This window comes from Macaca thibetana, chromosome 15 (genome assembly GCF_024542745.1).
Source record: "Macaca thibetana thibetana isolate TM-01 chromosome 15, ASM2454274v1, whole genome shotgun sequence".
Classification (NCBI taxonomy): Eukaryota; Metazoa; Chordata; class Mammalia; order Primates; family Cercopithecidae; genus Macaca; species Macaca thibetana.
In genome coordinates this window covers 49,445,375-49,589,553 of record NC_065592.1, presented here as the reverse complement: position 1 = coordinate 49,589,553, position 144,179 = coordinate 49,445,375, and the positions used below count along the sequence as shown (strand labels likewise).

At 36.0% G+C, this 144,179-nt stretch overlaps 1 pseudogene; it reads left to right on the top strand.

The window, feature by feature from the left end:
- Positions 1 to 62,176: 62,176 nt before the first annotated feature.
- Positions 62,177 to 126,820, top strand: LOC126936835 (ADP/ATP translocase 3-like; annotated as a pseudogene).
- Positions 126,821 to 144,179: the final 17,359 nt, after the last annotated feature.

The following is a 144,179-nucleotide window of genomic DNA, read 5'->3' as shown; positions in this document are numbered from 1 at the left end:
TGTAGGAGATGTTCTTAATGCATGAAATACAAAGGACTCTAAATAGAATCTGAGCAGGCACATCTCCAGACGTGCCTTGGTAAATAAATATACCGGCGGTTTATGCAGCATATTTGACAACCAGTCTAAATAATTTTTTAAACTTCTTCTTCTTTATATGGAAAAAATTAACCATTTTAATAAGTAATAATCATTATCTCATAGATTATTTAGTTTAAAAAAATATATTTCATTTAAAATTTACTACTTAAATTTAATAAAATATTTTATGTATGTTTTCTGACGGAAACCCTATAGAGACAGGATAAACTACCACCCAATATTTGGTCTGCATATCAAGACTAATGATGCCATATAAGCACCAAGAGTATATGGCAAAGTTTATTAGTCACATAATTATGTTTTTCTGGAAGACCAGGGTAGGCATACCAAGCTGGTCTGAAAATGTCTTGACAGAGCAGGAAATGGATACTGGCTGAATATGTTACCGCAATTGAGAAATGAAACTGAGTTAGAGTTCCCATGCATGGGTAGGGGGTTGTGAGAAATGAAACTGAGTTAGAGTTCCCGTGCATGGGTAGGGGTTGTGAGAAAGAAAACTGAGTTAGAGTTCCCGTGCATGGGTAGGGGTTGTGAGAAATGAAACTGAGTTAGAGTTCCCGTGCATGGGTAGGGGTTATGAGAAATGAAACTGAGTTAGAGTTCCCGTGCATGGGTAGGGGTTGTGTGATTTGAACTTCCAGCTGGTGCCAAGGAAGAGAGTGTTCTGACTTTCTTATAAACTTGCTCGAATGTGAGTCAGAAGGAGTGGAGAGTGGGTGGGGGTGTTAAAGCTCTCAGCAGTTAACCATCAAAAATGGAATCGGACCCGTTTTCATAATGGTCTAAAATTACATCCTAACAATTATATTACATATTCCGCTTTGCACTTGACCATCTTAAATTAAATGCACGTATACAAACTTCATGTAGTGATACAGAATACCCGAATTGAAGCAGTCAACTTAAGCTCTCTGCTATTTGTGTTCATTTTGAATCTGTTCGTATGCAACAATAGATAATATCACAGATTGGAGACATGCAGAATGCTGAAATCAAGTTAGAACTACCCCACAACAATTTATTCTCAAAATTAATATGTATGTGTAGCTGAGTCTTCATGTGTCTGAGGCCAGCAAAATAATTTTGGATTATCTGAGTTAAACACCAGGTAGAATACAATATTTATTAAAGTATTTGTAATATTAATGCAATACTTTGAAGTTTAAACGTTATCACTAAAACGCTACAGCAACCAAAACAATTTAAAACTTTGACCAACAAAATATTTATTTTAGAAGACGAATATTTTATCACTAATGCTGTTTAGAATTGCCTACCCATGATTCTAATAAAAAGGAGATCAACCTTTAGTTTGTTTTACACTTTTCAAATTCTCTACAAACACTGAACCCTCTCATTGCCCGCACCATGGTGAATCAGAGTAATAGTCCTAGCCTTACTACTTCTATGGAAGAAAAAGTTTTCATTTTCCTATGAGAAAGCATGCGTCAAATGGCATTTGGAAATTCTTGAAGAGAGTAATATATTGATTGCTTGTCTGAGAGTAAGTTATGATGGAAGGAATGGCAAAATGGAGGGTGGGAAGCCAGCATACATCTGTGCAGAAAAAGAGCCACTAGTGACAAAGAGGTAATTAAAAACGTGCTCTGCGGATCACGAGGTCAGGAGATCCAGACCATCCTGGCTAACATGGTGAAACTCCGTCTCTACTAAAAAATACAAAAAACTAGCCGGGCAAGGTGGTGGACGCCTGTAGTCCCAGCTACTCGGGAGGCTGAGGCAGGAGAATGGCGTGAACCCGGGAGGCGGAGCTTGCAGTGAGCTGAGATCTGGCCACTGCACTCCAGCCTGGGTGACAGAGCGAGACCCCGTCTAAAAAAAAAAAAAAAAAAAAAAAAAGTGCTCTGAAACTCAAAAGACATGTTTTCTACCTTCATAATTATGCTTCATGCTAACATGATTATGTGGGCACCATGAGGACCTAGTAACTACATCAGCGCATATTCATTCATCTCCAAATTTGTGTCTAACACAACATTAGGACTTCTAATGTTTTATCAACTAATGATTTTTTAAATTTTAATTATAACTGACTTATCTTTTTGTTACTTTCGAACGCCAAACTATCTCAAAAGCATAAAATGTTTCCCAATTTATGATTGATTAAAAATACATCCCAGGGAAACTAAGAGTTTGTTTTGGTGAGATAATGCCCTTTCTACACACCTAGTCATCCACATTTTCTACCTTATTTTCTGTCTCAAGTTGACAGTCTGGCTGACAGAGCCTTGCCTTCATCCTTTCACCTCAAGGATGAAACCTCCAAGTGGGAAACTTTTTACAAGGCTGCACAAACTGTCTATGTACTTCTGGCCACCAAATAAATTCACTCAGGTTCCAGGTCAACCTTGACAATGTGCAATCCATTATAGTAGGTGGTTTGCAGTATACAAAGGTGAAGCAGATGCAGGCTTTTTCCGCATAGGTCAAAATATAGTTTTTGTTGAAAGGTGTGTTAAAGTTCATCTCGGTACCCACAGACTTAGGTAATGTGAATTGGCATATCCTGATATATGAAGAGATATCAAGTAACTTAAGCATGTGTATTCTTATGAACTTCAGTTTTACCTTTATGAGTTTGTCCTAAGAAAAGAATCATTGATATGTACATAAATTTAACTACAAAACTACTCAGTGAAGCATGATAACTATTTCAACTGACCAGCAATATAGGATTGGGTAATAACAGCTGACATTTTTTTTCCATGTGTCAGAAAATGCCTCTTCCCTCTGCGGAGGCACAGAACATGTCAGGACCTTGCCCAGGATCAAATACCTAAAAGACAGAGGGCGGGATTGTGTCCCAGCATCTGTGCACTTAGCTAGTATATTGTTATCCCAGTTCCACAGAGAGATAGCTCTGACTCATGGTTTAGAATTCAGTATAGAAGCCACCTCCTCAGCAAGGAGGCATTTTCTGAGAGCTGTACCTAAATCTCCCCCTACCCTTCACTTCTTCATCACAGTAGACTATTCATTTCCTCCATTTTATTTATCTAGTCCTTTTTTTTCTTAGATCAGTGTTAACAATTTTATCGAAATGTGCCAAAAACGATCCCATTATAGTAGTGTACAATGAAATGTTTACTAAATTTGTAGAGTTGGCTAACCATCACCACAAACCAGTTTTAAAACATTTTAATCACCTCAATAAAGTACACTGAGAGAATTTGCAGTCAACCCCAGCTTACACTCTTGGCTCCAAAAAAACACTTTCTATATTAATAAATTTGTCTTTTCTGGACATTTAATATAAACGGAACTGAAATGTTTTTTGTGTGTAGTTTCTTTTGTTTATGTTGTGGCATGTATTGCTTTCTGTTTCTTTTTATTGTTGAATGGTATTTCATTATATGGCTATAACACATTTTATCCATTCACTATTTGATTGGCATTTGGATTGTTTTGACTTTTTGGCTATAACAAATAATACTGTAAACACTGTTATGCAAGTCTCTGTGTAGACATACGCTTTCATTTCTCTTGTATAGATGTGTAGAATTGATATTTTTGGGTTGTATGGTTAGACTATGTTTAACTTTTTAAGAATATGCTAAGATGTTTTTCAAAGTGGTTGTACCATTTTATATTACCACCAGCCTCAAGGCTTTAGTTCTTCTACACCTCGCCGCACTTGGTGTGGTCTTTGGATTATAACCCCTTGAGTGGGTGTGCAATGGTATCTAATCTTGGTTTTAATTTTCATTTCCTTAACTAATAAATATTTCATCTTACTGTGTATTTAGTCTTCCATGACAGAATCTAAGTAAGTTCTTGGAGAGCAGGGACCATAACTATGTTTTCCTAGTAGGGTGGTAATACCCTGACAGCACTAATTTTTCAGTGGTAGAATGCATCTACATAATAAAATACTTTGTGGGAATTAAAATGATTCTTACGAGGAATGTTAAATTCCCTTAATATGTACAAGCTATATTCAGTGAATTAAAAGTGGATCATAAAATATGTATAGGCTGACTTATAATTCATAAAATATATATCTACATTAAAATGTTAATGATTATTTCTGGATGGTGTGCTTAGTGGCCAGTCTATCCTATATATAATTTATACAATAAAGTAAAAGGCTTAAAAATTAATTTCTAACACTTGCTTAGTTCAATACAATTCTCCTCACAAAGCAATCTAGCCTGTATGTGAATGTTTATTGACAGTGAGATCATCTGCTGTGCTTATCCACATGACAAATTCACTTGAATTCCTTTATGGGGTATGAGCATTTGACTCCCTCTAAGTCCCTCTGTTCCTTTATCAATCTTTCAATAAGACAAGACTCTGATTCTACAAAGATTTTTTTTGAATTTAGTTTCTATTTCTCAAGTCTGTCTTTACAAGAATCTTCAGGCAAGTTTTATCTAACAACCTTCCCCTATATCTATCGAACCATGTTTTTTGCCACCTCAAAATGGATCTTACATTATCAAAATGATTGTGAAATAAGATTTCTGGAAATAATACTCAGTAGAACATTTTGGGCATACAAAGCAGTAACTTCCATTTTGGAAATATACCATATGCAATATATTCTACTAAATATTTTAGAAATATAATGCAAAAAATTTCACAACAATAATTCATGTATGTTAGCCTTCATTTTGCAAATTAAAACACTGATGAACAGGAAAGCAACTGAATTGTGTGAATATTTATAGGTAGTAAAAGCATTTGAATCTGTATTTAATAGTGTCTTATTACAAAGCTCTTGTTCTTCTTTGCTGGATACAGGGTTTATATTCTGCTCTTCTAAACCATTATGGTTTCCAGATGCAGATTCTATGGCCTCTTTATTGAATGTGATATTTTCCTAATGACCAGATTCCCGTTTCTAACCCCATTTCAAAAAATGTCAAAGATAAAACATGTTACTAACAAATCTCAGAGCAAGTTGGATACAGGCAGAACTCTAACAAACTTGACCCTGTCTGTAACTGTGATGAATGCTGGAATGCTTAAGAGAACTGGCTCCTGTAGAAGTCAATAATGGAAAATTATTGTTGTTAGACTTAAAGTTGGATTAATTTTCTCCTACTCCAACTGCATATTATCCAGTCTGAAAGATAACCTGTTCATAGGCTCAAACTCTACTGGGAACAGGCCCAGGGCCACTCTATAGCCTTCACACCATGAGACGCCTGGGCCGTGCTTTTCCCAGCTGGAGATATTATGGCTTTCTTCCCACGGAAGGTGATATGTCTTTATTCCTGGGTCCAGGCAACTAGAGACCACTTGCAAATATCAAGTATAAGCCCCTTATTCTTACTGTAGCAGGATCTGCTCACATATCTGAGGGCAGTGGGGCACCACAAGACAGGGAATCCTTAAAGGCCCTGCACACTCAGGGGTCAGTCAAACAAGGTTGTCTTTTTCATATGCTTTCTTGGTTTCCAGCTACATTCTGATTTCTAGGCCTTCATTATGTTGATCATATAAACAATGGAAGGCATGCATAAAGCAGGCAAACCTCCAAGTGACCAATCTCTCAGAAATCCTCAAAGACTCACTGAAAGAGGCAAAAAATAATTGAGAGTTATTGTTCTTTCAAAGGGGCTCAAGATAACCTCAAATCTGTAAGTAAAGCACTTATGACATAGAAGACATTGTCCAGTGCGTTCTTTCTTTTTTTTTTTTTTTTATTTTGTGTGTGTTTTTTTTTAATACTTTAAGTTCTAGGGTACATGTGCACAACATGTAGGTTTGTTACATATGTGTACTTGTGCCATGTTGGTGTGCTGCACCCATCAACTCGTCAGCACCCATCAACTCGTCATTTACATCAGGTATAACTCCCAATGCAATCCCTCCCCCCCACTCCCCATAACAGGCCCTGGTGTGTGATGTTCCTCTTCCAGAGTCCAAGTGATCTCGTTGTTCAATTCCCACCTATGAGTGAGAACATGCAGTGTTTGGTTTTCTGTTCTTGCGATAGTTTGCTGAGAATGATGGTTTCCAGCTGCATCCATGTCCCTACAAAGGACACGAACTCATCCTTTTTTATGGCTGCATAGTATTCCATGGTGTATATGTGCTACATTTTCTTAATCCAGTCTGTCACTGATGGACATTTGGGTTGATTCCAAGTCTTTGCTATTGTGAATAGTGCTGCAATAAACATACGTGTGCATGTGTCTTTACAGCAGCATGATTTATAATCCTTTGGGTATATACCCAGTAATGGGATGGCTGGGTCATATGGTACTTCTAGTTCTAGATCCTTGAGGAATCGCCATACTGTCTTCCACAATGGTTGAACTAGTTTACAATCCCACCAACAGTGTAAAAGTGTTCCTATTTCTCCACATCCTCTCCAGCACCTGTTGTTTCCTGATTTTTTTGTCCAGTGCTTTCACTCCTCCTTTCAGGAACTGTTTCTCAAAACACTTTGTTAGAACTGGGACAAAAGTGTAAGATTAAGGAATTCTATGGATTTTCACATGAATATCTAGGTTCCACCTGTGTATTAGCTATTCAGAATAGACAACTCTTCATTCAATGACACAGCTGACATTTCCAGGGAACCTGCTTTAATTCTGAGCTCCAAAGAATTACTTAGATCAAATATTCTCAGAAACAATCACCTTGCTCAACTGTAAGTATGTGTAGGCTAGTAATTTCATGTTTTTACTTGATATGAACACCTATAGGGAAGCCTAGTCCTCCAAACTTTTTCCAGGAAAATGCTTGGACCAGAATAAAACTTCTTATCAGTGTGGAACCCTCCGGCTGGGCTAAAATCAGATTTCTAGATAGGCTTAGTTTTCCCACTTAGGAGAGACTTTCAAATTGGCAATGGTGGGCATCTCCTCACCTGCTTTCTTGGTTCTTGGGCTTCTCTCCATTTCTCTACAATTTTCACTTCTAGCCTTTAGCATTATTCATCCACTATCATTTAATTTCCTAAGCATATATTATCTGAAGAAAGATAAAATACATTTTATTCATAATTTCTCATCCATAGGAATGCCATTTGGACAGAAAGAATTGCCATCTTTGCTGTCTTCTATGAAAATTATTAGCAGAGGCTATCCCCATTTGTCCCTATAAACGGGCCCACTACTTCTAGTAAGAGGGTGTAAGGATCTGGTTCCGGCCCTCTGAGTCAGTCTGTGCACATAGCTCAACTCTGTTCTAAAGACAGAGCCCTACCTCTCCTCCAGAGGCATCAGTGCTCATTCTCTCTCCTAGAACTGCTGCCTTTCACCCATCCCTTCCCTCTGCTTTGTCCACTCATCTTCTTTCTCCTCTGATCATTTATTATCTCCGTGGTTTCTACTATCCTTGCTTCTCATTTATAAAGAGTGACTCTGAGGCATCTATTTGTAAATATATTTCTAGTAAAATTCTTGTTCCTTATTAAATTATGAACTCTTCTCTAATAATTTCTTTATGCATGTAGTGTCCCTGGAGTACTGTAATGAGAGTGGAGACCACTATCTCAAAAGCAGACATAGAGAACAAATGAGGAAAAGAGCATATTTAATCACGTTAATACCTAAAAGCAACTATTACGTTAAATTTCAGAAAGTACATTCTTAGCTTCTAGTGTGATGACTGCAAAAGTGGGTGAGGTGTGTATGTATATAAATATATGTGTGTGTGTGTGTGTGTGTGTTGTCATACTTACAGAATACAGTCATGCACTGCACAATAACATTTCAATCAACTATGGACCACATATACTATAATGATCTCATAAGATTACAATGTAGCTAAAAGCTTTCTATCACCTGGGGACAAAATCATAGCCATCTTAACATAATAGCCCAATTTATTACTCCTGTGTTTGTGGTGATGCTGATGTAAACAAGCCTATTGTGCTGCAGGTCATTTAAAAAGTAAATATAAATTAAAGGACCCAGATAATCTATGAAGGAATTAGAAATAAAATGTATGTTTTTCCTATTCCAAAGCTCTTGATCTTTCAATTCAATTACATTATATAATGGCATCTGCCTTCTAATGGTCCTAATTTGGATGGAAAGTGTGCAAGAGATGTGTATATTTACATGTGTGAGTGTGTGTGATTATGCATATGAGTGTGAATATTAATGTATTGGTGATCCAAGCATAACATATTTATGGATCACTTGGGCTTTTTACATTGCTGCTTTTCTTGTTATTGTCTTTGTTTTTTACATGCCATTGGTATCATAGCTAAAATACGTAAGTTCCTCATTTATTGGCTGGTGTTAAATGAATGCTATCAAATTAGTTCAGCTTATTATAAATGGCAGAAAACAAAGCTTGTATATACCAAACATTCTCAAGTATGGGACATAGACCTACTGGAACCAAAGTGGAAGAAGGAATACATCAATGACAACTAATTATAATTTGTTTTACTATGAAATTAGATACAGAATTTTTTCAAAAAAACTCTGAAAACTCTGTAAGATATAATTGCCAAAAGCACTATCTAAATGAATTTAGCAGTTACATATTTCTGTCAGTCACATTCTTTCTCCTATTCTTCTCATTAAGTACAAGTTGTCTTTCTCGAATTTGAAAATCTGAAATCCTTCAAAATCTGAAACTTCTTGAGCAATGGTATGACATTCAAAGAAAATGCTCATTGGAAAATTTCAGATTTTGGATTTTCAGGTTAGGGATGGTGAACAGGTAAATGTGAGGCAAATACTACAAAATTCAAAGAAAATCCAAAATGTGAAACACTTCTGCTCCCAAACATTTCAGATAAGAGATACTCAACCTGTATAAACAAAAACCCTGAGCATTAGCTATAAACCAACAAACAAAATAAGCCTCTGAAAGGTGGAGAGAAGTCACATAGACCAGGGTTATGAATTTCTTGGCTTTCTATTTCTTCATATATTTAGGAATTGGAGTTGAAGAAAAAAAAAAAAACTGGCTACCTGAAACATGGCAACAGCCACAGCCAATAATAAAAAACAAGAAAATGTAAGACCTGAACAAAATTTTGTTCTTTGAAGCCAAAAGACCATTAATGAAAAAGCCTAGCAAGGCAGGTTTATATATAATATATATATAAATATATATATAATATACATATATAATATATAATATACATATATAATATATATAATATATATAAACCATTTTACACCAGACAAACACCATAGGAGAAAAAGGAAATGACTGTAGCCTCATTCCATGCACACCAGCAGAGGCCAAGAAGATAGCCTAGACAATTACACTCATGAATCTGTAACAAGGCAACCCAACACCCCCACTGGTGTACCATCAAAGAAAGCCAACTGGAATATCAGGGTTTAAATGCCAGCTAACCAACAACAAGGTCCCTTCTGGCATCAGTGAACCCCACATGATGAGCCAAAATTCCTACCCTCTGCCAAAAGTAAGGAAGATCATCCCCTTCTCTTAGGATATCAGCAGAGGCTGAGGGGGAACTAGAATCTCTCTTTCCACCTGGAAATAACAAACATAGAAAAGCCAACACTTCTATAGCATTGGTAGAAAATATAAATTAGTGCAGTCATTATGGAAAACAGTATGGAGATTCCTCAAACACTAAAAATGTAATTACCTTATGATCTAGCAATCCTGCTTTTGGGCATATATCTTTATGATTTGCAATCACTGTGTCAAAGAGATAGCCGCATTCCCACGTTCATGACAGCATTTTTCACAATAGACAAGTTACAGAATCAACTTATATGCCCATCAACAAATGAAGAGGTAAAAAAAAAAAAAAAGAAAAAGAAAAAAGTGTCATAAATACACAATGTTATACTAATCTGCCTTAAAAATTTGAAAAAAGAATTCCTGTCATTTGCAACAATGTGGGTACACCTGGAGGACACTAGGCTAAGTAAAGTAAGCCAGGTACAGACATAAAATACCACAGCATCTCAGTTATATGTGAAACAATCAAACTCACAGAAGCAGAGAAGAATGTTAGTTGCCACAGCCTGGAGAGTTGGAAAACTAGTTCAATATTCAAAAATGACTCATGTAACCCACTATTTGACTAAAATAAAAAGGAAAAGTCACATGATCATATAAACTGACGCAGCAAAAAGTGATAAGATTTAATCTCATTTCATGATTTTTTAGTATCTCAGAAAAATAGGAATAAAAGAGAATGTTCTAAACTTGATAAAGAACATCTACAAACAGCAACAATAAAAACAACTAGCCTTAATCTTACACTTAATCTTATAGTTAATGGTGAAAGACAAGATGCTCTCCCCTAATATCAGGGACAAGGCGAGGATGTCCATTCTCACCTCTTTTTTTTTTTTTTTTTGAGACAGAGTCTTGCTCTGTCGCCCAGGCTGGGGTGCAGTGGCCCGATCTCAGCTCACTGCAAGCTCCGCCTCCCGGGTTCACGCCATTCTCCTGCCTCAGCCTCCCGAGTAGCTGGGACTACAGGCGCCCGCCACCTCGCCCGGCTAGTTTTTTGTATTTTTTAGTAGAGGCGGGGTTTCACCATGTTAGCCAGGATGGTCTCGATCTCCTGACCTTGTGATCCGCCCGTCTCGGCCTCCCAAAGTGCTGGGATTACAGGCTTGAGCCACCGCGCCCGGCCCATTCTCACCTCTTTTAATAAAAATAATGGGCCGGGCGCAGTAGCTCACGCCTGTAATTCCAGCACTTTGGGAGGCCGAGGCAGGTGGATCATGAGGTCAGGAGATAGAGACAATCCTGGCTAATATGGTGAAACCCCCTTTCTACTAAAAAAAAAAAAAAATATATATATATATATAATATATATATATATATATAAAGCTAGCCGGGCGCGGTGGCGGGCACCTGTAGTCCCAGCTACTCAGGAGGCTGAGGCAGGAGAATGGTGTGAACCCAGGAGGGGGAACTTGCAGTGAGCAAAGATCACGCCATTGCAGTACGGCCTGGATGAGAGAGCGAGACTTCCGTGTCAAAAATAAATAAATAAATAAAATAAAAATAAAAGTAAAAATAATGATAGAAGTTTCAGACAGTGCAATAAGCAAAAAAACAAAACAAAACAAAAAAACAAAAAACAAACAAAACAAAACAAAAAAGACATATTGGGAAGGGGGAAATAAAAACTGTCTCTGTATGCAAATACCATAATTGTTTATGTAGAAAATCCAGAAAAATCAACAAAAAAAACAAATTTCTAAAACTGATAAGTGAATTTAGCTAGCCAAAATAATACATGATAAATATATGAAAATCAATTATATCTCGATATTCTAGCAATAAACAGGTATAAATCTATAAAACATACATAATACCTTTTACATGTTTAAAACTACAAAACATTGATTAAAGAAATCCAAGAGGAGCTAAATGAATGAAGAAGTATAATACGACTATGAAATAGATCTCAACTTAGTAAAGATATCAATTATCCTTAAATCGATAAACTGATTCAGTAGAAGTTCTATGAAAATAATTAAAATATTTGTAGAAGCCCTGCATGGTGGCTTATGCTTGTAATCTCAGCACTTTGGAGAACTGAGGTAGGAGGATTGCTTGGGTCCAGGAGCTCAACACAGCCTTAGCAACACAGGGAGACCCCATCTCTACAAAAAATAAAAATTAAAAAAAGTAACCAGTCATAATGGCACACCCTATGGTCCTAGCTACTTGGGAGGCTGAGATGGGAGAATCACTTATGCCTGAGATGCCAAGGCTGCAGTGACCTGTGATCGCACCACTGCACTCCAGCCTTGGTGACACAAGACCCTGTCTCAAAAAATAAATAAATAAAAATAAAAAGTAAAGTAAAATAAAATGTTAGTAGACATATATCAGATGATTTAAAAATTTGTATTAGAAAGCAAATAAACCAGAAAAAAATTTTGAAAAAGTAAAATGGGAAGATTGTATCTATTCAATTTTAAGACGTATTTTATATTATATAAAATAGTCAACACTCTATGGTATATCGGGATATAAACATTGATCAATAGGAAAATGATAGAGAGCCCTTAAATAGACTTATAAAAGTATGCCTAATTGATTTTTGGCAACAGTGTAAAATCAACTCAATAGAGGAATGTTGTCTTTCAACAGATGATACTAGGGCAATTGGATATTCATAGTTAAAGACAGGCAAAAGAAAAAAAAAAACAAAAAAACCATCAACCTTGGCCTACATCTCACAACTCATACAAAAATTAACTCAAAATTGATTATAGAACTAAATGTAAAATGCAAAGCTATACAACTTTTAGGAAAAAAAGACAAATATAGAAAATATCTTTGAGATTTAGGGTTAGGGAAAGAATTTTTAATTTGACATTAAAAGCATGGTTCATAAAAACAATAAATTAGACTTCATCAAAAGTTTAAAATTTATTATCCAAAAAAAAATTCCTGTTAAGAGAATGAAAGACAGTTTGTCTTTGTTCATCTCTAGCAGATTGAGAGAAAATATTTGCCAATTTGTGGAAAATATTTGCCACAAATGAATGGAATCTAGAATATAGAAAGAACTCCCAAAACTCAACAGTAAAAAAGAAAAAAATAAATAAAAGCACATGAGAAAAAGACACAAAAAGCCATTTCACCAAAAAGGATTGCATTTGTTTCCTGTGGCTACTGCAACAAATTACCACAATTTAGTGGCATAAAACAAAAGCAATGCATTCTTTCAATTCTGACAGTTAAAAGTCTTAATCAAGGTATCAAGAGTGTTGATTTACCACCAGAGGTTCTATGAGAGAATTCGTTCCTAGTCTTTTCCAGTTTGCGTGGCTATTGGCAGTCCTTGGCTTGTGGATGCATCAATCAAGTCTCTTCCTTCCTTTCCACAAAATCTTTTCCTTTGTGAGTCTGTGGGTTCTCCCTCTGCCTCCCTCTTATAGGAACATTAGAGATGGACTTTAATGCCCACATAGATAATCCAGAGTGATCCCGTCTTCCCAAGATCTTAATCATATCTGCAGCAAGTCTTTATTCCAAATAAGGCAAGATTTACACATTCTAGGTATTAGGACATGGACATATATTTGGGGCAAACTACAAAGAGATACAAATGGCAAATAAATGTGAAAAAATATTCACGGTCATTAACATTAGATAAATGCAAATTATAATCACAATGTCATACTACTATGTATTAATACTTCTCAGATTAACTAAAATAAAACATAGTGACAACACCAAATATTGGCATGGATCTGGAGAAACTGTATGTCATAAATTGTTGGTGGGGATGTAAATGATGCATATACCTTGAAAAACAGTTTAGCAGTTTTTTTAAAAAAATAAATACAGATAATTAACATGCAACTACCACAACCCCAGTTATACTCTTAGTCATCTGTCTCAGAAAAATAAAGTCATATGTTCATGCAAAAATCTTTTCAAGAATACTTACAGGATTTTTATTCACAATTTCCCCAAACTAAAAACAACCCAGATGTCCTTTTTTTAGTAAATGGTCAAACTATGTACATTAATATCACAATATTATATTCAACAATAAAAAGTGAACAATCTATTAATACATGCAACATCTGGATGAATTGTCTGGATGAATTTCCAGAAATATAGTGAGTGAAAAAAGCCAATCCAAAGGGATTACTTTATTATTTCATTTATATAAAATTATTGAAATGATAAAATTATAGAAATGTAGAATAGACTAGTAGTTGTCAGGAGTTAAAAAGTGGGCTGAGAAGCAGTTGTATCTACACAACTATCTGTAGAAGGGCGATATTAGGAATCCTTGTGGTAATGAAAATGTTCTGGATCTTGACTGTCAATGTCAATATCCTGGTTCTGATATTTTGCTGTAATTTGCCAGCATGTTACCACTGGGGGATACCAGATAATATAATACATATAGAGATCTCTCTGTACTATTTTTTACAACTGCAAGTGAATCTACAATTGTTTCAAAACTTTGTAAAAAATTAACAAAATTTATTCAAAATAGTACTCAAAAACATCTGATATAGTCATCCATAAATACATAGAAACATACCATTTGTTCTTTCTATCTCCTAAACACATTTATTCAGATGTCACCAGCCATTGAAAATTACTCATTTGACAAAATTATACGTTCATAACACAGATTGCAAAATAATTACTAACTTCCTTTCATTTCTGTTGTTTCCTACCAAAATCTGTAATATAAAGAGTTGTGTCACTTTTTGTCATTGCTTTCCAAAACACATAGTCAATTAATACTAAGACTTTCAATTATTTTATAGTGTACCACTGAAAATAATTTTAAAATCTCAGTTCAGCACTATTTTGATTTATAGGAGAAGTAACATAATTCTTACATTTTTCAGAAAAGCAGTTTTGATATTTCATTAATTCAGTAGCAAAAAGTATTATTTTGCTATCCATGATATAAAGACTGTCAAAAGCAAGATGATCTAATAATTTATCAAATAATGTGTCTACAAACTTAATACATTACTCTAAGAAATAAAAAATAATCTCAGAAAAATAAATCCTTATTCTATGTATCCTAACTATCCTTTGCAAGATTGGAATATGGTTAGTGACTAAACTAGAATAAACCAATAAACCAAAAGAATTCTAGATTAGGGTTCCGATGTTGGTATATTGCTCACTATGAATTTAGATGCTAAATATATTATTTAACCTCTGTTTGATTCAATTTTATTATATGTGAAATGATTATAACAAGAGCCACTTCACATGAGGCTGTTAGGATGATGAAATAATATGACATATCGAGAGCATTTCCCATACAGAATATCACCAGGTAAAGCATGTGCGTATATTAGTGTTACCACTATCATTTAGTATTGGATATTGAATGATAAATATAATCATTAACCATTGTTAAAGATGTCTCCTATATTTATTTTCACAATACTCATGAAACTTTTATGCTTTCTTTCAAAAATTCTGTTCAGTATCAATTTGATTACCAGCTCCCAATCCTGCTTTACCCAAGGCCCTTCCAAGTTTCCCATTGCTTTTAGGGTAAGGAATCTAAAGAAGACTGAGGTAAATTTACTTGATAAGTTGAAGTAGAAAAAGCATAGTGAAAAGAAATCAGATTAAAACTCTCTACAGCAGTACCTCAGGAACAAGCTTGACATAAAGATTTGGGAGTAGTCAAAGTGGTCTAAGACCTGACATGCTGTACATGAATAAGATCTCCAGAATGAAGGACTGAAGAAAAGAGAATGGGGAAGAAGGCATTGAAATGCTTACAGTTGAGAGAAAGAAGATTAGGAACTGAGGTAATTGAAACATCAAAGTAGAGCCTGAAACCTGATGCTATCCAAGTGAGTTTCATAATGATTTGATCAACTTTGCCAGCTACAGAAAGATTAAGGGGAGAGAGAGCTAATACAAGCTTACTTGAATTTAGCAAGAAAAGTTTTATTTCAAAGCACAGTTGTGAGCATGAGACTCAGACTGATGAACACACATTACAAAGTTGAGAGTGTGGATTTTCATGTGATCTAGAATTATAATAAATGAAAGCTATTTGACTTGTTGTGTAATCAGGGATAATTTCCCTGAGTCTCAGGTTTATCACATTTAAAATGGTAATAATAATAATTATATCAGCCTTGCAGGATTGTTGTGGGAATAAGAGGTGATAATGATTAACACAGTTAGTACATTGTCATCAAATAGAGATTTGTCACTGCAAAGATTGTCATTAAAGATGTAAAAAAAAATTTCACTCACTTTGTCAGTCACTGAAAGGTTATAAATGGCAAGTTGGGAGACAGAAATGTTTCAGCAAATATAGAAAAAATTAACAGAAGAAGTGACACAAGAAGATATACTATTAAACTAAGTTTAGCAGCAAGTCTGGTGTGGGTTTCTGGTGGATATTACAGAGGCCATCCATTTTTCATAGGAAAGTCAGGAAGCTAAGTGTGGCCAAGATTACTCTGGAGAACTTCATAATTAAAGTTCTAATAAAGCATTATGCTCCTTCTGGAGAAAGTGGATGCATGGATTTTTTACTTTTGTGATTTAAAAAACAAAACAAACAAACAAAACTTGGAGCCAGGATACTATTTTTTTTTTCCCCCTAAGAATTTTAAGATCTAGGAAAGTAAGAAGATAAAAGAACATTGGGTACCAGCGTCCTGTGGATGATTAGTAGAGATGACAATTTGAACAGATTGGACATTAGAGGGAAACGAAGAAGTGTGTAAACCATGAAAGGGACATGCTTATTAAGAATGTATTCTGTATTAAACACTTTGCTAGTTTTAAGAATATATCATTTAATCCTCAACAAAAATTCTAAATTGGAGAATTATTACTTCCATTTATTATGAATGTAATTAGAAGGGGTGAAGAAACATCCAAAGTCAAGACTAAATAACAGAGCCAACATTTATGCAGTTTGCTCAGATTCTACATTTCTACTCATCCTTATTCAAGTGCCAGAACTATGTAGAAAATAGGAAATGTGAAAAAAATAGAAATGTATTTTTTCTGGAGCATGGCAACATTAAAAGCAACCATAGAAAGGCCAGAGGTATAAAGATACATTTTTATTACTGAAAGTCAGAAATTATTCAGATATTTTTCCTTTGTACAATGATCTTTAATATTGCTTAATAGTTTTCCAAACTCATTCCAGGAACTCTAGCATCAACAACCTATATTACATTTTAGTTTGGTTACTATTTCAAACTGAATAAAATTTAGTCCTTAAATAATTTATTTAGATTTTCAAAAGACATTATTTGAAAACAAATAAAATCATATAACTGATTTATTGAGTAAAAGTATTGTCCTCCAAGATCTTATCGAAAATTTTACACAGTCAAGCCTCCAATAACAACAGCTTTTCACAGAACAGAAAGACACTCAAGTTACTCTCATTTTCTTTAAGTTCAAGCTCATATTTATTGCTAAATTAGCTTTTATTTTTTAAATTATATAATTTTATTTTGTAATATTATTCTTTCATTTCCTTAGAACTATAGAATTATTTGATGGGGTATTGCAATGTGATTCAGTTATTTCTAAAATAGTTTATAATCTTGAATGTTCCAAACAGGCCATCCCAAATTATACTGTCTTCTACCAGGAAACATTAAAGGGCTTTACATCAGTAGCAGCTTTCAACCTCTGTCCTCTCAGTGAAGAACTCTGTTCACAGAAGTTGCCGTTCTTGGTATTATGTAATTTTGCCATCCTATCCACAACTGTATCAGTGAAAAACCGTTGACCCAAAGATTACCATCAATGGATTTATGTGGAAGCAGAGACAGGAAGTAGGTAAATTGCCAAATTGCCTGAGCACTAGTGAGATGTGTGTTTGATAGCTCAAAAATATTTCAATATTTGAGACTGATCTATAGCTTCTGACTACATTCAAAATAGTATGTAGCAACTTCTCATTAGCCAATCTAACTGTATGAAAAAATTACTACTCTCTTCATAAGCAAGCTTATTTGTACCAGAGAAACCATACCCATGTTTATATTAGAGTATCAGGGAAAGCCTGGTTTTTGCTGAAGCCTTAAAACATTGCTGGGGTCATAATTCAGCATGGTAGATGACAGTTTTTAAGATATCTACTTGTCTTTTCAATAAATAGGAAATACTGGTTTAAAGGGAAAGAAAAAACTTCTATATTTTTGCTGCTGAATTTCTTCAACATTGATTTAGGCTGAAAACCAAGGTGATTTCTTTTGTGGTATCAAAGGACAGTTTACTTGTGAAAATTATAGGATAGCCATAATATCTTAGACATTCAAAATAGCCAGTGCCAACTTTTACAAGTTGAATTGCATCCCTCCTCTATCCCACAAAGGTATATTGGAGCCCTAACACCTGGTATTTCAGTATATCGCCTTATTTGGATATAGGTTTTTTACAGAGATAATCAACTTAAAATGAGGCAATTAGAGTAATCTCTAATTCAGTATAGAATATGACTCATAAAAAAGGAGAATTTTGGACACAAAATGCTGACAGAAGGATGATAATGCAAAAACACAGAGAGAATGCCATCTACAAGCAAGGATCACCAGAAGCTACCAGAAGCTGGGAGAAAGCCACGGAACAGATCCTCCATCACAGCCCTCAGAAGAAACTGGTCCTGTTGACACCTTGATTTTCTTCTTCCTGCCTTCAGAACTGTGAGACAATATGTTTCTGTTGTCTTAATCCACCCAGTTTGGGGTACTTTGTTATGGCAGCCCTAGGAAACTAATACACCAGGTCACTGTTTTAAGCCTGGGCATCTGTTGGCAGAAACAATTGTGTTCAGCTTCTTACCCACTACATGGCCAAATAAGAGTCACTTGGGCCTGCAAAATTTTCTTCCTGGGGCAAAATAGCCCTCATAGCGTTTGCTGGGCTTGTCAGCTCTAAGGGGATATCTTTCCTTGATGTAGGCTTAATGTATCTACCTTTGTTCTGTTTAAGCACATGCATCAATGGCCCTCAGGCATACCTTCAGGTTTCTGCATTTCAAACCCCATTGGGGAGGTAAAGGTACTATAGCAGAGGTGGGATGTGTCCAGCTACATCACCTTTTGGTTGTGGAGTAGATCTGCTTGCCATGGGGGACCACCAAATTGCAGGGAGCTAGATCTTGTGCATTCTTTCTCTCCTCTTACTGTAAGTAAATGCTGTACCAGTTAAGTGTGGTGTGCATGTTGTCTGTTCTCAGTGACCTTGACTCATGTACTGGTCTCTTCCTTGGGTGTCATATATCTGCCTTTTAACCTTGGCTGCGCAGGCTGGCCACACAGCAAATGATGAAACAGCATTCAAAACCTTGGAAACACTGTACAGGTTGCCTTAAGGGAGAGAGCAGTAGAGTAAAAACTGGGCTAAAATACTGCCAAAATCAATTTACAAATTCAGTGCTATTCCTATCAAACTATCAAAGACATTTTTCACATAATTAGAAAAAACTATTTTAAAATTCATATGGAACCAAAAAAGAGCCTGAATAACCAAATCAATCTTAAAATTCAAACTATACTGCAAAGTTTCAGTAACCACAACAGCATGACACTAGTACAGAAACAGACACATAGACCAATGGAACACAGTCACAAATATATTCACAATAGCAAAAACATAGAATCACCCTAAATGCCCATCAATGGTAGACTATAAAGAAAATGTGGTACATATACACTATGGAATAATACACAGCCATAAAAAAGAATGAGATTATGTCTTTTGCAGCAACATGGATGCAGCTGGAGGCCATCACACCTAAGCAAACTAATGCAGTAATGGAAAAAAAAAATACCACAACTTCTCACTTGTAAGTGGGAGCTAAACACAGAATACACATGGGCACAAAGAACGGAATAGTAGACACTGGAGCCTACTTGAGAGTAGACGGTAGGAGGAGGGTGAGGACTGAAAAACTATCTATCAGGTACCATGCTTATGACAAAATAATCTGTACACAAAACACCATGACGTAAAATGTACCAACATAACAAACCCATGCATGTACCTCTGAGCCCCCAAATAAAAGATTTTTTAAAAAGAAATACTGGGATAAGAAAGGACACCTGTCAGTTTCTGTAAATTATCAAAAATGTTGTCATGTGAGTAGGACTTCTGCCTGGCTGCCTGGTAGTTTCGCCACATCGTCTTCCTTATTCCTTGTGTAGTCTTTCAATAAAAATCTAATTCTTATTTTATATTTAAACCAACATTAATGGCATATTTGATATATATTTGACTTATCAATATGGCAATTCATTAGCAAATATTCAAATCTCCTCCCGTGATGGAACAAGGGTGGACAGTTAGCTTGGGAAAACCATTGTGGGGAAGCAGTTTTCTCACAGAGCTGTGGAAAACGCTGAGATCAAAAAGGAAACTAGAGCAAAAAGGAAACTAGATCCATGCCAGAGGGGAATGAAAAGGCTTTCCATACCAATGACCCAAAAAGAGATAGGAAGAGCCGAATACGGAAAAATAGGTCAGGGATCACAGGAACTAATCAGGCAGCACAAAGTCTAGAGCAATGACTCTCAAATGTGGTCTCACTTTTGTACAACAAACTGGAGAGCCTTCAAAAGCAGCCAGTGCTTAGGCTCCACCTAAAACTAATTAAATTAGAACACCTACAGATGGGGCTTCAACATCATATTTTTAAAAATTTCCCAAGGTGATTCTAAAGTGCAGCCAGGGTGGAAAATCACTGAACTACAGCAAGAACAGAATTTTCATGGGCAATTATCTGGAACAGGTGGTATTACTACATGCTCTGTCTTCTTGCTGACATGCCAGCAGTTACAATCTGAGACAACTGGACTAATTTAAGAGTGCTAGGCAAAGAGCTGACTTCATCTTTAATACTCATGTTAATGAAACTAGAGTTTTTTCTGTCTTAATCTATTCCTATTATTTATGTATAGAAAATTACTTAATGAATCAATAAAGAACATAATTTTACATATAACCCTGAATTTAATTGATTTTAATTCTTACCATTAATTTCATTGTCTTCTCATATTTTACTATTCTTTTTTTTTTTTTTCTTTTTTTGAGAGAGAGTCTCGCTCTGTCACCCAGGCTGGAGTGCAGTGGTGCGATCTCCGCTCATTGCAACCTCTGCCTCCCAGGTTCAAGCAATTCTCCTGCCTCAGCCTCCCAAGTAGCTGGGATTACAGGCACCCATCACCATGGCCAGCTAATTTTTTGTATTTTAGCAGTGATGGGGTTTCAACCATGTTGCCCAGGCTGGTCACGAATTTCTGAGCTCAGGCAATCCACCCACCTCGGCCTTCTAAAGTGCTGGGATTACAGGCATGAGCCACCACACCTGGCCTACTATTCTTTTTAAATTGACAAATATTTAAATATAAGTAAAGCAACAGAAAAAATACAGTAGAGTCACAAGTAGCTACAATGATTTTAAGAGTTAACAGTACTAATCCTGGTAAAAATTCCTGTGTACCATGTCTCAACATCTTTCCTTAAGATAAATTTACCAGCTCAAATTTCGTTTTATCATTCCCGTATATTTTTAATTTGCCAAATCCAGTTAACAGTTTTAAAATTTAATTGTTTTTAATGTCACAGGATCCTTAGGGTGTCCCTTTTCCAGCCAGAAATCTCTGTGGCCAGTGGTGCCTTTGCCCAAGTTTTGCTCAGGCCCATAGGGCTCTTTCTACCCACTTGGCCAGGAGGGCTTCACTTGGCCTGTGTAACCAGCCCAGATCCTATGCCTACCATTCTGTGAAGGAGCAAGCATGGAGTCTGGCCACTGTGCACAGCCAGGCACAATGGCTGCTGCAGTGGGGTGGGCAGCCCCAGGTGCCCGCAAAGGTCCTGGTTCCATGCAAGGCTGCACCTGTGTCAGATGTATCACAAGTGGCTTCTGCGGCAGGCACCCACATCTGAATGAGGGGAACACTGTGTTGGCTGGAAGCTTGGAGACACCAGGAACCACAAAGCCCCAAAGAGGGTGTCACAGCCCTGGCTCAGGGAGCCCCTAAGTCTGGGATCCCCTAAGGGTTTCAGCTTTTCTTCTCCACAACTGCAATGTGGTGAGTGGGGTGGGAGTTGGCATGTTTCATGTTTCATGTTTGTGTTATAGCTCTTTCAGTCCTGCCATCCAGTGGGTCCCAAGTTGTCCTGCATCCAGGAAGAATGAGGCATGCAGACAATTGGAGGGTGAGCAAGGCAAAGAGGAGCTTTACTGAGCAACAGAGCAGCTCTCAGGAGACCCATACTGGGTAGCTCCTTTCCGTAAACAGGTCATCCCAAGTGTGTAAATCTGGCTGAGTCTGGAGTTTTTATGGGCTCAGAAGGGGAAAAGTATATGCTAATTAGTCAATGGGCAGCCATGGGCAGGCCTGAAAAAAACACTATCTGATTGGCTGACAATCATCAATGAAGTTCTCATTCCCCTCCAGGGACTTCACCCAGAACTGGCAGCCCCAGACCCTAGGCTTCAGGATATTCCTGGCTTGAAGGGGTCTCGACCCATCCCTTCCCACACAGGAACCTGTCTGCCATTAACACTGTCCGTGGAGCCCAGGCCATTTGTGCGAGAAGGTGCCAGCAGGCCTGCAGGATGAGCTGCCCTAACCTCCGCTGGTCCCCCCACACACTGGTTGGAACTCAAAGTCTAGAGCTGCACCTCCCCACTGCAGCAAGAGTCCTCACCACAGCCACTCCAGATGGACTGTCACTGCCATCATTTCATTCTATGATTATGTCATTCCCCTACTGATAAGTATTCACAGATAATTATTCCTTTTAACAATAATAATATGTAGGTTATTTCTAGTTGTTTTCATAAACAGTTTGATTGAGAAATAACCCACATATTACAAAATTTACCTTTCAAAAGTATACAATATAAAGGCTTTTGGTTTGCTTACAGAGTTATAAAGCAATCATTGCTATACAACTGGAACATTTTCATAAATCTCTCCAAAATTGTATTACTATTAGAAATAATAATCCATTCTACCCACTTCTGAGTGCCTTGCAATACAAATCTACATTGTGTTTTTCTGATTTTGCCTGTTATTCACATTTCATTATACAAAGAATAATTCAAATATGGTCTTGGTGACTGGCTTCCTTCAGTTAACAGTGTTTTCAAGGTCCATCCATGTTGCAGTTTGGGTCAGTAATTTATCTTTTTAATTGCTAAGTAATATTTCATTGTATAGATATACTACATTTTGTTTATCCATTCATCACTTCATGGACATTTAGGCTATTATAATGCTGCTATAAACATTTGTGTGCAAGTTTTTGAGTGACAAATGTTTTCATGTCTCTTGAGTGTATATGAAGGAAAGGAACTTCTGGATCATTTGGTAACTTTATGCATAACACATTATAGAAACTAAACATGTTTTGTAAAATAGCTTGATCCTTATAAACATCGTGATCTATATATGATTGTTCCAAATTCTTAACAGGCTCCCTAACTTTTTAAAATTATCTATCTTTGGTATGTTAGCTTTCCAAGTGGTTAGGAAGTGGTACCTCATTTTCGTGTTGATTTTATTTCTCTAGTGATTAATTATGTGAGCAAGCTTTCGGGTGCTTATTGGCCATTTGTGCACATCTTTGGAGAAATGTCTATTCAAATGTTTTGCCATTTTTAATGAATTATTTGTTATTTTGCTCTTACATTACAATAGTAAGTATACTGGATACAAGTTACTTATCAGATATATGATTTTAAAATTTTATATTATTTAAGAGTTGTTTTCTCATTTTTATGATAGTGCTTTTGAGACAAAAAAGTTTTTAATTTTAACAAAGTCAAATGTATCTATATTTTGGTTGATTGTGATTTTGCTGTCCATCGTTTAAACCCAATTGACTAATTCATAGCCACAAAGATTTACTCCTGTGTTTTCCTCAAAGATTGCTAAAAATTTAGCTCATATTTAGGTCTGTGATCTGTTTTGAGTTCATTTTATATATTTTGGAGGCAGAGATCCATTTTTATTCTTTTACATGTAGATAGCTAGGTCTCTCAGTGTCTCAGTTTAAAAGTCTATTTTTTCCCTATGTAATTATTTAGGACATTTATTAATAATCACTTTACCATAAATATTAAAGTTGAATTCTGAAGTCTTGATTTTATTCTATTGGTTTATAAGTTTATGGTTATTCCAGCATCACACGTTTTACTACCACACTTTTATAGTAAGTTCTGAAACAGAGTTTTGAGTCCTACAATTTATTCTTTTTCGAGATTGGCGAGTGTGGTTTTTATAGAAATTTTAGCAAATCTGTAGATCATTTGTGAAATATTACCATCTTATTAATATTTAGCTTTCAGTTCATTAACGTGAGATATAGTTTAAATTATTTTATCTCTCTTTAATTTATTTCAGCCACATACAGTTTTCTATGGAAAGTCTTGCACAACTTTTGATTATTTCCTAAGTATTTTATTCTGTTTGATAATAATTATAAATTGAGTTTTTTCTCTTTATTTCATTTCAACCTGTTAATTCCAGGTGCATAAACTGGTGATGTTTGTGTATGGATCTTATAACCTTCAATCACACTGAGATTTTTTATTCTTTCTAAAATATTTTAGAAAATGCCTTAATATGTTCTTTATACAAGACAATGACATCTTCCAAACAGAAAATTTCGCTTCTTCTTTTTCAATCTGGATGTCCTTTATTTCCTGGTCTTGATTCAGTGCTCTGGCTAGAATCTCCAGTATAATGTTGAATAGAAGTGATGAGGGGAAACACCTTCATCTTTTTCCTGATCTTAGGGGAAAACCATTTCACAATTAATTATGTGTTAACTGTGGGTTTTCATAAATGTACTTTGTTTGTCTAAGGAATTTGATGTCTATTTCTAATGTGCAAAAGATTTTTTAAATCGTGAAATAATGTTAGAATTTGTCAAGTGCTTTTTCTGTGTATTGAAATTATGATTTCCCTCCTTTATTCTATTCATTAAATGTTGACTTAGTCAGCTTAGGCTGCCATAACAAATACTATAGACTGAGTGGCATACACAACACCAGTTAATTTTCTCAGAGTTCTGGACGCTAGAAAGTCCAAGAGCAAGGTGCTGGCACGGTGGATGTCTGGTGAGGGCTCTCTTTGGGGTTTTAGAAGGCCATTTTCTCACTGTGTTTCACATGGTCTTTCCTCAGTATAAATATACGAAAAGAGAAAGAGAGATAGTGCTCTCTCTCCCTCTTCATATAAGACCACCAATTCTATTGAATTAGGACCCCACCTTTAGGACCTCATTTAACCTTATTTACCCTTTAAAAGCACCATCTCCAAAGACAATCACATTGAGGATTAAGGCTTCAACATATGAATTTTGAGGACACAATTCAGTTCATAGCATATGGTATATTGGATTGAGTTTTGAATGTTAAAACAACCTTGCCTTCTTAGAATACAGGTCATTTGAACTTCTTGCATAATTATCTTTAATATATTGCTGAATTTGGATTTCTGTAATTTTATCAGACATTTTTAGTCTGTATTTATAAGAGACATGTGTCTTTAGCTTTTTAATTTTTTCTTGTGGTGTCCTTATCTAATATCAGTGTCAAGTTATTATTGGCCTCACAAAATGACCAAGGAAATATTCCATCATATTGTATATTTTTGAATTTGTGAAGGATCATTAATTTTTTTTAATTATACAGAATTCAGCAGTAAAATTGTTGGGACCTGGACTGATTTTTCTGTGAGGAGATTTTAAATTACTAATTTATTCTCTGTATTTGTGATAAGTCGCCTCTGATATACTATTTCTTCTTGAATCATTCTTAGTAGTTTGCATCTTTCTAAGATTCTGTCCTTTTTATGTTTATTATCTAATTTGTTAACATATATTTATTCAGAGTAAACTTTTTTATTTTTAATATTTTGGGGTACACAATATCTATGGGGTACATGATAAGTTTTGATACAGGTATGCAATGTGAAGTAATCACATCATGGAGAATGGGGTATCCATCCCCTCAAGCATTTATCCCTTATGTTACAGACAATTAAATTACACTTTTTCAGTTATTTTAAAATGTACAATTAAGTTATTATTGAGTATAGTTACCCTGTTGTGTTATCAAATAGTAAGTGTTCTTTTTCTACCTATTTTTGTACCCATTAACCATCCCTTCCTCTCCCTATCCCAGATACCCCCTACCCTTCCCAGCCTTTGATTACCATCCTTCTACTGTGTGTGTGTGTTGTGTGTGTGTGCGTTTCCGTGTGTGTGGCAGAGGCTTGCTCTGTGGCCCAGGCTGGGGTGCAGTTGTGCAATCTCTGCTTACTTGAGCTTGCCTGGACTGATTCGACTTTTATGTCGCTCAAATAAGGGAGAACATCCAATGTCTGTCTTTCTGTGCCTGGCTTATTTCACTTAACAAAATGATCTCCAGTTCCAGTTCCATCCACCTCATTGCAAAAGATAGCATATCATTCCTTTTTATGGCTGACTAGTACTCCATTGTGAATAAGCACCACATTTTCTTCATTCTTTCATCTGTTAATGGACACTTAGATTGCTTTCAACCCTTAGCTATTGTGAACAGTGCCGCAACAAACATAGGAGTGTTGATATCTCTTCAATATACTGATTTCCTTTCTTTTGGGTATATGCCCAGCAGTGGGATTGCTGGATCATGTGATAGCTCAGTGTTTAGTTTTCTGAGGAGCATCCAAATTGTTCTCCATAATGGTTGTACTAATTTACATTCCCCCCAAAACAGTGCAAGGATTCCCTTTTTTCCGCATCCTCACCAGCATTTGTTATAGCTTGTCTTTTGGATATGAGCCATTTTAACTGGGGTGAGATGATATCTCATTGTTGTTTTCTCTTGCATTTATCTGATAATTAATGATGTTGAGAACCTTTCTATATGTCTGTTTGCCATTTGTGTGTCTTCTTTTGAGAAATGTCTACTCAAATCTTTGCCTATCTTTTGATCAGATTATTAAATTTTTTTCCCATAGGGTTGTTTGAGCTTCTTATATAGTCTGATTATTTTCTCCCATTCTGTGTGTTGTCTCTTAATTTCGTTGATTGTTTCCTTTGCTGTGCAGAAGCTTTTTAACTTGAGATAGTCTTATTTGTCCATGTTTGCTTTGGTTGCCTGTGCTTGTCGGGTATTGCTCAAGACATTTTTGCCCCCAGAACAACTTCCTGGAGATTTGCCCCAATGTTTTCTTGCAGTAGTTTCACAGCTTAAGGTCTTAGATTAAAGATTTAATCCTTTTTTATTTGATTGTTATGTATGGCAAGAAATAGAGGTCTAGTTTCATTCTTCTGCATATGGATATCTAGTTTTTCAAGCACCATTTATTGAAGAGACTGTCTTTCCCCAGTGTATGTTATTGGCACTTTTGTTGCAAATGAGTTCATGGTAGATGTGTGGATTTTCTTCTATGTTCTCTATTATGTTCCATTGGCCAATATGTCTGTTTTTATGCCAGTAACATGCTGTTTTGGTTACTATAGCTCTGTAGTATATTTGAAGTCAGATAATGTGATTCTTCCGGTTTTGTTCTTTTTACTCAGGACAGCTTTGGCTATTCTGGATCTTTTGTAATTACATATAAATTTTAGAATTGTTTTTCTCTTTCTGTGAAGAATGTCATTGGTATTTTGACAGGAATTACACTGACTCTGTAGATTGCTTTGAGTAGAATGGGCATTTTAAAAATATTGATTCTTCCAATCTATGAACATGGAATATCTTTGCATTTTTTGGTGTCCTCTTGAATTTATTTTATCAGTATTTTATAGTTTTCACTAGAGCAATCTTTCACATCTTTGGTTAAATTAATTTCTTGGTATTACATTTTATGTGTGGTTATCGTAAGTGAGATTACTTTTTTGATTTATTTTTTCAGGTCATTCACTGTTGGCACATAGAAATGCTACTGATTTTTGTATGTTGATTTTGTATCCTGCAACTTTATTGAATTTGTTTATAAGTTCTAATCTTTTTTTGTGTGGAGTCTTTAGGTTGTTCCAAATATAAGATCATACCATCTGCAAACAAGGATAATTTGACTTATTCTTTTCCAATTTTTTTTTTTTTTAAATTCGAGATCTGTAGTGGCAACCTCCCTTTCTTTCCTAATTTTAATAATTTGATTCTTTAACATTTTGTTGGTCATTCCTGTTAAAAATTTGCCTTTTTTGGCCGGGTGCAGTGGCTCACATCTGTAATTCCAGCACTTTGGGAGGCCAAGGTGGGCAGATCACCTGAGGTAAGGAGTTCGAGACCAGCCTGACGAACATGGAGAAAACCCATCTTTACTAAAAATACAAAATTAGTTGGGCGTGGTGGCACATGCCTGTAATCCCAGCTACTCAGGAGGCTGAGGCAGGAGAATCGTTTGAACCCGTGAGGCGGAGCTTGAGGTGAGCCAAGATTGTGCCATTGCACTCCAGCCCAGGCATCAAGAGCAAACTTCCATTTCAAAAAAAAAAAATTACCTTTTTTTTAATGAAATGTTTTGTGTTTTAAATTTTTCTTTATTTTCTTTGTTATTTATTTTTGCTTTAAACTTTATTGTTTCCTACATTCAGTTTGCTTTGGGTTTATTTTTTTCTTCTCTTTGTCTACTTAAGGTAGAAATTTGGGTAATTGATTTGATTTTTCTTTTCATTGAAGTATAGGTATTTTTAGCCATAATATTTTCCTCTAAGTACTGCTTATTCTACATGTCATATATTTTATGTGCTCTTTGGTTTTGTTTCTTTGTTTAATTTATTTTAAACTATTTTCTAATTGATCTTATGATTTCTCCCTTGACCTACTGATTATTTAGATGTCTGTTGTCTTATTTGACATATATTAAATATCTTGAATTTCCTTATGCTATTGATTTTAATTAATTTCATTCTGTTGGCAGAACAAATTTTTAATATTTAAATTCCTTTACATTTATTGGGGCTTCATTTTATAATGTAATATATCATCTATCAAAGGGAATGTTTTCTGTGTCTTTGCTGGAGTGTTCTTTAGAAATCTGTTTCATGTAGTTGTTTTACCATGTTGTGCAAAAATTCTGTTTATCTATTGATATTCTGCCTATTGTTTCACCCATTATTGAAAGTGACATCAGTTGTAGGTTCTAAAATTTCTCCTTTTTCTTTTTAGTGGTAACTTGATGGTTGGACAAAAATGTCTTTAAATAATTGGAACCAATAATTATTTAATCCTTTGCTAAGGGACCCTCTAGGTTTGTGTGATGTATGTGTGTATTGATATATTTTAATAAAATTTTATCTTAGCCTTCACTTCCTGCTTGTACAGGGCCTCAAATTCAGCAAAATTGAAATACTGAGGCATTGTTACATCTTTTTTTTATATCACCAGGAATATGTAAGATATTTATAAAAATCTCTATGTGCATCTCATTCTTCAGGTTTTCTTTTAACTTTGGACCATCCTCCCATTGTTTAATGTGATTTTGTCATGCTATATTTTAAATTTTGGTTATTCAAAAATATATTTTCCTTTATGGTTTCTAGTTTTGGTATCTTGCTTTAAAATCCTAAGTTATGCCAATGTTGAATGTACATATCTTCTAGAATGCTAAGGTTGTTTATTTTTCTTAACATTTTATATGCCTGTGATTTAACTTAGTGTCAGCCGTGAGACATAATTTATTATTTTCTACCAGGTGATATTTCTTACATTGAATAATATTTAATCCTTGTTTTATTTTATTAACTGAAATATACAACTTTTAATCAGTCAAATTACTGTATTATTAATGTGTAGTTAATGACCTTATATTTAAGTCAATTATGTCTATTTGATCTCTACCATCACATTATTGTAATAACTAATTTATTTCAATATCTAATAGGGCCAGTCTTTCAACATTAATTAACTTTATTATTTTTCTTTATTATTTTCCTAAGCTAGTCTCACACATTTATATTTTTAATAGTCTTGAAATTGTTTTTTAAATTTAATCTGCACATATCGTATTAAAACTGATTTAAAATCAGTTTAATTGAGCTGAGCCTGGTGGCTCACGCTTGTAATTTAACCATTTTGGGAGGCCAAGGCAAGCAGATCACATACTAAAAGAACTGCAACAACAAATTTAACCAACATGGTGGCAAGTGCCTTTAATCCCAGCTACTCCTGTGTCCGAGACATGATAATCACTTGAACCGAGGAGGCAGAGTTTGCAATGAGCAGAGGTAGTGCCACTACACTCCAGCCTGGGTAACAGAGCGAGACCATGTCTAAAAATTAATAAATAAATAAATAATTAAAAACAGTCTAATTGATAATTTACAGTGATTTTAAAGATTAACTTGAGTTAATATCCTTTTCCAAATATAATTTATTTATATTTATAAATTTTACATACTGCTTCTTAACTTTGAGTAAAGTTTTGAAGTTATTTTATTATAGAGACTGAATATTTATTAATTGATTTATTTTAGGTACTGTATTTTTATTGTTGCAATTTATTTTATATTATTTTATTTATTTTTATTTATTTATTTTTTTTGAGAAGGAGTCTCGCTCTGTCCCCCAGGCTGGAGTGCAGTAGGACCATCTCAGCTCACTGCAAGCTCTACCTCCTGGGTACACACCATTCTCCTGCCTCAACCTCCCAAGTAGCTGGTACTACAGGCACCTGCCACCACGCCTGGCTAATTTTTTTTGTATTTTTAGTAGAGACAGGGTTTTGCCATGTTAGCCAGGATGATCGCGATCTTCTGACCTCGTGATCCACCCACCTCAGCCTCCCAAAGTGCTGGGATTACAGGCATGAGCCACCACGCCTGGCCTATTGTTGCAATTTAACATTTGAATATTTTTAAAAAATGTATATTTCAAGTATTATATAGTCATCTGGATGAGACAATTCTACAAGGAGCAACTACAAAAGCTGATTTTGTGTAAAAAATTATCTAGAGATATCAGAGAGTAGAAGCAATCTGTACTACCCAAGCACAAAATGTATACAGAGAAATGATATCAGAGAGCTCAGCTAAGAGTCTACAGCTACTTGGGGAATTTAGAAATTTGGGATATAGAAAAAGAGGTTGAGTATTCAGATTTTGCCTGGAAGAAACCTACTGGTGGGGGGACCAGAAAAGACACCAGCCTAAATTGTCTCATAAGTTTGAAGAAGTAAATTTGGTGCCTTGAGTAGTAGAAAAGGGAGGACAGAGAACTGGGCCTCATACGCATTGCCAGTTTTTCCTTCAAGCCTCTGTTCTGGATCTTAAAAGTACATGGGACACAAAGCCAAGAAGGAAAGCCACTGAAGGGCAGAGTGTTTTCTGCAGTCTTACTGCACGGAGGAAACAAAAATGAGAGTTCAGGATTGGGGGGAACATGGTGAATACACAGGTACTAATCTGGAAAACATGGAAGACTAAACCAGAGGAGCAGGAATGAGCAGAGGTGGACAAAGTCTAACCAAACTACAACCAAGCCTTAACTCAGCACAGTCCTCACTTAATTAAAGACATCAACCCTCAGACCATCATCCAAGTAGACTGAACTGAATAGATTCTACACACAGATCCACACACACATTCACACACACATATAAATTCACAGATGTATTTAATATATATAATATATTTAAACAATCAAATGTCTATATATAATACCTTTAAATCATGACAAGTCTATGCTTCTATCTAGAGGAGAAAAAGTAATATTTTTCATATGGTTATGCATATTCTAAAAATAATTATTAGCCCCACCATGTACCATACAAATAAAATCCATATTGACTTTAGAAATAAATATGGAGGTAAACTAATTCAGCTTTTAGAAAAAAAGAAAGTATTTTAATATCCTTAGAGTAGGAAAGTATTGTGTAAGTGAAGTGCAAAATGTGCTAAACAAAGAATAAAAGACAAATCAGATTGTATTAAAATAAGAACTACTGTTTCTCAAATGAGTACTGCTAATAGAGTGAGACAACAAGCCACACAGTGAGAGGTAATTGTGATATATATCTTGCAAAACACTTACGTTCATAATGTCTAAACTTCCTAGAAATCAACAAGAAAAACCCCAAGGCTTCAACAGAGGGGAAGAAGGCTAGGTACTAGAATAGACAGAGTTCATTCAAGTGAGTATCTAAGTAGTTAATAGACAAGAGAAAGTAATCAAACACATTATTCACAAGGAAAGTAAAAATTAAAGTCACGCTGAGAGACTGCTATGGTTTGAATATTTGTCTCCTCCAAACCTCCTGATAAAATGTTATCCCCAGTGTTGGAGGAGGGACCTAATCAGAGATATTTGGGCCACGGGGGCAGAACTCTCATGAATAGACTAATGCTCTTCCTTGGGTGTGAGTCAGTTCTTGTTCTATTAGTTCCCAGGAGAGCTAGTTGTTAAAAGATCCTGGTACCACACATGCTCCATCTTGCTTCCTCTCTTACCATGTAATCTTTAAACACTCTGGCTCCCTTTCACCTTCCATCATGAATGGAAGTAGCCTGAGGCCCCCAACAAATGCAAGTGCAATCCTGTGACTTGAACTTTTCCTGCCATCAGAATTGTGAACGAATTAAACCTTTTTATATATATAAAAAAATTACTGGCCGGGCGCGGTGGCTCACGCCTGTAATCCCAGCACTTTGGGAGGCCGAGGCGGGCGGATCACAAGGTCAGGAGATCGAGACCACGGTGAAACCCCGTCTCTACTAAAAATACAAAAAATTAGCCGGGCGCGGTTGTGGGCGCCTGTAGTCCCAGCTACTCGGGAGGCTGAGGCAGGAGAATGGCGTGAACCCGGGAGGCGGAGCTTGCAGTGAGCTGAGATCGCGCCACTGCACTCCAGCCAGGGGGACAGAGCGAGACTCCGTCTCAAAAAAAAAAAAAAAAAAAAAAATTACCCACCCTCAGATATTTCTTTATAACAACATAGAACAAACTAAGATAGATACCAATATACATCCAACAGAATGGCTAATATAAAAAAGTAGAAAGTGGCCGGGCGCGGTGGCTCAAGCCTGTAATCCCAGCACTTTGGGAGGCCGAGATGGGCGGATCACAAGGTTAGGAGATCGAGACCATCCTGGCTAATCCGGTGAAACCCCGTCTCTACTAAAAAATACAAAAAACTAGCCGGGTGAGGTGGCGGGCGCCTGTAGTCCCAGCTACTCGGGAGGCTGAGGCAGGAGAATGGCGTAAATCCGGGAGGTGGAGCTTGCAGTGAGCTGAGATCTGGCCACTGCACTCCAGCCTGGGCAACAGAGTGAGACTCCGTCTCAAAAAAAAAAAAAGGTAGAAAATGGCTAATGCTATCTATGACATTGAAGATGTTTGAGCTACAATGTGCTTTACATACAACCACTTTGGAAAATTGTTTGACATATTCCTAAAATCAAATATACCTCATGACCTAAACATTGCACTGTAAGTAAATACATTATCTATAGACATGGGTATATATGTTATATATGATTTTACTTCCTTCAAACAAAAATGAGTATCCATTGGTAGTAGGACTAAATACTAATACCTAAAAACTTTTAAAAAATTCAAAGACAGTAGCATGGATATAGAAGATGTGGTATATTTGTTCGATAAAACACTTTCATGACCATACTTAATATAGTGTATATTTTAAAACTGCCAGAAAGGAAAACTTTGAATGTCTCAACACAAATCATGATTGACAAGTGAGGTGACAGATATGTTATTTAGCTTAATTTAATCATTCTACATTGTATACATACATTAAAACACATTTTACCTCATGAACATAAACGAATTATGATTTTTCAATTAAAATAATATTAATGAAATTTTTTAAAAATAAAATTTCAAAAAAGATACAACTCAGAAATTAAAGTAAATGAACTACAAATTTACAGAGTAATATGGATGAATCTCACAAACATATGGCTGAGCAAAAAGAGCCAGACACTGAACAATGCATTCTGCATAAATATTAGAGTTTGACATGTTTCAAGAGTCACACTAGCAATTATGTCTTCATCGAGGTGCTGGAAATAGGATTGTGACTACTCTACGAGAATTAATTGAGTTTAACACTCTTGATTTGTTAACTTTAGGTATGTAGACAATATTTATCTATATATACATATAGCTTTCTTTGGAAAATATTTTGCTCACTCTGTCTTGCTCATTTGATTTCTCTCCTTTAAGTGCCTTCTTGCACAGTCCTTTAAAATAGAAACTCTCTAAAGGCATGATACTTGTGTTTTTTCCTGCTCTTCAGTAGAGAAACTGGAACTATGAATGCCTACTAGGATGCTAATTTGGGGAAGAAGCATGATGTGATGAGGTCCTAAACCAAGAATAGTAGCAGGGGATTGTAAAAAGAAAAAACAAACAAATGAACAAAAAACACAACTGTAAGAAAGGAGGCATTTCTAATATAACATAATGGAAGAAGTAAGGGATAAAGGAGAAAACTAAATCAAAGCTAAATGCCTTCATCCTAAGGGTCCAAGCAAATTGTATTGCACAAAGAAATGAACTCATACATAGGCAAATGCCCATAAATTTCCACCTATCTATTTAGTAGCTCCGTCAATGTGAAATAAGTCCTCATGAGGTCACTCAAGATTCCTGTGCACGTTTCGTAGAATGTGCCTGCTTGTTAAATGTTTACTGAGAAGAGGCCTCATAAAATCAGGAACAACTGAATTAGGGGTCCATTGAAAAGTTTTTAATGAGAATATATGTGATCCAAATGCCAAAATAGGATTGGGGTCCATTAGAAGGTTAATATGCTATTTATAAAACATAAGAGGTTGCAGAAATTATATATTTAGATATTGGCTATCATAAAGCAAAGAGAACATACTACAAAAGTGGCTCTCTCTCCAATGGCCTGCATCATATCATGTACTTATAGCATTCTAAAAGAAAGAATAGGATTAAAGCTATCAGACAGAGGATGATTACATTAGAGACACATCCCAATGATCTTTTATTGCTAAACTCTGCTCTGTTGCTGATTTGAATTTTAGCAAGGTATGCTTTGTAGTCTCAGTGATGCACTTGGTTTGAAGCAGATGACATTAGCTAGATCGCTTAAAGCTGCACTGGAACCTCAGAACAGCATTATTTCAGGAGACATCTTTCTTTATATACAAATACACAAAGGTTCTTTAGATGACTTCACCTATCTTTGCATTTTGCTTTGTGTTTTGTTAAAGAAGCCATGTGTAATCATCACCAGAACAGCTTTGGAGGTATCACATATTGCAGATAATGAAGCAATTATAAAATTCATTTAGTGCTTCTGAAAAGGGTAAACAACAATATATTTACAACATACCAGATGGTAAATGAATATCATGTTTATTTTATATTTTTATGCTAAAATCTTATGTGCAATATACATTCCACTCATCAAGGTGTTTTAGAAAAAACACAGTGTGCTTGCTTATAAAGCTCCTTCTGCAATTTCTGAAACAATATGCAGTAAAAAGTTTTCAGAATCAGTTATAACCAAAGCAAATTTGTATCAGTTGCCTTATTTTGTAACATTGTATTCAATATGTATTTTAGCAAAGCCTACTTTCATACCTATTATCTTATTTAACCTCAAATTATGGGTATCCTTTAATATTGAGAATCAGGAATAAGTACACTTGTAAGGTCAGTTTGTGCTCAATAATGGCCTTAGTTCTGTTTCCACCAAACACTTTTCAGGAAGTCCCTTAAGTAGCCCTCTTAAACTAAGTAATCTCTTTTTTAAAATTGCGAAAGAATGGCCTTTTCAACAGATGGTGTTGAGACAATTGAATATCCACATGCAATAGAAGAATGTTGGAACCCGGATCCACACAATATTAAAAAAAATAAATAAATAAAATTACCAAAAAAATCTCCAAATGGATCACAGAGCTAAATGGATCTGAAGTTGTAAAACTCTATTAAGAAAGTGAAAAGATAATTCACAGAATTGAAGACAATATTAGTCAATATTATCAAAATAAAATATCTAATATCATACATATATTCAGGATATATAAAGACATCATACAAATTAACAATAAAAAGACAAATAACCCAATTTACAAATGATAAAACAAGATTTGAGTTGACATTTCCCCAAACACACACAGAAGTCACATGAAAAAGGGCTCAACATCATTAATCATTGGTTGAACATAAGTCAAACCGCATTGAGGTACCGCTTTACACTCACTAGGATGCCTGTACAAAATGATAAATAATATAAAAAGTCTGATGACAATGTGGGTAAATTCAAACCTTATATATTGTAAAGTGGTGCAGCCACTTTGGAAAAAGTTTGGTAGTTTCTCAATATGTTAAACATAGAGATACTTATCATTCAGCAATTCTACTCCTAGTGTACTTCCAGAGTATTGAAAACGTGTGTCCACATATAAACTTGTACATGACTATTTATAGTGGCATTACTCAGGAAAGCTAAAAATGAAAAAAAAGCATAAATCACCATCAAATGATGAATGGAAAAACAAAATATGATATAGCTCTCTAAATACTCTTTCCCACTTAAAAATAATAGTGCTGCTTGAAAATGTTATTTGGAAATATAAAGAAAAGGGGTACTGATATATGCTACAATATGGATGAACTTTGAAAAGATTATGCTACATGAAAGAAGTCAGTCATAACACATCATTAATTTATATTAAATACAATAGGCAAATTCATGGAGACAGAAAGTAGATTAGTGGTTGCCAGGGAGTAGGGGAATGGAGAAGCACAAAGTGTGTCTGTTAATGAATATCGAATTTCTTTTGTAGGTGATGAAAATATTCTTAAATTAGATAGTTATGATAGTTGCGAAACTCTGTTACTACACTAAAAGGCACTAAAGTGTACACTTTAAAAATAATGAATATTATATGATGTGAATTCTATCTCAATAAATCTATTGTTAAAGAAAATAATGAGGAATCTCTACATATTCATATTGAATGAGTAGAGTAGGATATATTAAGTGAAGAAAGCAAGTTACATAAAAATGTACAGCAGGTCCTTGAATAATGTCGGTTTGCTTAATGTTGTTTCGTTATAAGGTTATTATAAGGTTGATAAGGAAAAAAATCTATTCTCGGCAGGAGTCACAGTTTATATGGAGTTTGCATGTTCTCCCCATGTCTGCCTGCGTTTTATCCAGGTAGTCCATTTTCTACCCACGTCCTAATGCTGTGCATGTCAGGTGAATTGGTTTGTCTACATTGTTCCAGTGTGAGTGTGGGCGTGTGTGAGCGTGCTCAGCAATGGGGTGGCATCCTGTCCAGGGTGGGTTCCGCCTTGTGTCCTGACCTTCTGGAGTAGGCTTCGGCCACCTGCAACCTTGAACTTGAATAAGTAAGGAAATAATTGTCTTACTTGTTTTTATTATTCTTTCTTAAATGTATATATAGCTTACGTTTATTTCCATGTTTAATAGTAGATATATGTGGGATTTTTATTTAAAAGTTTGATGATGTTTTTGTGACGAGAAATATGCCATAGGAACTTAACTCTTTCTAATATCAATTAGCCTATGGTAAAATTGGTTTTGTTAAATGTTGTTTTGCTTAAAGTCAGTTTTCAAGAACCTATTGACAATGTAAAGTGAGGATTTATTGCATATAACATCAGCTGTCTATCTGGAAAAAAAAGTGAAGAATGTGAATAAATACATATATTTTCTTGTTTATTAATAAAAGATGAAACCAAAAAATTAATATAAAAATCACTGTTACCTGTAGGAGGTAGAAAGAACGAGGATTGGGAAACAGAGAGACGAACCCCCTCCGCTGGCGCAGTGGCTCACGCCTGTAATCCCATCACTCTGGGAGGCTGAGGCGAGTGGATCACCTGAGGTCAGCCTGGCCAACATGGGGAAACCCCTTCTCTACTAAAAATACAAAAATTAGCCAGGCGTGGTGGCGGGCACCTGTAATCCCAGCTACTCGGGAGGCTCAGGCAAGAGAATTGCTTGAACCTGGGAGGCAGAGGTTGCAGGGAGCCGAGATCGCCTCATTGCACTCCAGCCTGGGCGAGAGAGAGGCTCCGACTAAAAAAAAAAAAAAGAAAAAGAAAAGAAAAAAGGAAAAAGGAAACCCTCTCTTTTGTAGGTTTTACTCCAGTTACTTATATATATTTTACATAAATATACAAAATAATTAAGAACTAGTCCCTAAGTATTGATAATCAACAATAAATTTAAATAAGTAAACTAATGTCATGAATTATTGGTAAAACAACAGAAAGAGAAATTATGCTGAGTCAGTTTAAGAGTTTACGATATGGTAATTTGGTCATGCATCCTTACTTGGATATGCCCTTAGGATAAAAAGAATTAAAGGAAAAAATCTTGAACTCGTTGCGCTCATTATTTTGTTGGTAGTGTTGATATTCCTAACCTGATGCTGCTCCATGTGTATTGAGAGATAAAGCAAATGAGTTATTATACCAGTGTAATCTAGAAGTAGGGTTTTTTTTTTGGTGTGGGAACTACAGATATAAATTTCTGAGGTTAAATAAAGTCTCCGTAGTCCTCAGTGAAAGTACTAATATGAATAAGTTATGGTGCATTTTATCTTAAAATTCTGCCTCTGTTCACTAATTAGGAACCCTAATTAAGGTGATCTGTCAACTGTGTTAATTAGCAACACTCCCTGTGGTAAACAGGATCCCTGATAGGTAAATAACACTTGATCCAAGGATTCTATGTATGAATTATAAATATCTTATGTAAAGCCCTAATATTGGGCTTCCCTGGATGTGGTGACTTTGCCCTTGATGAGTTAGACCCTGGAAGCTATGTCTATGGAGTTAAGATATTTTTAAATCCTTTGAGACACGTAGCTTCTAAGGTAGATCAAATCCCTCACTTGCCTGAAGTAAGCCTTATTCCCTTGACCCTGAGCTTCCTGGGGAGGGGTGGACATAGCTCCTGGAAATCGATGTAGGCAGGTGTACAGGAACTACTTCCACTGAAAACAAACGCTTGATGCTGACCTGCTGGCAAGCTGTGTTTCCTCTTTCTTTGTCCTTCTATGTAAATGTGATGTCAAATGTGACCTATGATAGTCTTGTGAGTTGGAACACATATTAGAGCCTAATAAGACAACCTCCTCTTGGATGATGAAGAATGTAATGCGAACGCACACATACATACAGTCTATCCACTGAAACACCTAGGAACAGTGACTATGCCATGAGCACCAAGGTTGTGCTCTCTAAATACTCTTTCCCACTTGAAAAAAAAATAGTGCTCTTTGAAAAAATTAATTCTAGGTTTGGGGCCCAAAGTGCCCAAACATGCCTGGAAATCCTATACCAGAAGACAAGAAAGTTACCAAAGCTTTCAGGGATCATATCAAAAAGGACTTAGGGACCCAACTTGAAGAAGCTCCAATTGTCAAACTATTTTGAGTTTGCCTCAAACCTGAGTTTGCCCAAATACCCTGACTGAAAGATCTGGAAGGACTACGTTGGCTACTGGCTCTGTGAAACCACATTAGAATTGACTTAAAGCAACAAGCAGTTCTTGGTGTCAGCTTTGCCTCTGCATGTGTCTTCAGCCCCAGGCATCTCTGAAAATATCTGGTCCCTAGTGTGCACCATAAGCTTCTTACGAAGGATTAAGAACACTGACTCCTCTTCACACAGATGTGAAGGCACCATAGTACAGATGCATATGATAGTTTCTGGAATTTCGATATAAATAATAAAAGTGTATTGAAGAAAGAAACAGACTTTGGCATCAGAAGAAATGAATTCTATCTACAATCTATCATTTTCTAGTCATTTTACTCTGAAAAGATATATCATCTCTGTAACCCTCAGTTTCATCAATGAAATGTAAAATTTGAATTAAGAAGATTCGAGACATTATTTATTTCCAAATTCCATGATTTTATATAATTAACATTATTCTAAAAAATACCAAATATTTATCCCCAGAATTCATTAGTCAGGGTTCTCTAGAGGGACAGTACTAATGGAATATATATAAGTGTGTATATATATACACACACATATATATGAGTTTATTATTAACTCACATGATCACAAGGTCCCACAATAGGCAGTCTGCAGGCTGAGGAGCAAGGAGAGCCAGTCCGAGTTCCAAAACTGAAGAATTTGGAGTCCAATATTCTAGAGCAAGAAGCATCCAGCACAAAAGATGTAGGCTGAAGGCGAAGTCAGTCTCTCTTTTCACATTTTTCTGCCTGCCTATATTCTAGCCATGCTGGCAGTTGATTAGATTGTGCCTACTTAGATCAAGGGTGGGACCTCCCAGCCCACTGACTCAAATGTTAACCTCCTTTGGCAACATCCTCACAGACACACCCAGTATCAATACTTTGTATCCTTCAATCCAATCAAGTTGACACTCAGTATTAACCATCATTGCAACATGTAAGTAGGGTCAGATTCTTGGATATGAAAGTTCAAACACAATGACAAATACACTGTAGACACTTAATATATGGTAGGTATTATGATTATGGTGATAATTTCAAACTCTTTACTAATTTTTGTATACATTTAGATGAGAAAAAATAAATGCACCTAGAGCTGCAGGTTCCTTCTTATCATGTGTTGATGAAGCAATTTGTTACATGCAAGATAGATATAGGGCTTTCTCTTGTTCCTAGATTATATGATTATATATATATATATATAATGCCATTGATTAAATAACACTATTTTACAGAGAGAAAAATAAAAATATACTTACCTTTATTTAATCAATGGCTTCTCTGATTTATTATTAGAAAAATATGACAAAATCTAACATTCTGTCTTTCGATTTTTTGAAAATCTTAAATGAGGCTTGAGCTGTAATTACATAACTCATAATTATATATTAATGAGCTTGAATTGGTTATTTTTCTCACCTATAAAAGAAAACCTTATGTGTTGCACAAAGACATTTTTTAAAAAAATTTATTTATTATTATTATACTTTAAGTTGTAGGGTACATGTGCATAATGTGCAGGTTTGTTATATATGTATACTTGTGCCATGTTGGTGTGCTGCACCCATCAACTCGTCATTTACATCAGGTATAACTCCCAATGCAATCCCTCCCCCCTCCCCCCTCCCCATGATAGGCCCCAGTGTGTGATGTTCCCCTTCCTGAGTCCAAGTGATCTCATTGTTCAGTTCCCACCTATGAGTGAGAACATGCGGTGTTTGGTTTTCTGTTCTTGCGATAGTTTGCTAAGAATGATGGTTTCCAGCTGCATCCATGTCCCTACAAAGGACACAAACTCATCCTTTTTGATGGCTGCATAGTATTCCATGGTGTATATGTGCCACATTTTCTTAATCCAATCTGTCACTGATGGACATTTGGGTTGATTCCAAGTCTTTGCTATTGTGAATAGTGCTGCAATAAACATACGTATGCATGTGTCTTTATAGCAGCATAATTTATAATCCTTTGGGTATATACCCAGTAATGGGATGGCTGGGTCATATGGTACATCTAGTTCTAGATCCTTGAGAAATCCCCATACTGTTTTCCATAATGGTTGAACTAGTTTACAATCCCACCAACAGTGTAAAAGTGTTCCTATTTCTCCACATCCTCTCCAGCACCTGTTGTTTCCTGACTTTTTAATGATCGGCATTCTAACTGGTATGAGATGGTATCTCATTGTGGTTTTGATTTGCATTTCTCTGATGGCCAGTGATGATGAGCATTTTTTCATGTGTCCGTTGGCTGTATGAATGTCTTCTTTTGAGAAATGTCTGTTCATATCCTTTGCCCACTTTTTGATGGGGTTGTTTGTTTTTTTTCTTGTAAATTTGTTTGAGTTCTTTGTAGGTTCTGGATATTAGCCCTTTGTCAGATGAGTAGATTGCAAAAATTTTCTCCCATTCTGTAGGTTGCCTGTTCACTCTGATGGTAGTTTCTTTTGCTGTGCAGAAGCTCTTTAGTTTAATGAGATCCCATTTGTCAATTTTGGCTTTTGCAGCCGTTGCTTTTGGTGTTTTAGACATGAAGTCTTTGCCCATGCCTATATCCTGAATGGTACTACCTAGGTTTTCCTCTAGGATTTTTATGGTATTAGGTCTAACATTTAAGTCTCTAATCCATCTTGAATTAATTTTCGTATAAGGAGTAAGGAAAGGATCCAGTTTCAGCTTTCTACTTATGGCTAGCCAATTTTCCCAGCACCATTTATTAAATAGGGAATCCTTTCCCCATTTCTTGTTTCTCTCAGGTTTGTCAAAGATCAGATGGCTGTAGATGTGTGGTATTATTTCTGGGGACTCTGTTCTGTTCCATTGGTCTATATCTCTGTTTTGGTACCAGTACCATGCTGTTTTGGTTACTGTAGCCTTGTAGTATAGTTTGAAGTCAGGTAGTGTGATGCCTCCAGCTTTGTTCTTTTGACTTAGGATTGTCTTGGAGATGCGGGCTCTTTTTTGGTTCCATATGAACTTTAAAGCAGTTTTTTCCAATTCTGTGAAGAAACTCGTTGGTAGCTTGATGGGGATGGCATTGAATCTATAAATTACCTTGGGCAGTATGGCCATCTTCACGATATTGATTCTTCCTATCCATGAGCATGGTATGTTCTTCCATTTGTTTGTGTCCTCTTTTATTTCACTGCACAAAGACATTTTTAAAGTTAGTAGCTCTTCAGAAGGGAAGCTTCAAGAAATTTCAAATAATTTTTTGTTTTTAATTTGATATAAAATGAATTTATTTATTTTTTATTTAAAAATAATGTAATATTGGGCCATAAAAAGTATAATGCTAAAAAATAAACACTAGATTTATCAACATTATAGAAAAGTGCAACTTGCCAATGTATATGGTTACTTTTATATGCAGAAAAACTAACCTTTAAAAATTGATCAAGCATGCTATTTATTTACTGCAGATTTATCTTAAAAACTCATAAAATTTATATATGTCAGTATTTCTTATATTGTAAAGAAACATTGAATCTGACTGGTTAATTTCTAGTACATGATATTTTAACAAGGTTATTGTTAAATAATTTAGTTAAATTTGTCTATGAACAGTTATATCTGAATGACATAAACAGACCCTTTAACCAAAAAAAAAAAAAAAAAAAAAAAAAAAAAGTGACATTACTAAAAATTGGTAGGCTTTTATTACAATAAACTTTATTTAAAATAATCAGTGGGAATGTACTGAAATGTGCACCTTTTAGTTTGGAGCAATGTTTAAAGAAATCTAAAAACATTGTGCATCTGTGTCTAAAATGAGCAATATGAGAATATCTCTTGCTTCATTAATATAAATAAGTGGTTATACTTTTAATATCCTAAAGTAAGTTGCCTATGTGTGGTGGCTCATGCCTGTAATCCCAGTAGTGTGGAAGGCCGAGGTCAGCAGATTGCTTGAGCCCAGGAGTTTGTAACCAGCCTGGGCAATATGGCGAAACTGTTCTCTAGAAAATAGAATAAAATAAAAAGGAAAAAAAGTGTAAGTTCATGGGGAAGTGAGCTACAATTTGAATCTTGGTTAACCATGCATATGAGGAACCTGGTTTCTTCAGATTATACATTTCTTCTTATGGAAAGTGAAGCTTTTTTTTTGTAATAATTCCCTATTTTATTAAGATAATTTCTTCCTTTTATAGATTTATGTCTGCAAAGGTAAACTGTACTTACTTCAAACATAAAATGTGCCAAAATTGTGTTCCGTCTTTTTGACAATATATACGTCCTGTGTCTGTGCTAGTGAAATGTTTTCCTGGGAGTAACATCTTTTTCTCTGCATTCTTGTACATTCATAGCCAAGAGCATTCTTGATAAGAAGAAAGGGAATGAGAAGAAAAGGGAGGAAGAGAGGAAGGGAAAGATGAGAGAAAGACAATTCTGATATCAATGATAACAACAGATCCTTTTCGTATGTGAAAAAACAATTTGTGTTAAAATTATACTTGTTGCCTTGAATATAATACATAATTTTACATAATCCTAATGGCAATCCTGTGATATAGGTGTTAATATTCCATTTTTATAGATTAAGAAGATAAGGATTAAAGGGTTTAACATAGTTCCCTGAGCTGAAGGAGACATTCAGCTGTTTTATCTTATTCCATAAATATTTTTACACATATCCTATCCATTTTTTGTATCATTTCTTATAAAATTAGATTGTTTTATCTGATTGTTTTGGGCGGGTGTAGGAAAGAATTTTGATTAAATAATTAATACATATAAAAATGTCATGACCTAAAAAGAGGAGAAATACTTAATTACTTAATCTAAATTGCATGCTTCAAGCTGGATAATTTGACAGGAATAACCATCTTTCAATTTTATCAACAATATTAAACTAGGGATGCAACTTTTTATGAAATCTGCTGATCTCTAGTGAAGACATATGTTACTAATGATGCACTGGCTTGCCAACTTGTTTTAAAATGATTAAATAAAGTGTTTTCATGAATACATTAAATTAAGAGGAAATAGAAAATGTATTTGAAGAATCTGAATCGAGTGGAACCATATATAGTTGATGATTCATTTGGTGGATACCGTGTCACCATGGATTCATTTCTTTTCTTTTGATAAAGCAGGGTTCATAATGTATATCTTTTGGAGGTACATTATCTATCAATAAATCTACACACACATTTGAATGTCAAATTTCTCGTTAAAATCATGTGGGTGATCTTTGGATTTCTCTTATAAACATATGCTCAAATACATAGTTTTGATCTTCCCCTAAGTAATTCAGGGTGCTACTAATCTACTCTTCACTTCTTTCCTGACTGAAAAAAAATTGTAGTCACTATCAGAAAAATCACCAGTTTCCTCATTGCTTATCCTCAAACAAGATTGTATATGCATGTTTTAACAAACCTGTGATTCTTTTTAATTTTCCAGCCAAAGCAAGGAAACCAGGTCATCAGGAATGTATCAATTACATAAGCAAACTTCCCTTTGTGCATTGATTCCTTTCAAGAAAACTTTTCCTCTTGAAATAATGTTTTTCCTCTATATTTAAAAAGTGTGAGGATGACATTTTGTAGCCCATCATAGGTGACCCTTCGCTGTGGTTTCCCCACAGGATGTAATCTGGGCTATGTTTACTTATAAAAAGCCTAAGTCTAAATCCATATAAGCAACTGGCAGCCAAGCTAAATGCCGTCAGGGGGTCTTCAGGGAATTTTTGCTTTAAAACTTAAATACCTTGGCATTGAAGTTGCAATAATGTTACCAATACCTCACACTTGATTAAAAATGTATACTCCCTGGGGCTCATGGTCAAGATTTTAGACCTTTCTCCAGCTTTCCCAAAGGCATTATGATCAACTTGAGAGAATAGTTTCTCTCTCTGGTAATTTCAAAAAATAAAAATAAAGCAAAAGGTGCTGTTTAAATGCAAACAGTAAAAAGCATTTTGACACATTCATATCAGGCCTCCTCACATTTAACCAGATTGCAAGGTGTTTATCCACAGTTTTCTATTTCTAGAATCTTCTCTGACTTCAAAACCCTGTACTCTGTGTGGACATTATTGTATGAGTGCATTGCAGCCTGCTTTGTTCATGTTTTTTCCAAGTGATTTCTTTTATATTATCTATATAGGACTTTGGATTTGATCTCAAAAAATGTTATATTTGGGACAAATACTTTAGAGCTTTAAAAAATATATGTTTTCAGATGAAAAGTGGTGGCTGCCGGGCGCGGTGGCTCACGCCTGTAATCCCAGCACTTTGGGAGGCCGAGGCGGGCGGATCACAAGGTCAGGAGATCGAGACCACGGTGAAACCCTGTCTCTACTAAAAATACAAAAAATTAGCCGGGCGCGGTGGCGGGCGCCTGTAGTCCCAGCTACTCAGGAGGCTGAGGCAGGAGAATGGCGTAAACCCAGGAGGCGGAGCTTGCAGTGAGCCGAGATCGCGCCACTGCACTCCAGCCTGGGCGACAGAGCGAGACTCTGTCTCAAGAAAAAAAAAAAAAAAGAAAAGAAAAGTGGAGGCTAAGAAAAATTAGGTGATGTTCTCAATATTCATTAGCTAATTCTTGCTAGGCCACTCAGATAAGAGACTCCCATCTTCTGTGTTTTCTAATTTTGGCAGATCAGCTAGTCTGCTCAGGCCCTCATACTCAGTTTACAAAGTTTATTCTCACTAGCACCTGGTTTCTGTGTCTACCATGAATAGAGAAGTTTAGCAGCAATATCTCTAGACTCTAAGCATAAAGGTTCTGAAATTTCTTAACATCTTTGAAGGGCAAAAATGAAGCTCAACCAGACTGCTTAGAAGTTATGTATGGTTCTTAATCCTGGATATAATCAGGGAATTCAGACAAAGCCAAAGTCACAGCAGTGTTTTGAAGCCAAAACAATTTTGATTCAATGCCAGTTCCATGCCTTGTCTAGCACTGTGATGTGAAAACCTCCTCAAGATCTTTGTTTCACAAATTCTATATCTCTCCCAAATCATCTGCGATATATATGGTTTTAAAAATAATAAATATAAATTTTTGCCTATTTTAAGATGAGAGAAGTAGTTTGAAAGGCAAGTAGTTAACAGATGATACGTTGATTTTCAACCATTTGTTTATCTGACCTCATGTTCTTTACCATCATCATTTGGTATCATTCATAAACACAGGTCCAAAGCTGTTCTGTTGCACCAAACAGTTAAGTTGTGGAAGCAAAGGAAGGATTCTTGAAGAAAATTAAAAATCCTATTCCAAGGAACCCATGAATGATAAGAAAGCAAAACAGCCTTCTTGCTGATATGGAGAAAGTTGTAGTAGTCTTCATGGAGGATCAAGCCAGTCACATTTCCTTAAGCCAAAGCCTAATCCAGAGTAGGTTCTTAACTCTCTTCAATTTTATGAAGGCTGAGAGAGGTGGGAATGCTGCAGAAGAAAAGTTGGAAACTAGCTGAGATTGGTTCATGAGGCTTAAGGAAAAAAGCCATTTTTGTAACATAAAAATGTAAAGTGAAGCAGCAAGTTATGACATGTTATAGAAGTTTCAGCATGTTATCCAGAAGATCTAGCTAAGTTACTGATGAAAATCTAGCTAAGATCATTTTTTAGTGGCTACACTAAACAAAAGGTTTCAAAACATAGACAAAACAGCCTTGCATTGAAAGAAAGTGCCACCTAGAACTTTCCTAGCTAGACGGAAGTTAATGCCTGGCTTCAAAACATGGTCTGACTCTGTTGTTAGTACTAATGCGACTGGTAACCATAAGTTGAAGCCAATGTTCATTTACCATTATGAAAATCCTAGGGCCCCTAAGAATTATGCTAAATCTACTCTGTCTGTGCTCTATAAATTTAACAATGAGATCTGGATGGCAGCATATCAGTTTTCAGCATGGTTTACTAAACAATTTTAGCCCACTGTTGAAACCTATTGCTCAGAAAAAAAAAAAAAAAAAAAAAAAAATTCTTTCAAACTATTATGGCTCATGATCATTAGCACTGTTTATCAAAAATTATTTCTAAATTAAGCTGTGCATATGTTTTTTAGACTTAATGCTATTGTATACTTAATGCACTACAGTATGGTATAGACAAAACTTTATATTCACTGGGAAACCAACAGCTTTGTGTGACTCACTTTATTGCAACGTTGCTTTATTGCACTGGTCTGAAATGAAATCTGTAATATCTCTGTGGTATGCCCATATTTGATTTTGAGAAGTTGTCAAAAAATGTCAAAGGATTTAAAACATTTGCTTAAGATAAGCACACCAACATGGCACAAGTATACATATGTAACAAACCTGCACATTGTGCACTAGAACTTAAAGTATTTAAAAAAAAAAAAAGATAGTATCATCAATCATTGTGAACAATAGTCATTCATTTAACCGATGTGATAATTTAAAGCCTTCGAAGGTAAATTCAGAAAGTTACATATTGTAGAAAAACTCTATTTTAATAAAAAGGACTATTTCCTTAAGTGAACAAAAACTAATAAAGACGACATGAATCACAGAACATGATCTTGCTAAAACAAGACCTTTGTTTGCTAGGACAATTACCTGAAAAGTAAACAAAAGCCTTATGCATTTTTTTTATTCATAGTAGACCAATATTCCAAGAAAACTTTGCTGTTTTAACAGAACCTAATTCTAGTTTTGCATCTGTGTACTTTGGATGTTAATGCTCAATGTTTTGAAAAACTTGCAATTTCATTCTAAACTTACCCAGCTTGATCATATTAACATTTTTCCAAAGAATCCTCTTCTGAAAACTTTTTACAGCTATCTTAAATCCATTCATTTTTCATAGTTTTTCTTTCTCATTTGGAAACCACCAGTCATTCTACTTTAAGAGAAAAATTACTCTTTTTCCTTGACAAAAGAACATTTCCTCATACTGTCTAGCTTTTCCTTACCAAAAACACATCTTGCTTTCCTTGTATATTTGTATAAATTATTTCTTATATTAATTTTAGCAATTTTAATTACATATATTAATTGGAATTCTTAATCCTTAGTGACCTTAATTTTCAGTGAACACCAAGAAGCAAGCAATTGTGAAATGTCTGTCATACTAGCAATCTGTGGATTGGAGAATCTGTGAATCACAATTTCTTGAAATGTATGCTTTCTCATAGTATAATTTGTTGATGTGGCACAGAACATGTTTAGTAACAATCCCAGATATATTTTTAGTCTCTCTGTAAGAAAAACTATGGAGGAGACAAAATCTTATCTATTTTCTCAAGTTTTTTTTTTTAATTGACCTCTAGCCCTTCTTTGTATATACACATTTCCTTCAGCCTCAACTTTCCATCCTATCCTTGATTATACGTGATAAGAATGTTAAACCTTCTGACATAGAAAGGCCTTTTTTATAGAAATTTTAAAATCTTACTTAAATCTACATAACTTTATTAATAATTACGCTTGGATTGCTTACGAAGATGAGACATCAAATAGGTTGCCATATCTTGTTATTTTTCTTGCTGACAAATTTTGTAATATAAAGATAACATTTACTTATTTTACTAATAAATCCAGGTAGGAAAAGTTGTGTATCTGTATTATATTTAATACTGACAATTATGAAGATAGGACGGTATTAATCAAATAAACAATATTCTTAAATACCAAAGATTTCTCAAGACACATGAACTTGAAAAGCATTTAGGTTAGTTCTATATTTTTCAGAGGAAATAATTTATGTGTTTATTTTTCTTTAAGGCAATTAAATAGATCGTGTTTACAATCTAATTTTGGCAATATCATATGAAAATAAAAAATGTCACACATATATCACTTATAGAGGCATACAAAATTATAACTATGTACCAGATACATTAATACAAAACTCCTTAATTTATTAAATAATATCTAAATCCAAATAATTGGGTGTTGTTTTCCCGGAAGTGCAGGTGGGACCCTATCAGGGGTGAGGCACGGGTGGGACACCAAGCCACCTGGTGTTTTCTTTGGCTGGTTAAACAAGGTTTTTTTTTTTGTTTTGTTTGCTAGTTTGTTTGTTTTTTTCCCAGATGGCTAAAGTTTTAGACTAATATTTGTGAAAAAATATTTTAGGATTTTTTTATTTGCCCTCTGTAAAGAACCTTTTGAAGAGCCAGTATTTGATTCATTCAATCTTGTAGATGTCTCTTTGTAGCAATTAAAGAACGCATCTCATTGCTTTTGTTGTGTTTTAGATCTTTTCTAGAGTATCTTGCAAGTTAACAATTTTATTTGAGTTAAAACTTTGTCACTGTGTTCACTGTAATTCTACATTGTCCTTATTAAGGCTAACTCAGTTTTCAAACAATAAACAGATTCTGGGACCATGATTTTCATGCATAAACTTAGCTGATGTCTCAATCTCCTGGAGTCTGAAACCCCTTAGATTTGGAGGAATTCAGTTTCAAAAGGTATTTATTTAGGGCTAGTAACAGCAAGGGGCTAGATACGAGCCCGAAGAGTCTTATCTTGAGCGGGTCCTCGGAGCGTCGGAGTCTCCATGTCTCAGGTGGTGTTTGGTCCGGCCGTCCCTCGGAGGCCTGTGGATGCAAGTGGAGATTCCGGTCCAGTAAGGACTGACAGAATCTAATCAGGTTAATTTTTGGATTCAATTTAATCCTGGACCTAGTCCAGTAATAACTGCTCAAATGAAGTTGGATAGTTCAAATCACAAATTTGTGTGAGCAAACTCATTCATGGCCTCCAGCTGATGTGAGATCAATGGGCAAAATGGGCAGGTTCCTAGATAGTACCTTCATTTGCTCAGTTGGTGCTCCCTGGAGGTCACTAGAGGTCTTCAGTTCCCGCTTTTAATGCCAAACTGTTAAAAGAAAACTTTAGACGCATTGCATTTTGCATAATTTATTTCAGCAAATAATGATCCATATATTAGGAAACACTGCAAACCGGGAGAGCTAGTTCAACCAGCAAAGCGGGCAGGCGATATTTATAGAGAGAGAAAAGATGTAACTTATAGCAACAACTTGATTGGTTACAGCTCAATATTTGCCTTATTTGGGTGTAGTCTGATCAGTTGGAAGCCTATGACTGGCTGAAGCTTCTCTGCTGTGATTGCCAACACTCATCTACTTTTTACAAGAACATGGTCTTAAGTTGTAATTTATTCACATACTAAGTCAGGTTGTCATTCACTATGTAGGAATTCAAAGTACAGAGGCAGTTTTAGGCCAAATTTTATTTAATTTGACAATATCAAGTATTTATCATTCTTTTCGTCCATCAATGAATAATGCAATATAAAATTTTTATATGCAGACTACAAAATGCATTATCTTCATTAAGTTATTTTACATGATTCACAAGAATAGAATAAAATACTTCTAAAGTGCAAAAAAAAAAAATAGTGTACTGAGCTTTAGTTAGCATTTTTCTGTTTGTAATGTTTCAATTTTTGCCACTTAGAGAAATGTATGCAAAACTAACTCCAATGAGAAGAACAAAGTTCACACTAAGTAAGCTACACATTGAGGAGTCTCAATGTAATCTGAATTAAAGTCATAGAATCATACATTGAGCAAGGATTTGGGGTATTAATTTTATCCATTTACTCATTTAACAGAATTTTACTGAGGGTCTCCTGTGATCAGGCATTTTACAAAGGTGATCAAATAGAGCAAGTCCCTGTCCTGTCGACATAGTGTCTAGTCTATATAAATATAGCATATATGCCTATTGTTCTCTCCTTAATAATATATATGCTTATCTCTATGTGGCAGGGCATGCATACATGTAGGTATTAGTGCATTTAATTTGCTTAATTTTATAATGGATGTTCTAGCTAAGTCCAAACTGCAACTTAACTTTGATTAATTAGAAAACAATTCTAACTACAGTATCTATTTGAATGACTCAATATACACAGGGATTTTAGTTTTATAACTCCAAGAAGAAGAAGATGGGCAGGTTAAGATGCCTTGAGCTAGAGTATACAGTGATAAATGAGCCTGGATAGACAAAATTGAGGAATATCTGAAATAACAAATAAACATATAATAAGTAAACCAGGAAGAAGTATTGGGATTTGACCAGAGAGTAATAGTGAACGATTTTGAATTTTTAATGGAGTGGGACAGTCTTCATGAGATTTGAATTTTTAGAAAGACTATAGTGCAAATTAGGCATATAATGCAAAAATGAAAAAGGAGACATTGAGACAAGGAAAGTGAGCTTTAAAAACTTTATTGAGGCAATGTGGAAGTAGTCCCAAATGCTTATAAAACCTAATGATACACATTTTTGGATACATAAACAGATAATTTTAAAATAGTAAATTAATTTATGTATCTCTATTAATGGTACTGAGCTTTAGTTAGCATTTTTCTGTTTGTAATGTTTCATTTTGCCACTTAAATGTATCATAGCTACACATTGAGGAGTCTCAATTAATATGTCTACTGTGATGGCATTTTTGTTATAGAAAAATATACACAGGGATTTTAGTTTTTATAACTCCAAGAAGAAGAAGATGGGCAGGTTAAGATGCCTTGAGCTAGAGTATACAGTGATAAATGAGCCTGGATAGACAAAATTGAGGGGCATATATTCATATGTCTACTGGTTGTAGAAAAAGGGCATATATTCATATATATACATTATATTTTCTTTGTTTTGTAGGTTATCTCATAGCTGGATTTTCTTTAATGTTAGAGGCATGGATTTAGAGAGTTGCAGACTTATCATACTACCATTGTGTGGTTGCTTTCCAATGGTATTTCTTATGCTGTCATTGCAAATTCTTAGAGTAGATTCATATTTGAGACATATCTGATTACCACTGGGGTTGAAGCAATACTGAAATTGTATTCTCTTTCAACCAAAAAAGAAGAAAAAGAGTTCTGTCTAGGCATAGTGCTTTTAGAACCTGATATGAAAGGAAACAAATAACTACATGAAATCACAGCAAAGCTTGTGAGTTAGAATACAGTCCAGACAAAGACATCAAACAATTTAAAGAATTTGCTTCTGCCACAGATCAGAAACTTTTCTAATATTTAGAGTGACCTACACAGAAGTTTTAAAATTAATTCTGGGAAAATAATATCTATAGTCTTCCATGATATTCTTTATCAGGCTGCCCATTGCCAAAATTATCAGCTAGTCAAATTTGTCTTTGAGATTTTGTGTCTTATCTCAATTGCCTATTGGAGTCTTTATCCATCAGCCCCAGGGAGCGTGCAGGGACATCATGAAAGTGCCTAGAAACCCTGCTATCATCTCTTGGATCTCTCTCTCTCATTTTTTTTTTTTTTCTTTTGCAGAGATGGTTCTCACTATGTTGTCCAGGCTGATCTTGCACTCTTGGGCTCAAGCAATCTTTCCGGCTCAGTCTTCCAAAGTGCTGGGATTACAGTCATGAGCCACCATGCCTGGCTTAGATTTTTCTCTTGAGGCAGAACCTCATAAAAAGGAGCTTCCTGACTTCTGGCCTGAAATAAAACATATTTGCTAACTTTTTCTTAGACCCAATTACCTCTTAGTTGGCAGATAACAAATAGATCTATTAATGCTTATATGATTATATCAAGACAATCAAATTACTGTATCAAGACCTGGAAATAGAGCCAAATAATTTATTCATTGTAGATTATATCTCATATTAAACACAGCATAAAGCTTTTCATACAATTGTACAAATGACTTCTAATAGGGAGAACTTACCCTGAAAAAAATCATTTTGATAAGGGTCCTTTTCAATGTCTATTTTATCACACTCCATCTTATTACTTATTCCTCCCAGTCCCGCTTACAGAGTTCTCTAAAATATGCACAAACACAAAGATATACCTGTTAAATTAATGCAATATTTGAGCTTTGTGTTTAGGATTCCTATTTATTTGTATCACTATTTCTCCCCTTATATAGTCTTTTATCTCTCATTCTCATTTTTTTTCTATTTATCCACCCAGATTATTGAAATAGCAATACTATAGTAATAGCAAATATAAATACTAAATAGTAAATAGAAATAGTAATAGCAAATCTTCTAATCCCTGGTGTTTTTCTATTTTTTTATTACAATATTGTACAGAATTGGCATTAATATAATCATATTGTGGATGAAATAAGAAATTGTGTTTTTAAGTTTATTTGACTTATACCTGATACAGGAAAGGAGACTACAGATAATCACACAGAAAAACAAAGTACAATTTTAAAAATCCCTCAAACATGAGTATCACATTTCTATGTTCTCAAAGGATTATCTTAATATCTGATACACACACACTATAATTCTTGCCATAAATGAAAAGTGGTTATGACAGCTGACATAAAAATGTCTAAGTCTCTAAACCTTTAATGAAGAAATATTCTCTTAACATTCTAGAACAATTTTATGCTATTTTTATTTCTTATATCCAATCAATGATCAATGCCTTAAGCCAAATCTTCAAACTGTATCCAATAACTCCTCCATTGCTACCCCACAATCCAGATCACTATTATTGCTGACCTGGACTATGCTATTTGCTTCTCAGGTGGCTGCCCCCACCAATCTTCTACACGGTAGCCAGATAAATCTTCAAAACATGTATCAGATTACTCATTCCACAGCATAAAACTCTTCAGTTGCGCTCATTACACTTCACATAATAGCCAAAGATTTAAATTCACTCCAAAGAAGAATCTAAACAAATTAGCCTCTAACTTTCTCCTTGACATAATCTTCTTCCCACATGCGCCTTAAAATTGACTTTTCCATTTTCCATGTTTTTCTGGCTTTGCTTCAGCTTGAATATTCTCTAACGATCTATCTTCTAGTGAACTCACCACGTTTCCTCCTACATCTAATATTCGATTTGAGATATTATATTTCATTCAGAAAGTTTTATATGTTATTTTAATAAATGTGATTATCTGGTAAAGCCATCCATATGTTCATTTCTTGTATCATTTATTTACTCTCTTTCCTTGATAAATTAATGATTATTGAAAGTATTTACCTGATAATTTCAATATCTAAATTTCTTGTGGCTCTACTGCTATTATCTTCTTTTTCTCTTGTTTTCAGTAACATATTTTCTCTTGGCATGCCTAGAAATTATTTTATTGAATGTTATGCAGTATTTTAACATTTTGTAACTATATCCAGATTATATTTCCTTTATTCAAGAAAGTTTCATCTTTTCTGCTGCTGAGAAATTACTACTTCAATTACATCATGTCTAGGCTAAATAAAGCCTAAGTTAAACTTTTCTTAGGTCTCTATTCTATCTCTGTGTCACATTTGTTCCTGAAGTGAAGCTAACTGCATTCTTTATTTTTAATTTATTTTTTCTTTTTAGTTGGGTTATGTTTCTAATCCACTTTTGTTTTGTTTTGTTTTGTTATGTTTTGAGAAGGAGTCTCACTTTGTCTCCCAGGCTGGAGTACAGTGGTGCAATCTCAGCTCACTGCAACCCCCACTTCCCAGATTCAAGGGATTCTCCTGCCTTAACCTCCCAAGTAGCTAGGATTACAGGCACCTGCCACCAGGCCTGGCTAACTTTTGTGTTTTTAGTAGAGGCAGGATTTCACCATGTTGGCCAGGCTGGCCTTTAACTCCTGACCTCAAATGATCCACCCTTCTCAGCCTCCCAAAGTGCTGGGATTATAGGCCTGAGCCACCATGCCCAGCCTAATTCACTCTTTCAATCCCTTAATTGGTGTATTGGACCATTTACATTTTTCTTTAAAAATTTAATTTTAATTTTTGTGAGTACATAGTAGGTATATATATATATATTTATGAGCTATATGGAATATTTTGATACAGGCCTATGGTGTGTAACAATTACATCAGGGTAAATGGTATATCCATCTCAAGCATTTATCTTTTGTGTTATAAACAATCCAATTATACTCTTTTTGTTATTTTTAAATGTACAATTAAATTCACATTGACTATAGACACACTGTTGTGCTATCAAATACCAGATTTCCTTCATTCTAAATATTTTTTGTAACCATTAAACATTTCCTTTCCTCAACGTCCCTCCTACCCTGACACTACTCTTCCATCCTCTGGTAAACATCATTGTATTCTCTATCTACATGAGTTCAATTGTTTTAATGAGGTCATCCACATTTAATGTAATTATTGCTGTGAAGTCTTAATCTGCTATTTTCTGTTTGTTTTCTCTGTTTTTTAATTTTTCTGGGCTTTTAAAAAACTTTCATATTATGTCAGGAGTACATGTGCAGATTTGGTATATAGGTAAATTTGTGTCACTGTGGTTTGTTGTACAAATTATTTCATCACTCAGGTGCTAAGCCCAGTACCCAAAAGTTATGTTTTTTTTTTTTTTTGCTCTTCTCTCTCCTCTCACCATGCACCCATAAGTAGGCCTCAGTGTCTATCATTCCCTCTTTGTGTCCATGAGTTCTTATCATTTAGCTCCCACTTACAAGTGAAAACATGCAATATTTAGTTTTCTGTTCCCCCATTAGTTTCCTAGGGTTAATGATCTCCAGCTCCATACATGTTCCCACAAAAGACATGATCTCGTTCTTTTTATGGCTGCATAGTATTCTATGGTGCATTTATACCACATTTTAAAATCCAATCTCTCATTGATGGGGATTTAGGTTGATTCCATATCTTTGCTATTGTGAATAGTGGTGCAATGAACATTCACGTGCATGTTTCTTTACCTACATTCTTTAAATGGAGAGCTTTACATGGAAACCTTTCCTCTGTTGGTCCCTGAACTATAGTCTTGAGTCCTTGATGGCAGTGCAAGAAAATTAAACAAACAAAAATAAAAACTCTTCTCTGCTATTTATATACTTTCTCCTTAGACTTTTTATGTTCCTTCCCAATACAACTTCATTATTTACCAAATAACTTGAGAGAGAAATTATCAGTATGCTTGAAGCCCTACTAATCTCTAATATATTTACTGTAGATCCATCATACCCTTAAAGTCTCTGTTGAAATATCTGCCCTGTAGAAATGACCTCTGGTGAGTCAAAGTTTAAGATTTTCAGCTACTAACTGGTGTTAAAAGTATTGGTAACTTTCTTTAGAAAAACAAGTTGCAGTTCACCAATAAATCTCTGCATGCTTCAATTCTCTCCATAATCTTACCCCATCATTAATACACACACTTAAGGGAAATATTAAATGTTTTTAATAGGCATATAGAGAGTGTACAATAATTTTTCATTATCATTTACCACTACTGCCATACTATTGATATCATTATTACCTCAACTGTTCATACCACACTAGCTTCCGGAGTAGACGAAATAGAACTCTAAGCATTATTCTGAATAGCTCACTTTTTCATATCTACTATATTACTCTAAACAACTGAAACTCAAAACTTTTGAAGATTCACTCTTTATTAACTGACATTTAGATAATAAGGTCATTTATGTAGTGTCTATTATGGGTTACATCTTAAAATGAGTGAATAATATGATTTTCATTCTTGTTGTTTGAGTGTCATAAAATGCTTTCTGGCTATTTCTATCTGATTATACAAAAGAACACAATGACCTACATTTAAAGAACTTTCTCTGCTTAAGGATTGCAGCCTTCAGTGATACAATTCAGCAAGTCCTACATGACACTTTGCAAGATATGTCACAGCCAATATAACATAGTACAGATTTTTCATGATTATTATTAAATCCCCTAAAACCATTGACTCATGCTGTCCTTGACATAGTAAACTTATTGTTCCTTACAAAGTCACTACAGATGTGCAGTAAACCAGAATTATGCTTGCAACTTACATTTAAATCTTTGACACAGAAAAACACTTTTCTCTCAAGTTCAGTACATCTATTTATTATTCACACGTCTCTCTTTCAGAGCTGAAAGAAATCACAGTTGGTAGAAATACAGATTTTCTTTTCCTGTTGCTGTTCTATACAAAATTTTAGTCATAGTATAAAAGGTATATCATTTTCCTAGGATATTTATTATAAGAAAATAAATCTTGGGGTAATTCAACTAACTTTTGGGTAGCTGAACCCCCAAATCTGAAAAATCCACTTGTCCTAACATTAATTACCGCCCATGGGAAATTCTGCTGAGTAAATAAGAAATGGATATGGCATGAGACACTGCTATTTGTTTTGCTACTGGAAATGAGAGGAGACTGTTTCTATAGGTTTTAATGTCAGAAAAGGGAGAGTTTATTTCCAAAGTCATAGCAATCATAACACCTAAATTCATAATGAACATGGATGCCTTAGATATCTAGAATATTGATCATCAATCAGTCTATCCAAATGTATTGTTTTATTATGAGTAAGTGGATGGCAGAATTTTAAATATCCGTCACCATAGATCATGACACATATAGAAATGGCAAAATTACAGACTCCAAATCAAACTCAAACCCTAGCACTGCCATTAAGTATGTGAACTTGGCTTACTTAAAATATTTTCCATGCTGGGCATGGTGGCTCACACCTCTGATCCCAGCACTTTCAGAGGCCAAGGCAAGCAGATCACTTGAGGTTGGGAGTTCAAGATCAGCCTGACCAACATGGACAAACCCTGACTCCACTAAAAATACAAACTTAGCCTTGCGTGCTGGCACATGCCTGTAATCCCAGTTACTCAGGAGGCTGAGGCAGGAGAATTGCTTGAACCCAGGAGTCAGAGGTTGCAGTGAACTGAGATCATGCCATTGCACTCCAAATTGGGCAACAAGAGCAAAATTCCTTTAAAAAACATTAAAAATTTTATATATATATATATATATATATATATATATGTGTATATACACACACATATATTTCCCCCCTCAGCTTTCCCAGAGATGATGTGCTCATGGTTTTATTAAATGAGTTTAGACACCATTAGAGAAAGTGCATACTACCATAAAGTATATGAGCTAATGACAATTATTCCATAACAATAATTTAGTTTTCCACTGATTTCTAGCACATTACTGTAGGCAAAATGTATTACTTGCTTCTTTTTTCAGCTCTGGTGCCCCAGTGATTGTTCTCCATAACATTTAAAGATATTAAACAAGTTTAAAAACAATTTAGGGTTAATGATTATATGTCCCTATGTGCTTCAATTCTCTCTAGAAACTTACTCCATCTTTAATACACACATTTAAGAGCCACATTCAATGTTTTTAGTAGACACATGAAGATTGCACAGTAATTTTTTATTTTGCTGCTACTACTATACTATCTTAAAAATAAAACACTTTGCATCAATTGAAAGACCAATAAAAAATGGAAATAAATCATATCTGCCATTATCTACTTATGCAAATTATAATCTGACATAAAATAACTTGATTTGTCTCATCTAAAGATGAAAACTAAAATTAGCCAGTGCCACTTTTGTATAGTTACTCTACCAGGTATTTTCACATCTATTTTTCATTTAATCTTAATACAAAATATCTAAATTGTCAATTATTACTACCACTGGGAAAATGAGATCAAGGAAGTGCAGAAAGTTTAAGTAATTTGCTGAAGAACATACACATTGCAATTAGCAGAAGTGGAATTCCAACCTTGGTATATTCCAAACTGAAAGCCCATATGTTGTTGTAATACAATGACTCCCTGTTCCTTTCCATTGAAAAATAACAAATGAATCTGAGAAAGATGTACTGCATGAAAACTATAAGACACTGATTAATGGAATTGAAAAAGCCCCCAGTAACTTGAAAGATATTCTATGTTCATGGAAGGAAAAATCAACATTGTTAAAATGTCCATACTACTCAAAGCAATCTACAAATTCAATGCAATTCTTATCAAAATATCAATGACATTCTAGAAAAAAAAGTCCTAAAATTTATATGCAATCACAAAAGACCCAGAATAGCCAAAGCTATCCTAAGCAAATAGAACAAAACTGAGGGAATCATATTACCTGACTTCAAATTACACTACAGAGCTACAGTAACCAAAACAGTATAGTCCTGGCACAAAAACAGAAACATAGACCAGTGGAACAGAAGAAAGAACCTAGAAGCAAATCCACATACCCACAGAGAAGTCATTTTTAACTTACCTTTCAACAAAGATACCAAAAATGCACTGGGGAAAAGATAGTTTTTTCAATAAATGATGCTGGGAAAACTGGATATCAATATGCAGAAGAATGAAACCAGATCCCCATCTCTTCAAATAAAATATTGATTCAAATAAAAATGAATTAAAAATTAAAAAATTAAATATAAGACCTTAAACTATTAAACCACTGCCAGAAAACATTGGAAAAACTGTTCAAAACATCAGTCTGGGGAAAGATTTCTTGAGAAATACCCCACAAGCACAACCAAAGCAAATGGACAAATGGGATCATGTGGAGTTGAAAATCTTTTGCAAAGCAAAGGAAACAATCCATTAAGTGAAGAGACAACCCACAGAGTGGGAGAAAATATCTGAAAACTATCTGACAAAAGGTTAATAGCTAGAATATATAAGGAGCTCCAATGACTCTACAAGAAAAAAATATAATAAATGGATTTTAAAATGGACAAATAATTTGAACACACATTTCTCAAAAGAAGACATACAAATGGCAGACATGTGAAAAGGTGCTCAACATCATTGAGAAATGCAAATCAAAACTACAATGAGATACAATCTCATCCCAGTTAAAATGGCTTATTTCCTAAAGACAGGAAATAATGTATGCTGGAGAGAATGTGGAGGAAAGAGAACATTCATACACTGTTGGTGTGAATGAAAGTTAGTACAATCACTATGTAGAACAGTTTGAAGGCTCTTCAAAAAACTAAAGTAGAACTACCATACAATCCAGCAATTCCATTGTTGGGTATTTACACCAAAGAAAAGAAATCAGCATATTGAAGAGATATCTGCACTCCTATGTTTGTTGCGGCACTGTTCACAATAGGCAAGATTTGGAAGCAACTGAAGTGTCCATCAACAGATGAATGGATAAGAAAAATGTGGTACTTATACACAATGGAGTGCTATTCAGCCATAAGAAAAGAATGACATTCAGTCATTTGCAACAACATGGATGAAACTGGAGGTCATTATGTTAAGTGAAATAAACTAGGAACAGAAAGACAAACATCACATGTTCTCATTTATTTGTAGGATTTAAAAATCAAAACACTTAAACCCACAGAAATAGAGAGTAAAAATAGAAATGGTTACCAGAGGCTGGGAAGTATAGTAGGGGGTTGGTGGGGAGGTGGGAATTGTTAATTGGCACAGAAAAAAAAAAAAATAGATAAGGCCTAGTGTTTGATAGCATAAAAGGGTGACTATAGTCAACAATAATATACTTGTACATTTTTAAATAATTAAGAGTATAATTGGATTGCTTGTAATGCAAAGGATAAATGCTTGAGGGAATAAATACTCCATTTTCCATGATATGATTATTATGCATTGCACTCCTGTAACAAAATATCGTATGTACCCCATAAATATATACATCTACTGTGTACCCACAAAAGTGAAAAAAAATTATAAAAAAAGAAAAAAAAAGTCATCACTATGATCAGATGTTGGAGCTAACATACAAGGACATTTTTAAAGGTATTACACATATATTCAAGATCCTTAGATGAAACATTAATAAAATGAACAAACAGATGGGAAATAGCAGATATATGGAAACCATGAAAAAGAACTAAAAATAAATTCTATGAACAAATAAAACATACACACAGAGTCCTATAAGGCAATATCAGTGGGTTAAGTCAGAAAATGCTAGGTGAGCCTAGCAAGAAAAAAAAAAAGGTGGAAAAGATTAGAAAAAAAAAGATAAAATAACAGCCAAGTATGTATTAACTTGAAGCTATAAAAGCTCAGTGAGCATCGAGCATAATTCATACAAAGAAAACTATATCCTATGCCTAGCGTGGTTGCTCATGCCTGTAGTACCAACACACTGGGAGACTGCAGCTGGTGGATTGTTTGAGTCTAAGAGTTTGAGACCAGTCTGGGCAACAAGGCAAAACTCTTTCTCTACCAAAAATACAATAATTGGCTGCGCGTGGTGGCACATGCCTATAGTCCCAGCTACTAGGGAGGCTGAGGTGGAAGGATCACCTGAAACCAGGAAGGTCCGGGCTACAGTGAGCTATGATCACACCACTGCACACCAGCATGGGTGACAGACAGAATGATACCCTGTCTCAAAAAAACAAAAGAAAAAACAATCCCCTGTGCTATCATAGTACAACTTCAGAAACAAAATAAATAATATTGATAGTATCCGGAGAAACAGTACAGTTTACATTTAAATAGACAATGATACAAATAACTCATGAATTTCTTATAAGGAATAATAAAGACCATCTGACAATGGTCTAACATCTCTAAAGTGCTGTATAAAGAAGAGCTTACTTTAATGAAGTTTTGGGGTGTGGCTTTTATCTAATAGGTTGCATTATAATGGAATTAGATAAAACCCACAGAGATTTTAAGCATATTATGTCAGCTTGAACTGAAACGGAGAAAGTAAAAATGAAAAGTTAGGTATGCAGACCCTTGAACTACCATGGGCAGCAAGGAGGCTGAGAAAACTACTCGGTTGCAAGCATGATTTTTTTTTTTTAATTGAAAAGGAAGAATAACTGGTGATGTAAAGATGTAAGCCCAATGGGCACAGCAAAGAGTCACGGAACATTAGACCACATAATCAGGCCTGCGTGTGGTTAGGCAAGCAGGGAACTGGCAAACAGGACTCAGTGGATTTCAGAATTGCTAGGATGCCTCCCATTGCCGCCTTTTGGAGTAAAAGCATCTATTGTAGTTATCCTACGTCTTTCTTTCTATCTTATGTTGAATATAGAGGACAGAGGACTTGCCTCATTAATTTACGAGTTTTCAGATTGAGAGAAAATCAGCGGAGCTGCAATTGAAGTGCTACACCCAAGAAAACTCATCCACATCTGGAACTCATATACCTAAGATGGAATCTCTGATGGAATGAGACTTTATGGGTGGAGGCCTGGGACACAGATGATTATATTTAGCGTGTGAGCAGAATAAGAGCTGTTTCGATGACAAGGAACACTGTGGTAGGCTGTATTTTTCATAATGGTCATAGCAATATCTCAGTCCAACCTACTCTTCCAGAATCTTGCCTCTCTTCTATAGGAGGTGGGGACCTTTGGAGATCATAATTAATAAATAGAATGTAGCTGCTTTCGGTTCTGGTGGCGGCAGGACTGAGCCAGCGATGCCCTCCCTTCACTCTCCGCGCCCGCTCTCGGGCTGTCCGCCCGCTCCGCTGCCCTCCTGGCCACCATGACGGAACAAGCCACCTCCTTCGCCAAGGACTTCCTGGCCGGAGGCATCACCGCCGCTATGTCCAGGACAGCCATGGCATCGATCAAGCGGGTCCAGCTGCAGCTGCAGGTGCAGCACGCCAGCATGCCGGTCGCCGCCGAGCAGCAGTGCAAGGGCATGGTGGACTGCATCGTCCGCATCCCCAAGGATCAGGGCGTGCTGTCCTTCTAGAGGGGCAACCTGGCCAATGTCATCCGCTCCTTCCCCACGCAAGTCCTCAATTTCGCCTTCAAGGATAAGTACAAGCAGATCTTCCTAGGGGGCGTGGACAAGCACATGCAGTTCTGGAGGTACTTTGCGGGCAACCTGGCCTCTGGCAGCGTGGCAGTCGTGTATCCCCTGGATTTCACCAGAATCCGCTTGGCAGCCGACGTGGAAAAGTCGGGCACGGAGAGCGAGTTCCGAGGCCTGGGAGACTGCCTGGTGAAGATCCCCAAGTCCGACGGCATCCGGGGCCTGTACCAGGGCTTCAGCGTCTCCGTGCAGGGCATCATCATCTACCAGGCCGCCTGCTTGGGGTGTACGATACGGCCAAGGGCATGCTCCCCGACCTCAAGAACACGCACATCCTGGTGAGCTGGATGATCGCGCAGACCGTGACTGCCATGGCTGGCGTGGTGTCCTACCCCTTCGACACAGTGCGGCGGCAGATGATGACGCAGTCCGGGCGCAAAGGAGCTGACGTCATGTACACGGGCACCGCAGACTGTTGGAGGAAGATCTTCAGAGACGAGGCGGCCAAGGCCTTTTTCAAGGGTGCGTGGTCCAACGTCCTCAGAGGCATGGGGGTGGGGGCGGGTTTCGTGCTGGTCCTGTATGACGAGCTGAAGAAGGTAAGCTAAGGGCCTTGGCATCCTCCACACACACCAAGGGAACCAAGAGAACCACGTAGAATCCTCAAGTGTGCAAACCATCGACGTTCGAGAAATTCCAATCATCTTTTTCCCAGCCGGACCCTGCCTGTAGATGGCCAGGGAAGGCTCTAGAAAAGGGGCGCATTGGCCGGGCGTGGTGGCGGGCGCCTGTAGTCCCAGCTACTCACTTGGGAGGCTGAGGCAGGAGAATGGCGTGAACCCGGGAGGCGGACCTTGCAGTGAGCCAAGATTGCGACACTGCACTCCAGCCTGGGCGACAGAGCGAGACTCCATCTAAAAAAAAAAAAAAAAAAAAGAAAAAGAAAAAAAATAAGAAAAATAAGAAAAGAAAAGAGAAAAGAAAAGGAGCACATTATGATCCAGCCATCGGTACCGGATTCCATGTCTTGATCACTGGGGGAAGGGAACCAGGGTGTCCTTGTGGGCCCACGGGCGAGGAACTCCAGTACTCAGACCTAGAGTCCAGATGCTTGTAGGACCCAAGTCATGTTTAATTATTCATTTAAAACAAAAGAATCACGTTCCCCATTTGTACTTAAGCACTAGCCCCTCTTTTGCACAGCTAAGTACTTGCCATTATGTTCTATGTTGGGCACCCTGCTGCGAAACAATAAAATAAACACAGGATGCGAGAGGGGAGAATAAATAAATAAATAAAATGTAGCAGAAGTGAGACTAAGTAATATATTAGACCAGCTTAGAAAGACACTGCAACTTCCTCTTGGCTTTTTTTTTAGGACGCTTGCCTTTTAGAACTCAGACGTCATGTTATGAAGAGGCCGAGGCTACATGAAGAAATCATGTTGACATATTTAGGCACAGAGGTCTAGCTAAGGACCCTGCTGACGGCCAGCATCAACTACCAGGTATGTGAGCGAACAAACTGTGGTGATTTAACCTCCAGTTTCAGAGTAACCCTAAGTAATGCTAAGTACAACAAAGACAAGCTGTTCCTGCAAAGCCCTGCTCAAATAGCAAATTGACGACCATAATAATACTGTTATTTTAAAAAACAGTATTATTGTATCAGTTTATCAACATGGAAAAGCTTTAAATACATAATCTTAAATAAAAAGTAATTTTCTGAAGAATATATATGTTATGATAGCGTTAATATATAACATAATACATTGGAACTGAAGTCTAAATAATTTTGATTAATAAATTTAAAATATCAATACGCTTTAAAATATTTATTACTTTTTATCAAGTTGAAGAGTTTAAAGCAGAAGTCAAGCTCTTATCACAAGTGGTCTTCTTTACTGGGTAAATGCATTTATGAATTACTTTTAAAAATTTATCAAAAACAGGTATAAATAGGTGTTAAATATTTAAGCCACTACAGAATAGATTTTGTTTAACAAGAAAACCTTTGAAGATGAGGTGTTGGAAGAAACACAGAACAAGCAAAATGCAGGAAATGCAAATCAGTCAGTAAATTATTACAGCAAGAATGCATAGTGATTAAAAAAATAAGGTTAGCCTCATACATACACATGCATTATACATATAGCAAGGACAATAAATGTAAGTTAAATATAATTCTTTAAAAACACAAATTGGATTAAATAATGCTTAAAAATTGTTATAAATGATAAAAATGTATAAGACAATAAAAAAAACCACAAAAACTGAAAATACAGGAATAGAAGTAGACAAATTAGACAATTACTAATAACAAAAACTTGAAGCAATATTAATATCAGATAATAATTCAGTGCAAAAGGAATTCAATGGAATATCAGGGGGAATAATTGTTCAAGGACAAGTATTTACCTTTAGCTCCTTGGAAACATAACTTAATACAGTTTTGAAATTTATAGGCAAAGAGTGTTAGAACTATGAAAAGAGAGACTAAAGATGTAAATGTATTTTCTGGGTGATGTAGTTCAAAACTGATTGTTTTTGTACTTATGATAAAATAATTCAGATAGAGATTTCTTGAGTGATTTTTTACACAATAAAATATTCTCTTGGTAAGTTTCTGGTCATCTATCCCCTACTATCACCTGTTTTTACAGCTACACTATAAAAATTTTAAGTTTCAACTTTGAAATTGAATTGCCAGAACAATTAATTATGATGTTGAATGACCGAATCTACGAACATTTGTTTCACAGCAGTGGGATCTGTCTTAAATATAGAAAGACTTGAGATATCAATTGTAAATAAAAGTATAAAACATAAATATATATTAATTTTAAACATTTATAATCAACATAGTGTAAACTATTTGTATTTAAACATTTTATAAAATATGAAAATGCAAAGAGAGGTTTTTTAAGTGTTTGACAATCCCATATTTATTAATTAAAATCGGGTAAACAACTATAAATGTAGATAACCTTCAATAAATTTATTTTATCACTTTTTAAAACTTTCTGCATAATAATAGTGGGACATTCTTGATAAAAACAAACATCAATTTCAGGAACACTAAATAAATTATATCAAATGGAATTAATATGCATGATGATTTACTGTAATTTAACTCAAATAGAAAAATTGAAAACTACTCAAGTCACAGATAAAATTAATTTTAACTGTATCTTTGGGTTATACTAAAACTCACTCCTATCATCAGAAAAGGAAATCCATGAAGAAAGCAGAAATTTTCTACAGAACAAAAGTTATAGCATATGTTAAACTGGAGAAAGTTACATAAATTGTCAATATTCTTCTGGCACTAAATGGCACTAAAAGGGTACTTTGAAAATGAAATTTAAAAGTAAAAAAAGAATAAAACCATCTTCTCTCTACCTATGGCATTTTACCATTTTCCATTCACAATGGGTAATACCTGAGGAAGAGTTCTGAGGTGGCAGCATACTTGTACACCTGCTTTGCTAGAATTGAATTGCTTAAGTGCTAATTTGCTGGCAATTTCACTGCAACAGCAGGTAGTTCATTTTTAACTGCATTTAGGGTTTTGCATGCTCATAGTGACACAGAATTCAGTCTATAAGCCATTCCATGAGAAACTGTTTAAGATTAATACTTAAAACTGTTAATTTCTGCAGTCACTGGGCCTTGTACATAAAATCATTGCTTTGTTAAGGTAAATGCAGATGTTTGTAAACTCATCTTTTAAATAAGTGTATTTTTGAGAAAAAATTTCAATTTAACAAATATTTACTGAGTACAACTTGTATAGAGAATTAAGCAAATCAAAGAAACATCGGGTATGATTATCATAGCAGTTTCTGAACACATAGTCCAATAAATATAGTGGATGTGTGTGTGTGCATGTATATATGTAGTGTGTGTGTATGCATATATACATATATAAATATGATATATACACATATTTATATTTATATATGCATATATAAACATATATACATATATGCACATATAAACATATATACATATTTATATATGCATATATAAACATATATACACACATACACACGTATATATGTATGTGTGTATATATAGTGGATGTGTGTATATATGCATATACACATATACATGTACATATATACGTATATACACATGTATATATACGTATATATGTATATGTGTGTGTATATATGTATGTGTGGATATACATATATTTATACACATGTATTTCACCCTCATGCTAACCTTTATCAAAAAATTCATAACCAAAGTAACCACAGATGCTCTCTTCTGTCTCCAAACTACATCTTTTCTGTTTTGTGGTATAAATTACTAATATTAAGCATGAATTGAAATTACTAGCATTCACTTGAAAAAATGAACTTAAATCATCACAGGCTGGTTTTGTAGATCTCTTTAGATATAAAAATGGAAAGTTCTAGATTTAGAAAATCTGTAGGATATAATTACATTTTAGTGTTCTTACAAGTCTTGATTTCTCCTTTCTGGGACATCCAGAATGTTGACTTTGATAATTATTTAGCAGAGTCAAGATAGATACAACTCATATATTATAGCAACAATTTATGAAGCTACTTTGTCTCTGAAACCATTTTTAATAATGTATATGATATACTTAACGCTTGGCCTGAAAGAAAATGTCATAAAATATATTCTTTTATTTTACATGTCTTCATTTTAAATCCCTTTTTGTATCATTTTCCCCTAACCATTGTATAGACATCTCAGAACTTGCATTTTGGGCACTTTGTTCCCCTTCTTTGATATCATTAAAAATACTAAAAGCAAATTCACTTCAGAAAACTTGCATTTCTTTTTTTTTTTTTTTAATCATCTCATGCTCTCACCTCTTGTATATTTTTCTTCTAAATTGTTTGAAATTTGTCTCCCATATTTTCTGGCTATACTTTTGATAATAATAAAACTTTATCTGCATAGTTACCCCAAACCATATTAAATGCATAGGTCAATTACCTTCCTACAAAAATAATTACCTCATACTTATGTTGCTGGGTTTAGTGAAGTTTGAATTAACTTCAGATTATTCCTTTTGTCACAGTGATTTGTATGGGTTTAAATTTGTCTTTTTCGAAGAAAGTTAGTTTCCTTATTTTATATTACACATATCCATAGGAGAAAATGTAGCAAATCCAGAAAAACTGAATAAAGAACATAAACTATGCATGGTCCAACTACCTGGAACCATACCTTTTTAGAGTTTGGTATAGATGATACCAGTTTTACGTGTGTGTGTGCATACATTTAATGTGCTACTTTATTGTGTTTTAAGTATGTTTACGTAATTCATAATATTTTAAATACTGGTTTTAAATATAGATTTGTCTATAATAGTAAAGATGTTTTTTCATAAAAATGCAGAAAAAACAGAAATGTGTAAAATTAATAGTAACCTCTCCTTTAGATCGATGAGCAAATTACTTAATATTTTTATGTAATTAGCATTGCATAAAATAGTGAGATCAATATTTTAATTGCCAAAAAGCATAAATATAAATTATATATATTTGTGTGTATGTGTATATATGTGTGTATGTACATATATATCCACACATGTGTATAATCTATATACTATATTATATATTATTATATTGAGTCACCTGAGCCATTTTTGCTTTATTTCCATTTGTTTTCCTTTTATTATTTTTCAATGGGAAAGGTTAATAAACTACCTAATAGCAATCACTATTGGTCATCAAATAATTCTTCCCATACTCTTCCATCTATTTCTCATCAGTCTTTTTTCTGAAATATATTTAAAAATCAGTATATAGAGTGTGACCTTAAATAGTAAACATAAGAATAAAAATATATGAAATATTTTTAAATGAGTTAAATTCAATTTTTTTTTTTCATTTTCGTTTTCCCTCAAACATTCTCCTTCTACAAAAGCTGGTAAGACCTCAAGCTGTGCTCCTATTTGTAATGGTAAGCATCATTTTGGTGGCCATGTGGCTGCACAGCATGAGGTGGCTATGATGAACCCTGATGAAAAACGACAGGTGCAAAATGAGAAAAGTTTGCACACAACAAGTTTGGCTTTATAAGGGCTTCAGGTTTACCATCATCAGAGAACCTTGATCTGCTGTGGTTTAAAACAGGGAAGGGAACCACCTGTTTTGCCTCAAGCAATAATTAAGATCAAACAAAATATGTTCTGAAACAGTAAGACATGACAAAGGATAGTGAAAGGGTTTTTCAGCAATGGCAATAGAAGTTACTTTCTCCAAAGAGTTGGGTTATTACCAAGTAAAGTACAATGGTAATAACCCAAAGGCAAACTAGAGTGAAGAAAAGCAGATATATGCAGGTGGAGGAACAATATTTGCATTTCCATAGATAAATACTTTTAAACATACAGAAAAAATGAAGGGACACAGAACTCATAGTAATGATTTGGGATATTTCCTTTGGCCAACATATCTCCTCAGTTTCTAGGGCACACACTGAGATTCAGGAGAAGCCTGAAGAAGAGCATATTTATAAAATAACTATCCACAACTGACATCTACTTGTAAAGGATTAATATATTTTTCATAAACATGAGAGATACATCCATTCATAAAACTCTTTAGTACAACTTGGATATGATAGTTGCTTATTCAGAGGATGAAGAGGCAGTGACTGGAATATACAATGTAAATGACTCACACATAGGCACCATCACCCCCAAGTAAAAAAGCAATTTGTGAAAAACAAGAAAAACTCTTGTTTTTGTCAGGGCCAGAGAAGTATAGTTGATGGTAATTTGTAATCAGAAAACACAGCAAACTGCTTGATTAAAAAAAATCAATCCCAAACTTCTGTCTTTTTTACAGATTCTAAACAACTATGTTAACTAGACCTAAAAAACTATAGGTATATGTGCATAATCAAATTGAGTCTTACCGAAATCTAGATCTGATGGCTTCCAACACCAACATTTATAAATATATCCCCAGTGCAGGCCGGGCATGGTGGCTCATGCCTATAATCCCAGCACTTTGGGAGCCCGATCTTGGTGGATCACTTGAGGTCAGGAGTTTGAGCCCAGCCTGGCCAACATGGTGAAACCTCATCTTTACTAAAAATACAAAAATTAGCCAGGCGTGGTGTTGCATGCCTGTAGTCCCAGCTACTTGGGAGGCTGAGGCAGGAGAATCGCTTGAACCTGGGAGGCGGAGGTTGCCGTGACCCCAGATGGTGCCACTGCACTCCAGCCTGAGCGACCAGAGTGAGACCATGTCTCAAAAAAGAATTTATCTATCTATCTATATCTATATCTCCAATGTGAAGCAATAATCATATTCTTGTTTCGTAGAAAATAAAAATCATAAAATATCTGCATGAAATAAAAATGCCTATTGTCTATTTGCATAAAGTATAATGGCAAATTAGTACTTCCAAAAATTAAATTAAATTAAATGTAAATATTTTAATATAGTTTGAAAGTATAAAATAAAAATATAATTTTCTTGTAATTCAGTTCCTACAAGATGGCATTCTAAGTATTTGGAGGATACTTTCATTTTGATATTTTCACATGAACATGAGTTACATTCTATAAAGCATTCATAAGAGTGCCTGGCACATCATAAAGACTCTATAGTAATTAGTTATATACAAATAAAATTATTTTCATAATCAGGAGATACATAAAATGTTGTGACATGCGCTTTTTAAACTTTGCATTTTATTGTATAATAAAAAGAAAATGTATATAATGTATACATACAAAATGATAAAATAATGAAATGAGTTTCACACTAAGATACCCTACCCTATTTAATGTGTATGTGTATGTATACGTGTGTGTATGCATATATTATACTTAGTATTTTTAAATAAATGGCTATAAATTAAAAGCACTGTAGTTTTACTAATCAATATGTCTTTTGATTGATATATATTTGAAACTCTCTATTAAATAGTAATAGAGGGGCCGGGTACGGTGGCTCACGCCTGTAATCCCAGCACCTTGGGAGGCCGAGGCGGGTGGTTCACCTGAGGTCAGGAGTTTGAGACCAGCTTGGCCGACATGGTGAAACCTCATCTCTACTAAAAATGCAAAAAAATTAGCCAGGTATGGTGGCAGGTGCCTGTAATCCCAGCTACTCAATAGGCTGAGTCACGAGAATCGCTTGAATCCTGGAGGATGAGGTTGCAGTGAGCCAAGATTGCACCATTGCTCTCCAGCATGGGCAACAAGAGAGAAACTCCATGTCAAAAAAAAAAAAAAAAAAAAAAGTAATAGAAGGGAAATCATACTCTATAAGAGATATCATTAAAAAGATAAAAGCCCCTGGATATAACTTCATATTTAGGGATCAAATACTTAATTATCTTCTTCAGAATTCAAAAAGAAGACTCTAATGTTTTCTATCAACATTTCTATTCAACTAGAGTAACTAAATTGTATAACAGAAAAAGAAATAAAAGTACAAAATTGGAACCTCCAAAATAAAGCTGTCATTATTCCTTAATGACATAATTGTGTACATAGAAAGCCCAAAGTACTCTAGAAAAAAATAAGAGTGTTGATTAATAAATTCCGCAAGATTCTTGGATGCCAGGAAAATGTATTAAATCAGTTGAATCATCTACGTAATTGACAAACTTTTATTTAAGGAATAAGATAATATGTATTTTCACCTTTGTGGCCAATACGGCCTGTCACTACTCAACTTCGCAATTATAGTCCTTCGATTTGTGTTCCATACACTGTTCCATGTCATAATCTTGCTACAAGCCTCTGCTGCTCTGAACATGTGGTACTAGCATGGTACTGTGTTCCATTCACGTATTTCACAACCATCTCTAGTTGACATTCAAACAGTTTTGTTTGACTTACAATATAATTCCATCTGCAACATACATTTAGATATCCATTAATAGTCTGGCCAACTGATAGTACTTTTTTCCACTTGCTAGTAATAATTCTGAGTTTTCTGTTGGTTTTTTGACTTTTTTTCCCCAATAAATGTAATAGATTCTAGGCAGGTAAGATATAACTGCCCTCTTGAAACAAGTAGTCCTGCCTATCAATTACTCATCAGTAGAAAAGCATATGTTTACTGAAAAGAGATACCCAGTAAGGTAGCCTCCTTATTCGAGGCTGGAATAGCATAGAACAGATCCACTTAGTTTCTAAGCTTCTGCCTGATTTTACAAGCATATTTTAAGAAAATGATCTAATGATTTGTACACTGAATAGGAATATCAACCCAGTTTTAAATAGTAATAGCTAACCTTTCTTAATATTGTTGAACACTTGTAAGAAATTGATTCCAGAAGGTACAATCAACTAATACTTTATTTGCAGTACTTCAGGACCATGAAACACTAATTTCCATGCATATACATTAGTCATCTCAGGGAAAAATATTAGGTCACCCAGAGCAGGTTCTAATTTCTATCTTTACATACTATTTTACTTGACAAGAAAACATCAGCAAAAACTGTGTGAAGCATGCTAAATAAACTCAGTTTCACCTTATTTAAGAGAATGACATTTAAGTAGTACTAGAAATCCATTCTGTTAATAGAAAAAAATGGAGAATTTTGATTACAAGTAAAGGCATGTAAGACATGGCCTGATAATCATTGATGACTATATTAACACATATTAGCAGTAACAGCTCAATCTAATATCTTAGATACAGAGATTTTAATAACTTTTTCCTCAAAATAATACAAAGCTGAATATTTATATTTCTAGTTTTTACTAAATAGGGATGCATTCACTGGACTTTGCCTGACTCTATAGTCCCAGCACTATTTTTTTTCCACATAGTAGAATCCACTTAATCTTAAGTGTAGATTCAGTGTGTCTACATTTCTAAGGTTAATATTCACCTCAGGAAAAAAAAAAAAAGGAACGAAGGAGTTGTGATATATTGTTCTGAAACTTTTTCCCTTCTGTCCTTTATAACTCTTCAGAATGAATATTTTTGTTTAGTTCGTATGACATTGTGTCTATTAGGGTCCTCAATCTTGTTGAATAACTATTGTTCCTACTGCTAAAATCCATATTCTAGTAACTTTCGTGGCACTCAATCTACCTGTATCTAGGACCTTGTCTTCTTAGCAGTCTGATCTCCTAGAAGCCCTGTTTGAGAAGAGAAGCCATTCTAGATACATCTATCCAAGGTCCTGAGTTCGACTATAGATCTAGATTTTGAAATCTGACCTCTTTTTTCTCTGAAAAAAGAAAAAAAAAACACACAGAAAGTCTAATGTCAGTTCCAAGCTTCAAAATATACATGATATTTGATGGTATCATAAATTATAATAATAGATGTCTTGATTTAAATAAGCACATTATATCGTATAAACATCTTAATGGTGATAAGATAAAAATATATCATGAAAGTAATGATAAAATTATTTTTAAAACCTGATGCTTATTTATGTCATAATCTATCTATCCTCCTGATATAAAAAAGTATCATTCAGAAATTATCTGTTTTGTCTTACCAAGACGTAATATTACTTAAAATGCTAAATACAAGTACTTTCATTAACAATATTGATTGAGAGAAAAATCATTTTTATGATCATAAACTGAATTATTAAACAATATACAAAGATTTAATTTCAATATTTTGAGGGGTGTCCAGGAACTCAAATGACAGGAGCACAATATTTCTAACTACAAGCTCTACAAATAATATATTTTATTGAAGAAAAAACATGCTTTCCTTTTTCCTGTCTACAATATTTGAATGCCAGTTGAGGATTCTCAGACGCTTTTAAATGTTTTGTAAGTAATTATGCCTCTCCTTTAGAATTGTTTATATTATCGATTGGTCCATCTTACACCTTTTTGAGTAGATGACAATAAATTTAGCTATTTCCTATATAAATAGTAAACAATTCTCAAACTTCTAGGATGTGGATAATTAAACATATTTTGCAAATTGCAACCTTCTCAGCATAATGGAGTTTCTTTAGTCTGGCACAAAGTAATTATTTAGCTTTTAGAATAGCAATTTAAAAACAATTTAAAAATAAAACAATAATGATAAAGACTACTATTGCATAATTATTTAATTAAGTATAATACTTTAATTATATCATTTTAATTTTATAACACTTATTTAGCTATGTTAGTCATATTATATAATTTAATTAACCTAATTAGTATATGATTATCATGATCATCAGTAAGCATCAGCAGAAGTAACTATAGAACTACAGAAAAACATATTGTTCTGGGAGTGATAGGTCAAATTAACTATAGACCTAGAAGGTAATATGTTCACAGAAGCTTAAAGCTTTGGTAAGGATATTCTATATTAAGATCAGCTTGTCTCTTCCCCAAGCCTCCATAGAGTGTGCTGACAGTTTAGACTTAACCTAACCAATTGAGACAGCAACTGCAATTGAAACAATAGGTGCAAACCTAGGAAACATTAAAGAGTCTTCAGTGGACATTAGATAGATAACACCGTTTAAACTAGGATATCACCCAGTATTTTTCCACTTAGATTACAACAAATCTGTGTACATCACCTCACACTTGAAATTATTTCATTGATCTCCACAATATGGCTTAGGTTTTATTTTACAATTGCAATTATTGTGAGCCATTTACACCATTATTTCTTGCTTTTGTTCATTTTATTAATACCACTTTCAGATTATGTTTTTGCTGCTTTTAAATTTTAATCATTTAATGTTTAAACATTTTAAATGTTATACCATCTTTTCGTTCATTTTCAGTTGTCTATTGTAATCAAAATATTTAAAGTTTAAATATTTTTCTGAGTAAAGATTTGTTCAGATTTCATATACGTAACAATTTTTTCACTTTAAAAAATGTATTGTAGTTGCATGCTTTTGAACTTTCATCTGTGACCCAAATATCATTGAAGAAGAAAAATTTTAAATAAAACTCAAAATGACCTTTTCTCTTTCTTAGTTTGTCTTATTAAGTTAAATTTTAATCATTTTATATTCAGACGTGTTTATTTTTCCCTTTAAAATTAGTTAAGATTTAATTGTAATGTAAATGCATTAGAAAAATAATATTGTGTAGTTGGTGGAATAGAAACCAGAGGAATTTACTGTGATAAAAAATAGTTTGTCAGTCGTTCCCAACTCATCTTTATGGATCAATTACTGAATCAATAATAGGCTTGTAAAAAAGAAATGGTATGTATGTACTGTACTGAGTATAGAAGATAGATGGTAGAGACATTCTATGCTGTCCTAATTTATCAATAGATAATATGCCCACAAGAATAAAATACTCTACCTCAAGCTAGATATGATAGAATAAGTATGAGATATTCTTACCCAATGATTTTGACTACAATTGGGTTCCCTATTATATGAGTGTTGTTTATAAAGAGAGAGTTAAGGTAAGGTAGGCTTTCACCCGTCAAGCAAATAATGAATCATGGCAAAGTAGCCTCGCAGTGAATTTGCTTCTTATTGACCTTATAGTCTACTTACCCACAAGCATCATCATAAGTATGGCTCTCTGTTCATCTTTGGATGAGGAACACTTACCTTCTTCCCCAAGTTACGTATCAGAATTCTGCTTTTAACTCTCTTTAGCTTATATATTAGTAGTGAATAGATGACTAATTATCATTAGATCAAATACTCTATTTTTCTTTGAGAGATAGCATGGCAGTGACTTGTTAGTAGTAAGGTTGCCCCCCAAAAAAGAATATGAATTCCTCTTCACAGTCATAAAACAATTCTCAGAATTTTTTATAGTATTTGACATTTTTAGGTGTTTTTAGTTGTGAGGAATGAGGCTTGTCAGCTTAGTATGCCATGATGTTGAAAAATTCAGTACGTTTAAATGATTTTTCTATGACTTTAGGGCCCACCTCCAGGAAGAATGCTAGCTGTTTAGTACTCATTTCTTATCAACATTCACATTGTGTACTAGTCTATAGTGACTAATCTGTCCTATATCTTCCTCCTTGAAAGATTTATAAACTTTGGAAAATTTTCACTTCAATAGTTCAAAGCTTTTAACTGCCCTCGAACTCTGACAGTTTCAAGTCAACAGAGACACACAGTTGAAATCTGTAGACCCAGAGTCCACTTCTTTAATGTGTTGTCATAGTGTTCCATCTGTATAGGTTTCCCCACAAATTTACCACTTAAAAAAGAAACAACAAACTCATCAAAATCTCATAGTATGCATGGTTTTTCCACTTATTCACCTCTCTCATTGAATATCAATTAGTGTACCCAAGGCATATATAAGTTGGACATCTGAAAAATTACACCTAGGGTCAAATAGAAAACAGTGTGAATATGTTTTTCTGCATGTAAAATGAAAAACATCAAGCCAATAATAATACAGGCAAAAATAATTATGATATTTCACCATTGCTGAAATATGACAGTGAACTACTTCTTTCTTTGGTCGTACCATAGGAAAATGTATGGTCATATACTTTAAATCATAAACATAAGAACATAGTATAGGATTACTTATAGGTAAAAGCTTAGAAGGTAAACACTATTTCTGTCTTAAGTCGTTTCTTCCCTTCTTGCTCCCTCCCTCCCTCCCTTCCTCTCTCCCTTTCCTTCCTTCCTTCCTTCCTTCCTTCCTTCCTTCCTTCCTTCCTTCCTTCCTTCCTTCCTTCCTTCCTTCCTTCCTTCCTTCCTTCCTTCCTTCCTTCCTCCCTCCCTTCCTCCCTCCCTTCCTCCCTTCCTCCCTCCTTCCCTCCCTCTTTGTCTGCCTCCACACTCCCTCCCTTCCTTCCTTCCCTCTTGCCTTACTTCCTTCCTTTTTTTTCTTCCTTATAATTATTTTAAAGATGCCTGTATTCTAAAACCAATGAAGGAATTCAACTTGTAAGAAAGCTTAACAGAGATTTATGGGTAATCTAATATGTACTATGCCAAGTAGCAGCAATAAGAAGGCAGATAGTATTCTATTCTTCAATGCTTTTGCAGTTACCTGAGGAGATATATGTAAGTTAAAAAAATACATTACAGTAGGATAAATATAGCAAAAGAAAAATTTCAAGCTGAAGTATCGCTATGGAGAAGAGAGTAATAAAGTGATTGAGGGCTTCACAAAAGATATTTTCAAATAAAGTGATATTTCATCATGATTTGGCAGAAAATATAGAAGGTTTCCAGGTTGACAGGCATACTGAAGAATATGCAGGCAGAAAAATCAGAGGTAAGGTATTGTATAATAGCCAGGTTCCATCAGAGAAGTCTGTGTCAGTCCATTAAAAACCCAAGTGGTCTTCAGAATTAGAAACACCTGGAAATCTGAAAAAATGTGAACGTCACTTATTTACCCCAGGCTTATACAGCAAAACAGAATCTTTCTGTTTGTTTTCTTTTCTTTTTTTTTTTTTTTTTTTTTTTTTTTTTGAGACAGCAAGGAGTGTAGCTGGGGATCTGCATTTAAACAAATTTCTAAAATGATTGTAGTAATGGTAGAAATTCATAAACAATTTCTCTAATCTAAAGAGTTACAGTACAGTGTGCAGGTGAAGGTGTGGAGATGAGCAGCAGTAGAAAGAGATAAGACAGAAAAGGGACGTAGACAATTTTTTAAAATTAAATTATCCAGCCATTTTGCGAAGGGGAATTATTTTTAGTCACCTATGGCATATGGGAAGGTGAAGGTTTATAGCCATTAGATAGCTTTTATTATGCAATTAGGCAATGACATTGGGTGTAGGGGATGAGGTTTATAAGGGTTTGCTATAGTTTGAGTGTGTGTCTTGCCAAAATTTATACATTGAAACCTAGTAACCAAGGTGATGATATTAAGAAGGTGTGGCCTTTGAAAGATTATTAAGTAAGGAGAGCTCTCCTTTCATGAATGGGATTAATGCCCTTATTTTTAAAAAGGCCCCAGAGAGCTGCCTTCCCCTTCTGCAGGGTGAGGACACATCTGAGATGAGGTGCCGTTTAAGAGGACCAGGCACTTACCAGATCAAATCTGTTGGTACCATGATCTTGGACATCTCAGATTTCAGAATTCTGATCAATAAACTCTGTTGTCTGTAAAATATCCAGTCTAAGATATTTTGATATGGCATCCTAAACACAATAAGACAAGGTTGATGTCCTTGGTTTTAAGCATGGCAAGATTGAGATGTAATTCTCAAACCTTAAGTTTCAGGCAGAAACATTAACTATGCCTATCAAAATATATGCTAGGGGTTCGAAGAAGCTACCCCTTTGAAATATATCTGGAATTGACAATATCCTTACCATCTCTACTGCTAGCATCTTAGCCAAAGCACCATTATCCTTTGTTTTCATTACTGCAATAGTTTTTAATTTGGTCAGCCTCTTTGACACTTTCCAACCTATACTCTAAGCTCCATAGAACCACCAGGGAATTCTTTTTTATTACAAAATCAGATCATGGCATACTTCTGTTTAAAACTTGTCAGTAGACCCCCCAATATCACTTATAAATAAAATCCAGAGTTTTAACATAGGCTATCAGACCCCGCAAATGATCTCTATTCTCTCAAATATGCGCCCTGTCGTGACCACATATAGTGCTGGCTGATGTTCTTAAACATTCAATCCATGTTCTCCACTAGGGATCTTACATGTATTCTTCTGTTTGGAATGTTATTCCCCCAAGTAACACTAAGGTCATTCATTCACATCCTTCATTTCACTTCTGAAATGTTGCTTTATCATTCCTGTCTTTCCCAGCACCTTATTAAAAAAAGAGGATGCACTCTTTGCCAGACTCAATTACCTGAATGTTTTATTTCTCTTCACAATACTTTCTCCACCTTTTGCTTACTATTTTATTGTCTGTCTTCCCCACTAAAATTTAACCTCCATATATAGGCAGGGAATTCTGTTGCCTTTGTTCACCCTTGCATCTCAGCGCTTAGCATAATGCATGGCTCATAGTATCTGGTATACAAAATGAAATAATGAAGCAAATAAATAAAAGACATACCAGCGACTTACAACAACAGTGTAGGTTATGGATGAAAACACCCAGAAAGTTGGATGAGTGAGGAAAAAAGAAAAAAATACATGCAATGAATAGAGCTTTGAAATCTTGGAAGAGAAGCACACATAGAAAATATTTATATAGGACAGGCACAGAAGCAGGAAGAAAATCAGGAGAAAATGGAATAAGAGAAAGCAGAGGAGGGGAGCATTTCAGAGATGGAAGGATCAATGAATCTAATGCTGTGAAAAACTCAGAAAGTTCAAATGGACTAGAACATAGAATTGAGAGTCATCAGTATATACACAATGTTTGATTGGAGAAGAGAGAAGCCTGTTAACTCATTTGACCCCACGGCTCATTAGAGGTTCACCAACATTTGTGAATACCATTCTATTTAGCAAATATTTGGATTAAAAAACACTTGACTAGAAAGTAAAAAAGAGAACATGGATCTAACTGGCTTTATCAGCAGGCTAAATCCTGAGTTATGCTTTGATTAGAATATCTTTGTGTTGTGATCAAGATAGTGAATTTGAGTCTTACAAGAAAAGCTATGTGAATAAATTGTTGCCTTGTCATTTCACACCATTGAACAATAGAAAGAAATAGAAACTGTTCATATGTCTTTTGGTGAACGAAATAAAAATCACATGGGACAATGGAGATAAGAAAGGTTTCTCTCACAGGTTTTTCTGTAAGCTGTTTCAGACCATTGATACCCATCGTGATTTTCATCTCTATGTTTCTTTTGTATGTAACATCAGTATGTCACTTCTCTCCTCAAGAAATACCTATGCATCCTAAAAATCAAAATATATTCTACAAATGATTTTTCTTATTTTACTATTAAGTTGTTTAATACATTGCATTGAATATAATTCAAAAAATGAGTTTTACAAAGTAAATATTGACAAGCTCCAAACATTTGTTTTATTTTTCATTTTTTGTCACATTTCTGTCTATATGTGCTACCATTCTCACTTCCTTCCCCCAAAGCACACTAAGTTTTTTTGTTGTTATTTACTTCAGAGTAGTAGCATTATATATTGAGATGGATATAGAAGAATAAAACACCACAGAAAATTTAAAAATTTTATTTTGCTTAGAATTGGTATTTGCTCAGTATAACAACTCAACATATTATTATAGAGGCTATGGTTTGAAGGTATTCCCCAAACAGCATGTGTTGGAAACCTAATTTCCAATGCAGTAGGTGTTGAGAGGCAGGATCTATAAAGAGGTGCCTGGGTAATTGGGGGTCTGCCCTTTGAATAAATTAATGTCATTATCATGGGAATGGGTTTATTATTCTGAGAATGAGTAGCTTTTTATAAAAGCAAGGTTGGCCTCCTCTTGCTTTTTCTCACATGTGTTCTCTTATCGTTCCACCTTCCATTATGGGATAATACAGCAAGAAGGCCCTCACAAGACACAGGTTCTCAATTTTGGACTTCACAGCCTCCAAAATTATAAGCCAAATAATTTTATTTTCATTAGAAATTATCCAGCTTGCAGTATTCTGTTATCAAAGCAAAAAATGGACCAAAACAGAAAAATGGTACCAAGAAGTTTGGTCATCGCTACAACAAATACCTGAAAATGTGGAAGCAGCTTTAGAACTGGTACTGAGTAGAGGCTGGAAGAATTTGGAGGAGGAGGCTAGAAAAAGCTCAGATTGTAATGCATGGAGCATTAAGGGCACAGAAGAAGAAAGGGAATGTAAAGAAAGTCAGAAATTTCTTAGGGATTATTTGAGTAGTTGTGATCAGAATGTTGGTAGAAATATAAACAATAAATATCATTCCAATGATGTCTTAGATGGAAATAAAGAAAAAGATACTGGAAAGTGAAATAAAGACCATGCTAGTTACACAGTTGCAGAGAACTTGGCAGAATTGTATCCATGTCTTAGGGCTTTGTGAAAGCCAGAATGTAAGAATGATACATTAGGATATCTGGCAGAAGAAATATCTAAGAAGCAAAGTATTCAAGGTTCCACATAACTTCTTTTGGCAGCTTACAGTAAAATGAGAAAAGAGATACATGATTTGAAGACAGAATTTGTAATTAAAAGGGAAATAGAATCAAAACCCTTGGAAAACTCTCAGCCTGGTCATGTAAAGAATAAAAAGTCGTGATCAGGAGAGAATAGTAAGGTTGTGGCCAATCGACTACTAAGGAGATTAAAGTGGATAAAAGATAGCCTGGTTTTATTCATTAAAACAAAGAAACAATAACCCTGAAGTCATTTCAGTAAATCTAGAATATTGAGGGCAAGGTTTCCAGAGAGGTGTCCATAGGAACTTAGCATCTGCTGCCCTGCACTGCCTTAGGACTCTGCTCCTAGAATTCTGGTGCAGTACTCCTTGGTCACTCAAGTTGTGGTCTAGAGGTCTCAGACCACTACTCCAGAAGGTGTGGCTTGGACTACTGGTCTAGAAGGTACAATCTGTAAACCTTAGGAGTGTCATAGTGGTGCTAATTCTGCAAGTATACAGCAAGAACTGTGGACTAATGGTTGTCTCCATCTAGATTTCAAAGAATGTTGTTGAAGCCTCGGGGCTCAGGTGAGACTTGTCTCAGGGCTGAAGCCATCATAGAGAAGCCTCACTAAAGTCATGCCCTGCAGGATCATAAGAACAAGATGTTAGATATGAGTTCTAAATTTATTTTCAAAGAATCAATATGTCAGTATGTTCAATTCTTTGCCTTCTATTTTTAAATTTAACTTCCTCATAAAGCAACTTTTTCGATTACCTGCTGCACCCTGACTCATTTCAATCACCTGCTCTACCTTGACTCATTCCAATTACCTGCTCCACCCTGACTCATTCTGATTACCTGCTCCAGCCTCACTCATTCCGATTACCTGCTCTGACATAACCATTTTTCCCGCTGAACCACTCACCCCGTCACTCTCTTTAAATTAGCCAATTGCAATTAGTTTAGCCTGTGCAGTCTAACCCTAGCCAATAGGGGAACGACACAGCAGCAGGGGCCACATGTGTCAGGGATAAGAACCCCTTCTCCTCCCTTGTCCAAGTGTGTGCTCACCATTGTTCCATCTGTAAGGGTGCACCCTTCTGTAGAAGTAACTTGCCTTGCTGATAATTAAAAAGAAAATTTTATATTCGAGTGCTATTTCTTTTGCAGCACCAAAACTTTATTTGTAACAGTTACCACTTCAGAGTCTTCAATAGGGAATACCTAGTAGAGCCATGGAAGTGGGGGATCCCCTGGCACCCCCAAACTGCAAGATCACCAGCATGCAACTCAAGCCTGGAAGAGCTGCAGGCATAAAACTCCAACCCTTGAGAGCTGCTGGATAGACTGAGCCCAGTGAAACCATAGGGGCAGGGTTGCCTGAAGTCTTAGTGGTCCAACCGCCACCCCAGTGTGCATGGAACATGGAGTATGGAGTCAAAGGAAATTATTCTCCAGCTTTAAACGCGTACTATTGTTTTTCCTCTTCCATTTTGGACTTCTTTGGGAACAGCCCTTTCTTCTTTCCTATTTCTCTCTTTTGTGATATGATTGTCTTTCCTATGCCTGTTCCATCATTATATTTTAGAAGTAATTTGTTTACTTTTGCAAGCATACAGCTGAAGAGAAATTTGCCTCAGATGAATTATGCCTTGTGTCTCACCTAAATATGATTTAGATGAGTATTTGGAATTTAGACTTTTGAGTTGATGCTGAGACAAGTTAAAATTTGGGGGCTATTAGGATGGAGTAAATACATTTTGCATGTAAAAATATATGTATTAATACATATATTTTGGGATGGAATGCTATAAGGTGTCTCCCAAAAGTTAAGTGTTGGAAACTTTATTCCCAATGCAACAATTTTGAAAAGTGGGATCTTTAAGAGGTGATTAGGTCATGAGGGCTCTTCACTTACAAAGAAATTAACGCTGATATCTCGAGAGTGGGTTTATTATTGTGGAAGAGGGTTTGTTATCATGAGAGTAGATTTGTTATGAAGGCAAGTTGAGCCCCCTCTTTGTTTTTATTGCTCACATTCTCTTGCCTTTCACTTTCTGCCATGAGATGATGCAGCAAGAAGGTACTCATTAGATGTATCCCCTCAACCTTGGACTTTCTAGTTCCAGAACCATGAGTCAAATGGATTTATTTCCATTATAAATTACGCAGTATGTTGTATTCTGATACAGTAGCATTAAAAAGAATAAGACAACAGAAAACTATTACTTCTAGTTTAAAATGCTTTCCAATGACATTCCTTGAAATTGTGGGATTTTTGTCATGGAAAATTAAAAGTTATCTCTATTGACACCGATGCAGGTAAGATTTCAAAGAACTCCTTTCAGGTAGAAATTATATCAGTTTGAAGAACCTTATCTGTCAGTACTTTAAGATGTTTCAAAAGCCTTACACATAATAAATAGGATGTTAATATAAAATTTAAAATGATAAGTTTTTATACAAATACAAAAATTGAAAATCTTTCAGTTTAATTCTTCTTTGAGAGAACTCAACTCAATCATTCACAGTGAGATTGCTAAGATTACTACTTTGACTAATGGTTATTAAGGCAAAGGGGACTATGAATTAGAAATGCCACATATACTTCCATTCCAATAAAGAATGTTAGAGAGAGGAAACATAACATTAATAGTACTTGTGGACAAATTGAGTTCTGCCTTTTATTTATTCATTTTGTATATATTTCCTAACTGCTCATGTACTCTGTTATGTATTGTTGTATGTGCAAAAAATAATTTAAAAATGCATTAGAACAAAAGAAAAATGCAAAGACAACTCATAGAGATAAGTGTAAGACTATGAAAAGATATTATTACTAATATCTCAAATAAGTTGAGGTCAAATATCTATATATTGAGGACAAAAATACAATACTAGTGGTAATAAACAGTTAACCTAATTATAAAATAGATGATAAAAAGTTATTAGCCTAACTTAAGTTTTCAGAGCCAGGAATTTGCATTTAAATCCATGTGAATGTATTGACGACCAAAAAGTGATTGAGGCATAAGTCTCAAAGTTCAAGGTTTATTGAGCCAGCTTGAGGGCACACCCTTGAAAAACAAGAATCACAGGTGGATCTGTGTGTGTGTGTGTGTGTGTGTGTGTGTGTGTTTTCCAAAGAGGTTCTCAGGAGGTTTAGGTATTGCACATTTTCCTTAAAAAGGTGGGGAGTGGGGGCACAGCAGTGAGAGGAATTACTACATACTTGTGAGATGTTAATTAGTGCCCGGTAAATCTACATTTTAAATAAGATAAAGTGAACATTTGAAGAAAAACAGAAGAAACAGGTGTCTCAGGAAGGAGCAAAGGAATGATTAATCTCATCTTGTCTTCCTTATGTACCTGAGAAGATAAGCTAGCAATCCACATTATCAGTGTGGAGTCTTTTGAAAGTGCTGATTTCTTTTTATCCCCTGGGGAAGAAAGCTTAATGACAGTAAGGGAGGAGGTAGAATGAGTGTCAGACCTATGAAAGCATGGCATTGAACTCGTTCCAAAGTTTCTCTGGGATTCCTTGGCCAAAACGGGGTCTGTTGTTCAATTAGGTTAATGCTTAGAATTTTATTTTTATGTGTGGGCGTCCACAATATCTACCCTAAGGGGGGTTTAAAGTGAGAGTGATCATTTGTGTCTCTAATAAAAGACTGAAGGTAAACTGCTTTTCATTGTTGACAAAGGCTAGATTCATAAAATTTAAAGATTAAATAAGCAAATATTATAGCTGACAACTTTCTGACAGTTACAGAAACGGAGCAGAAATTTTTGCCCTTTTCCCCCATGAGTTGAAGAAATTTGCCCAGTGAAGGCCTGAGGTTTCCTTGAAATTAAAACAGTAGTTCATTCAACACATCAGAGAATTCATAAAAACTCCCCAAAGTTGTTTCCTGGAATCACGATTAATATAATTTTTATCAAAAAATGCTTAAATCTTCTTTGATTAAATATTCATCATAGTTATGGAGAAAGAGTCCCTGCAATTTTTACATGAAGTTTCGGGATTTGCCCATAAAAAGTATGCTGAGTGAAGGTATTTTAAAAGCTTAATATTTAATAGAATTAGAAAAATAGAATGAGTTCCATAAAGGACAATTATATGGGAATTTAGAGGAAAACGTTCTAGGTCAGTGTACAATTCACAAAAAGTATATTTGAAGTGATCTCTAAGAAATGGGTAAATTTTCAACAGATAAAGACAGGATAGTTTTATATGACAGAAAAGGAAATAGTGTGAGTTCAGGAAAGTCTAGGGTAAGGTAAAATTAAGTCATGTGCTTAAGGAGGTACATTTGAGTCACACATGGAAAGCTTTGATTTGAAGCCTGAGGAGTTTACAGTATTGAGGTCAATTAGTAAATACATCAACTTTATTCAAACCCTGTCTCTACTATAAATACAAAAATTAGCCAGACGTGGTGGTATGCACCTGTAATCCCAGCTACTCTGGAGGCTAAGACAGAAGAATTGCTTGAACCCAGGAGGCAGAGGTTGCAGTGAGCAGAGATGGCACCACTGCACTCCAGCCTGGGCAGCCTGAGACCCTGTCTCAAAAAAAAAACAAAAAAAATTTCTGTCACTCTTAAGTATATTTTATTTTCTTTTGTTTTCATTGTAAAGATATATATGTATGTATATGCCATTTTAATCATTTTAAGTGTACAATATCATGCCATTAATTAATACATTTTGTGTAACCATCATTCCTTTTTCCAAAATTTTTTATTACCTCAAAGACAAACTCTGCATGCATTAAGCAATAACTCCCCTTTTCCTTTCTTAGTCTCTGGTAACATTTAATCTACTGTATCTCTCTATGAAATTTCCTATTTTGCATATTTCATATAAATAAAATTATACAATATCACAGCCTATATCAGAATTTCATTCCCTTTTAATGAGAATAATATTCCATGTATATGTATGTGTGTGTGCATATATATACACATATATACACATATATATACATGCACACACACATATATATGTGTACATATAAGTATATATATGTGTCTCACATGTCCGTGTGAAGAGACTACCAAACAGGCTTTGTGTGAGCAACATGGCTGTTTATTTCACCTGGGTACAGGCAGGCTGAGTCAGAAAAGAGAGTCAGCAAAGAGCGGTGGATTATCATTAGTTCTTATAGGTTTTGGGATAGGGGGTGGAGTTAGGAGCAATGTTTTGCAGGCAGGGGGTGGACCTCACAAAGTACATTCTCAAGGGTGGGGAGAATTACAAAGAACCTTCTTAAGGGTGGGGGAGATTACAAAGTACATTGATCAGTTAGGGTGGGGCAGAAACAAATCACAATGGTGGAATGTCATCAGTTAAGGCTATTTTCACTTCTTTTGTGGCTCTTCAGTTGCTTCAGGCTCTCTGGATGTATACATGCAGGTCATAGGGGATATGATGGCTTAGCTTGGGCTCAGAGGCCTAACATTCCTGTCTTCTTATATTAATAAGAAAAGCAAAAAAAAAAAATAGTGGTAAAATGTTGGGGTGGTGAAAATTTTGGGGGGTGGTATGGAGAGATAATGAGCGATGTTTCTCAGGGCTGTTTCGAGCAGGATTAGGGGCGACGTGGGAACCTAGAGTGGGAGAGATTAAGCTGAAGGAAGATTTTGTGGTAAGGGGTGATATTGTGGGGTTCTTAGAAGAAACATTTGTCATACGGAATTACTGATGATGGCCTGGATGTGGTTTTGTATGAATTGAGAAACTAAATGAAAGACACAGGGTCCAAATAAAAGAAGGAGAAAAATAGGGATTAAAGGACTAAGAATTGGGAGTACCGAGGACGTCCAATTAATTAGAGAGTGTCCAAGGAGTTTCAATGTTATTGTTTGCTTGGTTGGTGAGTTTTTGGGCTCTATCCTTGAGTTTTTTTATGTTGTCATATACCAGGTCAGACTGATTTAGGTAAAAACAACACTCTTCATTAAAAAATATACAGATCCTCTTTTTTTAGCAGTAAGTAAGTCGAGGCCTTGGCCATTTTGGAGGAAAGAGAAATTCAAAGCCAGAAACTGTTTGTTAAAGAAGGATTAGAAACGGCTAAGAGAGACTGAGATTGATAGTGTGGTGGAGATAGCTGGGGAGAGGTAGAGGGTGGTATAACAATGGGAACCAGAATAAGAATGAGCATAAAAGTAAAGAATAGGACTTTGTCAGGGTGAAAGTATTAGAAGGTACCTTGCCACTGAAGATCTTCTATCCACTTCAAGAGAGACTTAAGGGTGATGATTTGAGGTAAAACCAGGAGCCACTAAATAACAAGAGTCTGAGAAACTGCTTGGGTGATTTGACTAATAAAGGCCGGTTTGTTATCGGACTGTATAGAGGTGGGAAGGCCAAACCGAGGAATTATATCTGACAAAAGGGAAGAAATAACCATGGTGCCCTTCTCAGACCTTGTTGGAAAGGCCTCTACCCATCCAGTGAAAGTGTCTACCCAGACCAAGAGGTATTTTAGTTTCCTGACTTGGGCCATGTGAGTAAAGTCAATTTGCCAGTCCTTGGCAGGGGCAAATCCCAGAGCTTGATGTGTAGGGAAGGGAGGGGGACTGAACAATCCCTGAGGAGTAGTAGAATAGTAGATGGAACACTGAGAAGTGATTTTCCTGAAGATAGATTCCACGTCAGAAAGGAAATGAGAGGTTCTAAGAGGTGGGCTAGCTGCTTGTAACCTACATGGAAGAGGTTATGACATGACAATAGAAAAGAATGGGCCTGTGAGACTGGAAGGAGATATTTTCCTTGGTCCAAGAACCATTTGCCTTGTGTGGAAAGAGACTGATAAGTGGAAGTTTCAGTGGGGGAGTAGGTGGGAGTGACCAGATAAGAAGGAGAAAAACTGCCACGAGGTATAGAGTTGGAATGCTAGCTGCTTTTTTAGCTACCTTATCAGCATAAGCGTTGCCCTGAGCGATGGGATCTGATGCCTTTTGATGGCCCTTGCAGTGTAAGGCTCCAGCTTCCTTTGGAAGTAAAGCAGCCTAGAAAAGAGTTTTTATTAAAGAGGCATTAATGATGGAGGACCCTTGCGTAGTGAGGAAATCTCTTTCTGCCCATATAACAGCATGGTGGTGTGGGATATGGAAGGCATATTTAGAGTCAGTATAAATATTGACACGTAGTCCTTTTGCAAGAGTGAGGGCTCGAGTTAAGGCAATGAGTTCGGCTTGTGGAGAGGTAGTGGAGGGGGGTAAAGCGGTAGCCTCAATGATAGATGTGGAAGATACTATAGCATAGCCTGCTTTTGCTGGTGCGTGGCGATTAGGCCTGGTGGAATTGCCATCAATAAACCAAGTGTGATCAGGGTGAGGAACAGGAAAGAAGGAAAAATGGGGAAATGGAATGAATGTCAGGTGTATCAGAGAGATACAGTCATGGGGGTCAGGTGTGGTATCAGCAGTAATGTGGGAGGCCAGATTGAAGTCTGGACCAGAAACAATGGTAATTGTGGCAGACTCAACAAAGACTGAGTATAGCTGAAGGAGCCAGGGAGCAGAAAGTATATGTGTCGGGTGTGAGAAAGAAAATAGATTTTGGAAGTTATGAGAACTGTAGAGAGTGAGTTGAGCATAGTTTGTGATTTTGAGGGCCTGTAAAAGTATTAGGGCAGCAGTGGCCACTGCACGGAGACATGTTGGCCAGCCTAAAACAGTAAGGTCAAGTTGTTTGGACAAAAAGGCTATGGGGCATGGTCCCAGTCCTTGTGTAAGAATTCCGACTGCACAGCTCTGCACTTTGGCTGTGTGTAATGAAAAGCGCTGGGATGAGTCAGGGAGAGCTAGTGTTGGGACAGCTTCTAGGGCTGTTTTGAAGGAATGGAAAGAGGAGTGGCAAAAGGATTTAGGATCTATGGGGTCAGTGAGGTTTGCTTTTGTGAGTTTATATAATGGTTTAGTCAGGATGGTAAAACTAGGTATCCAAAGGCGGAAGTACCTAACCATACCTAGGAAGGAAAGAGTTGTTGTTTTGTAGAAGGGGTTGGGGTTTGGGAGATTAGCCAGACATGATCAGCAGGGAGAGCATGTGTGTTTTCATGAAAATTATGTCGAGATAGGTAACAGATGAGGAAGAAATTTGGGCTTGACTGAAGTAATGGGGGCTGTCCGTGAAGCCTTGAGACAGTACAGCCCAGGTAATTTGCTGAGCCTGATGGGTGTCAGGGTTAGTCTAAGTGAAAGCAAAGAGAGGCTGGGATGAAGGAGGCAAAGGAATAGTAAAGAAAGCATGTTTGAGATTCAGAACAGAATAATGGATTATGGAGGGGTCGTGCAGGGAGGTATTGAGGATAGGAGAGTATATGGGTTTGGCACCACGGGGTGGATAGACAAGACAATTTGGTTGATAAGGCGCAGATCCTGAACTAACCTGTAAGACTTGTTCAGTTTTTGGACAGGTAAAATGGGGGAATTGTGAGGAGAGTTCATAGGCTTTAAAAGCCCATGCTGTAACAGGCAAGTGATAACAGGCTTTAATCCTTTTAAAGCGTGCTGCAGGATGGGATACTGGCATTGAGCGGGGTAAGTGTAATTAGGTTTTTATGGGATGGTAAGGAGTGCATGATCCATCACCAAGGAGGGAGTAGAGGAGTCCTATACTTGTGAATTAAGGTGGGTAAATACAAGGGGAGGATGTGAAGGAGGCTTTGAACTGTGGAAAAAGGTGGCAATGAGGTGTGGCTGTAGCCTAGGAATAGTCAGAGAAGCAGATAATTTGGTTAAAATGTCTCGACCTAATAAGGGAACTGGGTAGGTGGGAATAACTAAAAAAGAGTGCATAAAAGAATGTTGTCTAAGTTGGCACCACAGTGGGGGAGTTTTAAGAGGTTTAGAAGCCTGGCCATCCATACCCACAACAGTTATCAAGGGAAGGGAAACAGGCCCTTGAAAAGAAGGTAATATGGAGTGGGTAGCCTCCGTATTGGTTAAGAAGGGGACGGGCTTGCCCTCCACTGTAAGAGTTACCAAAGTGTCTCTGATGGTCCAGGAGACTTCCAAGGTGAGTGGGCAGTGTCAGTCTTCAGCTGCTAAGCTGAGAAGGTCTGGGAAGGAGTCAGTGAGAGCTTTGGGCCAGTTGGACATTCCAGTTTCCAGTGGGGTCCCGCACAGATGGGACACAGCTTAGGAGGAATCCCGGGCTGCAGGCATTCCTTGGCCCAGTGGCCAGATTTCCAGCACTTGAAGCAAGACCCTGGGGTAGGAAGTCCGGAAGGAATGCCTAACCGCTGTGGCTTAGGCGTTTTGAAGTTTTTGTGTGCTGGAGATATGGCTGGGGTTTCTCTCACAGCAGAGGCAAGTAATTGCAACTCTTCTCTATTATTGTACACCTTGAAGTCAAGGTTAATTAAGTCCTGTTGTGGGGTTTGAGGGCCAGTATTTAATTTTTGGAGCTTTTTCTAATGTCAGGAGCTGACTGGGTGATAAAATGCATATCAAGAACAAGGCGGCCTTCTGGCCCCTCTGGGTCTAGGGCGGTAAAGTGTCTAAGGGTTGCTGCTAAGCAGGCCATGAACTGGGCTGGGTTTTCGTCTTTACCTTGGGTAGTTTCTTTGGGTTTGTCATAATTAACAACTTTGTAAACTGCCTTTATAAGCCCTTCAACTAGGCAGGAAGCCGGTAATCTCGCCTAGCTATACCCGGGGAATCTGCCTGATAGTTCCATTGGGGATCTTCTCGGGGAACTGCTCTAATGCTTTGCTGGAGGTCTGGCTCATGAAGCCAGAGGTTATCAGCGTGAGATTGGACTAGAGAAAAAATTCTTTCCTGTTCATCTGGGGAGAGGGTAGCAGTTAGGATGACATTTAAGTCACTCCAGGTTAAATTGTAGGACAGAGTTAGATATCAGAATTCCTGTATATATTTAGTGGGGTCTGATGAGAAAGAGCCTAAACGCTGGCTGATTTGGGAAAGGTCTGATAGAGAAAAAGGCACATGTACCCTGACTATGCCTTCAGCTCCAGCCACCTCTCTAAGAGGAAATTGTTGGGCAGATGGGAGAGAGCTGGTCTCAGAACGAAACTGTAAATCAGACCGGGTATGAGGAGGGGAGATGATAGAAGGATTATAGGGTGGGGGAGCAGAGGCTGAGAAAGAATTGGGACCTGGCTTGGCCTGGCAAGGAGTAGTCTGGGCAGAAGGGGAGAGGTCAGATGAGTCCGTAGAAAAGGATTCAAAGGACTCAGAGCTTGGGGTGGAGACTGAAGGAACAGACAAGAGAGAAAGAAGAAAGATTTGGGAAGAGTCACATTGGGAGCAGAGACTAGGGACGGACCAATGTGTAAAAGAATGCCTGGATGTCAGGCACCTCAGACCATTTGCCCATTTTTCGACAAAAATTATCTAGGTCTTGTAGGATAGACAAATCAAAAGTGCCATTCTCTGGCCACTTGGAACTACTGTCGCGTTTGTATTGGGGCCAAGCAGTATTGCAGAAGAAAATAAGGCGTTTAAGTTTTAGGTCAGGTGTGAATTGAAGAGGTTTTAAGTTCTTGAGAACACAGGCTAAGGGAGAAGAAGGGGGAATGGGGGGTGGAATGTTGCCCATAGTGAAGGAGGTCAGTTTAAAGAGAAAGGTAGAGACATTGAGAGAAAGGGTGGGGGGTGCTTGCACCTCAGGAAAGTGGAGAAGGGGTGGGAGGTGCTTGCTCCCTAGGAAAGTGGAAACAAGGTGGAGACATGTAGAGAAGGGGTGAGGAGCAGCCCTGGGCTGCAATGTGGGTGAGCAGTCAAAGCAGGCATCCCCGTAATTGGCTTGCCACCAAGGGAATGTGGGTGAATGATCAAGGCAGGCGTCCCTGCGGAGATCAGACACCAATGGAATGTGGGTGAATAATCAAGCAGGCGTCCCCGTAATGATTAAACACCAAGGGAAGGCTGCCTTCCTGAGTCTGTGACTGGCACTGGAGTTTTGGGTCCGCAGATAAAATGTGTCTCCTTTGTCTCTACCAGAAAATGAAAGGAACTGAAATTAAGAGAAGGGAGAGATTGAAGGGTGGTGCCAAGATTGAAAGGAGAAAGAGGTTGAGAGATAGCGAGAGAGGTTGGAGAAGAAAGTAAAAAGAGGCTGCTTACCCGATTTAAAATCAGTGAGATGTTCCTTGGGCTGGTTGGTCTGAGGACCCGAGGTCATAGGTGGATCTCTTCACGGAGTGAGGGTGAGGACAGGGGACTAGTCTCCCAAGGGAGTACCTCTGACCCAGGTCTTCAGCACCAAATGTCTCACGTGTCCGTGTGAAGAGACCACCAACAAGCTCTGTGTGAGCAACAAGCCTGTTTATTTCACCTGGGTGCTGGCGGGCTGAGTCCGAAAAGAGAGTCAGCAAAGAGCAGTGGATTATCATTAGTTCTTACAGGTTTTGGGATAGGGGGTGGAGTTAGGAGCAATGTTTTCTGGGCAAGGGGTGGATCTCACAAAGTACATTCTCAAGGGTGGGGAGAATTACAAAGAACCTTCTTAAGGATGGGGGAGATTACAAAGTACATTGATCAGTTAGGGTGGGGCAGAAACAAATCACAATGGTGGAATGTCATCAGTTACGGCTATTTTCACTTCTTTTGTGGCTCTTCAATTGCTTCAGGCCATCTGGATGTATACATGCAGGTCATAGGGGATATGATGGCTTAGCTTGGGCTCAGAGTCCTGGCAATATGCACACACACACACATATATATGCACACAGACATTTGGTTTATCCTCTGGACACAGGGATTATTTTCACCTTTGGTTATTATAAGTAATATTTCTATAAACATTCATAATATGTATCCATTTGATTCCCTGATTTTAATTTTGTAGGGTATCTACCTCATAGTGGAAATGTTAAGTCATATGTTAATTCTGTTTAACTTTTACAGGAACTGACAAACCATTTCTCAAACAAAATGCACTATTTTACATTTCTACATGCACTTATGAGCATTTCAATGTCTTCAGATATTCTCCAACAGTTGTGATTTTCCTTTATTTTATTTTTATGTTTTGTTATAGCCATCTTAGAATGTGTGAGGTGATATAGCTCTTTGTGGTCTTCAGTTGCATTTCCCTAATGACTAATAACGCTGAGCAACTTCCCATGTGTTTATTGATTAGTTACATATGTTTTCTGGAGAATTGTCTATTCAAGTGTTTTAACCATTTTGTAATTGGGTTGTATGTCATTTTGTTGTAGCATTATCAGAGTTCTTTATATATCCTAGACATAAAATTCTCCTCAAATATATAAGTTGCAATTTGTTATCATCTATTCTGTGGCCCATCTTTTTACTCTTTTGATAACGCCATTTGGTACAAAGAAGTTTTTAATAATAATAAGGTCCAACTTACTTTTCCTTTTGTTGCTAATGCTCTTGGTGTCATATTTCAAAAATTGTTTGCAAATCCAAGGTGACACATATTTTGACCTTATGCTGGCTCTCCATTTTGTTCTGTTTATCTATGTGTCTATGTTTATGCTATTACCACCATTTTGATCACTGCAGCCTTGTAGTAAGTTTTGTAATTAACATTTGCAAGTCCACCAACTTTGGTCTTTTTAAAATAGTTTTGGCCATTTTGGTTTCCTTGAAATTCTATATGAATTTGAGAATTGGCTATATATATATATATACACACACATACACACACACACAATTGTGTGCCTCTTTGGTTACATTTATTCCTAAGTACTTTACTCATTTGATACTGTTATAAATAGAATTGCATTCTTATCTTTTTTGACTATTCATTACTTGTGTACAGTAATACAACTGATTTAGTGTGTTGATTTTGTATGCTGTAGCACTCTTGAATTTCTTTATTAGTTTTAAAAGTGTGTTGTAGAGGGTTCTAGATGGCAGACTATAGGTATAATACCTGCTACCCCCAGAAAGAAGCAGCATAGCAATCAGATTCAGATAATTACGCTTTGAATACATCACCTAAGAGAGAAGGCTGGGATTCAACAGAGAAATGACAGGAAACACCCAAGGCAAGAAAGCAGAGGGAAGTAAGGCAGCCTGTAGAGACTTCGCAATGAGGGGTAAGGGATCCGCTGTTGCGGGAAGTCAGGGACCCCTAATGGAGGGAACGACTGAAGCTGTGGCAGAATAACATAAAATGTGAAGATTTCATGGACATTTATTAGTTCCCCAAATTAATACTTTTATAATTTCTTACACCTGTCTTTACTGTAATCTCTGAACATAAATTGTGAAGATTTCATAGACACTTATCACTTCCCCAATGAATATCCTTGTGATTTCCTATGCCTGTCTTTACTTTAATCTCTTAATCCCGTCATCTTCTTTGTAAACTGAGGAGGATGAATGTTGCTTCAGGACCCTATGATTGTATCAACTGCACAAATTGTTTGTAGAGCATGGTGTTTGAACAATATGAAATCTGGGCATCTTAAAAAAGAACAGGATAACAGCGATGTTCAGGGAACAAGAGAGGTAACTTTGAACTGGCCGCCAGTGAGCCGGATGGAACAGAGCTATATTTCTCCTCTTTCATAAGCAAATAGGAGAAATATTGCTGAATTCTTTTTCTCAGCAAGGAACATCCCTGAGAAAGAGAATGCACCCTGAAGGTAGGCTTATAGATGGCCCCTTTTTAAGGCGTCCCATCTTTTATGGTCAAAGCCAAAGGGATGAAATAAGCCCCGGTCTCCTATAGTGCTCCCAGGCTTATTAGGTGGACAAAAATTCCCACCTAATAAATTTTGGTCAGACAGGTTATCTGCTCTCAAACCCTGTTTCCTGGTAAGATGTTATCAATGACAATGTGTGCCCGAAACTTCATTAGCAATTTTAATTTCACTTCATCTGGTGGTCCTATGATCTCACCCTGCCTCCATTTGCTTTGTGATATTTTCTTACCTTATGAAGTATGTGATCTCTGTGACCCACACCCTATTCGTGCACTCCCTCCCCTTTTGAAAATTGTTAATAAAAACTTGCTGGTTTTACAGCCCAGGTAACATCACGGATCCTGCCGACATATGATGTCTCCCCCGGACACCCAGCTTTAAATTTCTCTCTCTTGTGCTCTTTCCCTTTATTTCTCAACCCAGCCGAGACACTTAGGAAATAGAAAAGAAAATAATCCATGATGGCCCATATTCCCAGTGTTGACTCCTTCAATCTTAGCAGCTATGGTAAGGATTCATTTTGAGAACCGAGTCCTCACCAGACTGTATCCTGCATTGAGGCTGAGTAGCCCCTGAATCTCCACATTTCTGGAGCTCCAATGACTTTCCCCACCAGCAGCCACTGCCTATGCTATCAGGTCTCAAGGGCAAGCCATGGCCATGACCCCGCTTCTCCCAGTAAGGAAGCCATTATGCATTTTCAGATGTCCCAAAGACAAACTCTTGTACCTGCAGCTATAGAGGATCACTTCCAGGGATAAAGCACAAGCAAAGTACACACTCCCCGATGCCTGTGTAAGGCTGCTACTAATGAAAGCAACCCCACCCTCCCCAGTAGCAGAGCAGCTATTACTACCACCAACCTACCACTGTGCCAGAGGTCTGGGGATAACCTCTCCCTGTCTACCACAGCCAGTGCCTAACCATACTTTCACGGGGTCTGAGGATATAGGTCTGCCCTACCTGCTCAGGCTTCACCTCCCCAAGTGTCCCAGTGCTCAAACATGCCCTTTGGGTTCCTGGAGATAACTGTGTTGCAATTCACTACTGTTGAAACCCAAGCACTCCTCTGAGGGGCAAGAGGATGGGCCCACCCACCCTGCTACAAACACAATAGCTGGCACTCACTTGCACATAACATCTGCAGGCCTGGGGACTAGCCTGCCCAGCACATCACAGCCACCACCAACAGCTGTGCAGACCACATGAGAGGCAGAGGCTTGTTTTGACCCTGCTACTGCATTTTCCCAGGGCATATCCAGGACTTGCCCACCCAGCTAGTCCACTTCTGCCACTGCCATTACCTGAGCAATCCATCTAGAGACCCAAGAGTTGCCCAACCATGATGCATTGACATTGGTATTAGAAAACACTGACCTAGGGCTCAAGGACAGGAATGCTTGGTTTGCCCCTGCCATCACTGGGGCCCAAGGACTGGCACACCTGATGTTCCATCCCCAGTAATACATCATCACAAATCTAGTAACAACTGCACCCTAAACAACTAAGGAACCACAGACACTATAGACATGGCTTACAGCAGAAGAAATAATATGGAAACAAAACTACTGCATGCACTCAGAATGAAAGCCAAAGTGCCCTATCCAACCTGCACTTTATATATGTATATATATACCTTTAGGAAAAAGTCCTTTTTTATAAAGCCAAATTCAGAAATGAAAAGAAGTGGCTGTTACAACAGATGTGCAGGTATCAATGTAAGGACAGAAGAAACATTAAAAAGCAAGGAAATAAGACACCTCCATGGTAACACAATAATTATTCAAGAAAATATTTCAGTAAAAAATTATGCAGTCCCGGAAATATAATTCTAAATGACAGAAGCAAAGAAGGTCAGTGAGATACAAGATAACTCAGAAAAACAATACAAAAGAATCAGAAAGACAACTTTGAATATGAATTAGACATTTAGTAAATAAATGTATGTTATTAAAAAAACAAATTCTGGAACTTAAGAATTCACTGAATAAAATACAAAATTCATTTGAAAGCTCCAACAATAAACTAGATAAAAGAGAAGAAAGAATTTCAGAGCCTGAAGACAGGTCTTTGGAAATAACCCAATCAGACAATTAAAAAAAAAAAAAAAGATAAAAAAGAATAAACAAACCCTACATGACATATGAGACACCATAAACAGACCAAACATTGCCAGTTTTAGTGTTGCAGAAGGTAAAGAAAAAAATGACAGAAATAAAAAAAACCTACCTAATAAAATAATAGTTGTAGACTTCCCATGTCTAGCAAGAGATGTAGACATGTAGACACAGAAAGCTCAAATAATCTCAAGCATATACAATTCAAAAAGAACTTCTCAAAAGCGCATTATAGTGGAACTGTCAAAAGTCAAAGACAATGAAGTAAGTCTAAAAACAGAAAGAAAAAAGTTTCTAGTCACATATAAGGCAACTTCCATTAGAGTAAATGAGGATTTCTTTGCGGAAAACTTATAGGCCAAGAGAGAATGCTATGATATATTTATATGATATAAATATGATATATGTATATGTATATATTAAATACTTAATATTAAAAATACTTAAATATTTAAAATACTGGCAGGAAAACTGCCAGCAAACGATACTGTACAAAGAAAAGTTATTCTTCATAAATGAAGGAGAAATAAAATTTTTCCCAGAGAAGCAAAAGCTAGGGGAATTTGTTACCACTAAACTAACTCTACAAGAAATGCTTAAGGGAGTTCTACAAGTGGAAACAAAAGGATAATATCTACTGTCATGAAAACAAATAAAAGTACACAGTCACTGGTAGAGCAAGCATGCAAATGAAGAAGAGAAAAAACTCCAATATTACCACTACAGAAAGTTATCAAACTGCAATATTAATAATCAGAGCGAAAGATAGGAACAAAGAACATACAAAACTATAATCAATTAATAAATTACAGGAACAAGCCTTCACATATAATAATAAATTATATGTAAATGGATTAAACTTTCCACTTAAAATATCTACACTGATTAAATAAATTTTTTAAATTACCCAACTATATGCTGCCTACAAAAAAAAAAAAAATCTCACTTGGAAAGAAACACAGATTGAACATAAAGAGATGAAAAATATACTTCATGCAAGCTGAAAAAAAGTAAGCAGGAGTAGTTATATCAGAAAAACTGACGTTAAGTCAGCAATTAAGAGTCAAAGAAGGTCATTATATTATATTAATAAAGTGATCAATTTAGCAAGAGGATATAACAATTCTAAATATATATGCCCCCAATACCAGAACACCCAGATATATAAGGCAAATATTATCAGATGTAAAAGAATAGATATTTGGAAGGCTGAGGCAGGAAGATCACCTGAGCCCAGGAGTTCGAGACCAGCATCAGCAACATAGTGAGACCACAGTTCTCAAAAAAAAATTAATTTAATTTAATTTTTAAAAAGAAGAGATAGAATTCAATCCAATAATAGTTGGGAACTTCAACACCCCAGTCTGAGCATTAGACAGATCATATAGACAGAAAATTAACAATGAATCCTTATATTTAAACTGCACCTTACACTAAGTGGACCTAACAGACATTTATGAACGTTTCATCCAGTAGCTACAGATTATACATTCTACTCATCAGAACATGGATACTCAAGGATAAACCATATGTTAGGACAAAAGCAAGTCTCAACACATTTGTAAAAACTGATATCATATCAAGTATCTTCTCAAACCACAATGGAATAAAACTAGAAATCAAAAACAAGTGGAACTTTGGAAACAGTACCAATACATGGAAATTTAAAAATATGCTCCCGAATGACCATTGGGTTAAGAAAGAAATAAGAAGAAAACTTTCAAAAAATCATGAAACAAATGAAAATAGAACTGCGACATACCCAAACCTCTGGGATACAGCACAAGCAGCGCTAAGCAGAAAGGTTATAGCAATAAATGCCTAATCAAAAAAGTAGGTGGTTTTCAAATAAACAAACTAATGATGAATCCTAAAGAAATAAAAAGCAAGAACAATGCAAAGTTCAGAGCAGCACTAAATAAAATGGAGACTAAAAAATCAAAAAGATAAACAATGTGAAAAGTTGTTTTTTTAATAAACAAAATTGATAAACCACCACTTCTTACACTGTCTTCCTGTTTTCCTTTAGATTCATTTAACTGTTGAGCATATTTAAGTCAACTGATTTAAAGTCTTGTCTATTAAATCCAATGTCTGGGCCTCCTCAGGAATAGTCTCAATTTCTTTATTTTTTTTTTCAAAGGAACCATATGCCTCTGTTTGTGTATATGATTTGAATTGTTTTTGAAAATAGATGTTCGAAAAATATCATGTAGGAACTCTGGAACTCAGATTCTCCCTTTCCCTAACATTTCCTGTGCTTGAATTTTGAGGACCGCAGTCAACGTGTGTATGTGTGTTTTCCAAACTGTTTTTAGAAAGACTGCATTTCTTATTGTTTGTGGTTACTGAAGCCCCTTTTCATTTAGCTCATGATTAACCAATGATTTGACAGAGATTTCCATGAATTCCAAGCATTTCAGCCAATAGTGAAGCCGAGTATCTCCTCAGACCTTTTCTGAACGTGAGTTGTGTCCAGAGCATGTATGTGGCTTTCTAAATTTCCTAGTATTCCCAGGTACTTTTAAATGTCTTAACTTCCCAAAGGAATTCTCTCCCCTGCTTTTTCTCCCAGGTTTTCGGTCGTCTATTTTGTTTCAACTGTAATTTTTTACCCCAAGTGGCTGAGAGATTTTTATTTGCCACGAAATGTTTCAAAACATTGCCCACCAATTTTCCAACCTGATTGATTGGGTTCTGAGTTAGGCAAAATAGATGAGCACATTTTGTCAGTCCTTCAGGCAGCATCAAGACAGGTTCGAATAAGCACACACAGTAATTTGTAAATAAGGTCTGCTACGTTTCCTCTGGGAAGAGGGATCAGATGTCCACACTGATAACATGGGCTGTAGTTCTCAAGACTATCACCAAGTCAGAGAGGAGTTGGGAGAATATCAAGTAAAAGTGTCACAGAACTTTGTTTTCATTTTTATGTTGTCCTTTTTCATTCAGTGTTTGCTTGGTTGCTGTAAAGCTTTGAATGTGTTCCAGAGTTCTGGTAAAGTTCTTTCTCATACTTTCCGTTTGGTTTTCAATGCTTCTGTGGTAGAGATATTTTCTGAAGTTGACTTCTCTGGCCTTGTGCTGATGTCACTTTCTTAAGCCTATTTTTTAATCATAGTAAGAGCAAAAATTGTCGAAAAAGATAAGTGAGGAAATTTCCTAATGAAGCCATGTTGCCTATGTATTAAGCCATGTTCATTAACAAAACCCCTATTTGCTGTTTTTTTTTTTTTTGTACAAAAAAATGATAACTAGGAACAAAAAAGACTAGAAACACAGAGACAAGATACTAATTCACAAGTTGCTAGTCAACTTGGTGTTAATTATTTCCCTATTATTAATAGGGCAGCATTGCCCACCAGTTTTCCAACTTGATTGATTGGGTTCTCTGTTATTATTATTATTATTAATAGGGACATGATTAAAAGCAAACACAACTCCAAAGACTCAGAATTTTAAAACATTAATATGATTCAGAGACTTTGCAGAATTGAAATATTTAAATAGTTTAGAATAATCACACTTAGCTAAGAGGCTAACTTAAGCTAAGAGACTTAACTAACAAATACACTGGCTATTACATTCCCACCTACAAAAGATCATTCCGGTGTAATTTTAAATGTTTGATTGTGAATATCAAGTGTTATGTCACTAACTTTTCAAAAAGGTCATTGTAAGGTTTCGGTGGATCTCTTGTGGAATAGAGTAACCACAGACTTTGATATGCATGGAATATCTAGATCACTGATCACCACTCAACTTTAAATTGTGACGATCCGTTACCCTGAAATTTCTTCCTTTCTCTTCATGCCGTCACATTTGCGACGCAATAGTTTCGGTACCCTGGCAGATACATCATTAAATAATCCTACTTTTCTCAGTGACATAACATAAAAGTGGATGTGAATTGGTTTAAGAAATCTTATTTTTCAAGACAAGGTCAGTGCATGTAAAGAGTGATCATATTAATTTCAAATTATTCTTAAAGCAAAGATGAGGATATAATATTCCATGGGAGTCTTCTTCATATCAAAACTTTTTTATTGAGCCACTTACTAAGAGATCTAAAAGAAGGTTCATATGTGATTCTTTGAATTCTCTGTGTCATATGAATAGCCAAAAGTCCAATTAAAGCCATTCAAAAATAAATGTAATATATTTATGTACACGTATCTTTTCTTTTAGCCAATTTCTGCTCAGGATTTTTCAATGTAAGTATTAATGGGATTGTAGGTGACCCGATTTTTATTGTATAGAATTATTCTAGATATTACAAGAAGTTTGGTATCTCTGGCCCCTGCCTATAAAATGACAATAGTAAACAACTGCCTCATAGCATGCTTCACCCTGCCTCCAGCACTGGGACAACCTGAGCAATTCTAGTACATCTCCAGTCTTCCCCCTACATGAAAAGCACAAATGGCTTGACTTTATATGTGCAATACTTGCTGCTCTTTTTCTCTCTTTCTCTCTCTCCACCTCCCTTCTTAAAATTTATTTATCAGCTCCACCCATATCTATCACTTAATTGAACTTTTATTATTGCTCACAAATTATGAAATCTATTTTAAAAGAAACAGATTGTGAGGATTTACTATGTGTTAGAAATTTGGACTGAAAAATGCCTGTTCTACATAGACTCTCAGATTGCTAAGAAACAAATAATTAGCATATATTATTGCTCTACATAGATAAGATATAAAATTATGCCTATTTAAAAAGTGGCCAAAATTATTGGTTGATATTTATTTATTGAGTCCTGATTAGAAATTTGCAAAAGGAAATTAATGTCTATGTAAATATAATTACTCATTTTCTCTGTGTGTGCATGTGTGTGTGTACAAACAAATGTTTTAACCAGTGTTCAGATATGTATATCACTTAGCTGTTGCTTCATATTAAATCATCTTAAAGCTTATTGGTCAGCTACATGGGTCTTCCTATTTGTATTGATTTCAATTGACCTTTCTCATAATTCTGTAATCAGTTGGCTGGTCAGTTGGTGCTGGCAAGTATAGGATGGTCTTACCACCTGTTCGGTAGTGGGCTGGGTGTTTACTATGGCAGGAGCAATTACTGGGCAGTACTTCTTTCATCATTCATCAGTATAGCATAAGCTAGTTGTGACAAGTTTTCCAAAAAGGGCTGAAACAAGCAAGTGTTCTTAAGGAGTAAATTCAGAATGAGAATAAAGTCCTTTAAATTATATTGGCAAAAGTAAGTTACAAAGTCAACCAAATTCAAGAATTGGAAAAACAGATTTTGTCTCTTAATGAGAGGAAATGCAAAACTGCATTAGAAGGTTGGTGGACTCAGAACTAGATGAAGAATTTTGTCCTTTTGCAATCCACATGCTACATTATGGTTTTTACTTATGTAGGTCCAGAAAGCTTTACAGGTAGAAAAATAAATGTACCTTGGATGATATTGATTATGTTCCAATATCTAGTGTTTTTCTAAATTAAGGGTATTGCTGTTTGTTATAAGGATAATGGAATTAAAGTTCCTTAACTTCACTGTACATTCTAATATTTTTCTATACAGAAAAAGTAAATTGCATTACAGTAGACACTTGAAATTTTCTGGAAGGCATATGAGTACTTTACCAATTTCTAAATTAGTAAGCCTCAGATTAGCACATAAAACAAATGTCAGAGTAACTTTTGCACCCTAAATGCCATTTCTAATGTACATAGCTCATAAGAAAAAATAATTTTTATTATTTCACATGCAAATTTATCAAAAATGTACATGTATCACTAGGCTAAAACATGTCATAAGGGCCAACAAAAATATATTGGGGTCAGATACCACTACATCGTTAAGTAAGTTCCAAGGCTAAATGAGATATTCTGAAATATTAAGATTTCTTCCAACATTAATGATAGTCATCTCTAAGCCATGTCAGCAGTTGGAGTAGTCAATAGGAAAGAAACTAAAAAGAATATATTATTAAAATTAATGATTGTCAAAGGGGGTAGGTTCTGAGATGATGGGTAGGGGACATTGGAAGTTGGAGGAGGACTTCTTCTTGTTCACCTTAAACCAATTGAGATGAGTTTTAGAAATCTCATTGGAAATATGTATTTCTTAGAGTTTTACAAAGGAAAATAGACTAGATAGAGAAAAAGAGAATCCCAACACCCCAGCGCAGATTTTTAAACCTGAAATAATGGTGAACTTAACAGGGGCAAAGCTGTAGCCTTAAACAAATTCAGAAACATGATTATTTTTATTGTTTAAGCTAGATACCTTACTTTCTTAAATGAGACTGTTCTTTTGATTAAATGTATTATTGAGAAAGCTGTATAATGTGCCTGTGTTTTATACAGTGGGGAACAAATAACATTGAAAGAGGATTTGAAGAAATCATGGGAGATTAGGAAAACAAAATTGCTTTATGTTTTTATTATAACAATTATATTTCATTTAATAAAAATGGTCACTTTTTCACAATGACACGACTTTTTTTTTTGTTTTTTTATTTTTCCGTGACTTTTTTTTTTAATTACAGCTGAATGCTGGGTTCTGTTATGGAGATAATTTTATCTTCCTTAAATTCATTGATTAAAGCCCAAACCCTTAATGTGACTGTATTTGGAGAAAGGGGCTTTTAAGGAGGACATTAAGGTTAAATAAGATCATAAGGGTAGGGCACTATTTCAATAGGACCGTGTCCTTACAAAAATAGGAAGACACCAGATATTTCTCTCTTTCCACACACTCACAGAATAAAGGCCATGTATAAACATAGGGAGAAGTTGCCATCTACTAGCTGAAGAGAGGAGAGAAGACTCACCAGAGACCAACCCTAATGTCACCATGATCTTTGACATCTAATCTTCACATCTGTGAGAAGACAAATTTTTGCTATTTAAGACACTCTATCTATGGTATTTTGTTATGGCAACCCAAGAAGACTAATATAGATTCCTGTTTGGGGGTATATTTTATAGATAATTAAAGTTATTTTCTTTTATATTATATCACAGAAAGGATTCTAAGGGCACGATTGATTTGATTAGCTGAATATTATATGTTAACTAAGTCTTCATAATAAGCAAATTACTTCTACATAAAATTCTAGTCACTCTGGGCAGGCATGGTGGTTCATGGTTGTAATCTCAGCACTTTGGAAGCCCAAAGCAGAATGACACTTTAAGCACAGCAGTTCAAGGTTAAAGTGAGCTATGATCACACCACTACACTCCAGCCAGGGTGACAGAGCAAGACCTAATTTCTGTAAAAATATAAAATAACTAAAAGTCTAGTTATGCAGATGATTTAATATTTAGGTGAAAATGAGAGACAGAGGGAGAAAGATAGTGACAGCACTATGTATCAAGCTGTCACATAGCTTTATAGACATATGCAAACATGTGAATGTTAAATATCAAAGTATTAATGATCCACTGTATCTGATGTACTGATGTATATTTAGCAATTAAGTTAATTTCTGTTTCTTTGTTTTTACATAATTACAAGTGATTTAATGTCAGAATTTCCTGAGGATTTTTCCTAATCTACATGGTTTAAATTTATCTCAGTATCTCAATATTCACATGAGAAGATGTTCATTGAGAAACCAATTAAAATTGATGCTCTATCCGACTGTATATTCTAACTGCCAGATGTTTACACTGCTGAAATTTCCCAGTAGTATAATATACCCTAAAATGCCTGAAGAATTTTTAAAAGAGGTTTAAATTCCATTGTAAAGCTATTATGAATAAAATTCAAAAGTAACCAATACTCAATCTTATTGCTTCTTTCCTTCATTATGTATAAAATAAATATTTACTAGTTAGATAAATCATCTGGTAAAACTATACTCATATTCATTACATTTTGCTATTATTTCCCCAATAACTATGAAAAATCATTTTGACATCTGTTGGATGTTTAGGAATTTGTGTGTGAAAGGCCATGTAGAATATCTCAAATAATGCACAATTCTTTTGTATCATATGTAATGTCTATAGAGTTTATCTTTGCATATTAGCAATTCAAATTTTTTTACGTCAGATAACAACGGAAGTTTCTGAAAAATTGCAGTAAATTACCTCTTAACTATATGTTAAAGTCTGTAACAATATTTGATTGTTATACTATTCTTCTGGATCAATGAGTCTGACTATATAATTTGTCACCTTCCTCTGACAGCGACTATTAACTTTCACTAGTCTAGAGTGCTATGATGTTATACGCCACTGCCAATACTATAAAATATCCCACACTGGTGATTTATACAAAATATAAGTGGATTTATTCCTTATTTAATTTAGTACAGTGTTTAGTCCCACATCTAAATATATTCCTAAATCACCATTATCCCTATTATCTCAACTGCCCCTATCTCTTAAGTCATCAACCTCCCCTACCAAATCTACCATTATACATTATAATTAAACTAAGACAAATATTCCACTTTGCTTCATTGAGAAAAATGATTTGACTTTATTGTGAATTGAGGAATTGAGCCAATTACAAAAATTATTTTTATTTTTATATATGAAGATTCATGATTATTCATAACCTTTAGAATATTGAGAAGTGAATGAAATATGCATTATCATGAATTCTCAGAACACTCGTTTCCTAACTTTCCCAAATAATACTAATTTTGTTACTGATTCAAACATTTTAAATATCAAAATTACTAATTTTATATTTATGAAAACATTTCAAATTCTGAGATAAGAATATACATATATAAAGAAATATGATGTTGAACATGGTTAGCCTAGTATTAGTTTCCTTTTTTATAGATGACAAAACTGAACCTTAGAGAATTTATCAGTTTCTTATTTTAGTACAATACAACAGCAAGTTGAAATTTGAAATAGTGATGTTGAGTATAAAATTACCTCAATCTCTAGTTATGCATATATATATATGTATGTATATAATCTTTTTCTCAATGAAGTATATTTTCAATACAGAACAATACATTTCTCCCTTTAAAGCATAAATTTAATCATGGAACTCTATGCTCAAAAGTTTCCAATGGGCCAGGTGCGGTGACTCGCACCTGTAATCCAGCACACTGGGAGGCCGAGGCGGGCAGATCACAAGGTCAGGAGTTCAAGACCAACCTGGCCAACATGGTAAAACCTCATCTCTACTAAAAATGCAAACGTTAGTCGGGCATGGTTGCACACGCCTATAGTAACAGCTACTCGGGAGGCTAAGACAGGAGAATCACTTGAACCCAGGAGGCAGAGATTGTAGTGACCCGAGATCATGGCAGTGTACTCCAGCCTGGTGACAGAGATGGATTCCATCTCAAAAAATAAAAAAATAAAATAAAACAAAAATTTCAAATGCAATAGAGGGACTATTACAGTTCTGTCAGTCATTTTTTACCAATTCTCCTGCTGAGATTTGTGAATAAAACCATACAAAAGAGTTTTAATCAAAATAAATATTGAATGAGTCATAGAATGTCAAGAGAATTTAGAGTTCCAGGGAAATGATGTGAAACAACAACTCAAAAGGATGATTCTAACATTTGGAGTCGCTCTATGAAGCCACATGTAGATTCCAGAAGTGACTGATAAGACATTTAAAAAACTGAGTGAAACTTTTGATTTATAAACTCATACGGATAAAATTAAATTTCAAGGCCCACTAAGAAGTGGTATTTCAGGTAAAACTTCCAGGTTTTGCATTGTTTCCCCAAGGAAAGAAACTCTAGGAACAAGAGTGACCTGAAAAATTCTAAGCCCTCAAGTGGCCTGAGGAAAACTTCTAATAAAATAAAAATGACATGAAAATATTATTTTCTCTAGCCCAGTTTCTAGCAAATTGTAAACAAAACAATTACTCATCTGAAGACAGAAGAATTATCTAGATCTTTTAAATTATTCTATATTTTTAATATACAATGTCTGCCATACATATCAAAAACAACCAGTCAAAAACAGGTACAAAAGGCAACCATATGAACAAAATCCAGCAAAAACTGAAGACATTAGAAATGGTGCAACAGAATATCCAGATAATGGTGTTATCAGACATAAACAAAAACAAAACAAAAGCCTCCTATATTTAATATTTTCAAATAAAACAGAAGATAAAAATTTCAATAAACAATAGGAACTATTAACTAGCAATATGTAAATTAGAGAAACAAAACTTGTAATAACTGAATTTAAGAATTTTATTGATGGTTTTAACAGCAAATTATACAAAGCTGAGGTAATAATTAGTGAATTGGAGTAGAAAACTAAAAAATTAGACATAACCCTACAAAATAAAAAGCGAAATACATGTACATGTGTCTTCATAGTAGAATGTTTATTGCAGCACTATTCACAATAGCAAAGACTTGGAACCAACCCAGATGTCCTCAATGATAGGCTGGATAAAGAAAACGCGGCACCTATACACCAGGGAATACTATGCAGCCATAAAAAAAGGATGAGTTCATGTGCTTTGCAGGGACATGGACGAAGCTGGAAACCATCATTCTCAGCAAACTAGCACAGGAACAGAAAACCAAACACCACATGTTCTCCCTCATAAGTGAGAGCTGAGCAATAAGAACACATGGACACAGGGAGGGGAACATCACACACCAGGGCCTGTCGGGAGGTGGGGGCTGGTGGAGGGATAGCATTAGGAGAAATACCTAATGTAGATGATGGGTTGACGGGTGCAGCAAACAACCATAGCACATGTATACCTATGTAACAAATCTGCACATTCTGTACATGTATCCCAGAAGTTAAAGTATATGTATATATTAAAAAGTGAAATATATACATTATCAGAGAAAACAAAAGAAAATCTGTGCAACTGTCAAAAGCAGATAAACATTAAAAACATATTCAAATATATCCCACAGGATAAAGAAAAAGGCATTTGGAGTTTCAGAAAATAAGCAAATAAAGGACAAATATGTGAATAAATCTGAATCTAAACAAGATAACTGTAAAACAACAATGATAATAATTTGTTATGAAAATAGACTGTATAAAACAATGATGTTATGAATATAGAATGTCTAAATGTTTCAACTGTTTAAAAAACCATATGGCATAGGTAATGACTCTATAAATAGCAATTATATTGATAAGACAACACTATAAAAGTCACAAAAAAGGAAAGTGGATTTAATTGTCCTAAGGATCATGAATTATGTGGGAAATGATTAAAGTTCTAATTAATATTAGACAACAAGATGTAAGGGATCCATGACAATATATATAGAAAATTTACAAAATTTACTAAAATAAAAGTTGATAATGTGTAACTATTAAGCTAATAGATGGTAATAAAGTGAATAAAAAATAACATGAATCAAGTCAAAAAAAAAAAAAAGAAGAAAAGAGAAAAAATGTAACAGAACAGGCAAGACAAACAGAAAGCAAGAAATAATATGATAGGTTAAAAACAAATGCACAAACATATCCCAGGAGACTTCCCTCTTTTTTGTCCCCATGTACAGGAACGCGGGGTGTGCTGAAGTCCGAATCTTAGAGAAAGAGGTAGAGAAGCCGTAGAAGAAATCAGGTTCCTAAACTGACCATGAAGCAGCAATTGCCTGATGCTGGGGAAAGGAAAATAATTCATATACAGTATATCCATTTGGTGCAGGTCCGTTGGTCCTTTTAGAAGGCTATCAGCAAGGCAGGAAGACCAGTACAACAGCCCCATGCTCTTAGATTCCATAAATGCTAAAGGGAAGCTTGCAATCCTGTCCTCAAATTATTCCAAGATGATACTGAATTGAATCTAAATAAAGCAACAGAAATGTGCAGATCAGTGGAATGAAAGATGAAGTTAACTCAAATCACCTATTCCCAATCCACCAGGGGCCTAAAAGAAGACATGAGTATTTTTTTGGGGGAAAAAACATTATTTACTTCAGTCAATGTTTTTGTCATGCAATGTCTGCCATTCAGTCACAAAGTAAGAGATGTGAAGTGAGAAACTAGAACTCACTGACAAGAGAGGTACCAGAAAACAAACAAACTCATAAATGGCTCAGATATTTGAAGGATCAATGAGAGAATTTAAGTCTAATACAAAGGTTAAATGAACTTGGGGTGAAGGCAGATAATATGGGTTAAGAGGTGGAATTTTTCAGTCTAGAGATGGAAATTTTTTAATGGAAACATGAGAAATAAAAAATGAGATAATATAAATGAAAAATTAATTGTTGACTTAGCAGACTGGACTCATAACCAAAAGAAATGATGAGTCAACAGTAATTATTCAAATTAAAGCACAAATTAGAAAAAAAAATGAAGAAAAGGAAATGGCATACAGGATCTGTGAAATATCAAACACTTAATACTGTGTGTAATTAGAGTTCCAAAAGAAGAAGAGAGCGAATAAAGCAGAATAAATTGTTGAAGATGTAATAGTCATAGATATTTCTAAAGCAAGGAAAGACAGCAACCCACAGGTCTACAAAGCTTAGCAATAACTTTTCATGCTTACCCTATAAAACTAATAAGTTCTAATATACAAACTTATTTTTTCATCTTTGCAACAAGTTCTGGATTTTGCATTCTTGGTCATGTATCTACACAAAATTATATAGTTGCTCATTAGGATACATTTCTAGAATTGTGATGTATGGATCAAATGGTAGATGGATTTTAAATTATTTAAAGTATATTCTTAGTATATTCTTAGGATTTGGCCACTGCGCACAGCCAGGGATGCAGGCTGTGGAGGGGCAGTCAGCTCCAGGTGCCGATATGGGTGCCAGCTCCCTGCGAGGCTGTGGCTGGACCAGGCATACCATAAAGCAGCTTCCAAGGCTTAGTTTTCATCAAGAAAGATAACAGCAATGAAACTATTTAAGTGATTAATAGCATTAACTAGACAATTCAAAAGTAGGATAAATTGTATAGGAAGTGAATAAACTGTTAAATGTATCTAGTAGATGCCTGTTGTGTGAAGTTAGTGAAACCACGGAAACATGGATAGGTCACTAAGACCTTTCAAGGCATAAATAAATTAGTCCGGAGAAAATTATAGCCTGATTACATTCCATACCCTATGAAAGTTATATAAGTTCTTATTGTCAAAGGATTTTTGGGATGATGCTTTATCGGCTGGAAACCTCTGTGGCCAGTGGCACCTATGCCTGAGTTATGCTCAAGCCTGCTGCGCTTGTTCCGCCCATTTGACCTGGCAGGCTGCATTTGGCTCACGCTACTGGACTGGATCCCATGACTGCCAGGCATGGAACGGCGACAGGTGTGTGTGGGAGCATAGGGTCTGGTCACTGCAGGCAGCCAGGGATGCTAGCTGTGGAAGGGCGGGCAGTTCCAGGTGCTGGCATGGGTGCCAGCTCCCTGCAAGGCTGTGGCTGGACCAGGCATACCATAAGCAGCTTCCACGGCTGGCACCTGGGAATGCTGTGGTGCTTGGAAACTTGGAGACACCAGGAACTGCAGAGCCCCAAAGAGAGTGTCACAGTCCTGGCTCAGAGAGCTCCCAGATCTGGGATCCTCGAAGGGCCGTAGCTTCTTCTCTCCTTCTTGCTGCCTGCAATGTGGCGAGTCAGGACAGTTTCGGCTTTATTTGTGTTCCAGCTCTTTCAGCCCTGCCATTCGGGGAGTCCCAAGTTCTTGTCCTGCACCCAGGAAGAATGAGGGACATGGACAAGTGGAGAGTGAGGAAGGTGAAGAAGAGCTCTGTTGAGGGACAGAACAGCTCAGAGGAGACCCACATTGGGTAGTTTCTCTCCACAGGCAGGGTGTCCTGACAAGTGCTTAGCTTTCAGAAGAGAGGAGACCCTAAAATGGGTAGTTCCTCTCCACAGCTGGTCATCCTGTTGTCTCCTCGAGTCTGACTGATTCCAGGGCTTTTGATTCCAGGGCTTGGAGGGGAAGAAGTGCATGTCGATTGGTTCGTGGGTGGCCATGGGTGGGCCTGGAAAAAGCACCCCCAAGTTTCAACTCAGATCTGCAGGAGCAGCAGCCCAGTCCCCAGGCTTTAGGTTCTCCCAAGCTTGAGGGTGGGGCTTCACCAGGGACCCATCTCCTTCCGCCCAGGAGCCTGTCTGCCTCCTGCCACCTGTTTGTGCCGAGGGGTGTCTGCAAGTCAGCTCCCAGCTGTCCTCAGCCCCCTCTTAGCCTCATTCCCATGCTCATTGGTGCCCAAAGTCCAGAACGGGCCAAGATGGCAGAGGGCTGGCATGCCAGCACTGCTCCGAGTGTGTGAACACCCGCCCAGGCTGCAACAGCATCCAGGTTTGGCCCCAACCTCACACCAAGAGTGGGGCAGGAGCTGGGAGTGGGGAGAGGCCAGGAAGCAGGAGCAGACACCTCTGAGCCTGTGGGAATGGGGGTGCCTTCCCAGGACTGAGAGAGCCGAGAGAGTCCTTCCCAGGACTGAGAGAGCATAGCTTGGGCAGCTGCAGTTGTGCCTGGCAGGGCAGGGCTCCCACCTGCTCCCAGCCTCCAAGAGCACAGGGAGGCCCAGGTCTGCAGCTGTGCCTGAGTGACCGCAGCTCTGCCTGGGAGGGCGGGGCTCCTGCCTGCTCCTGGCTTCCGTTGGCTCCACGGATCACGCAGCCCAGCCACACCTCCCCTGCTGCAGCCACCCTCTTGGCAGCGGCTGCTCCAGGCGGGCTGCTGCTGACATCACTACAGTTTTGAAATCTGACCAAATAGATACATGGTCCATCTGAAACCAAACCACTTAAGTAGCACAATCAGGATATGGGATACCTTCCCTGCGTTAAGCAGAGTATAGCAAAAAGAAATGTATATATTAAAAGGAAATTTTAGAAAATAGTGTTAGAGAAATGTGGTTTTATTGGCTAAAATACAGAAAGAATCGGCCGGGCGCGGTGGCTCAAGCCTGTAATCCCAGCACTTTGGGAGGCCGAGACGGGCGGATCACGAGGTCAGGAGATCGAGACCATCCTGGCTAATCTGGTGAAATCCCGTCTCTACTAAAAAAATACAAAAAACTAGCCAGGCGTGGTGGCGGGCGCCTGTAGTCCCAGCTACTCGGGAGGCTGAGGCAGGAGAATGGCGTAAACCCGGGAGGCGGGAGGCTGAGGCAGGAGAATGGCGTAAACCCGGGAGGCGGAGCTTGCAGTGAGTTCTGGCTTGGGGACCTCCTAGGTCTGGGCTCCCCAGAGAATCACAGCTCTTCTTTTTTTCTATTCACCCACTTTGTGGTGAGCAAGGGGCATGTCTCAGCCCTGTTTAGATTACAGCTCTTTTAGCCTCACCCAGCGGGTCCAGACTTCTTCTCCTGTGTCCGGGAAGACTGAGGCATGCAGATAAGTCAAGGGTAAGCAAAATCCAGAGGAGCTTGATTGAGTGACAATAGCTCAGAGGAGGCCCTGGAGTGGGTAGCTTCCCTCTGCAGCAGGTTCTCCTGTCATCTCTGCTGCTCTCAGCAGAGAGAAGGCCCTGGAGTTGGTAGTTCCTTTCTGCAGCCAGTCATCCTGAGATCTGCCACTCTCACCAGAGAGGAGGTCCTGGAGTGCATAGCTCCTCTCTATAGCCAGTAGTCCTGCTGTCTGCTCAGCTCTGGCTGAGCCCAGGGCTTTTATGAGCCTCAGAGGGGAGGAAGTGCACACGAGTTGGTCCATGGGTGGCCTCAGGAGGGCCCAGAAAAGGCACCACAAGTACCCACTCTGATCTGTGAGACTGCCAGCCTGACCACCAGCCTTCAGGTTTTCCCTAGCCTGAAGGTGGGGTCTCACTGGGGACCCACACCCTTCCACTCAGGAACCTATTTGCCTCCCAATGCCATTCATGGAACCTAGGCTGTAGTTGCCAAGGAGCACCTGCAGGCCAGCACTGAGCTGCCCTCAGCTCCTCCTCAGCTTCCCTTCTTTTCTCATAGATGCCCAAAATTGGGAGGGGACAGAGGCAGCAGGGAGCTGGTATGTCAGCACTGCTCTGAGTGTGTGTACACCTGACTGGGCTGTGACAGTGCCTGGCCTTGGCCCTGACTTTGCTTTGAGATTGGAGTGGTTGCCAACAGCAGGGAGAAGCCAGGCACTGGGAACAGGCATTTCTGAGCCTGTGAGGGCAAGGGGGCTTCCCTGGGTCCCCAGGAATGCAGATGCCCAGATCTTCAGCTTCAGCTGTGCCTGGGAGGGAGAGGCTCCTGTCTGCTCCAGGGAGCAGGAAGCCCAGGTCTGCAGCCATGACTTGGGCAGCTGTAGCAGCACACAGGGAGCTCCTGCCCCAACTCAGACGGGGCAGGGCTCTTGCTTGTCCCCAGCTCCTGCTAGCTCCATGGAGAATGCAGCCCCAGCCATATCTCCCTGCTGTGGCCAGCATAATGGCAACAGTCACTCCAGATGGCTGCCACTGCCATCAAAGTAATATGTGACTGTTTTTGATAAATTATCTGTGTCTCAAATTCCTCATATTTAAAGGAGAGGTAGTGATAATTGTATCTACTTTATAGTATGGTGAGCATTAAATTAATTGTACATGTAAGTGTTTGGGACAATCCTTGGCATGTGCCAGTGTCAGCTGTTATCATTACCACTGAGAAGAAATAGCTATCTAGAAACACACCACCCCATTCTAGTACATCCTGCGCCTGTGAAAACAAAAACAAAAAATAAAACCAGGAAATTATCAGATTCACAAGACCCCTGAACATAGCCCCATATCTAAAACCAAAGAGGAAAACAGCAAAGTGACCACAATTTGCAACGACATTACAGGGTCGCTTCAAGAACAAACTAAAAAATAAATATTCCAAGATATTCAACTCATTACAAATGAGTAACTGTATTTAAACACCAGTTTTGTGGCTCAAGGACTGCTTTTCCTAAATATCCAGGTAGCTGATCAGTACTTTCTGGATTATGATATAAGTTTTACTGTGCCCAAACCATTTGTGCAAATATTATTGTCTGTTTCCTTAGAGAAAGACAAGCATTGAAAACTATTTGCTTCATGTGTGGTATAATAATAGCTCTGACATATGTGAACAAATTACTTTTATTTTTTATTTTGTTGGTAGTTATGTTTTATTCTCACAAGTTTAGATTTTAACTTGGTAATGTGTTATAGGCAAATAAAAAATGAATGCTTCTTGCAATGTGAAACTGGAAAATAACAACACATTTGTTTTCCTGAATCTGGCTGCATTTATTGGCAAAGGACAGTTAAAACAAAATGCTTTGGCAAGATTTTATCGGTCCATGCTGCTAGAATATGCCACATTGGAGACCGAATGCAGTATGCAGGAGAGAAATCATGAATTAAGTACTTATTTTTTTCCCAAATAGGTTTGAGTCTAAGATATCTTGCCAAATATTTTAATTGTGCCCTAAAATTAAACACAAATTCAATTTTCAATTTCTATATACACTTTTCCACATTGGTATGAACTGTGCTGCATTGTTACAAAGTTTCTTATTATTTGGGATATTTAACCTCATGCTCTTTGCCATGACTACACATCTGGGCCTGAAGCAGAGCAGTATCAAACTGATGATATTTTGAAATGGAGTAAATGCTTTTAATTAATGAGAGTTACAGTGCATGGGACAGATGCTAAGACCCTTTTGTTCTGCAGATGTATTTCCATAGTTGTGCATGACTAGTCAAGCATGCATGTTTGGATACTCATCTGCAATACATGAGAACAATTTGTGCACCTGCATCTTGCAATCCATCCAGCATGTGCTAATCTACTGTTTTAATGAAAAAATATTCCCACATTTGAGGTTCTGGAAGAAAACATAAGAATTTACATTAATTAAGGACAAAATTCCAATGATACAAACATGGTTTATAGTGTATGAATATATTTATAGATTTCATACATAATATTATGTAAGAATAGTTTTATGGATATTCTTTATCAAGTTATATTGGAATAGATAGATGATAGATAATCTGACATAGAATAACTTTAATGAAATATTTAATGAGAAGCAGAGTATTGTTAGATATACTCATTAGTACACGTTTTTCAGTAGGTGTACTACATTTTCTTTTTGGTAGTTTGTAAATGAAGAATAATTTTAGAAATCAAAGATTATGTAAGAACTAGCTAATACCATGTAACTATGTTTAACAAACTAATGAATTACATTTGGAAAATGTTTGCATAAAAACCATGTATAAATTTCCTTTAAGTCAGTGGAAATTGGGATTGAATGGGAGTCATTTCAATAAATTTTTCTTTTGAATACAGTACTTTTGCTAGCTCATCATGGATCTTAAATTGTAATAATTAAAATATGTATTTCTGACTAGATATAATAATTAGGTTTTGTCTAGTAAAGTTATACAGAAAATAACCACTTGGAGAGGGTCAGCTGTTGGTTAGTATTCATGTAAACACACATACACTGCCTCCTGGTACACCTGAGATGAGAGAACCAACTGTCTTAAAGTTTCAGTGATGCTGAAAGTATTCTCAATGTTCTGATAAGAATATTCATTGAATCAGAAAATCAAAGAAATCAACCTCACATGCTATAAGCTTTTATCCCCTGCAGCTAAACAGGTCAGCGACAGACAGTGATGGTCAAAAGATGCTGAAAATTAACAATTGATTCTAAGCATTCTACAGATGATTACTAATTTGCGAGTGTTAAAGAAGTATACTGATTTACTTTTAGAGGTCAGTGTTGGAAGCGTGGAAAAAAACCTTCCACAGGATCTAAAGATTACAGCAATTGAGAGGCACTTGGAAATTTGTCCAAATGGGAGAGGATATAAGCATTTCGTTTGGTAAAATAGATTCAATCCAAACAATTGTGTTATCATTATAAGCATGAAAGAATGTAATAATCTGAGTAAGAAGGCTCTGTTTTTAAAAAACAGTTGCTAAAGTGTTATGATAAAGAACCTCAGAAATATCCCAAGAGGACTGAAACTCTAAAAAGAAAACAGGAATTCAAATATTTTTCTCTGAATCGATATTTTACAGTGGGAGAATGATACTTCTCCACATTGACATTCAGATTTTCAAACTAAAATGTTAATCTTTATCTTTCCATCATTCATTATCTCTTCTCTCAGCCAAACTCATAAAGACAAATGTAACATATGTTAGAAATGGAAATGATCATTTTTGCAATGCCTAAAACATCCTGCAGCTCAAGTGAAATTATTTCCATTTTAGTTGTTTTTCTCACGTTGGTGTAAATCCTCCCAGGGTGGGGAGAGTGGAAAGCATATTACTTCAAATCTTCAAGATTTTCTTTAAACTAAGACAATTTGCACACACATTGTTTTATAAGTGGGAGCTGAACATTTTTACACATGGACATGAAGATGGGAACAATAAACACTGGGGGCTACTGGGGTTGGGGGAAGAAGGGGGAGGGTTGAGGGTTGAAAAACTATCTATTGGATATATACTCACTACCTGAGTGATGGAATCATTCATATCCCAAATCTCATTGTCACACAACATACTCATGTAACACACCTGTACCTGCAACCCCTGAACTATAAAAGTTGAAATACATTGGACTATAAACTTCACATTTTAATTATAAACCAATTCCAATTTATTTATTTCTCAATTTGCTGTTAGTATTTAACTGTGATGAATCAAAATATAAAATTTTACACTAAAAATTCTACAGCAAATATTAGTTGACTTAATCACTATATCCTTAAGTTCCCCCTTATCCAGACTTCTATTCCACTATCTCTGTTTCAATAATATCAAGATCCTCTAGATGTGTTTCTTCATTCCTGCCAGTATGAGACGTGTCACTTATGTTTAAGCAACATTTTCAATTTTGAATTAAGTAACTGTTTCTTACAATAGCAAGGAATGTACTACTCCTGGCTTTCAAATTATGTTGTAAAGCAATTCTAGTCATTGATCTGCAGGGTCAGGGATAGACATGGTGCCTTACCTTGTGAACCCTCAGTTTGTGAGCTCCCTAACTTAGGTGAGGTTCTTACAGATTCTCTAGGCCAGGGGCGGCTGACTTCATCCTGCCAAAAAGGAAGAAATTGCACTTTCTATCCTGTAAAGTCAGAGAGAATCTGGTGTTTAGAGATCTTTCAGTTTTTCTGCCAAAATGGCTATACTCTAGGTCATAAAATCCCATTCCTTCTCTCCCAGGGTGCTGAAATTGACCAGGAAGACCTGTAGAGACCATGCCTTCAGTCTCTTCTGAAGCTGTGCCCTGCAGTTACAGAAGAAAAGGTGTTCTTTGTACACTGCCACGGAGAGCCTTAAGAGTTGATTAATGTAAACTTATTTTCTCTTTTTCAAGGCTTCAAACACTGCTAACAAAATCCAGCTAACTCCACAGTCCTTACAAATACCATTGCCTGCTTTAAAATATATTAGGAGGATAGGCTGGGCACAGTGGCTCATGCCTGTAATCCCAGCATTTTAGGAGGTGGAGGTGAGGTCACTGGAGGTCAGGAGTTCAAGACCAGCCTGGCCAACATGGTGAAACCCTGTCTCTACTAAAAACAGAAAAATTAGCTGGGCGTGGTAGCAGGTGCCTATAATCCCAGCCACTCAGGATGCCGAAGCAGGAGAATTGCTTGAACCCAGGAGGGTTGCAGTGAGTGGAGATCATGCCACTGCACTCCATTCTGGGTGACAGAGCAAGATTGCATCTCAAAAAAATAATAAAATAAATAAAATATATTAGGAGGATAGCTTAGATGAAAAGTGATCTTACGTCAGGTGAGGGACAGGAGGCATAAAAGAGGAAAGGATAGTTTTAGTGGTGATAGGTATGTTTAGTATATTGACTATGGTAGTTGTATCATGAGTGTATACATAAATCCATACTCATTAAATGTAGACATTAAATATGCACATTTTTGTATATAAACTATGCTTCAATAAAGCTACAAAAATACCATTGCTCAATATTTCAGTGCCACCACTATTACAGAAGCCAGAGTTTCAGATTTCACTATGCAGGATTCCAATCCACCACAAATGATTCTTAACAATATTACAACTTTATAGAGACTTTTTATGCTGCCTTAGGTGAGGGGTTGTCACCTTCCCACTTTCCAGATACAGTCGTTATCAACGTGACCAATGAAGGTTCAGATCCCGAGTCCAATCCTGATGGTTTGCTTTCTATGACTTTTAACCACATTCTCTTAACCTGGGCTTCCCTAAAAAGGTGAGATTTAGACAAGTACTTGCAGGCAGACTGTTTATCTTGGGAACTGATCCCTAAGAATAAAAATCAATGGACACTAGAAGAGTAAGTTAAAGAGAGGAAAGCAAAATCAAGTTGTGTTATTGAATGGATTATGATCGTAGGAAAATGGGGCATGATTCCAATCAAGACACTCTTAAGAGCACTGGAAAATTCACCTGAAGTCTTAATCTGAGACAAAAAGAGGAGAATATTTTACCCACCAACATTTATATACCACTAATTAAGTCTTACCTTCAAAAATGTCAGGTTTGTGCATGTGTCAAAATCACTTGGTAGATTCCCACAATTATTACAACAGCAGAAACAGAATATTTCCAGTGCAAAAGAGAGATGAAAGTCCTACTGGAATGAGATGCTGTCAGGTTACACCTGCATATGGCTGATTCCTGCATCAATGGCTGGAGCTTAAAAATAATGGGAAGGTGACTTGAGTCTTGAGGCAGTTTACTAAAGGTATACATTTTATACTCTGTAAATCCAATATGAGAGTCAGGGGCTGAATTAAGTGGCCTCCTAGCTTTAAACCACACTGACTATCCATCTTTATTTTTGGATTAATAATAGTTAGCTTGTTATTTCTGCTTCTTAAGCTCAATTAAAACAAACAAACAAAAACAAAAAATATCTTATATTCAGGTACTTCTTGCCCGTTATTTCTTTTTCTAGGTACTATGTCAGGTGCCAGAAGTCTGAGATGTATTTACTGCAAGCCTCTTCTATGGAGGATATTACAACTGAACTAGAAGAAAGGCATGTACTCAAATTGAAATCATAATGCAGAAAGAGTACAGGGTTTGATACCATTTAAGCTTAAAGATTATCAAAATCTATATTTAGATTGTTTCACAGTGATTAAAAATTATGTGAGAATTTTAAAAATGAAAAATACTATTTTATAATGAACAAAATTGTAAATATTTGTAAAATATTTACAAAGTTGTAAAATATTGTCAGGGAGCAGAAGAAAGAAAACCTGTTTTCTTATACCAAGTGTCAAGTATTGCTCTGGATGGTTGTCATACATTGTAATATTTCATTCTTACATGAGAATATCAAACTATCAAAATAAGTATAATAGTATGCACCCTGTCTTCTAAGTGGGGAAACAGACCAATATCATTTGGTCAGGTTGTTAGAAGCCACACAATTATTATGTGGTACCTCATTATTTTTTACAGTGTATCACGTTTCCAACATACTAAACAATCTATTACTTTTCTATTTTTTGACTTTCTACTGTCAACTACTGGAAAGTACATTTATATACTATTATGGCTATTATTTTTGCTACTCCTACTATTACTTTATATTTGCTTCTATTGTTCTCCTACCGCTTCCACTGATCTTGTTATTGCTACTTTTACTACCACTATGAAAACTAGCACCGTCACAAAACAAGCAACTGCAGTTTTTCACTGAGCACTTAATGAATTTGTCATATCTAAATGTTTACATCCACCTCCTGTAATCCATCTGACACTTGTTCAAAATATATATTAATAAACATAAGTAAGACAAGTCAGGCTGAAATTCTGGTTGTGTTGCATATTTAACTATTTTTGCCTTTGTAAGCTATTACTTTATAATCATCCACAAAATTATGTGAAGAAAATCTCCTCATAAAATACATACAATTTCATCATTTAGAGATATATGTGTTAATATCCTTATGTATTTATTCATTTTCTTCTCAGTATGTGTATTAAGAAAATGGTATCTTGCTGTAAATATGTAAAGGCAATTCTTGTATTCGCGCTCCTTCCTTCCTTCCTTCCTCCCTCCCTCCCTCCCTCCTTCCTTCCCTCCTTCTCTCCCTCCCTCCTTTCTGATTTTCTGTCTTCCCCTCCCTCCCTCATTTCTTTCTTTTTCCTTTCTTTCTTTCCCTCTCTCTCTCTCTCTCTTCTTTCTCTCTCTTTCACAGAGTTTCGCTCTTAACATCCAGGTTGGAATGCAGGGGTGTGATCTCCGCTCACTGCAACCTCCCTCTCCTGGGTCCAAGCGATTCTCCTGCCTCAGCCTCCTGAGTAGCTGGAAATATAGACATGTGCCACCATACCTGGCTAATTTTTTGTATTTTTAGTGGAGACAGGTTTCCATCATGTTGGCCAGAGTGGTCTTGAACTCCTGACTTCAGGTAATCTGCCTACCTCGACCGCCCAAAGTGTTGGAATTACAGGCGTGAGCCACCATGCCCAGCCAGCATATTTATTTATATGTTTGCCTAGAGTATCATTGTTTCCTATGTTGTAAAATTAATTAAAAATAACATACCTTAATTTATTTAACATGTCTTCAAATATTACAAAATTCAAATACGTTTCAGTTAGTTTAAATTTCTTTAACAATTTGTATTTTTGTTTATTACTGTAATATTATTTTCTAATTTTCACATTTTATTCTTAATATTGTAAAAATACTTTCATTGTTATGATATTGACCCTTATTTTTCTAATATCCTGGAGACATTTATTTTCATTTGTCTTCTTTTTCATTTTATTTGAATGTTTGCTGTTTTCTTTGTTCATGTCAGTTTTAATTGTTTTTATGATTTCTTACATAACTTTTATGGTTATAAATCCCTTGCCTTTCTATTTTTAATTAATGTTTATTTATATGTTGCTCTAGTTGTTAGAAGATTTTATTAGTAAAACATAATATTTGGAATCCTTGAGTTTATTATTTGGTGCATATTGTGAGAACAGAAAATAATATTTTATTATTGTTTTTCTAAATCATCACTTGGCCTAAGAATATTATTCTTTTTTGAATGAGTTAATGTTCTTTGCAGGGACATGGATGAAGCTGGAAACCATCATTCTCAGCAAACTATCACACAATCAGAAAACCAAACACTGCATGTTGTCACTCATAAGTGGGAGTTGAACAATGAGAACACATGGACACAGGGAGGGGAACATCGCACACCCGGGCCTGTCGGGGGATGGGGGGGGGTAGTGGAGGGATAACATTAGGAGAAATACCTAATGCAGGTTACGAGTTGATGGGTGCAGCAAACCACCATGGCACATGTATACCTATGTAACAAAACTGCACAGTCTGCACATGTACCCCAGAACTTAAAGTAAAATAAAACAAAAGAAAACAAACAAACCAAAAAAAGCTAAAAACAGAAAAAAAAGAATATTCTTCCTTTTCTATATGAAAAATCTCACCTTAATTCTATGATAATTATTCTTACATTAGTATATTCAGATCTACTTCCAAGATTTCAATTAGTCTGCCTATATAGGATAACAGATATTGGAGTAATTACTTAATATATTTTATTTAGTTTTAATATAATTATGTTATTCTCACTCACTCATTTTTTTCTCCCAAAATGTTCATAGATATCAATATTTTAAATTATTTGAAAACTACTTCTAATGGATAGAGTCATCATCAATTTACTAGACTTCCTCTTCCAATTCACTGAGAACAGGGTTCTTATAAGGACAAACCACTAACTTTGTGACCCTGGGCAATTGATATAGCCTTTCTAATTCTTTTTTCATCTGCAAAAATAGGTAATACTTAGTATCTCTTTAATGGTGTTGATGTCAATACTTCATTAGATAAAACATGGACGTACTTTAAATAGTGCTTGAGATGACTTTGGAGCCAACTATTACATTTTCTATTATCATAATGATGACGAATATCCAGCTTTCACGTGCTAGCAAAGCCTATTACCTTTAAAACAACTTTCATTTCTGTCTCTTTTGCCAGCAAACATGCAATGACCAATTAAAGTTCTCTTAAATTCTATACTCTTTTCTCTGAGTCTCAAAACTGGCACTTCCTAACAAACTAAATGTAAACTTACTATTTTTTCCTACTAATCAGACATTCATTCTGCCCTTTATGATTACTCCCACTTATTTCCTTTTCTAATGGGGAAAGGCTGAAGCCTTTTTTCAGCATTCACCAAATCCTATCCAGGTTTAATGGATTTCCACAACCAGACTTCCATTTTTACATTAGCCTTTTGTTCAGATTCACTACATTTCTTACTTAGGATCACTGCAGACAACACAGTGATTCCATACATATTGTTTACAATTTGTCACTGAAATATGTCCATTGTTCTTGTAAACTCATTACCTATTTGGGAGGAAGTAAAACAATGTTCATCTTTTCTCAATATTGCTTATCATGGTAGACAGAAACAAATTCCTATCTATGGAAGACAGAGAAACTACTCTAGCTCTGACAGATGAGTTGCACAACTTTTAAGATGAGATAACTATTCTTAATATGCTCCCTTGCTGTCTCATAATTTCTAGTGACTGCCATAGGAAAGTAAATATTTTAATTGAAAAAAAAATTCTTCAAAGATTGTAGTTTCCATTGGAAAGCAAAGATACAGAGAGCAAATAGTAAAATTAAAGGATTTCATAATAGCTGGTGTTCTTTAATTTAAATGAGAATTCTCCAAATTGATTCGTGTTGGATAGACTACATTCTACACAATGTACCTAAACATTATCTGTAGTTTTAAAGAGGTTTCTGGCACATAAAAGCATTCCACTGAGGCAGTGAAGCAATTAAAGGAATAACTCAAAGGCAGATCCAAAAGAATACAGAGAATAAGAGCACCACATTAAATATCTTTTTTTTACATTAATGGTTTGATACTAGTATTTTAAGTAAAAGAAAAATAGCTATTCAGTCAACAGAAACAACATCTACATTCCTTTTTTTATGTTCTCCATTAATAATGTCATGTTTAATCATTACTTTCCTTGACCACAGGTGTGAAATTACTGGAATGTTATTGTGTTTACAAATTATAAAGAGAGTTATATCTGCAAGTACTATTTTATTAGACAAAGAATTTTTTAAAAAGTATCCAGTGAAGGTCACTATTTACACAGATGTATTCATTTGCAAGAACACACATAACAAATCTGTTCCATTGTGTATTAACAAAGTAATTTCATGGTTGAATGAATCTATGTAATTAGCTATCATGTTTTAGCATAATAGTGCCCTTATACTTAGTGGTGAGTCATATTTAAATGGAGAATTCTGATATGTAGCCTACAAATAACACAATAGCAAGTGTTTCTTAATAATAGTAAGATGTGTGTATACCACATTGTGGTTTACAAGGCACTTTCACATGTATTATCTAACTTCACAATGTTCAGAAAATAATATATTTAGGGTGGGAGTTCTATTGCTAATAAACATATGAAGAAAATGAATAGGAATATGAAAGACATCTTTCCTCAAAGTCGCTATTTCAGAATTAGAACTAGAACATACTTATCCTGATTTCTAATTCTTAAAAGTATGGTACTTTTCTTACCAAGTATTTTTTTTCTTTGTTATGCCCTAGATTTTATTAACTGCAATACATAATAAATCCAATAGTACTCTGACTTGTTTTCTGTGTTGGGAATAAAGTGAAACTCCCTTCCCACCATTGCACATCCTTATTTAGAATTCTAATCTGTCCACTGTTTTAAATCCTATCCAAAAGTTTTGGATTACATTGACTCCATTCAACAACAGTGTCTAGTTTTGATAAATATTATTGATATTGTTGGTTGTTTATATTATGTTGGGATTTAAATCTTACATATCCAAATGTGGCTCCCTGCTTTGCCTCTAAAAGTCTAGTAAATATGACAAGAGTGAGCAATAACTCTTGCCATATTTGCTGTTGTAGTGTTAATTTGTCTGCTGTGTTTATAAAAGCTCTTCTTTCTGCAATGATAATGATATATTATACAATAAGAATTTTTCTACTTGTCACATAAACCTGAAATAAGTTGTTAAAATTCAGTCTTAAATTGAAAGTATTAACTCATTTAGAAGATTTTATTGTAAAAATGGCAACACCATTGCCATTTTAGGCATTATCTCATCCTTGTCAATAAAAATAACGTTTAGGTATAAAAGTTAAATTACATTCATTACATTCATAATAATGGTACAACTTTGTACTACAAACTTTAGCAGGTTTATGTTTGTTACTAAGCAACAATAAGTAGGTAAGACTAATACTTTTCAATAAATAAGTGGTCAAATACAAGGTATAAGGCATGTTAAGGGACAGATTACTTGTCCAAAAGAGGGCCAGGTGATTTTTGTTGTTTTGTTGTTTAGATTTATTTGGTTATTGATGTTATGCCTATTAATCTGTTTGATTAATTTTAAGCAATGTATCTTTGAAATTACATATGGTAAATGTACTGACTATGAAAAGCCTGATAATTTTTAATATTTAAGAGTTATTTACTTATGTACGCTTACACAGAGAACATGCTAACCAATTTTTAAATAGTATATGCAATTGCATTATATCCATCATTTAAATTATCTCTAAAAACAAATTAGAATCCATCTTGAAAGACATTAAACTAGACATGATCATATGATCATTATATGGTGGGCTCAAACAACATGAAAAATTAACTCCTTTTCCACTAAATACAATAGATTCATTAAAAAATGATGTTTTAATAAATTACCTTTGGAAACGTTTCAGATAAACAAAAATTGGCTTTATTTATTTTATGTTCATATATTGCCTGCTATAATCATCACTAATGTGTAAAAGAGAATTGATCCATATATGTGAAAACATCTACACATAATGCAAGGAGTAATTCTAGTATTAATAATGATAAAAATAATGGCAATCAAGATTCAAATTCAACTATCCTGATGTGTTTTATACTAATTAGCCTGTCCCTCTTATAAATCTTCCTTATTAAAATATCTTAAAACACAATATTAATTGCTTTTTGAAATGCGCTTTTGATGTATAGAGAGAAACAATATGGAAGAAGTATATAATTTTATAGTGTCTCACCTGAAAAATGTATATCTTTTCATACCACTACCGCTGTATTAGTCCGTTTTCATGCTGCTGATAAAGACATACCTGAGAGTGGGCAGTTTACAAAACAAAGAGGTTTAATTGGGCTTACAGTTCCAAGTGGCTGGGGAAGCCTCACAATCATGGTGGAAGGCAAAGAGGAGCAAATCACATATTACATGAACCGCAGCATGCAAAGAGAGCTTGTGCAGGAAAACGCCCCCTTATAATAACCATCAGATCTCGTGAGACTTACTCACTATCACGAGAACAGCACAGAAAAGATCTGCCTCTATAATTCAATTATGTCCCACCATGTCCATCCCACAACACATGGGTATTCAAGATGAGATTTGCGTGGGGACACAGCCAAACCATATCAACCCCTTTCAGTCCTTTATTCTTCAACTTTCCCTGGAGAAGTTTGGCATTTTGTTTTCTATTTCAAAGCAAATGCTAAAGCAGCCTCCCTCTACTAGCCTTCTTCCTTTGAACTTGTTAAAAATCCATGATCTCTTTCTTTATTACGTATCATTTTTCACACTATCCAGCAATCTCCAAGCCACTCTAACATTGACCCACAAAGATTTTAGCACATGACTCAAAGTTCTTTTTTCTCTGAACAATATTAGAAAATGTATATTCTGAGTAGATTTTCTCATTCACATAACCTCTGTTTTAGTGACCTATTCCACTTTTAATGCCTTTGCGACCTTTATGTCCATAGAAGATCAGCAAATAACTCCCATAGTACCCTCTTTAAAGTTCCCAGTTTCAGGAGGCAACGTGACTTTTGGAAGATGGATTTTGAAGGTAGAAGGTCTGATTTTCATCACTAGTCTTACATGAGTTAGTTTAAATTAATTGGTTATTGACAATGTATGTAAGGATACATGGGGCTTTCACATTTTCCTATAAAATGGAGATAGAGCTAACATCCAGAGATGATGGAAGAAGTGAGTCAGTGCACACATGAAGTATCAGATGAAGTAGATCATGATCAATCCTTGACTCAAAAAAGGTTTCCAAAATATGGAGACAAATTCAATATTTTTTTCTTATGCTATTTTCTAATTCTGGGAAGTAATTCTTCTTATTGTCTTTCTCTTGGAACTGAAATCCTACTCAGGGATATCTTGTCTATGAAAATTCTTTCCTGTTCCTCTGAGCCATAAACAATGGTTTCACTTCAGTACTTAACACTGCATTGTATTTACTTCACTTTATGCTACTGTATTAAGAATCTTAAAATCAGAGGTTATGTCTCATTTACTTATAAATCTCCCATACGAATTTGTCATTTCTCACTTAAATTATAGGTGCCCAAAGAGTGAGCCTTTCTTAAATAAATACATTAATGATGGATTTGGCAAAGCTTTCCTAGTTGTTTGGAAAGAGAAGGGCTGGAAAATAGCATCAGTTAAAAAACATATACCTAATTGAAAATATACTGTGTCCCCATGAATGCTATTTTTATTATCTTGCCTGCCTACTGTTTACCCAGATTATATTTAGAGTTCAATGCTCCCAGAATCAAATAATTTGGAGAACCAGCTCATGTGGGAAAACAAAACAATACAAAAGGAAAGAACTTCCTCTACCTTATGTTTAGATAGACACATAATCTAGTTTCTCCAAAGCCAAGAAAGAATTATTTTATTTACTGAACCCAAAGTGCATAGTTGGGAATGTAAAATTCACACCTTTGGTCTTAGGTTTCCGTTCTTTCATTTTCATGTTAAAAGTTGGAGTATGAGAGAGGATTTTCATCAACCTTCAAGCCAGTAACACTTGTTAAATGAGTCTTGGATGCAGATGTTAAGAATAGGCTTTGGCATATAAACTGAGAAAAAAAATCAGAAGTAATTCCATTCAGTTATACAGTCACTAGGTACATCTCTTTTCCTATTATACAGAGATATTTAAATTTATTTTTTCTCTCATATAGTGCTGGATCTCTTCCACATCGAGTTATTATAAGAAATAAATAATTACAATTTGTATAAATTTATTGCTTTGTACATCAAATGTGAATGTGCAATTTAATGAAGCTTTCAGATTGTCTGGATCTTGTCTTATATTTTAATTTTATTTAACAATAGTGATTTGTCAGACAATTAGGCGGAACAGGGACAATGGAGAGCTGTAGTAGTTAAAGTATGGCTTGGAGTTAAACTACAATAAATAGATAGATAAATAGATAAATAAATAAATAAGAAAAAGCTTTTACCATGTTAGTGGATGTTTTCCTTGGTACGAACTGATATATTATTTAAAGAAAATCTATTTTCACATTTGTTATCTGTCTTCTAAAAACCTCACAAAATATTTTACCAGTATAATTTCTCTCTTAGGATATTCGTAACTCTAATTATTGTCCATTTTAGGTTCAAAATTTTGAAATGGTGAAAAACATGATACATGATGAGAAGCATTTCTGACAAGAGAAGGTGTGCTGGCTGGCTTCAAAGACACTTCATCTTAGCGAGTATGATTATCTTGGTTTTCTAAAAGGTGTATCATGTCACAACACCAAAGGACAATGAGAATTTGGGGATAAACTTATTACAATTAAATTAACTGATTGCAATTAATTGTTTGTCATTCATAAGAAAAGAACCCTGAGTCTTTTCAGTTGCAGGGATGCTTACATTCCCATGAAGTGAGTTCCTTTCTTGGTGTGAATGAATTTGGAAAAACAATTAATGATGATGACATTGCGTGGTATATTGTAATAAGAGAATAATAGGTAGACAGATATCAAGTGACACTTAATTCAGAACATGAGGAAGTTGACATGATATCTGGATTCATTACAAAGGATTTATGGAGATCTTTGTCTTTTTTTCCAACCAACAAAATTTCTATGCTCATTAATTATGCATTCTTTTTCAGTTAATAACTACCTATTATAAAAGCAAGGTGTTTCTACATAATAATTCCTGATATGTAAATAGTTGATCAAATTCACTTATAAAGGATAGGCTTTATTTATATATTTTCAAGTTATTACAGAATATCTCACATTCTTTCTAACTTGTGCATATCTATATAACTGGTTTTGAATCTATATAACTGGTCTAACACTAAATACATAATCATAAATATTTGTTTTTACATCACTATAATAGCTTTGATATTATCATCATTGTGTTGAAATGACGTGAAATAAAGCAGCATTTAAAGTAACTAAACAACACATTTCAGGGTTTTTTTTCTAATTTAGGATATATGCATATAATAAATTACATATATATATTCTACACAGGATAAATAATGACTCATTGTTAATATTCATTAGAACAAAGACTGGATCTGAAATTACAACCCATGATATTAACTATTTTATTTACAACAAAACTTTATATTCCATACCAGGAAATTTTCCTTACACTAGATTTTTTACTTGCTATATGTATCTGCCATCCCTTACTGTTTTTCTAAGAATAACAATTTGCTTTTTCAGAAAAGGAATAGATTATGTCTTTCCATTATTCAGGATTGCAGTAGATTTTCCTTTGTGGATATCTGACCAAAAGTCATCTTTATGTTAATAGTTAATTTATTCTCTATATAAATTTTAAATGTGAGAACTTAGTAACTGGTAGAAATTCAGTTATACAATTTAATTACCATGATCGTAGGCAAGTTATTACTATGTTTCACCATTTCTGCATTTGTATAATGATTCAGTAAGTTAAGCTGTGATGACGATTATTACATAAAAACAGGTTCTCCACACCCACATTTATAAACATATGCATACATAACAGTCACAAATACCTTATCAAGTATTGCTCATTGAGATGTAGAAATAGTATGTCTTCTTTAAAGGTATAAAAAAATTTTTTTTTTTTTGAGACGGAGTCTTGCTCTGTCGCCCAGGCTGGGGTGCAGTGGCAGGATCTCTGCTCACCGCGAGTTCCACCTCCCAGGTTCAAGTCATTCTCGTGCCTCCACCTCTGGAGTAGCTGGGATTACAGGTGCGTGCCACCGTGCCCTGCTAATTTTGTTATTTTTAGTAGAGACCGAGTTTGGCCATGTTGACCAGACTGGTCTCTAACTCCTGACATCCGCCTACTCTGACCTTCCAAAGTGCTGGGGTGAGCCACTGCTCCTGGCCACATCTTTTGATTATAATAACTCTCCATAAAGAAAGATAGCATAAGAACAAAATGCCATTATGTTACTAGGCAAAATAAGAGAGTTCTAATCAGCTAGTTTTATTTTAATTGGAAATTTACTTGGCCCATCAATTGACCTTGAGTACTTTAAGAAGGCAAAAATTAAAGGTACAGAAAGATATGTGCATGTAATTATTCATTGCATCCTTGTTTATAACATTAAAAATCGAGAAACAGGCACTATTTTCCATAGGAGCTTGTTAAATGAGTTATGGTATAATCATCATTTAATGTTGTAGTTATTAAAAATGCTTGATAAAAAAATGACATGTTTGTGAATAAAAATATCCAGATACACACAACTGCATATTTACATATGACATGTTGGCCTACATAGTTACTAAGAGGATCCGAATCAACATATAACCATAATTCCTGTTAGTAATTAATTGATATTATATAATCTAATGTTTAAGAGTTTCTTAATAACTAAAGATATTTTGAGCTAAATGATTGAAATGCAGATCTTTCACTCTGTTATAATGTTTACATTTTATCTTGATTGCATTTAGTTCTTTCTATTAACGACTTGCAAGCATTTTATTATCAGAACACACATGAAATACGAAGTAAATATCTAAACACTGGACCCGCATGATTGAATTCCCTTGCTTTTCTCCTTGATCAAAACCAGGTCCAAAGATTTTTTTCTAAACTGAAACAAAACAAAACAAAACAACAACATAAAACTACTTTCTTAAAGGAATTGTATATGATAATGTTTTTAAGATATCCGTGTACAAGATAATAGAATGAAAAAGTCACAAGTCACATTAATTAAATGAGGGGACAGAATAAGGCAGGCTAAGTGCTTGGTATCTAGTCTTATTTGATATTTAGAATATATAATGTCAAATACAAAATAACAACTTCAGAAAACATCTCCACTGTGCTTCTACACTTATCAGCAATAACATTCAGATGACCCTATCTTAGTTATAACCTTGTTAATCTTATATTTAAGCAAGGAAGACAGATAGCTAAACCAGTAATAAAAACAGAGTGATGGGTGTGCAGTGTGCCACGGGAGAGTATCACAGGAATACAGTCTAATCCTTAAGAAAACATTAGCGAAACAAAATAAATTGCTGACTAACGGGAGCAACTTTTAACTACAAGGAAGATAGATCTAAGAATATTAAAATGATACAAGAAAACATTTTTAATGCAAATCATCAATAAAACCAGTAAAAAGTAAAACTTAATAGATGCATTAAAAGCTTCCAATGTCATTTTACATGCATATTTTGTAAAAGAATTAGAAAGCCAGAAACATAAAGATATATTTTCTCAATATATGAGGAAGAGAAGATGTCAGGGCAAGTACCATTTCAGTTTACAAAGAAACTACTTAGGGAAAAAGCATACTATATATGTAATTTCTAATATATATAGTTTAGCTCAGAATCCCTAAAAAAGGTAAGATATAGCAATGGGGATGAAAAGGAGGGAATGTTCATTGAGAGAAAATGCTATATATTTAATTATTTCATTAATTGATATTATAATAATATAAAATAGAAAATAATACTTCAAAGGTGGAAAACACCTAATTGGGTAATATTTTGCTAATAGACAACAGTGCAGATTCATTTCTGAACTTTGATGTGGAGGAAGATTTGGAGATGAAATGGAAGCATTCTGTCAGAGGTCATAACTGTCAAAGTCAAATTGGATAGATTCACATAGGGTTTGGTTAGAGAAGAAGATTAATTTACCTACATCAGCGAATACATGTTAGGCTGCAGTAAAAATGGGATTGGAAATATAAGGTGTGTGAATTTTAGTAGAAATTTGAAAGTCAGAGTTTAAGCTTAATTGTGTAGACAATATCATAGCACCACAGTATATAATGCTGAATGGGATTTCAGATATTCACTCCAGTTTTGTGAATGTTTTTAAAAATTATACTTTAAGTTCTGGGATACATGTGCAGAATGTGCAGGTTTGTTACACAGGTATATGCGTGCCATGGTGGTTTGCTGTACCCATCAACCAGTCATCTACGTTAGCTATTTCTCCTAATGCTATTGAGAAAACTGATGCTCTTAAAACTTTAAATGGCTTGATTGTAATGATGCTATCAAGACCTGAATTCAAATCATATTCTCTTTAACAAGAAACAGTGTTGAGGAGAGTGAGTTAAACAGTGGGTTCCTGTAATAATAATTCATTTTAGAAACAGTAATCTCTGAATTATATTGAGAAAATATTTGCATAATTGAACAGAAGTAAGAATATTAAATAAAAACATCAAAGAGCACTTCTGAAGAAACGTGTAAACATAGAAAATGAAAATATCATTTGGAAATGAGAATGAGGTGTGAGTACTAAAGAATTTTCAAAGGAAGATGTGACAGAATTTAGTGAACATAAAATCGAAAAGTGAAGAATAAGCCATCAATTCTAGATTTCTGAGCTAGAAGACTTTGGGGCAATGAGGCATTATTCAAAGCTAAACTGTTGAGAAAATATGCCATATTTAGTGAAAACAAACCTACAGACTAGTTATTATCAGGGAATAATACCATAAATTTAAGTTAACCCTTCAGAGATGTATGTGGAATCAAAATAATTTTATTTTGTACTATTTCTGTAAACATTAATTTTTTTTGTCTAAATAGGAATTAATTTCCCCCAATTCTTTTAATTTTTCATTTTTTTATTATACTTTATATTCTAGGGTACATGTACACAACGTGCAGGTTTGTTACATATGTATACATGCGTCATGTTGATGTGCTGCACCCATTAACTCATCATTTACATTAGGTATATCTCCTAATGCAATCTCTCTCCCTTCCCCCCACCCCACGACAGGTCCCAATGTGTGATGTTCCCCTTCCTGTGTCCAAGTGTTCTCATCGTTCAATTCCCATCTATGAGTGAGAACATGCAGTGTTGGGTTTTCTGTTCTTGCGATAGTTTGCTGAGAATGATGGTTTCCAGCTGCACCCATGTCCCTACAAAAGACATCAACTCATCCTTTTTTATGGCTGCATAGTATTCCATGGTGTATATGTGCCACATTTGCTTAATCCAGTCCATCACTGATGGACATTGGGTTGGTTCCAAGTCTTTGCTATTGTGAATAGCGCCACAATAAACATACGTGTGCATGTGTCTTTATAGCAGCACAATTTATAATACTTTGGGTATATCCCCAGTAATGGGATGGCTGGGTCAAATGGTATTTCTAGTTCTAGATCCTTGAGGAATTGCTACACTGTCTTCCACATGGTTGAACCAGTTTACAGTCCCACCAACAGTGTAAAAGTGTTCCTATTTCTCCACATCCTCTCCAGCACCTGTTGTTTTCTGACTTTTTAATGATAGCCATTCTAACAGGTGTTAGATGGTATCTCATTGTGGTTTTGGTTTGCATTTCTCTGATGGCCAGTGATGATGAGCATTTTTTCATGTGTCTGTTGGCTGCATAAATGTCTTCTTTTGAGAAGTGTTTGTTCATGTCCTTTGCCCACTTTTTGATGGGGATGTTTTTTTCTTGGGAATTTGTTTGAGTTCTTTGTAGGTTCTGGTTATTAGCCCTTTGTCAGATGAGTAGATTGCAAAAATTTTCTCCCATTCTGTAGGTTGCCTGTTTACTCTGATGGTAGTTTCTTTTGCTGTGCATAGCTGTTTAGTTTGATTAGATCCCATTTGTCAAGTTTGGCTTTTGTTGCCATTGCTTTTGGTGTTTTAGACATGAAGTCCTTGCCCATGCTGAAGTCCTTGCCCATGCCTATGTCCTGAATGGTATTGCCTAGGTTTTCTTCTACGTTTTTATGGTTTTAGGTCTAACATTTAAATCTCTAATCCATCTTGAATTAATTTTTGTATAAGGTGTAAGGAAGGGATCCAGTTTCAGCTTTCTACTTACGGCTAGCCAGCTTTCCCAGCACCATTTATTAAATAGGGAATCCTTTCCCCATTTCTTGTTTTTGTCAGATTTGTCAAAGATCAGATGGTTGTAGATGTGTGGCATTATTTCTGAGGGCTCTGTTCTGTTCCATCGGTCTACATCTCTGTTTTGGTACCAGTACCATGCTGTTTTGGTTACTGTAGCCTCGTAGTGTAGTTTGGAGCCAGGCAGTGTGATGCCTCCAGCTTTGTTCTTTTGGCTTAGTACTCTCTTGGCAACGCGGGCTCTTTTTTGGTTCCATATGAACTTTAAAGTAGTTTTTTCCAATTGATTCTATAAATCACCTTGGGCAGTATGGCCATTTTCACGATATTGATTCTTCCTATCCATGAGCATGGAATGTTCTTCCATTTGTTTGTGCCCTCTTTTATTTCATTGAGCAGTGGTTTGTAGTTCTCCTTGAAGAAGTCCTTCACATCCCTTGTAAGTTGGATTCCTAGGTATTTTATTCTCTTTGAAGCAATTTTCAATGGGAGTTCACTCATGATTTGGCTCTGTTTGTCTGGTATTGCTGTATAAGAATGCTTGTGATTTTTGCACATTGATTTTGTGTCCTGAGACGTTGCTGAAGTTGCTTATCGGCTTAAGGAGATTTTGGGCTGAGATGATGGGGTTTTCTAAATATACAATCATGTCATCTGCAAACAGGGACAATTTGACTTCCTCTTTTCATAATTGAATACCCTTTATTTCTTTCTCTTGCCTGACTGCCCTGGCCAGAACTTCCAACACTATGTTGAATAGGAGTGGTTAGAGAGGGCATCCCTGTCTTGTGCCAGTTTTCAAGGGGAATTCTTCCAGTTTTCACCCATTCAGTATGATATTGGCTGTGGGTTTGTCATAAATAGCTCTTATTATTTTGAGATACGTTCCATCAATACTGGATTTATTGAGAGTTTTTAGCATGAAGGGCTGTTGAATTTTGTCAAAGGCCTTTTCTGCATCTATTGAGATAATCATGTGGTTTTTGTCTTTGGTTCTGTTTATATGCTGGATTATGTTTATTGATTTGCATATATCGAACCAGCCTTGCATCCCAGGGATGAAGCCCACTTGATCATGGTGGGTAAGCTTTTTGATGTGCTGCTGGATTTGGTTTGCCAGTATTTTATTGAGGATTTTTGCATCGATGTTCATCAGGGATATTGGTCTAAAATTCTCTTTTTTTGTTGTGTCTCTGCCAGGCTTTGGTATCAGGATGATGTTGGCCTCATAAAATGAGTAAGGGAGGATTCCCTCTTTTTCTATTGATTGGAATAGTTTCAGAAGGAATGGTACCAGCTCCTCCTTGTACCTCTGGTAGAATTCTGCAATGAATCCATCTGGTCCTGGACTTTTTTTGGTTGGTAGGCTATTAATTATTGCCTCAATTTCAGAGCCTGCTATTGGTCTATTCAGGGATTCAACTTCTTCCTGGTTTAGTCTTGGGAGAGAGTGTGTGTCCAGGAATTTATCCATTTCTTCTAGGATTCCCCAAAATTTTGAATCATGCACATATAAGAAGGAGAATCCTGAGCTTCTAGGAATACATTTTGGAACATTCAGTTTGTTTATTTGTTCCCTGCAATTAGAAACCTTCCAATGAAAAAAGATGAAATGGCAATTACTATTAATGCCTTCGCGTCTTCACTCCAAAATCCGGACCAAATACCAAACAAATTATGATTTTTTTTCAGAAGATATAATATTCTCTCTCTCTCTTCTTGCTTTCTCCCCCACCTCTCTCCTCTCTACTTTCCCTCCTTCATCTTATCCTCTCTTGTACATGCACACTGGTAGCAGAAGTTTGGTACACAAAGTAAATGTATTAGTCTGGAAATAAATATGTGGTTGACATGCTGCAGTTAAGTAGTTTACAAAATATAACTTACTAAATTCAAATTTGCAATGTATTCAGGTTTTTCACCTTTATTTTCCTCTTCATCAACTCTTAATTAATTCTTGTTCTTCTAAATGCCCAAGACATAAAATTACCTATTTTCTTTCATCTACCTTCATCTCTGTGGAAATCTAGTGCTCTTATTCTGGTTTCTTTAGGTCTTGCCTTTATGTTCAGGATGAACTTCATGCAAAATAGCCTGTGACACTGCATGATGCCACTCTAATTTCTCTTTTGTCACAGGTTTCTCCTTTTTCTAGCTATGTTATATGCGTTACCATTTCCCCTACAATTTTTCTAACTGATTTTTTTTTATATTTCTTCTTTCTCAGGTAAAGATTGATTTAATTAAGAGTAATTGTGGTATCTTCTTTGATAGCAGAGTAATGTTATATGCATGTGCGCGTCTATGAAAAGTACAGGCACTCGAATCATGATGTATAATTTAAAAGTTATACAATAAAAATCAGATGGAGAAAGGAAGCAAAAACCACAATGAATAATCTACCTATTATTTCACCAATCTTTAAGTAAAATACCTCAAGGAAATTTTCAAGTCATTTAAAAATGTGTGGAATATGTGAATATATTCTGCAAACTGACCAAAGCCTATCCATATTTGTTTAAATTTGCATTTACTTCTCTATTTTACTTACTTTGAAATCTTCTATTGATTATTTATTTTTACTCTGAAAAATAGTTAATCATATAAAGTCATCATTCAAAAATACAGTGTAAAATAGAATGTATATTAGCTTTTACAGTAACATAAAAGGTGTCCATAAAGGAATTATAAATTGCATCACAAAAAGCATCAGAATAATTTTTAACGTAAGTGGAATGAGACTCACTTCTCTATCAGAAAACTAGAGCAAAGCAGTATTTTGATATGTAAAATAATTACTTTCTGTTTGGGAGGTAAAATATAGTTTTTATCAAGTATAAATTGATCCACAAAACACTAATATTCTAGAATAGCCATACATTTTCAATTTTTATTATTTTATTTGAAAGAATAAATGTTTTTAATAAGTAATGTTCAAAATAAACATTAATCCTTACTGAAAATCATATGCAAAAATTACCTGAAATGGATCATAGACCCAGATTTAAAACCCAAAATTATAACATGTATAGAAGAAAATATAGGAGAAAAATCTTTGTTACCTTTGAGTAGGCAAGGATTCTTAGATAGAACACAAAATGCATAAACTATATTTTAATAAACTAATAAACTGTACTTTTGATCAGTATATGGCAGTATATATCTTATCTAAATTATCAGTGAAATTGAACAACATGAGACAAAGGGAAAAAAACTCCTCTTTTGTTTGATAATATTGCTCATTTATCCAATTGTTTTTGGATTATAGAGTTCAAGCCAAAGGATTATAAATCATGCTGCTATAAAGACACATGCACACGTATGTTTATTGTGGCACTATTCACAATAGCAAAGACTTGGAATCAACCCAAATGTCCATCAGTGACAGACTGGATTAAGAAAATGTGGCACATATACACCATGGAATACTATGCAGCCATAAAAAAGGATGAGTTTGTGTCCTTTGTAGGGACATGGATGCAGCTGGAAACCATCATTCTTAGCAAACTATCACAAGAACAGAAAACCAAACATCGCATGTTCTCACTTATAGGTGGGAACTGAACAATGAGATCACCTGGACTCGGGAAGGGGAACATCACACACTGGGGCCTATCATGGGGAGTGGGGAGGGGGGAGGGATTGCATTGGGAGTTATACCTGATATAAATGACGAGTTGATGGGTGCTGATGAGTTGATGGGTGTAGCACACCAACATGGCGCAAGTATACATATGTAACAAACCTGCACGTTATGCACATGTACCCTAGAACTTAAAGTGTAATAATAATAAAAAATAAATTTTAAAAAGATGCATACTTCTATATCATTTACAACATTGTTTTTAGCCTCCCACCCAAAGATAAAATAAGACATTGATGGAGGGACTTTGCTAAAAATAGAAGTCTTAACTTTTTGTATGTTAATCCTACTAGAAATAATATAATCTTACGTATAATGGCAAAGATTGTGGAGGCATACTAAGGTTTTTATTACTGCTCCTTCTGATTCCAAGATAGGGCTGATGACCCATTCTGTCTAATAGACTAAGAACAGGGATGTCGTATGTCTATCATGTATCAAAACATTGAAGAATTAGCATGATGCCTTCAGAGTGTCTTCCCTTGATATAGCAACTAGGAGGCTGAATGATCCAGCTGGTGCAGTTATTAGACATTGGAGTTTCCATCAGCCTGGATCCCTGAGTGACAGTGTGGACATAGACCACCAAGAAAATGTAGCATGAATGAGAGATAAACTTTTGTTTTGTTAAGCCACTCATATTTGGGAATGTTTGTTATCACTGCATATCCTAATCTAACAAATGTGTACTTTTTTATTACCACTTTCAATATACCAATGTCAAGGACTCTTATTTATTAATTCGCATTAAAATTTGTCTGATGTGTCAATTTTACTCATAATCTATCTTATTAATTATTTGCCTTTATTATATTCAGTCACTTAAATTTGTAACATCAACATTATTTCTACTTTTATTTTCTGTCTTGCCATAGCTTAGAAAATGCATTTTAGTCATAGGAACATGTGCACCCAAAGAGCTTCTGAACCCAGAAGAGGCGTAAAGTTATATGAACCAGAGCTGTCATTTTACTGAAACCCTTGGGGTTACACTGCGCCAACTTCTATGTAAGAATAGTGGCAGAGCAAATGAGTGACTTGCAGTGGTAAAGAGTAAGAAAGATATTAATAGTTACATGTGTATCATAGAAAGTTTTCTAATGTATAATGGTGTAAAGATCATTTACATTTAGTACACCTGAATTTTTGTAATATGGATTTTTCATTCTCACAATTATTAATTTCCAGTATTTTAAATAAAATGGTGAACAAAATTTCTAGAAAAATGATCAGAGAGACAAGCAGCATTTGACAAATGAAGATATGTGAATAGCCTCAAACCCGTGGACAAATGTTCAACTTATCAGAAACAAAATACATATATTAATAAAATAGAATAGTAATAAAACATAGATTTGCCTATCTTATTGGTAAACACTGAAAATAACTACAGAAAATAAAGTTGACATGATTTGAGGAAATTCACTAAAAATGGTGTTTTGGAACAAAGAGTACTGCAAATTTTGTAGGGAAATATTGATACTTTATATTAAGATAAAGCAAACATTTTCAAGAAAATTCTAATTATAATGGAAATAAAGCAGCTACAGAGTTCAAAACAGAAGATCAACAGAATTTGATATACAATATAAATAAGTCAACTAATTGAATTTAAATGCATTTAAATACAAAGAAATGTGTTCATTTTTAACAAATATGTGTTTGTCTTCTACAATTATCCTGTAATTGTGTCATGATGTTTCTAGTCTCCAGTGGTGAACAGAGAGACACATCCCTGTTCAAAGTATGACATAAAAGTCGGGTGCAGTGACTCACCTCATAATCCCTTGGAGGATGAGGTGGAAGCATCGCTTGAGACCAAGAGTTCAAGACTAGCCTGAGCAACCTAATGATAACTCTTTATACAAAATAACAAAAACAAAAATAGCAAGGTGTGGTGATGAGCACCTGTAGTCCCAACCACCTGGGAGACCGAGGCAGGAGGATCCCTTGCGCCCAGGTGAGGCTGCAGTGAGTCATGATCAGGCCATTGCACTTCAGCCTGGGCAACAGAGAGAGACCCTCTCTCAAAAAACAAACAAAAACAAAGCACAGCATAAAATCAAACAGTGATAAATGAGATTAACAAAGAATGGAAATAGGGTATGTTGGGATGGGGTGGAACAGCAGGGGGATATCTAGAGTGGGCAGTGAGGTGAGGCCTTACTGCCAAAGGGCCATTTAACCTGAAAGCTAAAAGACAAGAAATAGCTGAAGGAAAGGCAAGCTAGATGAACAAACACAGAGGCTCTAGGATAAAGATGAGCTTGGTGTTTGAAGAATAGAAAGATACCATGGATTTGAGCCTGGTGGGTCAGAGGAAGAGTGCTGTGGAATAAATGTAAAATTAGATAGTCACGTCTTTTGCTACTTGGAGGCCAATGTAAGGGAAATTGATTTTATTTCAGGTGCTGTGGTTAAGAGGCAGAGGACTTTCCCCAGGAAGGTAATCTGGATTTGTTTACATTTTACAGATCATTTTGGTTTCTGTATGGAAAACTGTTCAGGGAGCTAGAGATAAAACAGTGCAACTTCTAAAGTGAGTGTTGTAGGATTAAGGAAAGAAATAAAGAAGTCTGGGCCAGGACAGTAGCTGTGAGACTCGAAAGAAGTGAAGTGATTCAATAGCTGTGTGATTATTGAAGTCCTAGATTTTGGGGGTTTTGAATAGAGCTACTAGATGGTTTTCTTTGTTGCAACAGGGAAGACTAGAAGGAGAATACATTAGTGGTCAGTACAAGGGGAGAAATCATGAGCTCGTGTTTGTCATTGTGACTCTAAGATGGAATTTTAAGCAAGCCTACTTACTGCATATATAAATTTGGATCTCAGTGGATGAGTCAGAGCCCTTTTCATAGAAGTGGTTTTATGAGTCAAAATAGTAGATGACAGCTCTAAGGGAGACAATGTAGATAGAAGTAAGAGCAAAGAATCTCTTGGAAGTCCCTTAATCCAGTTTCCCTTTAAATCTATGTCACCTAACACTCACCATAATAGCAAGCACATTTTTCTCTCTCTTCAGAAAAATATGAAACTAGAACTGTGTTATTTAATAAGTTACAGGAAGCTCTGCAGTGCCATATTTAATATAAAACCTATTCACCCACATTTCAGATTTAAATATTTTTATTATAAATTAACAAATTGGCCTACGGGGGGGGCGGAGCAAGATGGCCGAATAGGAGCAGCTCCAGTCTCCAACTCCCAGCGCCAGCAACACAGAAGACCGGTGATTTCTGCATTTTCAACTGAGGTACTGGGTTCATCTCACTGGGGAGTGCCGGACGATCGGTGCTGGTCAGCTGCTGCAGCCCGACCAGCGAGAGCTGAAGCAGGGCGAGGCATTGCCTCACCTGGGAAGCGCAAGGGGGAAGGGAATCCCTTTTCCTAGCCAGGGGAACTGAGACACACAACACCTGGAAAATCGGGTAACTCCCACCCCAATACTGTGCCTTAAGCAAACAGGCACTCCAGGAGATCATATCCCACTCCTGGCCGGGAGGGTCCCACACCCACGGAGCCTCCCTCATTGCTAGCACAGCAGTCTGTGATCTACCGGCAAGGCAGCAACGAGACTTGGGGAGGGGCGCCCGCCATTGCTGAGGCTTAAGTAGGTAAACAAAGCTGCTGGGAAGCTCGAACTGGGTGGAGCTCACAGCAGCTCAAGGAAACCTGCCTGTCTCTGTAGACTCCACCTCTGGGGACAGGGCACAGTAAACTATAACAAACGCAGCAGAAAACTCTGCAGACGCAAACGACTCTGTCTGACAGCTTTGAAGAGAGCAGTGGATCTCCCAACATGGAGGTTGAGATCTGAGAAGGGACAGACTCCCTGCTCAAGTGGGTCCCTGACCCCTGAGCAGCCTAACTGGGAGACATCCCCCACTAGGGGCAGTCTGACATCCCACACCTCACAGGGTGGAGTACACCCCTGAGAGGAAGCTTCCAAAGCAAGAATCAGACAGGTACACTCGCTGTTCAGAAATATTCTATCTTCTGCAGCCTCTGCTGCTGACACCCAGGCAAACAGGGTCTGGAGTGGACCTCAAGCAATCTCCAACAGACCTACAGCTGAGGGTCCTGACTGTTAGAAGGAAAACTATCAAACAGGAAGGACACCTACACCAAAACTCCATCAGTACATCACCATCATCAAAGACCAGAGGCAGATAAAACCACAAAGATGGGGAAAAAGCAGGGCAGAAAAGCTGGAAATTCAAAAAATAAGAGCGCATCTCCCCCGGCAAAGGAGCGCAGCTCATCGCCAGCAACGGATCAAAGCTGGACGGAGAATGACTTTGACGAGATGAGAGAAGAAGGCTTCAGTCCATCAAATTTCTCAGAGCTAAAGGAGGAATTACGTACCCAGTGCAAAGAAACTAAAAATCTTGAAAAAAAAGTGGAAGAATTGATGGCTAGAGTAATTAATGCAGAGAAGGTCACAAATGAAATGAAAGAGATGAAAACCATGACACGAGAAATACGTGACAAATGCACAAGCTTCAGTAACCGACTCGATCAACTGGAAGAAAGAGTATCAGCGATTGAGGATCAAATGAATGAAATGAAGCGAGAAGAGAAACCAAAAGAAAAAAGAAGAAAAAGAAATGAACAAAGCCTGCAAGAAGTATGGGATTATGTAAAAAGACCAAATCTACGTCTGATTGGGGTGCCTGAAAGTGAGGGGGAAAATGGAACCAAGTTGGAAAACACTCTTCAGGATATCATCCAGGAGAACTTCCCCAACCTAGTAGGGCAGGCCAACATTCAAATCCAGGAAATACAGAGAACGCCACAAAGATACTCCTCGAGAAGAGCAACTCCAAGACACATAATTGCCAGATTCACCAAAGTTGAAATGAAGGAAAAAATCTTAAGGGCAGCCAGAGAGAAAGGTCGGGTTACCCACAAAGGGAAGCCCATCAGACTAACAGCAGATCTCTCGGCAGAAACTCTACAAGAAAGAAGAGAGTGGGGGGCAATATTCAACATTCTTAAAGAAAAGAATTTTCAACCCAGAATTTCATATCCAGCCAAACTAAGTTTCATAAGTGAAGGAGAAATAAAATCCTTTACAGATAAGCAAATGCTTAGAGATTTTGTCACCACTAGGCCTGCCTTACAAGAGATCCTGAAGGAAGCACTCAACATGGAAAGGAACAACTGGTACCAGCCATTGCAAAAACATGCCAAAATGTAAAGACCATCGAGGCAAGGAAGAAACTGCATCAACTAACGAGCAAAATAACCAGTTAATATCATAATGGCAGGATCAAGTTCACACATAACAATCTTAACCTTAAATGTAAATGGACTAAATGCTCCAATTAAAAGACACAGACTGGCAAACTGGATAAAGAGTCAAGACCCATCAGTCTGCTGTATTCAGGAGACCCATCTCACATGCAGAGACATACATAGGCTCAAAATAAAGGGATGGAGGAAGATTTACCAAGCAAATGGAGAACAAAAAAAAGCGGGGGTTGCAATACTAGTCTCTGATAAAAGAGACTTTAAACCATCAAAGTTCAAAAGAGACAAAGAAGGCCATTACATAATGGTAAAGGGATCAATTCAACAGGAAGAGCTAACTATCCTAAATATATATGCACCCAATACAGGAGCACCCAGATTCATAAAGCAAGTCCTTAGAGACTTACAAAGAGACTTAGACTCCCATACAATAATAATGGGAGACTTCAACACTCCACTGTCAACATTAGACAAATCAACGAGACAGAAAGTTAACAAGGATATCCAGGAATTGAACTCATCTCTGCAGCAAGCAGACCTAATAGACATCTATAGAACTCTCCACCCCAAATCAATAGAATATACATTCTTCTCAGCACCACATCATACTTACTCCAAAATTGACCATGTAATTGGAAGTAAAGCACTCCTCAGCAAATGTAAAAGAACAGAAATTATAACAAACTGTCTCTCAGACCACAGTGCAATCAAACTAGAACTCAGGACTAAGAAACTCAATCAAAACCGCTCAACTACATGGAAACTGAACAACCTGCTCTTGAAGGCAGAAATAAAGATGTTCTTTGAAACCAATGAGAACAAAGATACAACATACCAGAATCTCTGGGACACATTTAAAGCAGTGTGTAGAGGGAAATTTATAGCACTAAATGCCCACAAGAGAAAGCAGGAAAGATCTAAAATTGACACTCTAACATCGCAGTTAAAAGAACTAGAGAAGCAAGAGCAAACACATTCGAAAGCTAGCAGAAGGCAAGAAATAACTAAGATCAGAGCAGAACTGAAGGAGATAGAGACACAAAAAACTCTCCAAAAAATCAATGAATCCAGGAGTTGGTTTTTTGAAAAGATCAACAAAATTGACAGACCACTAGCCAGACTAATAAAGAAGAAAAGAGAGAAGAATCAAATTGACGCAATTAAAAATGATAAAGGGGATATCACCACTGACCCCACAGAAATACAAACTACCATCAGAGAATACTATAAACACCTCTACGCAAATAAACTGGAAAATCTAGAAGAAATGGATAATTTCCTGGACACTTACACTCTTCCAAGACTAAACCAGGAAGAAGTTGAATCCCTGAATAGACCAATAGCAGGCTCTGAAATTGAGGCAACAATTAATAGCCTACCAACTAAAAAAAGTCCAGGACCAGATGGATTCACAGCTGAATTCTACCAGAGGTACAAGGAGGAGTTGGTACCATTCCTTCTGAAACTATTCCAATCAATAGAAAAAGAGGGAATCCTCCCTAACTCATTTTATGAGGCCAATATCATCCTGATACCAAAGCCTGGCAAGGACACAACAAAAAAAGAGAATTTTAGACCAATATCCCTGATGAACATCGATGCAAAAATCCTCAATAAAATACTGGCAAACCAGATTCAGCAACACATCAAAAAGCTTATCCACCATGATCAAGTGGGCTTCATCCCTGGGATGCAAGGCTGGTTCAACTTTCGCAAATCAATAAACATAATCCAGCGTATAAACAGAACCAAAGACAAGAACCACATGATTATCTCAATTGATGCAGAAAAGGCTTTTGACAAAATTCAACAGCCCTTCATGCTAAAAACGCTCAATAAATTCGGTATTGATGGAACATACCTCAAAATAATAAGAGCTATTTATGACAAACCCACAGCCAATATCATACTGAATGGGCAAAAACTGGAAAAATTCCCTTTGAAAACTGGCACAAGACAGGGATGCCCTCTCTCACCACTCCTATTCAACATAGTGTTGGAAGTTCTGGCTAGGGCAATCAGGCAAGAGAAAGAAATCAAGGGTATTCAGTTAGGAAAAGAAGAAGTCAAATTGTCCCTGTTTGCAGATGACATGATTGTATATTTAGAAAACCCCATTGTCTCAGCCCAAAATCTCCTTAAGCTGATAAGCAACTTCAGCAAAGTCTCAGGATACAAAATTAATGTGCAAAAATCACAAGCATTCTTATACACCAGTAACAGACAAACAGAGAGCCAAATCAGGAATGAACTTCCATTCACAATTGCTTCAAAGAGAATCAAATACCTAGGAATCCAACTTACAAGGGATGTAAAGGACCTCTTCAAGGAGAACTATAAACCACTGCTCAGTGAAATAAAAGAGGACACAAACAAATGGAAGAACATACCATGCTCATGGATAGGAAGAATCAATATCGTGAAAATGGCCATACTGCCCAAGGTAATTTATAGATTCAATGCCATCCCCATCAAGCTACCAACGAGTTCCTTCACAGAATTGGAAAAAACTGCTTTAAAGTTCATATGGAACCAAAAAAGAGCCCGCATCTCCAAGACAATCCTAAGTCAAAAGAACAAAGCTGGAGGCATCATGCTACCTGACTTCAAACTATACTACAAGGCTACAGTAACCAAAACAGCATGGTACTGGTACCAAAACAGAGATATAGACCAATGGAACAGAACAGAGTCCTCAGAAATAATACCACACATCTACAGCCATGTGATCTTTGACAAACCTGAGAGAAACAAGAAATGGGGAAAGGATCCCCTATTTAATAAATGGTGCTGGGAAAATTGGCTAGCCATAAGTAGAAAGCTGAAACTGGATCCTTTCCTTACTCCTTATACGAAAATTAATTCAAGATGGATTAGAGACTTAAATGTTAGACCTAATACCATAAAAATCCTAGAGGAAAACCTCGGTGGTACCATTCAGGACATAGGCATGGGCAAAGATTTCATGTCTAAAACACCAAAAGCAACGGCAGCAAAAGCCAAAATTGACAAATGGGATCTCATTAAACTAAAGAGCTTCTGCACAGCAAAAGACACTACCATCAGAGTGAACAGGCAACCTACAGAAT